Source organism: Cannabis sativa, chromosome 8 (genome assembly GCF_029168945.1).
Source record: "Cannabis sativa cultivar Pink pepper isolate KNU-18-1 chromosome 8, ASM2916894v1, whole genome shotgun sequence".
Classification (NCBI taxonomy): domain Eukaryota; kingdom Viridiplantae; phylum Streptophyta; class Magnoliopsida; order Rosales; family Cannabaceae; genus Cannabis; species Cannabis sativa.
This window is the reverse complement of record NC_083608.1, coordinates 30,825,024-30,969,202: the sequence shown is the minus strand read 5'-3', so window position 1 is coordinate 30,969,202 and position 144,179 is coordinate 30,825,024. Positions and strand designations below refer to the sequence as shown.

General features: G+C 33.3%; 8 protein-coding genes and 2 non-coding genes across 13 annotated transcripts; 7 read left to right on the top strand and 3 right to left on the bottom strand.

The window, feature by feature from the left end:
* The first annotated feature begins 13,824 nt into the window (after window positions 1-13,824).
* Window positions 13,825-15,526, top strand: LOC115700104 (ethylene-responsive transcription factor ERN1-like). The gene has a single exon (XM_030627663.2). The coding sequence runs from the start codon at window positions 13,878-13,880 to the stop codon at window positions 15,180-15,182; it is 1,305 nt and encodes a 434-aa protein (XP_030483523.2). The 5' UTR covers window positions 13,825-13,877; the 3' UTR covers window positions 15,183-15,526.
* Window positions 15,527-25,459: 9,933 nt separating this feature from the next.
* LOC115700493 (protein argonaute 7-like) lies at window positions 25,460-29,767 on the top strand. The gene is made up of 3 exons (XM_030628036.2): window positions 25,460-26,302; window positions 26,760-28,005; window positions 28,094-29,767. The coding sequence occupies exons 1-3, from the start codon at window positions 25,885-25,887 to the stop codon at window positions 29,544-29,546; spliced, it is 3,117 nt and encodes a 1,038-aa protein (XP_030483896.2). The 5' UTR covers window positions 25,460-25,884; the 3' UTR covers window positions 29,547-29,767.
* A 17,831-nt stretch (window positions 29,768-47,598) lies between these two features.
* Window positions 47,599-50,515, bottom strand: LOC115698689 (uncharacterized). Of its 3 annotated transcripts, none has more exons than XM_030625827.2 (7): window positions 50,239-50,515; window positions 49,586-49,684; window positions 49,171-49,200; window positions 48,948-49,049; window positions 48,445-48,552; window positions 48,202-48,256; window positions 47,599-47,950 (listed from the first exon to the last, which is right to left on the bottom strand). In XM_030625827.2, the coding sequence occupies exons 2-7, from the start codon at window positions 49,675-49,677 to the stop codon at window positions 47,882-47,884; spliced, it is 456 nt and encodes a 151-aa protein (XP_030481687.2). In that variant the 5' UTR covers window positions 49,678-49,684; window positions 50,239-50,515; the 3' UTR covers window positions 47,599-47,881. The 3 variants fall into 3 exon arrangements, with proteins under 3 accessions (XP_030481687.2, XP_030481688.2, XP_060958754.1); XM_030625828.2 differs by having other exon boundaries at window positions 50,210-50,506; XM_061102771.1 differs by lacking the exon at window positions 47,599-47,950 and having other exon boundaries at window positions 48,199-48,285; window positions 50,239-50,509.
* Window positions 50,516-56,683: 6,168 nt separating this feature from the next.
* LOC115701292 (uncharacterized) lies at window positions 56,684-58,839 on the bottom strand. Its single transcript, XM_030629045.2, has one exon. It carries the CDS (start codon window positions 58,325-58,327, stop codon window positions 57,245-57,247), a length of 1,083 nt encoding a protein of 360 aa, XP_030484905.1. The 5' UTR covers window positions 58,328-58,839; the 3' UTR covers window positions 56,684-57,244.
* Window positions 58,840-77,959: 19,120 nt separating this feature from the next.
* Window positions 77,960-80,407, bottom strand: LOC133030544 (uncharacterized). The gene has a single exon (XM_061103322.1). The coding sequence runs from the start codon at window positions 80,405-80,407 to the stop codon at window positions 77,960-77,962; it is 2,448 nt and encodes an 815-aa protein (XP_060959305.1).
* On the top strand, window positions 79,788-79,894 carry LOC133030685 (small nucleolar RNA R71). Its single transcript, XR_009684232.1, has one exon. It is a non-coding gene; the product is annotated as a small nucleolar RNA R71 (small nucleolar RNA).
* A 2,418-nt stretch (window positions 80,408-82,825) lies between the features above and the next one.
* Window positions 82,826-109,376, top strand: LOC115700103 (uncharacterized). 2 transcript variants are annotated; one of them, XR_009684099.1, is made up of 2 exons: window positions 82,826-82,969; window positions 105,909-109,376. XR_009684099.1 is itself a non-coding variant. In XM_061102770.1 (2 exons), exons 1-2 carry the CDS (start codon window positions 82,948-82,950, stop codon window positions 104,787-104,789), a joined length of 429 nt encoding a protein of 142 aa, XP_060958753.1. In that variant the 5' UTR covers window positions 82,826-82,947; the 3' UTR covers window positions 104,790-105,684. The 2 variants fall into 2 exon arrangements, 1 of the variants encoding a protein (XP_060958753.1); XM_061102770.1 differs by lacking the exon at window positions 105,909-109,376 and adding an exon at window positions 104,383-105,684.
* Window positions 100,481-101,906, top strand: LOC115699517 (uncharacterized). Its single transcript, XM_030626975.2, has one exon. It carries the CDS (start codon window positions 100,647-100,649, stop codon window positions 101,661-101,663), a length of 1,017 nt encoding a protein of 338 aa, XP_030482835.1. The 5' UTR covers window positions 100,481-100,646; the 3' UTR covers window positions 101,664-101,906.
* Window positions 109,377-111,565: 2,189 nt separating the features above from the next.
* LOC115700095 (uncharacterized) lies at window positions 111,566-112,570 on the top strand. The gene has a single exon (XM_030627653.2). The coding sequence runs from the start codon at window positions 111,566-111,568 to the stop codon at window positions 112,568-112,570; it is 1,005 nt and encodes a 334-aa protein (XP_030483513.2).
* A 26,608-nt stretch (window positions 112,571-139,178) lies between these two features.
* LOC133030688 (small nucleolar RNA R71) lies at window positions 139,179-139,285 on the top strand. Its single transcript, XR_009684236.1, has one exon. It is a non-coding gene; the product is annotated as a small nucleolar RNA R71 (small nucleolar RNA).
* The last annotated feature ends 4,894 nt before the right edge of the window (window positions 139,286-144,179 follow it).

Genomic DNA, 144,179 nt, shown 5'->3' with positions numbered 1-144,179 from the left:
CAAAATAGTGGAATGAACTATGATAGACAATGGAGCCTCATCAAATATCTTGTTCAAAACACCATATGAAAAAATGGGGCTCCAACTCAAAGATTTGATCCCCTGCCTCTAGCCCGTATACGGTTTCTCCGGCCAGAGTGTTGCACTTTTAGGGCAAATTCGCCTACCCCTCACTGTTGGGCAAGCTCCGAAGAGGATAACTGTGATGGCACAGTTTTTGGTATTGGATGTTCCATCAGCCTTTAACGTCATGTTGGGCCGACCAGCCTTATATGACTTAAAAGCTGTTACATCGATATTTCATTCGTGCATCAAGTTCCCAACAAAGAATGGGGTAAGATGTCTGAGAGTGAACCAACAAGTTGCACGAGAATGTTACAACCTTGCCCTAACCAAGGCTAAAAAGGAATAATCCTCCAGTCAATGTTCAGACAAGGGAAAGAGCATTGCCAAATAGGGAACCACCCAAGGCGGGGACGAAGACGTGGATCCCCGACTTGGGGAACTAAATACAAATGTTGGGCCGGTGGAAGAATTAGAAGAAATTGAAATTGACCCAAGTGTTCCGACCAAAAAACTCAAAATTGGAAAACGTTTATTGCTTGAAGTAAAATCAGCTCTAATAAAATTTCTAAGAGCAAACCTTGATATTTTTGCCTGGTCACATGAGGATATGGTCGAAATTGATCCCTTTATAATTTCACATGCCCTGAACATCGATCCAAACTTCTGGCCCGTTCAACAAAAAAAAAGATTGTTGGTCAAAGAACGAGCCCTATCACTAAAAGAAGAAGTAGAAAAGCTGCGCAACAGCAATTTCATAATTGAGGCTTTCTACCCAGCCTGGGTAGCTAACCCCGTACTAGTGCCCAAGCCGAATAAAAAATGGCTAGTATGTATTGCTTTCACCGACCTCAATAAGGCGTGCCCCAAAGACTGTTTTCCACTTCCAAGAATAGATCAACTTGTGGATGCAACAGCAGGACACGAGATATTAAGCTTCATGGATGCCTATTCAGGGTACAATCAAATCAAAATGCATCCACCAGACCAAGAACATACAAGTTTCCAAATAGAGATGGGTCTATACTGTTATAAGGTCATGCCATTTGGTCTCAAGAACGCTGGAGCTACATACCAAAGATTGGTAAATAAAATGTTCAAAGACCAGATCGGACGAAATATGGAAGTATATGTGGATGACATGCTCGTCAAATCCAGAAAGGCTAGGGGGCATAAAGACGACCTAGATGAATGCTTCAAAGTCCTCATGAAATACAACATGAAACTCAATCCCCTAAAGTGCTACTTTGGAGTCAGCTCGGGTAAGTTTCTGGGCTTTATCGTTAATTCCCGAGGTATTGAGGCCAATCCAGAGTAAATTCAAGCCCTCCTAGATACGAAATCGCCTACAAAAACTAAAGAAGTCAAAAGTTTAACTAGTCAGATTGCCGCACTCAATAGATTTGTTTCAAAGTCAACAGACAAGTGTGTTCCATTCTTCAACATCCTACTAGGAAATAAAAAATTTGAATGGACGAAGGAATGCGAGAATGCCTTTCAAGAGCTAAAAATGCAACTCACAAAACCCCCTATACTCTCAAAACCTTTGGACAGAGAAGAATTAGAGATATACCTGGCTATTACAGAACATGCTGTAAGTGCCGTACTAATCAGAGAAGAGAATAATATCCAACATCCGGTCTACTACATCAGCAAAAGGCTCATTGAAGCTGAAGGGCGGTATCCATTGATAGAGATGCTCACTTATTGCCTAATCTTAGCAACAAGAAAGCTAAGGCCTTACGTTCAGGCTCATCCTGTTCGAGTGTACACCGACCAACCATTACGCCAAGTATTGCAAAAACCCGACTACTCTGGACGGTTACTCAAATGGGCAGTGGAGTTTGGCCAGTATAAAATCATATTTCAACCCCGAACAACGATTAAGGGGCAGACCTTAGCAGATTCTGTAGTTGAGTGTACGGGTAAAGAAGAGAGCACTTTAAAAAACAACCTGGAGCCAGTACAAGAACCTCAGCCGACCAACAGCAAAGGCGAGCCAACCTGAAAGTTACATGTAGATGGGTCGACCATAGATCAACTGTCTGGCGCAGGGATTGCCCTTGTCAAATATACGGGCCACGTCTACACGGAGCAATAAAATTTGGGTTTAAAGCGTCCAACAATGAAGCTGAATATGAAGCCCTTGTTGCCGGCCTAAAACTTGCTCGGAGTTGCATGCCGAACACATTGAGATTCGCAGTGACTCACAGTTAGTGGTAAATCATGTATCTAGGGAGTAAAAAGCTTGGGGAGAAAAGATGATAGCCTATCTAAGCATAATACAGGACATGCTCGAACAATTCAAAAGTTATGTCCTCAAGTAAATTCCAAGAGAAGAAAACACAATTGCTGATGCACTAGGCCGACTCGCGAGCAGCAACATAAATCATAAGGCTAATCTAATCCCCATCCAATACCTTGAAAAATCTAGTATCACCGGCACAGAGGAGATCAAAATGATTGACACATCTACAAACTGGATGACGCCAATAGTAGCCTACCTCAATACTGGGGAACTCCCAAATGATAGGAACGAAACTCAAAAAATGAGAAGAAAGGTTGTACGGTACATCATCGTAGATGGAGTCATGTATAGAAGGGGATTCTCCATGCCACTACTCACGTGTGTTACACAAGAAGAAGTTGCATGACTTTTGTTCGAAGTACTTGATGGATTCTGCGACAACCACGCGGCTGGGCAGAGTTTATCCAAGAAAATTCTAAGGCAAGGCTATTTCTGACCGACCATGATTGAAGATTCCAAGGCCTACGTTAAGAAATGTGATAAGTGCCAGAGATTTTCAAAGATACCTCGTGCACCGTCCAACAAACTAACTCAGATGCAAAGTCCTTTGCCTTTTGCCATTTGGGGAATCGACCTAATCAGACAATTGCCCAAAGGCAAGGGTGGAGTACAGTACGCAGTGGTTGCAGTTGATTACTTCACTAAATGGACAGAAGCCGAGCCGCTGGTAACCATCACATCTAAGAAGTGCAAGACTTCATTGTGAAAAATATAATTTGTCAGTTCAGACTACCGTAAAAGATAGTCTCGGACAGTGGCAAACAATTTGACAGTCAATCCTTCATTGATTTCTGTGCAAACCATGGGATCATAAAAAGTTTCTCCAGAGTGGCACATCCCCAAGAAAATGGCCAAGTCGAAGCAGTCAACAAGACACTCAAAGATACTCTCAAGAAACGACTTGAAGATGCTAAAAGAAACTGGCCGGAAGAACTCCCTGAAGTATTATGGTCGTACCACACAATTGAGAAAATAGCGACCGGACAGACTCCATTTGCCATGACATATGGTTATGAAGCTATGATACCCGTAGAACTTGAACCTTCGTCCCATAGAAGATTGACATATGACCAAGAAGTTAATCATGCCCTCCTCGCAGAATCACTTGATGAAATTGAAGAAAAGCGAACCGCAGCAAACTTGAAATTGGTAGCCCATCAAAAAAAGGTAGCTCGGTACTTTAACAAGCAAGTGAAAGAACATAAATTCTTTGTGGGAGATATTATCCTCAGAAGGGTATTTTTGAACACCAAAGATAGCACATCAGCTGTGCTCGGACCGAACCAGGAAGGACCATATTAGGTATCGAAGTTCTGGAATCAAGAGCATACAAGCTGGGTAAGTACGACGAAAAAATGCAACTCGTTCTGGTACGAAGGTATTGGAACGAGGAACACTTAAGAAAATACTACCAGTGACAATACCAGGTCGGATGACTATCCTAAGTATAAAATAAAAGAATATTTACTCTTAAGTGAATGCCTTCTCGGCGGACCACGCCGAAAGGTTCAAATGAAAAGATAAAGTACTCAAGTCGGGTGACCACTTATGAAAGTACAATTTTCATTTTCTACAATTTGTTTTGTTTATGCTAAGCTAAAGATCAGACTAGATCAATATAATATCTTCAATGTAAGTTACTACGGTAACAAACATATTCCCGGCCAATAAATGAATAAAGATGTTTATTTCAAGTCAAATTGAGTCAAGTTTATTAGGAAGTTATACATTTACCATTAAATGCATACAAAAGGTCTGCTTGTACCCATAGACCCGAACAGACAAAAAATATACTTGTGAAAAACAAGTGACCAAGAGTCAAAAGTTTTCTCGGTCACTTGGGGGCACCTATACATGTACAAATCATTTGGTAAAAACAAATAACAAGCATAGAAACAAAAAAACAAAACGAACACTGTTGCACAACGATCATAAACAAGGAACGAAATTCATTAAGAATAACAAAGAATTTAAACCTGGGATTAAAAGTTGTCCGGTCATCCAGTTGTTTGAAAAATAAAAAATATTCCAAGTTTAAAGACCGCTTGGCCGGTCACTTCGTCTAAAAAGAAGGCCTACTGGCCGAACAGAAAAATACAAAATATATATATATATATAGAGAAGGCAATCAAAGAGCAGGAGTCCCAGGCTCTTGATAAGGATCAACTGGGTCTAAAGGAGCCAGAGGATCATTGATCTAGGCGAAAGGAGCAACAACATTCTGGTCGGCAGGAGAAGTGGAAGTGGCCGCCTCAGGGTTCTCATTGGCCGCCTGAGCCATGGAGTAATCGAAAAACATGTCTTTGGAAGTGCCAAGGCAATCAAAATTTCCTTTGGGATTGGCCTTCCAGAAGTCATAAAAAATCTCGAGAACAGCTGGGTCTAAGGTATCCACTTTCTTCCCGAGCATCTCCACCTTGGATTTTCGGCTCTCAATCTCTGCCTCAAGTTCCTCCTCCCTGGTCTTCTTGTCCTTGGCCTCATCCTCCAACCTACGAAGAAGAGTTTGGAGACACTCTCTCTCGTCTTTGAGACTGGTAATTTTCTGAGACAAAGAAACATTGTCCGCCTCAAGCTGTGCAGTTGATGGCGCATTGTAATACCCTAGGATTAAAGAAATAGATTAGCAAAACCCTAACTAGTTAATTGAGTATTATTGTAGAATTATATTATTATATAATTTATTATATGCGAATTAATATGAGAAATGACATGTTAAGACCCCATTGGTGAGCTAGGGGCATTTTAGTAATTTTGACCTGAGAAGGGTAAAACTGTGAATTTAATTTATTTACGTGCTTATGAACTATATTATTATATAGTATATCTGTCGTGTCCTTTTTCAGGTGTGTTCTGACAAGTTGCCGTGGTATAGTCACAACCGGGTATTTCGGGTCGAACTGGCTTCGGGGCCAAAATATAATTTTGGGATAAATTATTGGCATTTTATTTATGTGTGAATAATCTGATTTTTTCTTGAGTTTATTTATGATGTGAATGACCATTTTTTCCTTGAATGCTTTTAAGTGTGTTATATGGCCCAAGGGGCAATATGGTAATTTGGCCTACATGTATTATTTGTAGCAAATGGAATTATTTGTAAAAGAGAGATTTTATTTTTTGGTTTTTCAACACCCAGCAAACCCCTCTATCTCTCTCTCTCTCTCTCCCTAAACTTCTTTTCCAAGTTTTGATTTTTTGTTGAGAAATAGCTTGAATCTTTGCTAACTTTTGGAGCTTGGAATTTAGAGGTGTTGAGAATTGTTCTTGCTATAATTTGAGGTAGTAATTACTGTTTTAAATTTAATTTTCCCTTGCTGAAATTTGTTGAGAGTAATGTTTTTGGGCTTTGAATGCATGAGGGTTGAAAAGGGGAGCTAATGGTGATTTCTTTGTAACTTGAACTTGTTTAATTATGGATTTTGCACCTATGTTGTTAGCAAGTTTTAGGGTTGTTTTCCAAGTTGAGAAATCTGATTTTTTTATCTCAATTTATTGTTGTTGGATGATGGTGAAGCATGTGGGGATTTTCAAGTTCTTGAATTGCATGTATGTGTTAATTGGGTTGTTCTTGATGTTATGATCTTGTAGTGTCTTAAACTCTTGATCTTTACTTTGGGTAAGCTTTGGGTGTGATTAATTGAGTTATATTTTATGTTTATATTATGATTTATAGCTCTAAATTTATTTTGCTTGAAGCTTGAGATTCTGACTTGGATGAGCAAGTCTTTATTGTTGGAGTTTTATGGATTTAAGCTCTTGGTTAGGAGCTTAGTTTAGATGTTGTTAAATCTGAACTTTGAAGGGTATATGGTTAGATTTCGATGCATGTTTTATGTATTTTAATGCCCTAATTAGAACTTGCCAGTTAGTGGTGTATGACTTTGAATTATATGAAAATTTGTGTTGAATTGGTTTAATTTTGGGGCTGAAATTTGTTGCTGGTTTTTGGTGTTGTTGGAGAGTGAATTAGGTGTAATTCCTCTCTAATTACTTGGTTTATGCTAGGTGAAAGTTTGGTTTGATTCGTGTTTCGAGACTGACAAAGAGCATTAGTGGCGGGGTCCCGCCACTAATGCTCTGCCGCTAATGCTAATTAAATATAAAAAAATAATTTTGTAAATAACATTATTTAAATATATAAATAAATAATTAATTATAAATATATAATAAATCAAATTACAATTAATATAATTTAAATCCAATAAAATTTATTAATAATTTAAAAATGTCTCAAAGTAAATTACTTTAACATTAATTCTATTACAATATTGTCTCAAAATTAAACTAAATTATTAAGAAACATAAATAAATTATTCCATAACATCTTCATTAAGGTCTGGAATTATAAAGTCTTGATCCGGATTATTATCGTTACGAGTTCCCGAAGCCCGTGGTGGAGAAGGCACATATGCTTGATCTGATGATAAACCCAGTGTTAGATTCCCCAGATCAGCTTGGTTAAAAATAAGAGTTGAATAAAATTGCTGCTCCTGCGATGAACTCCCAAATAATCCAAAATCAACAAAATTTGAGCCAAGCGAAGGAGGCTCTGATGGTATTCTATATAAGAACTGATTTCCTAATGGCAGACCAGACTGTTGTTGCTGTTGAGGAAAAGATTGGGGTTGCTGCTCCAAAATTTTTTTGGAATTGCTGCTGCGAAGAAGGCTGAAATTGTGATTGCGAAGGAGGAGGATGTTGTTGATGTTGTGGAGGAGCGGCATAACTCTGAGAAGACGAACCACCAGGCGACTGCGATTGACTATACATTTGAATAAAGTTCTCAAATCGTGGGTTATATAAATGAGCACGTTGTTTAGGCGTCAAATTACTCCCCCATGTGGCACACATAGTTGAGAATATTTCTGCCATAGTGCTCATCATTTCAGAAGTTGGCGAAGGAGGCACCGTCGACTCACTTTGAGTGAATGACTTCTTTCCTTTGTCTTTGAGCCTTTTACCCACGTCTCTTTAATAGTCAAATCTTTCGCTTAGAACTGTTTTCAAAACGTTGTACTGATAACCAATGTCAGATTCAGTACTAGATGTATCGCTCTGGGATTGTCATTCAAGTCTTTTCCTATTAAGCTCCTTCACAAGTTCCTCCTATTTAAATAAAAATTATTAGAATATATAATTAATATAAAATATAAATTTTAATAATAAATTATTTTATTCACTTACATAATCTTTTGCAGCAGCTTCATTAACGAAAGTGCCACACGGCTTTTTCAAATGAACCTCCTTCCATGCATCAACTGCATGCTCTCCGGGAGGACCCCTCTATACGAACATAAACAATTAAATTAATTTATTATAAAGAAAAATTATATTTAACAATTAAAGAATTAATAGTTACCATTCTGTGCCGTATCGAAGCCAACGATTTTGTGTCTTGCGTTGTTGGATATCCATCGCCCTTGTATATTACAAATAAAGTGAAGAACAATTTTGTTCTAGACTTTATTTGTAATTATACAAAAGCTATGATATATTTTTAAATATAACAATGCTATGGTATATATTTATAAGTATACCAAAGCATTGATATATTCTTTTCAACCATTTATTATTAACTATTATTATAAAATTTTATGAATATTTTATGAATTAGACACATATTTAAATAAAAAATTTATTCATTAAATTATTAACTTTTTAATTTTAAATTTTAAATTTTTAAGTTATTTATTAATTAATATAAACAAAAACTTATTTTCTAGATTTAAATAAAATATAAAATAATTATTTTTTTAAACGAATTATTATGATTCTAAAAATTTATATTATTTATTAAAATTTAAACTAATTTTATATTTAACTCCTAAATTTACAAATTTATCTTTAAATTACCATTTTCTTATTTATTCATTATTCTTAATTTTTTATACCAACATAAAATTACATTAACAATTATTTCTTAAAAACTTAAGTACAATTTTTATTCATTTAATTAAAATTTACATTTAAATTAAAAAAATAAACAAATTCTTCTTATTAATTTTTTAAAATTTTAATATTTAAGTTATTTATTCATTTATTTAAAAAATAACAAATTACTAAACTCACTTTTTAAAATTATATAAATATAAATTAATTATTTTGTTAAAACAAATATTATTATTTAAAAATTTACTTTATCTATTAAACTATAAAGTAATATATTATTTATTTCTTAAAATTAAAATTTTATCTTTATAAAACAAATTTTTAATAAATTATATATATTTTTTAAATATTTTCTTTATTCTCATTTTTTTTTATGATAATAATACATCTTCAACATAACCAATAAACTTATTTAATTTAAATAAAATATAATATAAATCAAATAAAATACACATTATTAAAAATATACATTTCACAAAAGAACTTTTGTGTACACCTTCTCAAACTGCTAAAAATCTTTTTGTTCAATCTGAAAACAACAAGTATAATATATTATCAATTACAGAAATTAATTAAAAATGCTACAAAATAATACAATACAATATATATCATTAATAAACTGTACACAATATATATATATATTATATATACACATTAATATATACTATATACTTTTTATATATGTATATATAAATAAAAAAATATACATATTATATATATTTAAAACATCTTTACATTTATAATACACATATATATACAAATAAAAAATATATATAGACAAATTAAAATACCTATATACACAAATAAAAAAAATAAATACCTAAATTTATAAACCCTAAAATTATCTATATATAGATTTATACACATATATATATATATATATATATAGATTTGTACCCAAATCTATATATTTAAATAGACACAAATATATATATATATATGGGTGACTATTCAATGGTTACATTTTTTTTGTAACCATATGGTTACATTTTTCTTTAACCTGTAATAGCAGGTTACCAATAGGTAGACTTTCTTTTTTTAGATTTAATTAATTATAATTAACTATTTTCTTAAAATAATTAATTAAATAGACATTCCTTTTTTAGAATTATTTAATTATAATTAACTATTTTCTTAAAATAATTAATTAAATATTTAACAAGACCTTCTTTTAGCAATTAATATTTATATTTAAATCCTTACTTGAATTATTTTAATAATTAAGCCATTTAATTATAATATTTACAATAAAATTTATTTTTTTACAAAAATTAAACTTCTTTTGACACAAATTAAAATTCTCTTCTTATAATAAATTTTTAAATAATTAATTATTTTTAGATTATATTTAATTATTTTGTTACAATTATATAAACTAAGTATGAGGCCTCAAGCTAATCAATCGATAACAAGTGCAGCCATTTTTTTTTTCTAAAAAATCCTTCAACTTATTTCATTTTTTACTTTTTAAATATTTAAATAAAAAAATTAAATAATTAAGTGTAATAATTTAAAATTAAGATTACAAGAATAATAAAATTTAAATTATGAAATTATATGTGTATAATTTTAAATTATAAAAAGTTTTGTTATAAAATTCTAAATAATTTAAGTATAAAAAAATAAATTGCTAAAAGATCCTTATATAGTAATAAATTGCAAAAAATTAATTAATAATTATAAATAATTTAATTTTAAAATATAATTAATCTTAATTAAAGTTTTATAAGGAAATAAATGATTAGGTTACTTTCAGGTTACAAGTTATTTATAATTTATTTTTATTTAATTTCCAAATTAATCACAACCATTTAATAGTAATCCAATGGCTTAAAAGAAATGTAACCATGATGGTTACAATAAAAATGTAACCATTGAAACCTCTTCCATATATATATATACTAATTTATGTATATTTATATATATATATATTCAGATATTTAAAAATAAATACCTAAATTTATAAACCCTAAAAATTATCTATATAGATTTATACAGAAAATTTTATATAGTTTATAGATCATCGTATAAAAATATTTAAAACCTAAAATATATAGATTTATATATATATATATACGCATTATATATACCAATTTAAAATCTCAAAACTATATAATCTCAAATGTAAAATAAAAAATCAATACTTACCAAAAATGGGACAAAATGGCCGGTACACTACTCAGTCGACTGCTCCGTCGTGTGGGGATCGAGGTGGTGGTACGTCAAGGGGGTCGAGGTGGTGGTTGTGAGTGGTGGAGAAATGGGGGAAAAATTAAGGATTTGGGATTTGAAGAGAAGAAAGGGAAAATTGGGAAAATGAGTTTGATGGGGTATTTATAATACCATTAGTGGCGAATAGTCCGCCGCTAATAGTATTTAATTTTTTTTATTTTGTAATTATTATTAGCGGCGGCGTTCGCCGCTAATAAAATTTGAACTGCATGGGCAAGAAAAATCTCGCCCGTTTATTAGCAATGGGGTATTAGCGGGGGACCCCGCCGCTAATAGTATTAGCGGCAGGCATTAGCGGCGGACATTGGGGTCCACCGCTAATACCCCCATTATTAGCGACGGATTGTGTCCGCCGCTAATAAGCTATTGAACTCAATTGTTGTAGTGAACGGGGCCGAACCTCTTTAAACACATTGTGTTCTTTATTACTTATTTGCTCTTACAATATGTTGTAAAAATTATATACGCAAGTATGCGTAGTCAAACAAGTAATAAAGTGATAAGTAAGATCATCTCCACAGGGATTGTAAACAAAATTTGATGTAAAACCAACTAATTACAACTTAAAGTAAGAGGAAATAACATGCAAATGGTTGAGTAATGATCCAAAATTAAAAATGACATGAATTAAACTTGCTAAAATTAATACTACTGCTGCTAGAAAAATTGCTTGCAAGAAAAAAAATGTAATATGGTAAAAGTGGCTTGAATAGCTAATTCCTTCTAGTCAGATTTTTTCCCAGGTGTTACAGCATTGGTTCAGCATTACTCCAACATTCTGCACAGAGATAACAAAAATTCCTCTAGGCTTGTGAGAATTTTCCAACACTCACAAATTTAAGTCTATCACTTAGCTCAATATATTCCTATATCAAACCCATTAGCAGCACACCATTCAAACATCAATTTTTGTAAGTTATATATGCAAGGTAAATGAAATATTCCTATTCCACTTACAAAGAAAAATTCAAATCTAGGTTTTCACTTGCTCCATTCAAGTTGAACTACTAGATCTAGCCCATTGGGTACAAGATCTAGCTTGGCAAATTGTTATTCATGGCCAAGAAACAACAATCAAATAAAATAAAACTCACTTGAATGGACAAAGGCAGAAAAAAATGCAATTAATCATACCCAACATAAAAGTTCATAGCCATTCAAGCATCAAAAGTCTAGCTCATATTCAAGTAAGAAAATAAAATCCAAGCTAAAGAATATTCATCCATGGCTACTGCCCAAGTTTACAATCTCACAAAGTTTTTTGATACTAAGTACAAACAACAATAGAAGAGGAAAAGAAAGAAAACTATTAAGAAATGGTAAAAGAAAAGTCAAACACTAAGGCTTGGTCCCCTCTAGCTTCTTTCTTCTTTGATGTACATTCTGCTGTAGTTACTTCTCTTAAAAAAATGACAGCTGCTCACGTCCTTGAGGATGATGGAGGTGTACTTAGTTTTCCTTTTTTTTGTTGTTTGGGTCTTAGGGTATACAAAATCTCTCCCCCAAAATGAGAAGCCCCATTCTTTTTGCACTTTGGCCCACTAGGTTTTGTCTCTTTCCTTCCACAGCAGCCAGCTGGTGTATTTTGAGTGACTGGCACGAATTTGCTGATGTGGATAAGTGAAACTCTTGTTTCCACGTCACTGCCAGAATGTTGAATTCGCTTCAGCAATCTGCCTCAATTTCAGCTTATGTTCCACTTCTTCCTTGCTTCCTTTCTCAACAACAAACAAGCACAATTAATTGGAAAATCACACCTAATAATATCAATATTTACAAGACATAAAAGTTAGCTTACTAAATAGCAAATAACACTAAAACTAACTAAAATTAAGCAAACAAACACATTTTCACTACTCTTCTCACAATACTTTTAGTTTAAAAGTATAAAAATAACTCTATACCATAGAGTTATCACTATACGTAAATGATATTTTTTATCGTTTATTATTAGACTCATTGTCCGTGACTAAAAGCGAGGTCAACACATGTAAATGTAAAAAAAAAAAAAAACTCATAACCTCATGGTATTATTTATTTATGCCATAAAAAAATAAATTCTTATAATTTTCTAATGTATCGTGTAATTTCTACTTTCTATTATTGATTAATAAACATGTGTCTAAAACGATAATGTTTTGGTTAAAACACGAGTTTAATAGAATCAAAAATTAAAATTGACCTTGAGGATCACTGATGTGTGTTGTTCGTTTGTTCAGTCTTTTTTTTCTTTTTTTGTTTTTTTTTTTATGGAGAAAAAACGGTCTCATTAAAACCGCACGATTAAATCTAGTGGGAGAAACCTTAAGAGAGATTAGAATGTCAGAAAATATCATTAATCATAAGAATTTATTTATAAAATAGTAATATTACAAACATTGGTAGTCAGGCCACTAAACATAATTTCATTCAAAAACAGTGCTAATTTTACTAAACTGACCACAATATTAGCAATTTAAGACATTACATACAAAAAAATATCAATAAAATGAATTGGAAGATGATGTTTGTTGTTTTGATGTGATGTTTATGAATTTGTGTATATATATATATATATATATATTTTAAGCTAATGCTAGCCAATCTAATTTTTTTTTTCGTAGCAGTACATAATATTGAAAGTGGTGGTTTCAATGCTTGAAAAGACGACAGTAAAAACGCACATTTCGGTCGTTTCGTCTCTTTCTCAGATTTTTGTAAGCCAAGATTATATTTATTTATTACTTTCATATGAGTGGATCATAGTTAATTAGCAGCCATTTGATAAGTTCAATGAAATAATAAACAAACAAATTATAGTGTTTGTTGCTTGGGGCCTGCGGACTCATTAGTGAGTCACAATCGCAAATCTTGCTTTTTGTTTTGGTATTAACGAACTTAATAATCAAAGGTGAAAATAAGCTAATAGGACAATATGTCATTTTTACATATTTGATTTCTACAATGTCCAAGTGTTCTTCTTGTATATTTCCACTGTTACCATTTTCTTTTAAGTGACATTTTAAAGTTTAGAACAATATGGCATATCCACATGGTGTCCTCTAATTGGTCATAGCTAAAAGAAGTGTAGTAACTGATTTGAGAAGAATTAAAAGACTGACTTGGTCAGACAACTTCACCTTCCTGGAAAGTGAGAATTTGAGTGAGAAATGTCATGATATCAGATTTAGTATCATGACATTGCCGAACTTAAAAAACAATAGTACAAAGATGTAGTTACAAGCCGTTTAAACCCTTATCAAATCTTCTCTTATATTCATGATAATTTATCATTAATGTCTATTTTACTCATTCTTATAAATACTTGGCAAAGCAAGTAACAGATTTAACTAACAGCTCTCAACACATACAGGCTTATAGCCAGTAGAGAAACTTAAAGTCAATGCATGAGAGTGTAATAAATAATAGATATACTTCATTAAGTAAGAAAAAAATGGTTAGAAAGAGAAAAGGAAGTGATCAAGAGGAAGAAGAGAGAGAAAGCAGTAATGAAATGTCAGTTGGAAACAAGGGTTGGAACAATGAGACAACTTCAGCAACAGCAGCAGCAGCTGTTGCTTTGAATGGAGTTGGTAGGACACGAAAGAGATATGTCGGTGTAAGGCAGCGGCCATCCGGGAGATGGGTGGCTGAGATCAAAGACACCATACAGAAGATAAGAGTGTGGCTGGGGACTTATGACACAGCTGAGGAGGCTGCAAGAGCTTATGATGAAGCAGCTTGTTTGCTCCGAGGAGCTAATACTCGAACCAACTTCTGGCCTTGCACTCCTCCTCATGCAAAGCCAGCACTTCCCTCAAGAATAGTCAATCTTCTCCTTCTTAGGCTCAAAGCTAGAAATATCAGTAATAATCATAACTTGAGTAATAACAATAACAATATTCGTGGTTCAATGGCTTTCAATTTTCCCTGTATCCAACAAGATCAGCATGCAGAGGAAGATCCTAGGGAAGATACCCTGTTTGATAATTTGTTCAATGAGCAAGAATATTGTAGGATGAAGGAACATAATGATGTTTCGAGTAACAACATTAGTGATATAACTACAGCTGATTACATGGATGAGAGTTTTGAATGGAGCCTTGTTGGGACTAATGAGAGTAGTACTAATAATCATGGTGCTAGATTTGATGGGGTAAATCAATGTAAAGAAGAGAATAAAGAAGAGTTTGATCAGATAGGAGGTGTGGATCTCAGGTTTGTAGACTCATTGCATTCATTTCCTGGCTACTACTGTGATCCTTTCGAGATTGCGGAAGAGATGGTTAAGCCAATGGAGACAGAAAAGTATGAGGATGAAGAAACTATTATTGGAGAGGCCATGAAGAGAATGAAGTATGAAAGAAAATTCTCAGCTTCTCTTTACGCCTTCAATGGAGTATCAGAATGTTTGAGGCTGAAACTTGATTCAAGCACTGAAAGAGTAGGAGAATTAATGCAGGGAGAATTATTCAAACTAAAAAATGAGCTAAAGGTTGAAAAGGATAAGAACAGCCAATGTTTCAAGGAAGAAACTATTATGGAGAGGGTGCAAGAGGAGGCTGGGATGAATCTTCAATCACCAACAGAAGTAGGATCACTTTCTTTTTCTTACCCATCTTCTTCTTCTTCGTCGTCGTCGTCGGTGAGTCCAGAAAGTGGCGAACTTCTTTGGAGCCCTCTGGAATTTCCACCTTGCTATTTTTGATTTGAAGCAGATATGAAGATCATCATGACATGGATTAGTCTTTGTATCGTGTTTTGGTACACTTGGAAGATTGTTAGTTCAGACTAAGCAACACCAAATTTATTCATTACATACAATTTCATTTCAACAAATGATATATTCAGAATTTATTTTTTTTCAGACTAGCTGTTGGAATAATATCTTATAGAATCAGCTGCTTAAAGAGAAGTTGTTGAATAGTTTTATCTTTGTCTAATTGTTTTTTTTAGTATTGGTATGCAAAATTGGCATGTATCCAATGAATATGAAATGCTGATCTTCAAATAAGGCCATTCTTTCATTATAAATATATTAAGCATGTTGAATCTTTCTACTACCTAATAAAGTGTACAACTTCCATCAGTCCATGTTACATGTTATTGTAGAATTTCTTGTACTTTTGATGTGGTTGAAGTCTATTCTTTAACAGAAACAATGTTCCTTGCCAAAACAAAAACCGAAACCTTGTTTTATGAAACTACAGTGTGCTCTCCATTTATATTAAAAGTAAATGCTAGATGAATAAATACTATTTTAGATCCTCTATATTACAAAAATTATTAATCAGATATTTTATTTGTTAAAATGGTAAATGAAACTTAGTATTTTCAAAATAGTACAAAATTGAGCTCAGGGTATTATTTTGTATAATTTTGAAAAATAGTGTCTTGATTGGTAATGTTTTCAAAATACAGGGTTCAAAATTATATTTACCCTAAATAGATTGATAGATGTCATAGACTATATAGCTTTTGGATATTAGAAACACAAGGCATCAGTATGAATTGTTTGTTTTTTAGAAATTGTGAAAATGTTAAAACTTTGTGCCAAAAATTTCATTAATGTTGATGTATTAAAATTATTAAAATATCCCTTTTTCTTGTATTGTTTTTTTTTCCTGTTTTCTCAATATTGTTGTTAGTCTCTTGTCCGAAGCTTTAGGCCTATTGTTAGTTTTAGTTAAATTAGTTAGTTAGTTCTGTAAGTTTAGTTTTTCTTTGCTTACTGCTCTAACCGACTCTTGTCTAAGTCTTGTATATATAGGTCTCAGTTCTTTCATTGTTACACACAAAAATGTATTCTTCTCAATATAGAAATAAAATACTTTTTCTCTGTTTTCTCAATATGGTATCAGAGCGGGAAACCTAAGCTTTCCCGTCCGATCCGTTTCCTTCCAACAAGCTGTGTTTTTCTTCTCCGGCGAAGCTGTGTCTTCATCTCTCCTCTTCGATTTCTTTTCTCTGTTGTTCCTCCTGTTCTCTGTCTTCTTGCGATGGCTACAGATGGGGATCAAACCGAAGACCAAACCACCATTACAGATGTTGGTAATCCTGGACAGTATGATCGTGTTCTTTAAGCAGCTCCAGTCAAGAATCCGCTTGAAGATCCAGCTAGCCCATACTACCTTCACCATGGCGATAATCTAGGAAATTCCTTGGTGTCTCAACCACTCACAGGGCAAGACAATTATGTCTCCTGGTGCCGAGCTATGCAACTCGCGATATCCGTAAAAAACAAGATCGAATTTCTTGACGTTTCAATTCCTAAACCCTCTATTTCTGATCAAAATCTCTACAATGCTTGGTATAGAAACAATAACATTGTTATTTCATGGATTCTAAACTCTGTATCAAAGGAAATTTCCTCAAGCATTCTCTATGATGAGTGTGCTTCTGCCATATGGAATGATTTAAAAGTTCGTTTTCACCAGAAAAATGGCCCACATATATTCAATCTAAGGAAGGATCTTATGAATCTTAAGCAAGAAAATCAGGTCATTAGCATGTATTTTACAAGGCTTAAAACTACATGGGAAGAGCTAACAAATTACAAGCCATCATGCACTTGTAATGGATACACATGTGGTGGAGTCAAGAAGCTTCAAGATCACTATCACATGGAGTATATTATGTCTTTCCTTATGGGACTTTCAGATTCCTATTCTCAAGTTCGAGGGAGCATCTTGCTAATGGATCCTCTTCCCGAAGTCAATAGAGTGTTTCATCTTGTCACTCAAGAAGAACACCAAAGAGGTACCAATGCTGCCCCTAACTCAAATAATTCTAATCATGCTATGGCTTTTGCTTTTCAAAATGACAAAAAGGGAAATCAAAAGGATGATAATCAAGCATCTCGGTCACATCCTCCCAAAAGAAATCGCCCCTTTTGCACCCATTGCAACATGCTAGGACACACAATTGAGAAATGCTACAAGATTCATGGCTATCCCCCCGGTTTCAACAAGCAAAATAAGCCCAAAGAAGCAAGTGCAAACCAGATACAAACAAGAAAAGATGAAGAAATCAGCAACTCAGAAACTCATGCTATGCTTCCGCAACTCTCTAGGGTTCAATACCAGCAGTTATTGAATTTACTAGCCTCTCAACAAACTGGTAACAATAACAATGAACCTGGTACTTCCTCTGGAAATACAGGTATTATCTTATCTCATAATTCTTTGCCTCCTTTAAACAATTCTTGGATTATTGATACGGGAGCAACAAGACATATTTGCTCTAATATCAAGCTTTTCCAATGTATATGTAAGATTCCCTCTACTAAACTCATTCTCCCTAACAACAATTTTCTAATGGTTGATCAAAGTGGAAATGTCAATCTTGGCAATAATATAATTCTTGAAAATGTACTGTTTGCTCCTACCTTTAAGTACAACATAATCTCGGTCAGTTTTCTTACCAAGAACAATCCTATCTGTGCAAAGTTCACATCTAATAGTTTTATTATGCAGGACAGTTCCAGCAAGAAAATGATTGGAAGAGGGAGTGCAATCAATGATCTATATGTCCTTGAAAATGCACCTGAAGACCCTCAAATCCTCTCGGTTTTTGCAGAAACATGGCACTCTAGACTTGGCCATTTATCTCTTAAACGATTAGATTTACTTAGAAATGTCTTAGATTGTAATGTTTCTGAATTACATAAAAGAGAGCCTTGTTACATATGTCCTATTGCTAAACAAAAGAAACTCCCTTTTCAATAATAATAAAGTCAAATTTGCTGCCAAAATTTTTGATCTAATCCATTGTGATATTTGGGGACCATATCATGTTACTTCACACACCAATTTTAAATACTTTCTTACATTGGTTGATGATAAATCTAGATGGGTTTACTTAATGCAACATAAATCTGATGTATCCTTTATTATTCCTCAATTTTTGTCATATGTTCAAACTCAGTTTAATGTTGTTTTTAAAACTTTCAGATCTGATAATGCCCCGGAGTTGTTTTCAAAGACCTATTCTCTAAACATGGGATCTTGCATGATTTCACATGCGTCGAAACACCCGAACAAAATGCAATAGCGGAAAGAAAACACCAGCATTTATTGAATGTTGCCCGAGCCTTATTTTTTCAAGCTAAAATGCCAATTAAATTTTGGTCAGAATGTGTTCTTACTTCAGCCTATTTAATAAATAGGACACCAACTCCTCTCTTAGGGAACAAAACTCCTTATGAACTCCTCTTTGGGAAACAACCTGATTATCATCACCTTAGGACTTTCGGTTGTCTCGCTTTTGCATCCACCTTGATGGCTCATAGGACAAAATTCTCACCTAGAGCCCGAACTTGTGTTTTTATGGGATATCCCCAAGGTGTCAAAGGGTACAAGCTTTATGATTTAAATACTAATCAAATTTTTGTTTCAAGAAATGTTGTGTTTCATGAGAATATTTTTTCTTTTCAAAAACTTAATACAGCTGATAATAATCTTGACCCTTTTACTCAAACTGTTTTACCTCATTCTATGATTGATGACATTCCCATTTGTGAGTATCCCACAGATCATACTAGACAGAATGAAGTAGCTTCTCGTGAGTTTGAGAGGACTGAAGATGTTTTAGAGGAGCAAGCAGTTCCTACTCCCTTACCTACAGAAATGGATGCCACTGCTGCTCAAAATAATGCAGGAGCTACCCAAAATACAGCAGCTGAAAGTGATGTTGCAGCAAGAAATAATGCAGCAGCAAGAAATAGTGCAGCAGCAGGAAATAACTCCCAGGAAATTCCAAGAAGATCTCAAAGGCAAACTAGACCTCCATCTCATTTAAGGGACTTTGAGTGCTATTCACTCATACATGACTCCTCTTCAACTCCACACCCTATTGATAAATTCATATCTTACTCAAATTTATCTGACACATACAAGGCATTTATTCTTGCAGTTTCTTCTGTCAAAGAACCGAAGTCATACTTTGAGGCCATTCAAATTGTTGGTTGGCTAAATGCAATGCAATGTGAACTTAAGGCTCTTACAGATAACAAAGCTTGGACCATCGTTCCATTACCAGCAAATAAAAGAGCTATAGGATGTCGATGGGTTCATAAGATTAAATATAATAGCGACGGTAGTGTTGAACGGTTGAAAGCTAGACTTGTTGCACAAGGGTATACGCAACAAGAAGGAGTAGATTTCTTTGACACTTTCTCTCCCGTTGCTAAAATGGTTACTCTTAAATTACTTTTAGCCATTTCTACTATCAAGAACAGGCATATTCTTCAACTAGACGTTAATAACGCCTTTCTCAATGGAGACCTCAATGAAGAGGTCTACATGTGTTTACCACAAGGTCTAACTCTCCCTTCTAATCTTAATACAGAAAGTAACTTGGTGTGCAAGCTGCATAAGTCGATATACGGGCTCAAGCAATCATCTAGGCAATGGTATAAGAAGTTATCGGATGCTCTAATGCAAGAGGGATTCAAGCAATCACAAGCAGATTATACGCTCTTCACTAGAGGAACTGAGGACACTTTCATTGCCCTCCTTGTATACGTGGATGACATTGTAATTACTGGACCAAACATCAATATTCTCCACGATTTACAAAGTTCTTTACACCAGAAATTCAAGCTGAAAGCACTTGGAAAACAGAAGTACTTTCTCGATTTTGAAGTTGCTTATGCACAAGATGGTCTCTTTCTCTCTCAAAGAAAGTACACACTTCAATTACTTGAAAATTCAGGTTATATGAGCAGCAGGGCCGGCCCTGACTTTTAGTGGGCCATAGAAAAAAAAATTATTTTGGGCCCTTATTTAGAAAAAAAAAAATATGGTATTTTTCAAAATCAGTAAAAAAAAATAGTATAATTTTAAAAGGTAAATATTTTTTTTGGGCCCCTGGGATAGGTGGGCCCTAGGCACAGGCCTAGCCCGCCTATGCCCAGGGCCGGGCCTGATGAGCAGCAAACCTAGCAAGACCCCAATGGATCCTAAACTGAAATTAGACAATGAAAATGGAGAAATCTTAGACAACCCCTCTTATTATCGCCAACTTGTTGGGAAGCTATTGTACTTGACCTTATCTAGGCCGGACATTACATTTGCCGTAAACTCCCTTAGTCAATTCATGGCGAATCCACGAACAACACACCTGCAAGCTGTGCACCATCTTCTTAGATATCTTAAAGGAAGCCCTGGACAAGGACTTCTCTACTCTAAGACATCTACACTTCACCTCCGCAGTTTTTCAGACTCGGACTGGGCCTCTTGTCCAATTACAAGGCGTTCTACCACAGGATTTTGCATCTTCCTAGGAGATTGTCTCATATCATGGCGTACAAAGAAGCAACCCACTATCTCCAAGAGTTCAGCCGAAGCTGAATACCGCGCCCTGGCTGCCACCACTAGTGAAGTAACTTGGTTGCAATATCTTCTACATGATTTCCACATTCCTCAACCTCACCCTGCTTTCATTTATTGTGACAACAGCTTGGCTATCCACATTGCAAACAATCCCACCTTCCATGAGAGAACTAAACACATAGAACTCGACTGCCACTTCATCAGGGACAAGACAATTCTACTATCCAGCTCATTCCAATATCCAGCAAACATCAACTGGCTGATGCTTTCACCAAACCTCTCACTTCACCTATTTTGAACTCTCTTATCTCCAAGATGTCCGTTTTTGATATATACGCTCCATCTTGAGGAGGGAGTATTAAAATTATTAAAATATCCCTTCTTCTTGTATTGTTTTTTTTTCCTGTTTTCTCAATATTGTTGTTAGTCTCTTGTCCGAAGCTTTAGGCCTATTGTTAGTTTTAGTTAAATTAGTTAGTTAGTTCTGTAAGTTTAGTTTTTCTTTGCTTACTGCTCTAACCGACTCTTGTCTAAGTCTTGTATATATAGGTCTCAGTTCTTTCATTGTTACACACAAAAATGTATTCTTCTCAATATAGAAATAAAATACTTTTTCTCTGTTTTCTCAATATGATGCTCAGACTAACATAGTAGCATTCATTCCTTTTGTTATTCTGATTAAAAGTTTTGTAATCTCTGTTGAAGTTAAGCAAAATCTAAAGTACATCTTCTGAATCTATGCAAGATGCTATTAGGTGCTGAAATATGTAAGCATGAGAATAGTATTCAAAAGTGTTTGTTCTTTTACAGGCTAAATCATCATTAATGTTTTCTTGTTTGGTCTCAAACATCATTAACATATCTTGCTAACATAGTCAAGATACTTGGTCTTATAAAATCTGGATGATCATTTTGAAGATCTTCCTTTTTTTGGATAGTCTTCATTTCACAATAAGTATGACAAAGAATTAAGAAAAGTTACCAACTTTAAATTAAGCTAAATCTTCCCCCTTTTTGTGAGTTTATCCTTTAACAATTGCTCAAATCATGTTTGTGGCCATGTGCTTCCTTTTTTTTTTTTTTTTTTCTAAGTTAGAATTCTAGGATGTAGATCAGTCAAATTCGAATATTCACTTTGGTTTCTGAGGAATTATACAAAAAGACTATTTTTCTTTCAAAACTAGTAAATTTGATTCCTATGTTTTACATTGTTTCTTAGCATTCATCACGCCAACATTCAATGTCTTGATTCTTTTCATGACTCACAACTTTACCTTATCTTGACCAAAACAGAAGATAATTTTGGTCGGGTAATTAATTTTCTGCTTATTGGGAACTTGGTGATTTACTCTTACCATAAAATTCAAATATTAATGGAAAAATATAAATAAACACCATTATATAATGTTCATGCTATTAACTAAATGGCATTATAAATAAACACCATCAAATATGTGTTCATGCTGCCCACTACTTATTCACAATCCACCTATTAATGATTGGTATAGATGAGAAACACTTCAATTGGCGTTTCCATTTGCTGGTCAAGACAAAATAACTTTATTATTATTTTTGCAATTTTTCTTGGTTCTTTTCAAATCAAAATGATATATGTTGTTGAATGACAAAACCACACATCAAAGCAGTGATTGAAGGTGAATGGTGATCAAAACCCCATTGTCTCGATATTCAACTCTGCAAAAGTTATACAACAAAATAAAAGTGTATCTATACATTAGTATATTCGGTATTATCTCAAAGCAATGACAAAGTTGAAATTCACTTCGGAAACTGATTATTTTATTAGACTTTATGAAGTAAAAAGTATTAGTTATACTCATTTTATGCCTAGATTAAGTCATGAGATAAGAGGAACTTAGATCCAAAAAAAAAAAAGGAAAAGATAGAGAAGAGCAGTTCAATAGTTTGGTACTGCTAAATATTGTAAGTAGCAAGATTCCTCACTCATGTGAAGGTTTCATTTTCACTGTAGTAGCAATGAAATTCAGCTTTTGCTGTTGTTTTATTCTAATTGAACTCATATTTCCCCATGTATTTGTTCTCTTCCTTGTCTTCTCTCATTATCACAAAAATGGTATAGGAATATATTCCATGGTTGTCCTTCAAAATAATGCAAGAGATAAAAAAAAAAATGTAATAAAAAATAAGAATAAGAACATTTAGAAACTACATAGACAACCTTATTCCATTACTACTGCTACTACAAGGATATTAAAATATTTATCTTGTGGAATGTTTTAGAACTATTTTTGGTTGAAAAAAGTTTATTTTTTTCTTGTGATAAAATGAACTGAAGCACATGTTGTCTTTTCGCTAGGCATAATGAGGATAGTAAAGTAGGTTTGAAAGCAAAACAATGATAATGGACTAGGGAGACCTAACCACCAAGTGAGTGGTCTAATAAAGAGTATTTACTCCCAAGCAGTTTTTGAAATTGGAGGTCATGGATTTGAATCGGAATGACTCTTTAGAAGTTTTAAATGAGTAATGTGACGCATCCAATCTTAGGTAGAGGGCCTTGGCAAACATTTGTAGAGATTGGAATTCTCATAGTTACGCACAGAGAGAGGAACCCCACCTAGTAGCCCCTCCACTTCTCTTCAGAAAAAAAAAAATAGAAAGATAAGGGAGACATCATAGCTACTTTTGTAGGATTAGCTGGTGATTGAAGTATAAGGATTTTTAACACCCAATTCAGCGAGGCGGTTTTTTTTTTTTTATTATTTAAGCGTTTATATATTATAACCATGTTTTACTAGGGACCTTTAAAATACGCACACACACGATTACTTGAGTTTGAGCTAGCTCAAGTGCTTAATTCAGCGAGGCAGCTTGTTAATAAGTAATAACGACTCATTTCTGATTTTGTTATGTGGGTAACTTATTTTATCTTTTTCCCTTATCAGGTAATTGTACACTCAATTTGTTTGAGCCGGTCTTATTGGGGCACATGTCAACCTATGGGAAGTCAGACTCTGACGTGTCAATATCTTGGAAGAGTTCATAAATAAAGTAATGTATGTTGTGATAATAAAATTAGTGGATATGATGTGGTCCAAATCCTAAAACAAAAAGGGTGAGTTGAATATCTTGAGGCTCCACGCTAATCATATTGTCCAATCACCCATTCCAACAATGTACTTATCCCTTAAAATAAAAATTAAAAATAAATAAATAAAAACAAGAACAAAAATTAGTTATAATTAAAAAATAGAAAAAAACCACCTTCCCCCAAGTGCATGAATGACCCATTCTTTTCTTACTACCACTAATCATGTTGAGGAAGGATGAGGCAAAAAGTAGGCTATAAAGTAGAGGGTGGCTTGAGTGAAAGTGATGAGATAAATACGGTTGAGACAAGATTTAGTACATGTTTTTGTTTTTTCAGTAGAAGTTGATTGTGGTTGATCATCTCAATTCCTAAGTCAACACTTGCCTTCCTTGCTTGCCTTATTTCAAAGAAACAGAGATGCTCTTTTTTTGGCACAGTTGAGCCTGAGAGTGATGATCAAGATCATATCTTCATATTTAAAGTACCACTTTAAAGTTTAAGCTATATGAGTTATTTTTAAGGTCGATAAGATTCTGATCCTGCATTTTCCCTACAATTATATTGGTTTTAGTATTTAACAACTTCCTAAGGATCCCTTAAAATAGTCAATAAATGAGTAAGCATGAGAAAATTAATATAAGTTCCAGTGAAATCCTTGAGTTATAAATAAAGAAAGCTTAGTAAGTTGAAGCTTCAGTTCTTGTTCTCGTTTCAGCAGAGTTGTGTTGACATGCAATGAACTTTGTTTTCTTAGTGAAAAAAGTTATCACTTAGAGTTTGCCTTAAGTTAAAGAGAGTAACAAAGTAAAGGGGTTGGAGAAGAACTGCTATTACTATGAGTTTTCATTAGTCTATAAATGGTATGAGTTGACAAGTTCAATACATTTACAATTACTAACTCTATTGTTATAACTCAAATATATCTCTAATAATGAGTTAATTTCCAGCAGAAAAACACAGTGGTGACTTTGTTAATTGTTTCTCCCTTACATTTTGACACTGAACATTTGGTATGACAAATCATAAATGGTCTCAAAAGAATGCATAATAAATAGGAATCCCTTCAATTACCCCTTAATTTTTGTCTTTTGACACAAGACATCTTTTACTTTAATAATCAGGTCTGCTAAATTGTCCCGAAAAAAGAATGCATAAAGAAAGAGAATGGATAATGACTTTTGTTTTTCCCTTAATTAATGACACTATGCTTCTTCCTTTTTTACCCTAGCCCACATTTTAGAACACCAGGTCTGCAAGCAAATGGTCCCAGAAGAATGAAATAATATTAAAAGTTACTGTGTCGTTTGCATTGTCACATGTAATTAATAAGCAAGGGGATGAATTGATGTAAAGTCTGAAAGAAGTAGGCAATCACTGTCAGAATTAAATAAGCTTTTTTAGTTTATTTCTCATTTAAATAAAACTAAAAAGAGTATTTCCCTCCTGCTTTGACTTCCAAGTTTGAAGTTCCAACCATATTCACTAGCAGATTAAAAAAATAATAAATAACAAAATAAAAATGTAAGGACATTTCCCTTTGTGTTTGACAGATTGTCAATGTGTATTCATAAAAGGTCATTTGAAATACCCTAAACATAAACAAAATCCTCTAAAAATTATATACTCTCCCATAATCATATTTATTTACACACACACATACACCCAAACCAAACCCAATAGTTTGCAAAACTCCAAATAAACTCTTCCTTCACTCTGGTGTGGCTTTCCCATTTCTATTAAGGCAACCCAGACCCTTCACTTTTTCCCCACCTTTGAAAGCTATGTTTATTCGGACCTTCCTTAGTAGGAGCTGGACACAAAGAACCTTGGGAACTAAAACCAAACACCTTCTCTCCCTCTCTCTGAAAAAACTATAGTTTTTTTGCTGATATACCTTCAAGCTGCAACCAAAAACAATATTCTTCTCTCTGTTTTTTTTTATTTATTATTTATTATTTATTTTTTATTTTTTAAAGAAAGACCTTTTCTTATCTTCCTCTTTCATGGAAGAGACAGAGGACTCTAATGGTAACAAGAAATACAAAGACAAAGCGAGAAGCTTAAAGGGTAGAAGAACCAGCCCTCAAAATAGTCATGAGTATCAGTATCGGTATCAATATCAGTATCATCAGTACCAGTACCAGTACCAGTATCAACAACAGCTACTTCAGTACTCAAATCAGTTTGGAATCTGTAACCAAAACCAATACAATACTCATAGATACTACCAAGCTCTTCTTCCTCTACCACCTCCAATACCGATACCTTTGCAACTGGCTTTAACACCACCTCTCCCTTTGAACCATCATCATGGCTTCAGATCAAAAACCCGCCTCCACAAACCTCCATGCAAGCAGAAAGACAATCCTCCTTTTGCTGCATCTTCGGACACCCAGGTCTCCAATGTCACAATTTCACCAGGTAATAATTGGAAAAGCTTTCATCCTTTTTGTTTGTTTTGTTTTTTTTTCTTAGTTATTATCTTTCTTTCTACCCTTTAAATTGCTTGTTCTTGGGAATGCAACAAAAATAAAATTTCGTTTTTAGTTAGTCTTTTCTTTTTTGGGGTGGTACGTAGTTCGTTTCATTGAGCTTTTATGAATAAGATGATTCGTAGAAAAAGCATATATTTATATATATATATATATATATATATATATATTTCTCTCTTTGTTTATTCTTTTTGTACACACACACACTCTCTCTCTCTCTCTTATAATTATCCATCGGTTCATATTCTAAATATATAGTTTTCTGTAATGAGAGTAAAACTCATTCCAAGATGTTTAAGGCTTAAAGTTAAATGTTTCTAAATATATGCAGTAGTAGTGGTGTAGAATCGTTGTAACTCACTTTGCTCTTCATATGTTCATCTCAGAGGGGCTCCAAAAGCAAAGTAGTTTGCCTCTCAAACAAGAAGATGTATGGAAGTTTCAAAAGCATACGTTCACAGGTGGAAAACCAGGTCAAGCCCTGGTACCAGCAAGGAGACCAGATTCTGGTGGTGTAGAAGGGTCAGTTATATCCCTTTTGGCAAACCACTTTCTAGTCCAATTTGATTCCTGTCAAAGGATTTTCCACTACAATGTTGAAATATCTCCTTATCCCTCCAAGGAAATAGCCAGAATGATCAAAAAGAAACTGGTAGAGGACAACTCTGCTGTTCTATGTGGTGCTATTCCTGCCTATGATGGTCGGAAGAATCTTTACAGCCCAGTTGAATTCCAAAAAGATAAACTTGAACTCTTTATAAGCCTTCCAATACCCACAAACAAACCAAGCCTTCCATATGGAGAACTCAATGGATTTCAAGAGAACCATCAACAGCTTAAAGTGTTTCGGTTAAACATCAAACTTGTGTCCAAGCTTGATGGGAAAGAGCTGAGTAATTACTTGAACAAGGAAGGAGATGATTGGATTCCTCTTCCTCAGGACTATCTCCAAGCCTTGGATGTTGTATTGAGGGAGGGTTCCATTGAGAAGTGCATACCTGTGGGGAGATCACTCTATTCCAGCTCAATGGGAGGGACTCAAGAAATTGGAGGAGGAGTTGTTGGGTTGAGAGGGTTCTTTCAGAGCCTTAGACCAACTCAACAAGGACTAGCTCTTAATGTGGATTTCTCAGTGACTGCTTTCCATGAAAGCATTGGAGTAATCTCGTACTTGCAGAAGCGCCTCGAGTTTCTTCGAGACCTTCCTCAAAGGAAGACAAGGGGTTTGATTGGTCCCGAAAGGAAGGAAGTGGAGAGAGCATTGAAGAACATGAGAATCTTTGTTTGCCATAGGGAAACTGTTCAGAGGTACCGTGTCTATGGCTTAACTGAGGAAGCCACTGAGAATCTGTGGTTTGCAGATAGGGATGGGAAGAATCTAAGGCTGATCAGTTATTTCAAGGATCACTATAACTATGACATACAATACAGGAATTTGCCATGCTTGCAGATTAGTAGGAGCAAACCATGTTATCTTCCAATGGAGCTATGCATGGTATGTGAAGGCCAGAAATTTCTTGGAAAGCTCTCAGATGATCAGACCGCACGAATACTTAAGATGGGTTGCCAACGGCCTAAAGAGAGAAAAGCTATTATTGATGGTGTCATGCAAGGCCCTGTTGGGCCAACAAGGTAACCTCAATCTGGAAGAAAAGAATAGATTGTGTTGAATTGCCAACAATATTTCTTTGTTATATTTTCATTTCTTGTGTTTTGGCAGTGGCGTCCAGGGAAGAGAATTCAAACTCCACATCTCCAGAGAAATGACAAGATTAAATGGAAGACTTCTTCAACCTCCAAAACTAAAATTTGGTGACGGAGGGCACATTAGAGACCTGGTTCCCTCTCGCCGTGATCGACAATGGAACCTTCTGGACAACCATGTATTTGAAGGGACTCAAATTGAAAGGTGGGCGTTGATAAGTTTTGGCGGCAACGCTGAACAGAAATCAAGCATTCCAACGTTCATAAACCAACTGACTCAGAGGTGTGAACAGTTGGGCATATTTCTTAACAAAAACACAATCATTAGCCCCCAGTTTGAACCAACACAAGTCCTGAATAATGTTTCCCTTTTGGAATCTAAACTCAAAAGAATTCAAAGAGTTGCATCAAACAATCTCCAACTGCTAGTCTTTGTTATGGAAAGAAAACACAAAGGGTATGCAGATTTGAAGCGAATAGCAGAGACTAGTGTTGGGTTTGTAAGTCAGTGTTGCTTGTACCAGAATCTCTCTAAGCCAAATTCACAGTTCTTGGCAAATTTGGCTCTTAAAATCAATGCCAAAATAGGTGGTTGCACGACTGCTCTATACAATTCATTGTCATCTCAGATCCCACGACTGCTTCAATCCGATGAGCCTGTGATCTTCATGGGTGCAGATGTTACTCATCCTCATCCACTCGATGATGTCAGCCCATCTGTTGCTGCTGTTGTTGGCAGCATGAATTGGCCAGCAGCAAACAAGTATGTTTCAAGAATGAGGTCCCAAAAGCACAGGCAAGAAATCATTGAGGATCTTGGTGCCATGGTAGGAGAATTGCTGGATGATTTCCACCAGGCAGTTGGCAAACTCCCCAAGAGAATAATTTTCTTCAGAGACGGAGTAAGTGAAACCCAATTCTACAAAGTTCTTCAAGAGGAGCTGCAGGCCATTAAAGCAGCTTGTTCTTCTAGATATCCTGATTCAAAACCTCCCATAACTTTTGCTGTAGTCCAGAAAAGGCACCACACTAGATTGTTTCCTTTCAAACTAGACCCTTCAATTGTACAGAACCAATTTTTTGATGAAAATATTGCCCCAGGGACTGTGGTGGACACAGTGATCACTCATCCAAGAGAATTTGATTTCTATCTTTGCAGCCATTGGGGTATGAAAGGAACAAGCCGACCAACACATTATCATATTCTGTGGGATGAAAGCCAATTCACTTCCGATGAACTACAAAAACTGGTGTACAATCTTTGTTATACATATGTAAGGTGCACTAAACCAGTTTCTTTGGTTCCCCCAGTTTATTATGCTCACTTGGCTGCTTACAGAGGCAGGCTTTACCTGGAGCGATCGGACTCCAAAACTACTATATCCTCACTTTCTCGAGCTGCTTCTCCAAAGACTATGCCATTACCCAAACTTAGTGAGAATATCAAGAAGCTCATGTTTTACTGCTGAAGTAATTAGGTGCTGCTGCTAATCCCAATCCCCTTTTGCTTATCAAAGAACGAAGTTCACTCCAGTATAACAAAGTTAACCCAACTATGCCTCCTAAGTTAGCACTCAACTGATGATCACTTGTGAGTTGTGATTGATTAACTAGCAACCTAATTAACGATATCATGAAACTGTTGTAATCTTCTAATATTTATTGAATAGGAGAACTCAATTGTTAAACATCTTCTATCTTAATTGGCCTTTCAGTTAAAAACATTTTTTTCCTTTAATGAGAACAAACCTTCGAACTTGAACAAGCATAGCTTTGGATAAGCAAAGTATATTCTCACTCACTGTAATACTGTATGACCTTTTTTTGATAACCCCAAGTATTTAATTTTAATTGTATCTCTACGTTCCATTTCCCACCTTTTCCAGCTTTGATTGCATCATTTTGGACTGAAATATGTGTGTGTGTGAGAGAGAGAGAGAGAGAGAGAGAGAGAGAAATAGATACTTCTTTGATATGTGTGCTTTGCACAGGGATAGGGTCAGGGTTAGGGCCAGTTTTGGGACAGGGAGCATAAGAAAATTTTATTGAAGTAACATAGCTACCTCTTGTCAGTGTTTTATTCATATCATTGTTACTGTTCACAAACCAAACCACTTACCATGCATGCAACAACATGGTGAAAAGTTCAATTCAATTATAAAAATGAAAAAGAAACCAAAGTAAATCCAAAATACTACTTATTAATTAAATGAACAAACATATATGAGGAAAAGAAAAGGGTTCCACCAAACCACGAGGAATGGGGACACCTATTACTCTGAAGACACTGAAACACTGCAGTCCATAATGGAACCAAAAGAAAGAGAGAGAAAGAAAGAAAGAAAGAAAGCAAGGAATAAAGGGAAGAGCCAAGAAAAGATGGGAAGTAAAGGATACTGAAGTATGAGTTTGTGACTTCCCCTTTTGTCTCTTCATTTTATGAATAATTTCATTTGCTTTTTTCTCTTTTGTATATATTATTGTATTTGTTTTTTTTTTATTATTTTACCAGCACAGCAGTGTTGAATTATTGTTTAGTATTAGCTCACTCGCCATAGCCTTCTACTCTATGTGTCAGAGACGCCTTTGAGTACTGCACGGCCACCATGACTCGACAGAAAGACTGGAAACCAAACGTGCGTTTTGGCAGAAGGGTAGTGGAGGCTAACTAGTGTTTAGTAGGACTACCAGTACCACTTTGCTAACCTCTCTTCCTCATCCAACCTAACTATACTGTTTCATCATTTTTACTTCCTATAACAGTAGTGTTTACTTATGCAGAAGATTAATTAAGTCATTTTCTAAACCACACTCACACTACTATATGAACGGGGTGGTGTGCATGGTTTACATATATCATCGTATAATTTAATAATTATAAATTAAACATCACTATAATTTTTTTTCTTAAAATAAATTCTTCCTTACTAATATTAATCAAACATCTCAATAACTTAATGTTCATAACCAAAGTTTCAACAAAATAACAATAAACTATTAAATTTTTAACAAACTTTAAAAATTTGTAGTACATCCACTAAAAGGGTGTTTATGTAGATTTCATTATCTGTTTTGATGTTATAAGAGTTTTGATATTTTTTTTTAATTTTTTTAATAATTGTATATGTTGTAGTTATTTAAGATTATTTAAATTTTTTTCAAAAAAAAAAAAAAAAAAGATAATTTACAATATCAAAAATAAAGTAAACAAATATTTGAACCTACATAACTACAATATACATGATCATTTTTTTTAAAAAAAAAAAAAAAAAAAAAAAATCATTTAAAAAAAAAACTGAAAAATTTTCCCTAGATGCCAAACTAAATAAAATGTGTACTTCAAAATTTAAAATTGGTATGAACATAACATGATGATAACATAAACTCGTAAATTATTTGTTTTGATGAATTTTTGAAGAACTTTTGGTTATACAGTAGAACCTCTATTTAAGAATACTCTATTCAAGAATAACCTCTAATTTGTTATAAAAAAATCAAGTCCCGATTTGGGCCAGTTATAAATAAGAATAACCTCTAAATTGTAATTAGTTATACATTTTCTAAGTCCCATATTAACAAAGTATACCTCTATATAAGAATAATTACATCTTAATAAAATATGTACATGCATTTTATAAATTTATTTATGTAAAATTAATAATTTTATTATAAATTATAATACATGTATGAAATTATATTTACTCTAAAATATTTCTATTATGATATAGTATTAATGATTATTTATTGTTATTATTGTTACATTGATATTTTTTGGTTTTTTAATTATTTTTTCTTAGTGTAACTCTATTTAGTTATAACCTCCCAATTAGAATATAATTTACTTGGTCCCAAGTGTATTCTTAAATAGAGGTTCTACTGTATTATAAATGATTGAAGAATAATTTTTTTTTTATATTAAATATATATAGCTTGTTAGAAATCTTTTAAGTAATTCATAAGAATCAATAATTATAAATATATGATTATCTATAAACTTTCCCAACAACTTATATAGTAACTTAATGGTTTGAGTAATTTTTCCAATTTTTAGCAATTACACAAGTCCACAACTTCACTTATAATATATCTAAAACACAATGATAAAAGATACAATAAAATATATTTAATACATGATAAAATGTTAGTACGAGTTTGAGAAAAAATAAAATGCAATTAGAAATATTAAACTATTACTTAATTCAAAAGGTCAATATATCACATGTTTTTAAAATAGAAAATAGTAATTTGAACTATGCTTTATCTAACATAGGAAGAAAAAATTTCACACAACTCATAAATTTAAATAAAATAATAATAATAATACTTTCAAATAAGGTACACATGGGTTAAGTTGGTTGGGTTAGAGATATTCTAATAAAAAAAAATTATGGTAACCCAACCTACTTAGTACAATCATATAAAGGGTGAGCTAAGTTGGGTTCATTAAGTTGAGATAATATTTTCACGTATGGACAAAAAGAATAAAATATTAACAAATATACGAATACACAGAGATTTAAACTTTTATACGGTAATACATATTTTAATTATAAAATATGCAGTGTCATCATCAATAACACCTTCGTTACTCTGCCATTGATCTTGGACCAAACTTTTTGATACAATGCATGATCCTAAAAAAACTTTCCTATTGGATTAGCCAGGTTGAAAAAAAAAATCATCAAAAAACGTAAATCCATCAATCAGCAAAATCCTTTAGAAAAAATATACTTAAAAACAGGTATGATACATCCGAAACACAAATCTCAAAATAAATTGGGTAAGATCTATACTACATAACCTAAAATTGTAATTTCAATATTACAAATCATACAATAAAGAGCTGAAAAATTATTGAGCGGAGCTCCTTATTAAATCTAAAATTATATTAAAAATAAGTATGAAATATCAGAAGCACAAAACTTGAAATGAACGGGGTAAGATCTATACTATATAACTTAAAATTATTTCATACTAGAATGACTTGAAAAATTATTGATCGGAACTCCCAATCAAATTGCAAAAAAAAAAGTTTCAATGTATTGAATTACTATATAATACATTGAAATTAATTTTGATAATTACTAATTGGATTATATACTGAGGATTGACTGCTATTGATTGTTAAATTTGATTTGAAAAAATAAAAGAAAGATATATAACAAGGAATGTTTATTTATTTTATTTTTTTATGAATAAGAAAATTGTTGATTGCTTGTTTAATTTATGTAATTCATTTATATTTATTCACCTATAATACATATAAAATTGTGTTTCATATATTTTGAAACTTTAATTTATTTTGGTCATATAAACATAAAAATTGTTGATTTATTGTTAATTATTTGCAACAAAATTGATTTTGTTCATTGGATGTTAGTAATTATAAATTTTATTTTCATAAAAAAATTAATGTTTTACAAAAAATAAAGAATGTTTATTGTTGATTGATTGGTTAATTTATGTAATTTAATTATTTTTATACATGAAAAAAAAATAAGTTAATTGGAGTTTCATAAATCTTGTTGTGTTAATTTACAGAAAAGTAGAATCAACACTGGTTCTAGTTCAAAACGATGGATATTGGGATGAGAACAATCAATACATTGTTTTCGAAGCTACACTAGAATATGCATCCACGCAAACTACAAATATACTGAATTGGTGGACAAACTGTTGTGAAAACATAACTGCAACAAAAATACAACGATCCTACAAATGCAATTTCAGGTACAATCTGGATATCCAGCATTAAAGATCATAGATGATAAAAGCGTGGGCCTTGCAGTTAAAACTAAGAGAAAAGGACATAAAAAATATCCTTTGTGCATATATATGGAATTCCCAACACAAATATCATTTTTTCCTGAGGTTGACACAGGGCAAGAGGTTCACATGCTTGAATATGAAACTCAGCCAGGGAAACACCAACACATCAACAAATAGAAAACAAAAATGAAGATAATGAGGCATTCAACTTTGTTGACTATGCACAAATAGTTACCGCAAAAATAATGGATAAACTTTTAAGACAGATTGATCAACAAGAAATCAACGATGAAGAAGTATTGGTCATCATGGATAAACAACATCCAGAACTCGAAAAAGGGCAGATGTACAAAGATAAAGAAACATTGAAGAGTGTCCTCAGCTACTTTGCAATAAAACAACAATTTCAATACAAGATCAAAAAAATTTGCACAAAGAAATTTCAAATTGAGTGTTTAGATAAAAATTGCAAGTGATCACTAAGAACACCAAAGAATGATGCAACAGAGAATTTCATTGTAAGGACATACAATGAGAAACACACTTTCTCACTAAGCATCAAATTTGGGGATCAAAGGCTAGCATTTGCAAAGATAATAGGGAATTGTATTAAATATAAGTTTTAAAACATGAAAACAACAACAACACCAGTAGATATTAGATTTGACATGAATGATAAATTTGGATAACAAATCAATTACATAAAGGCATAGAAGAGTAGGGAGCACACTCTAAACATTGTTATAGGAAAAGCTAATGAGTCTTATCAGTTACTGCCTAATTATTTCTATATGCTCCAAAAAATAAATTCAAGATCTGTAGTGCACATCTATATTGAAGAAAATAATAACTTCTTGTTTTGTTTCATGGCACTAAACACTTCACTGCAGGCATGGAATAAATATAGACCTATAATTGTAGTGGATGAAACTTTTATAAAAGCTACATATGGGGGAACATTACTAACAGTTAGTGCACAAGATGCAGCAAGTAAAATATTCTCACTAGCTTTTTGAGTGGAAGATTCAGAAAATGACATCTCATGAGAATCGTTCTTCGAAAAATTAAGAACAATATTTGGTGTTAGACAAGAACAATGTGTTATATCTAATAGACATGAAAGTATAATCAAAGCAGGCCAACAAATTTTCCCTAGAACATATGGATATTGTGTGTATCACCTACTCAACAACTTGAAAAAAAATTCAAAGTTCTTTGAAAAGTCCTTTTCTCATGCAACAAAGACATAAACGGCTCACGAACCTAAAATATGTACCCCCACGTGAAAAATATATATGGATGGGGCTTTAAACGAGAATGGATCGGGAGTAGGGATAGTGATGGTATCACCCGAAGGCTTGAAGCTCCAAACAGCTTTGTGGTTTAAGTTTCCTACCTCTAACAATGAGGCAGAGTACGAAGCTCTACTGGTTGGGTTAAGACTATCAAAAGTCGTAGGAGCTCAAAGAATAGAAGTCTTTAGCGATTTGTAAAACTGAAAAAAAAAAATACTTTGAAGTGTAAAAATAGAAAAAAAAATAAGGAGAATTATCTCATATACTATTTGTTAACTTTTTTTTGTTTATTTTTTTATTTTTACGGTTTGGGTTGCTCTAGTGATTGCTTTGATAATTTCTATGTAGGTTGCTATGTGAATTTTGGTTGCGATTTAAACTGATTTATTAGTTCTCATGTGAGTTGTTATATAAATTTCTGTAAAAAAAAAAAAAAAAAAAAAAAAAAAAAAAAAATTGCGGTGATGAAGTTAAAATAAAAATGAATTCCACTTTGGCGTATTTGATTAAGAAAGGGGACAGAAAAATATAAATCACAAAATACACTTTGCACTCTGTTCTTTTTCCCAACTAGAGATAACAATATACTGTATATTTGATGAAAACACAGGCCATGAGACATCACCATCGCCATTAATAAATAAACACAAGTATCAAGGCCAATAAGTTAATAAGTGTCAATGACCGATTCCTTATGTCGGTGATGGAACCTTATACTAACTAGTAACTACTTCCTCATCCTGCTTTCTCTCTTATTCTACATTCACCTCACCATTACCAACTCAACACACAAGCTCACATAAACGACTGTTAGACTATGAAATAGTATACGGATTTAATAGTAATTTATAAAAAGTGTGAATCATTATAAGTATGTAATTGTATAGCTATTATGAGATATGAATTCAAAAAATAAAATTTTTGTTCAATTGAGAAATGAGCTATCTTAAAGAGCGCATTTAGAAGATTTGTCATGTCTCGAAAAAGACCCATATCTATGAACGACATGTCGTAATCTTACAAACAATGACGTGTATTAAACTATTATTTATATATATTAGAGTGGTCTATCAATCAAATAACCAGAGTAGTGTTTGTTAGTATTTCGAGCCTACGTTTTGATCGGACGGATGGAATTGTTTACTGCCAAGCTAACGGTGTGACAATAATGTAAAGGACACAAATGAATGAGCAAGCCTCAAGGGTCAGATGAGATCAGTGTTAGATATTGTTAATTAGGAACAGTTGTGAAAGATTCCACCTGTACAACTGTGTTGTGAAATTTATCATAGTTGATATCTATCTATCTACTGCTGTCTTATCTTCTTCTATTTCTTTTCAGTTAAGAAAATGAAGTGCTGAACGACATCTCTATTTAAATTTTCAAACTAAAGATTCCAGATGCCCTACCAACACAACACACTTACATGATCAAGTAATAACAACAATTACATTATTTGATTTTTCTTATATTGTCGCTTTTCCCGAGAGTGTTTCAAGTTGAAATGTTAAAATTTGTTTTTAGTTGTGTCTTTTGGATTGATAGAAAAGGAAACATAGACTAGAAGATCTATGTTAACATAAATAATATTTCATTATTTAGTTGAACTTTCAAATCAATATTGTAATACTGGATTGACTGATTGATTGATTTTACCGTAATTCAGGTTTGATTGGTACTATCTTTTTCTTTTTTGTTAAAAAAAAAAAAAATTGTTTTTTCAAATGAATTGGTAGGCAGGCCCGGCCCTGGGCATAGGCGGGCTAGGCCTGTGCCTAGGGCCCACTCAGCCTAGGGGCCCAAAATTTTTTTTTCTTCTTTTAAAATTATACATTTTTTTTACCGATTTTGAAAAATACCACATTTTTTCTAACATAAGGGCCAAAATTTTTTTTTTCTCCTATGGCCCACTTTCATTCAGGGCCGGCCCTGTTGGTAGGTATACACGATTATTAGTTTTTAAAAGGTTTTTTTTTTTTTTTACAACAAAATAACATAATTATAAAAAAGGTGAAAAAAAAATATTTTAAAAACTTATTACATGAAATTAAATATTATAATCATTAAATAAAAAAATATATGTTTATTAAAACTCAAAATAAATATTTTCGTAAAATTAATTAAATAGTTTTATAAAAATAAAGTTAAATATTTATTTTATTAAAAAATAAATGTTTATTATCTATTTTAGTATGAATTATTATACTTTAATAATTTTTTTTTAATAAAATACAATATCAAAATTATAAACATTAATGTATATAAATATAAATCAATACTTAAAATTACTAAAAATAAACATGACACATAAAGTGATATAATAAACATATGTGAATATTAATATTTTGTTTATTAAATTAGTATGTTTAATAAATAAAAAAAAAAATAAACATATATATATGGAACACTTCTTAATGGGTATTACCCATGAATGGTTACTAAACAAATTTAACTATAAATATTAATTTTAAAAATATCAAATTATCGAATTTTGATCTAATAACGAATAATGAAATCACAAATTTGAATTTCTATGCTTAATTTAACTACTTAATTAAAAAAAATATCAAAAAATATCTCTTTTTACACTATATCAAAAAATATGTTCATACAAAAATATTTAAGTCAAACTCAACTTATTCTTTTCTTATTTTTTTTGCTAATTTTTTTTATTATTATTTTGTTTTAGCGATGGAACAATCTCAACCCATATGATATAAAAATGAGAGATTTTTTTAGTTAGATAGAAAAATTAAGCATAAAAACTCAAAATTTTCTAATTTTACCCATTCATAGGTAATACCTATTATGAGTGGACCCATATATATAAAGTATTTTATATTATTAGTATGTTTATTATAATTGTAAAGATAAAAATACTACACTAAAATAAGTATATTTTCTTTTTATTGTTTCTATATATTGATTATTTTCTAATGAGTTAGTGAACTAATTTTCTATCGAAGTATAATTTTTTACATCAAAAAATAAATAAACAAACATAACTTTATAAACTCCAAAAATTATTTAATTAGAAAAAATAAACATGACACAATAAACAAAGAAAAAATAAAGATAAATAATTTTTTTATATATATTTACTACTTATTTTCTAAAAAATTACTAAAAAATAAATATAACACTCATAGAGTGATATAATAAACCTATATGAATATTATTATTTTGTTTATTAAATTAGTATGTTTAATTAATAAAAAATAAAATAAACACATATATAAAATATTTTATATTATTAGTATATTTATTATAATTGTAAACATAAAAATAAACATAGACAATATTACCATATATATAATAATCAATAATTATTAACATATATATTATAAAAAAAAAATTGAAAAAAAGTTTTTAATTATATATAAAAATGTATGATAAAATAGTAATAAGTTTTTTGCACATATTTTGTAATTAATAAAAATAATGTATATAAAATTATAAAATACCCTTTTTAAAATGTTTAGATATTAACTTAATAATTTCATCAAAGAGTACTTAAGATTTAATAATACTACTAAACCTTCGGACAAATTTTTTTTTAAATCTGTTCAAACAAAATATGTAGTATTTAAAAAGTTTAGGAACTAAAAAGTAAATTGGAATTGTGTTGGTGGAGATATCTCTAAGGAGAAGGGGCTTGATTTGGGTGCTATATTGGGAATTAAGTTAACTACTCCAATATATTTAGGGTGAATTGCTCTCAGGGAGCCATGCTTTAAGGAAGCTCATAGAGGATTGACATAACCTATGCACAATCCCTCTTATACTACAGCTAACACACTCAAACAGTTGCCACTATTATGGACCCTTCAAACCTTTGTGAAGTGTTTGAAGACGTTGTTCAAATCAATCAAGATGACATTACTTTCTCCCTCAATCCGGGGGAAGTTGACGAGCCACAGGAAGAAAACAAAGTTCTACTTGGGGAGATATTCAGCAGGTATATGCTTGGAAAAGGAGCCATTCAAGGCTCTCTTAAATTATCATGGAATGAAATCAAGGGATGGAAGTGGAAGGAGCTTGAGGGTTGGCTTCTACAGTTGACATTTGCAAACAGAAATGATGCCATGAATGAGCTGGCTAGACGCCCATGGTTTGTTTGTGGGGCTCTTCTGGTTATTATGCCGTGGCCAGCTTGGCTAACTCCGGCGGAAGTCCGATTGATAAAACCCCTATCTAGGTCAATGTGGAGAGCATTCCCCCATTCTATTAGAATCTATCTAATGTGAAAGAACTTGCAACAAAGGCCTCCCCAGTTTTTGACCTGCCGCAGGGCGTAGAAGATGTTGTTGGAATGAGTACCCTGCGATTTAGGGCCACCATTGATCTCAATAAACCTATTTTCGCGGGTTTCTTTCTCAAAAGGCAGAAACTAAAAGATCTATAGATATAGTACAAGTATGAAAAACTACCAAAGTTATGCTTCAAGTGTGGCCTCTTCACCCACTGAGGATCAAAGTAAGCAAACAACGAAGGGTGGTACGGCAAAGGATAGCCCTCTCATGTCTCTTAATCCAGCGATATTCTCCACTGGAAGTAGCCCTGAAGAAAGGCCTACTAGGCGTAGGGGCAGACCGAAGAGGCAGAGTATACCAGAACAGGAAGAGAGTCACACCCCGAAACGGAGGGGTCGACCGCCAAAGGATCACAAAGGACTTTCCACGACTCCCAGAACCTTCAAATGGACGAATACTGCTAAGTCAAAGAAAAGCGTAGGAACCGTGATCACAAGCCTGCGGGAAGGAAACTCCTTCGATCTTAAAGTGAACCTGGATAATCACTTTGTTGTTATAGAAAAAGACTCTATAGTTAACAAAGGATGTAGAATCACAGAAATCCTAGATGGAAAACCAAGTGGTCAACAATCCCAACAGGGGCTTGATGGAATGGATTTTTGCTTTGGGGCTATGGAGACTTGCCCTCAAAAGTCTCTACAGTCTCCATGAAGATTTTGGCCTGGAACTGTTGTGGACTCGGGAACCCCACGACAGTTCGGCAATTGGCGGCACTTGTTCGTCAATACCAACCCGAGATGCTTCTTTTATTAGAAGCCCGCATAACCGCAACCAGATTTCAAGCAGTTAGTAAGCGTTTGAAATTCGAAAATAATCACTACGTCTCGCCCGTAGGGCTCTCTGGGGGAATCGGGCTTTGTTGGATGAAATGGGTTCTATGCAACATCACTAATGCAAACAAATTTGTCATTGAAGGGGACATAACCTCAGACCCCCAAGGTGTCAAATGGCATTTTCAAGGAATGTATGGCCCCCCTCATGGAAGAGATGAGGAAGATCATTGGCTAAGCATAGGGGAAACGATTACTGCCTCTCAAATTCCAACGCTGATCCTAGGAGACTTGAATGGCACTCTGTGTGACTCGGAATACCGCAACTACTCAAAAAAAAAGGCAGTTATTCTCGTTACGCTTTCGATCTCCGCAGAATGGTAAGCTGTGTAGGAGTGGTGGACCTGGGGTACCACGACCCTCCTTTCACTTGGACAAAAAGTAATATTCAATCCCAACAGGGGAGGCTTATAAAAGAGGCTCGATTGGACCGTAGCTTAGCCACTACCGATTGGCGTATTTTGTTCCCTAGTGCAGTGGTTAATCATCTATCTGCCACGGTATCGGATCATAGGCCGATCTTGCTTGACACTGCTGTTGGAGTTAACTGCAAGGGTCGCCTATTTAAATACGAAAACATGTGGGCAAGAGACCAACGCTGCTTCTGGGTGGTGAGAGAAGCGTGGGCTAAAAGACTACATCAAAATTCGATGACCAATTTCCATAGAAAGGTGAAGCAAACATGCAGGAAACTGAGTTGGTGGAACAAAACACAATTTAAGAAACTGAGCCTTCAAGTTGCAGAAGCCACTTAAGCCCTGGAACAAGTGGAAACCAACCACCCGGATGATCATCTGGGTATCATGAAGGCGAAAAAGCAACTTAATGAAGCACTACTAAGAGAAGAAATTCACTGGAAACAAAAGTCAAGAATCCAATGGCTTCAAGAGGGAGGTAAATGCTCGAAATTCTTTATGGCATCAACGATTGTCAAAAGAAGGAAGAATTATATTCAATGTATCAAAAGCTCTGTGGAGGGTGATTGGATTCGAGACCCCATTGATATTGCCAACTATTTTTTGGAGAGCTACAAGGAATTATACAAGGATCAACAAAATAGTCCACAACCTATGCTTCAAGAGGTATTCCCTAAACAGATAGATGATAATGATAATTTATTTCTTAACGCTATACCTGATATAGCCGAAGTCAAGGCAGCGATAGATGAAATGGGGAAGGACAAGGCTCCTAGACCAGATGGTTTTCCGCCAAGCTTCTATGTCCACCATTGGGACACCGTCAATGCTGATTTGGTGGAAATGGTTATCCATTTTTTCTCAAAGTTAGAACTGCCCAATTACATAAATGATACGTCCTTTGTTCTAGTGCCAAAGAAGGACAATCCGGCCTTGACGAAGGATTACAGGCCCATAGCCCTTTGTAATGTGGCTTACAAGGTAAAATCCAAGATCATTGCGACAAGGCTTAGGAGTATAATTTCGAAAATCATATCCCCAAACCAAGCAGCGTTTGTCAAAGGAAGATGCATAGCCGAGAACACAATGATAGCTCAAGAAATTGTCCATTCCTTGTCTATAAAGAAAGGAAAGAGGAGATACATGCTAATCAAATTAGATATGGATAAGGCGTATGAAAAGATGTCTTGGGAGTTCATGTTGGCAGTTCTTAACCAACTCGGCTTCAGTCATACTTTTACAAAATGGATTCGTGCTTGTATTTTTGTACAACAAATAAAACTCCTTCTTAATGGGGCGGTGGCGGGGAAGTTTGTGCCAGAAAGGGGTCTTAGGCAAGGGGACCCCCTATCTCTGACTCTATTCATACTGGTGGCGGAAACGCTCTCTAGAATCCTCCTGGAGAATGAAAAAAAAGGCCTCATTAAAGGGTTTAAAGTTGGTAGAAACAGGGTCACGGTCAACCACTTAATGTTCGCAGATGACATCATCCTATTTGGGCAAGCAACAATGAAAGAAGCTAAAGCATTTCAGGAGAGTCTTGACACCTATTGCCAATGGTCAGGGAAATATATCAACCGTATGAAATCTTCCGTATATTTCTCCAAGGGTGTGCAAAGAGGGAAGGATCAAAGTATTTCACAATTTTTGGGGATGAGCAAAATGCATTCGAAGGCGATGTACCTTGGGCTACCCCTGTTCAGATCAACCAAACGCACAGAAGATTACAAACCTATTGGAAATTATTTTACCAGGATCTTAGATCTACTCACAAGTATGTTTATTAACATCCTAAATATGAACTTTCTAAAACGATGAAATAAACACGTATAAAGTTTAAGAAACCTTACATTGGGTGCAGCGGAATTCAATGACTCATTCCGTTCAGATCTCTAACCCTTGTATCCTTTCTGTCGCAGAGTATTATCAAGATCTGAACCTAGATCTCTTTCTCTGAATCCTTGATGCTGAAACTCCTTTGCTGATGATCTTTCTTCACGATCTTCCTCACTATGATTGAGGTATTGCTTGCTGTGTGTGGGCACTACTCTAATCACTAAGGTAATTTCAAAATTTTAAGGAAGAAGAGAGAGAGAGGGTGGCGGCCAAGGTAGAGAGAGAAGGCTCAGATTTTTCTGATTCAGGAGTGTTAATTTTCCTGAAGCCTTCACTATCTATTTATAGCATTCCACTAGGGTTTGGTTTGAATTATTTGACATTAAAATAATGAAAATATCAATTTAAAATGCCTACAAAAGTGGCCGGCCATGGATTGGTGGATTTGGGCCTTGCTTTTTGCAATTTTGCAATTTTAACACTTTTGTATCTGATTTTCTCAAAAATGCCAATTTTCTAATTCAACCATTTAAATGCCAATTCTAACTATTTAATAACTATAAATAATTATTAAATAATATTGTCATTTATCATATTTATTAATTGAACCATACAAAGTATCATAATTAACAAATATGCCCCTATTAACTCTTTCTTTACAATTTCGCCCTTACTTAGTGAAAATTTCACAAATAGACATAGTCTAATTTGTTAATTATAATTGATTAATCAAAACCAATTACATGAGTCTTACAAACAATATTATCTCAACTAGTGCGGGGACCATGGGTCTATATAACCGAGCTTCCAATAAGTAGATCAAGAATTTAGCACTAAAATTCACTAACTTATTAATTCTTCGTTGAATCCACGCATAGAACTTAGAATTGCACTCTCAGTATATAGAATGCTCTATATGTTCCACCATATAGACGCATCATTAGTTATCCATTGTTATAATCCTAATTTGATCAATGATCCTCTATATGAATGATCTACACTGTAAAGGGATTAGATTACCGTAACACCCTACTATGTATTTTATCCTTAAAACACTTGACCCCGTATAAATTATATTTCAGCTTATGTGAAATGAGTACTCCACCATTTATGTTCGTTTGGTCAAGCTCGAAGGAGATCATCCTTTGCTTACTATTCGCCACATAGAAGCTATAGATTCCATGTTTATGCTAGCGCTCTCACTCAATTGCACTACCGTGTTCCCAAAATGTATGTATCACCCTGACCTAAAAGTAGGCTTAACTAACAAATCAAAGAACACGAATAGCCTTTCAAGATTGAGCCTAATCATAACAGGATTAAGAACATTCGATCTAGGATCAACTTGGCGATATTGACTTGAATAGATTTTAAGGTAAGTTTAATTAAATCTAAGTTAAAGTTCAATATCGGTCCCTTCCGATGCATACTCCATGCATCCAACCTGAGCTTTACTTTAACCAATGTTCTAGAAAGAACATAGCATTTCTCCAAATACAGTAGAACCTCTATTTAAGAATACTCTATTCAAGAATAACCTCTAAATTTGTTATAAAAAAAATAAAGTCCCAATTTGGGCCAGTTATAAATAAGAATAACCTCTATATTGTAATTAGTTATACATTTTTTAAGTCCCGTATTAATAAAATAGACCTCTATATAGGAATAATTACATCTTAAAAAAATATATACATATATTTTATAAATTTATTTATGTAAAATTAATAATTTTATTTCAAATTATAGTACATGTATAAATATTATATGTACTCGAAAATAATTCTAATATAATATAGTATTAAGAATTGTTTATTGGTAATTTCGTTACATTGATATTTTTTGATATTTTGATTTTTTTTTTTTTCAAGTGTAACTCTATTTAGTTATAACCTCTCAATTAGAATATTATTTTCTTGGTCCCAAGTGTATTCTTGGATAGAGGTTCTACTATACAAGTAAACTCTTGTTGTAGATTATCATATCAGTAAAACTCTGTGTCTGATAAATCTAGGAAACTTTATTCACATAGTCATGTTTACTTTCCAATGTGATGACAACACAATAAACAGGATCAAGTATGTGAAAAGGGTTTAAGATGAATTTATAAATCAAATAGACAAGCAATTGATAAAGTGAACCAAAACATACACAAATGAATGAAAAATACTTCTGTTTCTTTATTGATGTTGAATAAAATAGATTACATTGAAATGGAGTTTTATTTAGGGCATAAAACCTAACAAAACCAGTGGTTGACAAAGTGTTAAATCGGGTGCAACGCTGGAAGGCTAAGCTCTTATCTAGTGCAGGCAGAGCGTGTCTCATCAAATCGGTTGGTTCTACGTTAGCTAACTATGTCGGTTCATCAGATGTCCTTCCAAGTGCCACGACTAACATGATTGACAGAACCTTACGGGATTTTTGGTGGGGTGACACGAAGGAAAAACGGGTCCTCCACCCAGTGGCATGGTGTTGGAATTATTTTACCAGGATCTTAGATTTACTCACAAGTATGTTGTTTAACATCCTAAATATGAACTTCTAAAACGATTATAAATAAACACATATAAAGTATGAGAAACCTTACAGTAGTTGCAGCGGAATATAATGTCTCCTTCCACTCAGATCTCTAACCCTTGTATCCTTTTTGTCGCAGAGTATTATTATGATCTGAGCCTGAATGTCCTTCTTGTTGAAATTGGATTCTTCACGATCTTCCACACTATGATTGAGGTACCACTTGATGTGTGTGGGCACTACTCTATCACTCAAGGGTTTCGAATTTTAATGGTGAAGAAGAAGGCTTAAAGTGGCAGCTAGGTTTAGGGAGAGAAGGCACTCAGTTTTTCTGAAGAAAGATGTGTTAATTATGAGAAATGCTAAAAGGCAACCCTCCTTGGTATCATACCACTATTAGTTTAATAAAGTAGCAGGTCTCATATAACTTAAAAAAAATAATAAGATTTAGGGAATATCGCTAACCAATCGTAAGGTGTCACCTATTAAAGGTGTTGTGCACCATTGATACCCAATAACAATGTTCTTTAGTTATAATTATGTGATCCTTAACATTAAAGTTATTATTTCAAAAAAAAAGACATAAAGTAGGCTTTTGTTAAAAATTAATTAATATTTTTTAATAAAAAATTTAAACGTGGTAAAAAGCAATTAAAATATTATTTTAAGTATCGCGTACAACTGATTCTATTATTATTATTATTATTATTATTATTATTATTATTATTATTATTATTATTATTATTATTATTATTATTATTATTATTATTATTATTATTATTATTATATGTTAATTTTTTTAAAAAAAGAGCCAAAAACGTTAAGGTATATATTTTGATTGATATTTTATGTATGTAAACGAAATTTACGATTGATTTGTTAGGCTATTTTTAGCTTAAGTTCTGGATCAATTTTATAGTTATTTTCTCTGTCAATGTTATCTTTTAAAATAGTTTTACACTTGATTTCCTTTATTTCGGATCCCCGAGGCATTAGAGTTCAAATTCTATCAATTGTTGAAAAGACGGGGCAAACTGGAGAAAAATCTACTGAAGCTAACAAAAATGATTCAGTAATCGCGACCCTTTTTCATGGTCGCGACTATGGTCGCAACTGCGAGGTGTAGGAAGAAAGCACGATTTTTGGTTTTTGCCTATGGTCGGGACTAGGCTTTATGTAGTCGCGACTATGGGCTAAACATGGGAATTTTGGACAATTTTGGACTTTCGCCATTCATAGGTAGCAACCCTAATTTCTATTTAATGGGCTCTTGTTTTAGAACAAAATAGTCAAAAATAGGACTCGAAAAGTGAAAGAAGGAGGCAGAGGAAGCAATTGTATAGCGACCCGGAGCACAATTACCAACTAGTTCTTTCTTTAACTCTTGATTTTTATATTAATTTCTGTTTTAAATTTGATTATGGATGTTATCATGGATTTTATGATCTAAACTCCTATTTAGGGAGATGATGAATGTTGGTTGACATTATTGCCTAAGTTAATGATAATTGCTATTTCTCCTTTCTTGAGTGTGAATTTATCCATATTTGTGTTTAATTACATGTTTAAGATTAATCACATTTTGCATGCTTTAAGATCTCAATTCAAAATCTAAAAAGTAAAAATTGAGAATGTTAAAAATTGGATAAACTAGGTTTGTTGTAAAACGAAAGTGTTTGCATAGCCTTAGTGACATTGAGATTATTACGTAATGTTGATTATATGTTAAGCTAATTTAGAGGTGATAAGATAACATATGATTTAAGACCTAAAAGATCTGAAAAGAGTTAGGTTAATCTTTATAATCTATCATTCACATTTAGAAAGAGAATACTAATTAGCATTAATAATTGGGTAATTAAATCAATAGGATTTTTTTCCCTAATTTGTCATCTTTGATTAAATACTTTTATTGCTAAATGTTATTGCATTTCTTAATTTTATTGCTATCAAAATTATTAGTTTGCCAAATCGAAATATAAGTCTAATTTAGTAGTATTTAGTTCAATTTCCTGTGGGATCGACCTCACATATGTGAGTACTACTTGATAACATGTTCATATTTTTCGTAACATAATTATATTTGATTTAAGTTTCAATACTTGTTATGGAATTTATTTTTTATTTTCTAATTTTTTTTAAATATTTTATATTTTTATAGAAAAATTATTAAAATAATAATAAAATATCAATTTGTAAATTTATGCTTTTTTTTTATAGAAAAATTATTGAATGATAGTAGAACATCAATTTGTAAATTTATGCTTTAATAAAATATTAAAATTGAAAGAATTGGAAAAATGAGAAAAATAGTTTTGGAGTAATTTTTTTGATACGTGCTGTATATACTAATTTAATTATGTTAATTTTTTTTTTGGCATATAAATTAATTACTATGATATATTAACTTTTTTTGTGTTACGGTCTATCAATACTGTGCTACATGCAGTATATATAATGATATAGTATAATTTGTTAGCGGACATTTTACTAAATTTTTTTAAAGATACATCATTTGGGATTAATTCTTAAGTCCTGCTTGAATTGGGTTAACTGTGAACTTTCTTAATTTGATATACCATCATCCTGCTATAGATGATTGACAGAAGAACTCTTTAACTAGTAAACAATAAATTACACTATTAGTAATGCTGGACTAAGTGGACTTCAGGCTTTCTCCAGAGCCTCAAGTGTAATATACGATTGGTCCGAAATTCATCAAAAACTTCTCATCATAAAATGATTCATATCCTCTCATACTCGATTGTCATTTAAAACTACAGTTTGAAACGATGAAAGAGGCATTTTGTGTGCAAATTATAACACGTTAGAAGATACGCTGGGGTAAAGGTTTCTCTGCTGGAAGTTGGAGCAACTCCCTTATCCCTTCGCATACCTGAAGTAGAAAAATAATTTACTCATTTAACTGAACCAAAATTTTATACAAATCCAAACAAAATATTTACAATTGTACAAAGAAACAATGAATAATGTTATAGGCGTGTATTAGAAAAAAGGTAAGAAAGGAAGCAGCCATGGATGAATGGAAGGAGTAAGAAGAAAGTTTTAAGCAATGCTCAGATTCTTGAGCCTATATAGAAGAAAAAGAGCCCACAATTTATGATTACAATTTGCAAATGAACTTACCAATTTTATCTGGGCTTTAATTGATGCAATAAGGTGAGTATACTCTTCAACTTGCCTGTAAATGTGTAATAGGGGATCAGTATACTGAACTTACCCAAAAGAAGTAAAGAGAAGCTTGGTGAGAATTGTTAGTAAAGCATCCCATCCAAGTTGCATCCACCATTATATGTAAAAACACCCAATAGTCATGTTAGATGTGTAATTTAATTAAGAAATAATAATAATCAGAGAAAAAATACTCACTTGGATAATCTTTCCTCCCTTAAAGTTATATAATTTAAGGCTTCGGACCACGTGAACTCTGCATGAAATCCTAGCCCAATATCTACAAATATGCGTGTAGTGTCTGGCCTGTAAGCAAGCAGAAAAAGTATCCCCCAGGACCCAATATTGTCAGTAAATACAGTGTGTAAAGCACCACTAATACTACCAGGTGAAAAAGGTAAATCTAAAAGCTGAGAGCTTTCCTTATTTTTCAAAATGTACATATTGACCAATGAATCTAATGTTATACTACATTTTCTTCAGGTTCTGAATGGTAACCCATATTGCATATGAACGCTTACTGAGCAAAAGTAAGTACTTTATGGTAGTAGTTAATTTTTCACCACATAACCATGAAAATAAACAAATAAACATCAATGTACTAAGAAAACATTCAAGATGCAAGTATGAATCGTTTTCACATATTGCAGTGCCAGTCCACAGGAAGCATCAGCACAAAGACACTAATACAGAAGACTTACACATCAGCTTGCATGTATACTTCAGAGCCAAGATTAACCTGTGTCCTAAGACTGGTTACACTATTTTCCTCCATTGTTTCTATATTCTTCCGTAAATCTGAGCTTAGATTCATTCAAGTCAAGTTGTTCATGAATTAAAATGGTAGAGCTAGTTATACGGAAATAAAGATAAATTAGCCATATATTGTAGAAGTTTCCAAAAGAAAGAAATTGAAAAGGATACAAAACTTTTTGTTGCTCAAACACCTTATCCCTGCAAAAGAAGAAGATTGAAGGCAGTGAAAAAGTGTCAAATTTTACCTCCAACAAGCAAGAAACTAACAAGCATTATCCACAGGCATCTCAGGCTATTGAACAACTTATTTAAGCATCATATCCCTTGATCAACCTTAGAACTTCCTCATAAAATAATAGGAATTGATGCAGTTCTGATTAAGCATAATATCACATAACCCAAGCATAAGAAATTCAAGCTAATGCATTTACAGCTTATCAATCTTCTATAATGATGCAACATAGATTCCCTTCTAAGAACATTGTAAAAAAACAGGTATTCAGGAATAATCATTGGTTTTACAGCTGATAACCTGAACAAGAAAAGCTATGATAAGAGTCTACGAAATGTCGCTATTACCTACCGTTCAGCTATAGCACGAACGAGATCTGGTTTCAAGCGGTGGTCGACAAATTCCTCGTATTTCAGTACTTTTTCTGGGCGATAGTTGTCCATTTCAGTCCTAAAATAACAGTTTGACTCCAATTAGGGTCTTCCACGATACAGAGATAAATGTAGAGAGGAATTCTTTCAGGCAATTTATCAAAAATCATAATAACATGATCATGGAAAAATAGCAACAACCCAGATATATCGTAAAACTAAAACGGAAAAAAAAAAAAAGATGAACAACAAATATTGCATATAGTTCTTGATCCAAATCAAAATTACACATTCACATTCAGTCTTCTTCCCCTATGTACAGAGCAGTTGCCGAAACAATAACATTAGCTTTCCTTTTCTCTATCAATCATTTACCCAAACACCATAGCTACATCAGCTATATAGCCCCAATGAACACAACAACTAATTTGGCATTACACAGTCAAAGAAACACAAATATTTTAACAATAATCAACACAATATTTTAAAATTAAGCAGTGATTCGACACTTGAGGACAATCATCTCATTGAATTTAATGAATACCAACAACTCAGGAAATATATATATATATGTACATACACACAATTACACAAAGATATATACCGAGATTAAAAGTTGCAGGTCAGCGTTACCAAGAGAGAGGGCAGGAGTCGAAGGAGTTTCTGTGACTGTGAAAGAGAGAGGCCGAGAGAGGGTTGCTGCAGCTGCTGTGAGACTAAGAGACGATAGAGAATGGTTGCCTTCCCTGTCTCCGAGAGTGGGTGGCTAAGGCCGGTGCAGGTGGAAGGGTGGGTGCTGTCCCTGTGCGGTGGCCGCTGGAAGAAGCTTGTTTCAAAGGAAATGTATTCCCTCTCAACTTTTAATATCAGTTTTAAGTGATCAACATTGGGTCTAATTTTTTTTTTCTTTCTTTTTGAGAACACATTGGTCCAATTCAAAAAAAAAAAAAGTTAAAATTATTTTACAAATACACAACAACAACAACAACAACAACAACAACAACAACAACAACAACAACAACAACAAAATTATAAAAATACTATTTCACGGAATTTTAAACATTTTTTATAATTTTTTTGATTTTATTTACAAAAAATACGGTCGTTTTCTTGTTGTTTTTATAAAAAATCGTAAAAATATAAAAGAAATTATTTAAAAATAAAAATATAAATTTTTTACAAAAGAAAAAAAATATCTTATGTAATTATCCCAAAAACTTTTATACCTATACTCTGCATTAAAGAATTTTTTTTTAGTTTTTCTTTTCTTTTAATAATGACTTAACACATCATTTTAAATTTTGAAAATTTTGAAATAATTTACAATATAAATTAAGATATTCAACTAATTTATTTCACATACATATAAAATTAAACAATCATGTTAGATAATAGTCATCTTCGAGACAGGACAAATCTCCTAAAATGCACTCTTCAAGTCAGTATCAAACTCCAATTGAACTAAAATTCTATTTTCTATTTTTATATCTAACAATAGCTACACAATTACATATTTATAGGCTTTTACACTCTTTACAAATTACTAATAAACCCCTGTAGCATTTTCATAGTCTAACACTTTCTAACTTTTAAAATCACCTTGTCCTCAAATGACATTTTTTTGCTTAATTATAAACGAGCTCAACTGACATTTTTTTACTTAATGCTTGTAGGACATATTTATTATAGCAAAATAGTATCCTTCAATGATTGATTTTGCGAAGATTTTCTTTCTCTTCTTTCTCCTCGTCAACAAGCTCAATAAGTGTTACAACCCAGTAGTGCTCCTCCTTCTCGACTGCATGGAGAAGCTTTTGAATGGTGACATGTTGTTGCTTTTGAATGTCGATCGCTTCTTTCAAATTTAGCTTTGAAATGCATCGCGATTCAAAAAGTTGGTTAAGCTTAATCTTTCTAACTCGTAGGTCACTTAAGCGTTGATTAATTTCTTGCCTCTTTTTGAAGAACTTTTCTGTTATAGATATTTCTTCATCCTTACGAGATGTGTCGTCCGGTACTAAATCAATTACCTTATTTAAGAAGATGGTATGATCATTATCATCAGCCGTAACTATTTTTTTTTTGGCCATTTGCGTTTTCCTCTTGTGAGTTGTCTTCCAATTTTCTCTTACCTTTTCGGTCCTGGACTGGATTCTCTTGATCGATTTCCACTTTTATTGATTTGATGTTGCTCACCACTTCAATCTGCCGATTTTTAGCCTTTTATTTTTTTTGATTGATTGGTTTGTAAGATGAGTTTGGTAATATAGAATAAACTTTGCATATATATAGATGACAAGCAACCTTGATTCCTGTATTCTTTAAATACTCAGCTTATGAATAAAAAAATGATAAACACGGTTATATATATGAGATAAATAAGTATTTTCATTTAAAAAATTACATTAAAAAAATTGGATATAGATTTACCTTTCCAATACAGATTTGTGTGAATTCCAATAAATTTCTTATTTAGAGTCCCAAAATATATTTAACAATAATTGTTAATTAGTCTTTACACATTTAATTTTAAATAAAAATTCTTAATAATAATGAAGACATCGTTTAAGTACAGTACACGTTACTGATTTTTGAAAAATTAAAAAAATTAATTTATTTCATTAAATAACAATTATAAAGGCAGTCTAATAAAATTAAAAAAAAATATTTTTTTGAGATTAAAAATTTATTTTCTTGGTAAAATAAATGTAATTTCAAATAATTTTAGTGAATATTTAAAATAAACATTAACTCCTACAATTAATGGCTTTTTAAATAAAACATATAATATTTAAAAAAATTTAGATTTCAAAAAAAAAATCGAAAAATTAATGCTGCCTTTTAAACCAAATATTTTATTTACTCATATTAATCTCAAAAATTACAATGTTATATAACTTTACCTTTCCAATACAGATAGTTCAGGACTCCATTTACAAGCCTCACGAATAATTTCATTACCCTCACGAGCAAGATCACGTCCCTCATTACGAGCTTGTACGCATGCTTCTAGAGCTACTCGATTAGCGACCGCACCGGGTGCATTTCCCCTAAGGATGTTGTGCAAGTTTCAAAAAAAAATATTAATTTAGAGTCGCAAAATATATTCAAAAGCACTTGTTAAATACTCAACACACATTTAATTTTTAAAAAAAATTCTTTTATTTCTTAACAATTAATTAATTACATCATTAAATTACCGATCCTAATATTTAGTTACATTGCATGTCACTAATATTTGAACAAATTATGGATTAAAAAAATATATCATTAAGATCTTAACAAATTAATGTTGACTTTTAATCTAAATATTTTATTACTAAGATCAATCTCGAAACGGACCACCCAATTGAAATTCTCATGCCTAAAGAAATAACATTTATTATTTTAAGAAGATTACATCAAGTGATAAGTAAACCAATAGATAAAAACTTTGTAAAATGAACTAAACAAATATCAAATTTGAACGCTCTTCATCAATCAGTTTTCCATTTGCATGGAAGAAAAATATTCTACAACGTTCTTCATCAATTTGCTTCTATGTTTATTGTAGTTGGAACATGCAATCCATTGCGCTAAGTGACAACGTTCTTCATTTAAATTAAACTGTTGAAAGGAATTTGGTCAATACGATATGTAATAAAATATAATTAAATTTACACTATTAATTAAAGATATGAACTATCTCGAAAGATCATCAAGTCTACACCTATGTATCATAAACAATGCAACAAACACTCCACAATCAAAGGAATTTAGTTGTCTTGGAACGTTTTGAGCACGACGAATGCAAAAACTAGCGAAGCTAAAAGTTGACAGTCTTTTTTTTAATTTGGTTCGCCATTGCCAAATCTAGATTGCGCAGCTGCAAAATTGTTTACAATACATAAATTAAGCAATAAAATTATAAATCTCACATTTTCCATACAATGAATTCAATACTTACTATTTCTTTAATCTTATTAGATTGTCGAACTGGAGAGTTTTCATCAGCAAGTGAATCCCACACTTCTACCGTCTTTAGAGATATAATAACTCGAGCAAGGCAATAGTGGCTGGACGATAAAATCGGAATGTATATCTATAAGAACGTTTAGACTTACAACAAATAAAATATATGCAATAGGAATAGGATTAGAATGTAAAAAGAAAAGACTCAGAGCAATAAAACCTTACTTCTTTGCAGAAATCAAGAATTCCCATGAATATGTTGTAGTAATCCATTTCCCTCCAAACTTCATGTAATGGCAAGTCACGATACGGTAAAGATTCTTTCTATTTGAAAATTAGAAATATGTTGAGATCAACATTATGTGCAATAATTCTTGCGAAGGTATTAGAATAATATAAAATTAAATAAGAACTAACCAATAATCGGTATGGAAGATACTAAATGGTGGAGCAACCACCACTCCTTCTCCTTTCTTCCTCCGTCAAGAATAGAGAAATCATAGCAATAACCTACTAAAAAACTAATTATTGTTCATTCCATACTATTGTCTGAGTTATCACATTTAAAGATGTATTTATTTTTACCGATAATTCAACCCAAGTCTCTGGTCCAAGGTATCGAAAGTCCGAATGTTGTAGATAATTGCCTCCAAACACTACTATAAGATCACTATATATAAAAAGAATATCAAAATAAAAAATCAGATAATTAAGGATTCGATTTTTTGAAAAAAAAAATAAAAGAATAAAATTAAAGAATTAATTATAACCTTTGTTTTGAGTCCGAAAATATGTACTCTAACATTTGTCTATCTTTCAACCTTAGCTGATTGGTAACTTTGAATTCTTCAAACAACACAACTTTACGAGCTAATGTGGATGATGAAGTTTTATAATTTAATGATGCATTTGTTGTTTTACATTTTTTTTATGACCATAGGGTGAAGTTCATTCTCTAACATAAGTGCTTTCAATGCTTTAACTTCTTCTTTAAGATAACTCAAAGATGCCAATTCATATTTTAGATCATTTATCTCATTCTCCATGTGAATCCTCCATTTATTTTCTGTTTCCATCTACCAAAGTAAGATAAAAAAAATTAAGATAATAAAAAAGACAAAGAATAAACTTTCAACAAATGTGAATAATAATTTACATAAAATACTTGTATAATATTTTGGTTGAGTCTTCAAACTTGGATACAAAATAGTAAGAAGTTTTTTGAGAATACATAAGTGAGTCACAACCAAATGTTATAATATATATAAAAAGAAGCATGATGTATTTTTAAAAAACAAAAAAACGAATTTTTTTAACTTTTTATTTAAATTATTTTTTAAAAAAATCTATTTTTTTAAATAAAAAATATACTACTATTATTTTTTATTTATTAATTCGAGATCTGCATTTAATGCACAAAGGAATGAATATGGAATGAGAATGAGTGGCTAAAAAATAGAAAGGGAATGAAAAAGAATCTAGGAATGAATCTTTATTAGTTTAATTTTTAATTTATTAAATAAATTTTAAATATAGGTCCATGTCAGCAGGTCACAATCAAGTTGTCCTTCCAAACGTTTGAAAAGTCAAAAAGTGAACTTAGCCTAATCAGCAATTATCAACCATTAGATTAAGATATAAGGGTTTAAAATGAGGGTTCCATCGGTGGGTATATATTTCGGTTTCCATTAAAACCGGACCCATATATGTATACGTACAATCTTAAATATAGAAATAATATACCCTAATCAAATATATTTATATCTCAAACTTAAACTAATATTCCACGTTTTATACTATATCACATAAAAGTGATATACCTTACATAATCATATTTAAAAATATATAGCATCATAGTGTGAAATAAAAATACCAAAAATTTAATTTAATATTCCACATTTTTTTTTCTTTTCTTTTTTCATATACCATAGAAAATAAAAAGAATATACCCCATTGAATATAAACTTACGTCAAACAAACTACTATTTCATATTTTTTCACTCTTTCGTTCTTCATATACCACCCAACATAAAAATAATATATTACATTATTAAAGTAATATACTCGAATATGACTATACTATATATATTTTGTCTTTCGTTCTTCATATACCACCTCACATAAAAAAATATACCACACTATTAAAGTAATATACTTGAGTATCTTTATCTTTCGTTCTTCATGTATCACACTACATAAAAATAATATACTACACTATTAAAGTAATATATTAGAATATGAATGTACTGTAATAAAAAAATCTTTTGGAAATTAAGATCCTTTCAGTACAACTTAAAAAAGATGAAAAAAAACACAATGTAACCATTAAAGTTTTACTCAACCTGATAATTTATAGCTTATTTGATTCAAAAAAAACAAGAGACATTTACTAATTATAGGTGGCAAGATGGATACGAGAGAATGAGAAGAGGGTAAAAGGCTAGGATTAATTATCTAAGGTTATAATTGTAATTTTATCATTAAATTAGAAAAATTTTATTACACCCCAAAAATTTATAAGTATACCCTAATTTAATAATTTTTATTTTATATAAAATTTATATCTTTAATTGTACTAAGTATTTTTAACTTTTTTCTTTCAATTTATATTCTTAAAAAATATACCTATCAAACAAAATTAAATTATATTTTAAAAATTATGAAAAAAAAAATTAAAATAAAAAATTATATGAAATTTTCTTAGAAAAAAATAAAAAAATATATACATGAGTTAGAAAAAATTATGAAAATGAAATCAAAATAAGTATTAAAATTAACATAAAATAATGTGAGGAAAAATTTTTAAAAAAGTATTAAGAGTAATTTTTAAAAATTATTTAAGTTTATATTTTTTTTAATAATGGGATGTATTTATAATTTTATGGGGTGTAAATATAACTCCCCTTAAATTATTATTCAAATGGCTATTTTGCTAAATGTTTATAAAAAAAGGACATTTACTAACTTAATTTCTAAATTTAAGGCTATTTTGCATCTCATCCCATTAATAATTTTATTTTTAATAAAAGGCTCAATTTTAATTTTTCGCTAACCTTCTTCTAAAGCCACTTACAGTATATTTGTTCTTTACTTGAACACATAAACGTTTGAACATGGTCTCGTATAGTTCGAACAAAGCATTTTACTCTTTATGCTATGTCTAGAGAAATTCACTACTGGCTTTAACTTGAAAAAACTAGAGGAACATCAAATCATTCCCAACGAAACAAGTCCAAAAATGAAGACAATTGGAGATCTTTCTTCCCACATTTACCAAAAACCAGCATCATTTGTTTCATAGGTACCATTCGTCTGAGGTTTTTTCCTTTTTTTTTTGTTTTGAAGAAATAATGCTGATACTGATAGTGAACAAGATACACAACACTTGGAAAAAACTGTACTTGCACAACAATCTAGCCTTTTCATCAGGGATTATATTTTCCACAACTTTGCAGATTATATCAAAAGTTCAAACATTTTCTTTTGTATTCTAATTCCTCATATCTGACTAATTGAGCAATGCACTCAAATAAAGCATCTAGCAAACAGTTAAAGAACCCTCTAAGCAATTTAAGAGTCGTATGCTTGTATGTACCAGAACTCTTTTTCATCAGTTACTGTGACTAGCCATGATACCCTTGCTCATAGCAAATAGATTTCAATACGGCAGCAAATTCACAAATTGGTGTCATTGAACGCTTGTTGGTTCATCAGAAACAATCACAGAGTCCAAAATTGGCTGGGTTTCAGCACCTGACATTTCCATACTTGAGGATCTGCAGCTATAATAGAAAACAGCACTCATCATGGAATCGATAAGCACTACGAAGGAATACATAAGCACCAAAAGGGGTCCTTCCCATAACCTTGACGATCCATCTCCATAGCTCAAAGTCTTCACTCTGTGCTCGAATAATCCCTTCACAAAAGCCATCCCAACGGTCGATCCAAGAAATATAAGTAGACCCACATGAGTTTGACCCTTGATCAATACACATGACCTCAACAAAGCCTCTGGTCCCGAGACATCCTCCAGTACAGATATCACAATTGCAATATCACAAATAACAAAGGCATTGGCAAAAATGACTGAGAAAACAAGCCCAACTACTACTGCAGCATACACTATGATGCTAGAGGAAGATCCAATAATGGAAAATATATTGCAGACACCAGCAAGTAAAAGAAAGAACAAGGTAACACAACCCACAATGACCATACAAACCCACACATAAGTCGAAACAAGTCGCTTCCAAATCTTGCAAATGATTGCATAGAGCTTGGACGAATCAAATTGCTTCCTTGAATAGCTACAGTCCACTGAATAAACAACAGCAGCCTTTGATAACAAAGACAATGTTATGAACAAGGGAAAGCACATAAACGACGAGACAGCCATCTCAGCAAAATGCTGACCCGACTGTTTGATGAAAGGCCTCAATGGGAGCCCGCTCGACTTGGCAATCAATAAAAGCCTGATAGTCAGCCTCTTCACAAGTGATTGATCGATTAAGATGTTCGACAGAACCACAGCCGATATTGGGCAAATCAGCAAGGCGGCTATAGCCATGAACCCCCACGAATTGTACCTGAGTATCCGTACAGTTTCCCTCAAGATCTCCAATGCGTTCATGGAACGAAACGCATGATTGGATCCATTTTCGGGATCGTATGGTTCCAACTGGAATCCTCGCAAATGCGTTTCTTGTGAAACATCTTTTCTCAAATGATCTAACCTCAATCTTGGAGAATTTTCAGCAGAAATCTCCATTTTCGTTACGAATGAAACAACAAATTCTATACGTCTAACTAATATGACAGGTAATTTATTACAAAAGGGAGATAGAGAAAGCTAAACCTGACTCCATAACTGGAAGATAGAGAAGAGAGTCAGATCTGATAAAGCATAGCGAGTTGAGCACAGAAGCTAGCGTCACGAAAACGATGGGGTGAAAGCCCACATTGATGGCGATGGCTAATGAAGCGTTTTGCAATGATTTTCGAATTGGAGGGACAAGTCACGTGATTGAAGGGACATGTCACGTGCCATGACATTGGTGAAGGTAGAGGAATGTGTTGTGATGGGGGGGAGCTTCCATGCCCATGGTGGTCTGTGTCGTAGAGCCAAGCAAAGAAAGAGGAGAAAATGAAATTTTGGTGCGAGTCGTGGAAATGGGGACTTTAATTTTTGATGTTTTCTTAGTATCCAACGGTCAAAATTAGCTGATTCGGACAATTACAAACGGTGAAGATTACATTTCATTTGTTTTATTATTTTTTTTTTCTGTTTATTTGTTTGTCGGTGTATTTATTATTATTATTATGAAGATTTTTGTTACAAAATTAGAGTGAGTAATGTATCGAGTGTCAGACCCGCATCCCCCGAGTAGCTCGTCTTCTCAAACTCAAGATTTTCGATATTGCATAGTTGATTTTGACTTGTGTATTTTATTCATTATATATTTCTATCTATTTTTAATTTTTATTCTAATCCTTAAGATATATTTTGTAAATTTTTGATATCGAAAATCACATTTAAAAAGACTGTTGCACACTTGCCTGATTTATTTATATACATATGAAATGAATTGTTGGAGATCTCATTTTTATGTTATAAATTATTTATAATTTCTTAAAAATTTATAAAATATTTTAAATAACTATATTGTAAATTGTTAAATATAAAAAATAAAATTAAAATTATTTAAATGTCAAAAATACAGAAGACATGCAATAGTTCACCATTTTTTAGGGTGCATTTTAGAAACATTCATCCTACATTATATTATAGTTTAGTTATACATTTCTCAAACTCCCACAACTCTCTTGTAGAGTTCTCCTCCTTTAGAGCTCATCTTGTCTTTTTTATTATAACCTCTCCCTTTTTTTTTTTTTTAAAAAAAAGGTGTTTAACTTTGATTGAGAGATGAGAGACCAAATTTTCTTCCCCATTTAGTTTGAGCCTAATTACATATTGGAGGATGATGTTAGAATTATTATTGCGGACTAATATAATCATGAGCTTAATACTATAAACACAATCATTAACTATGTGCCTAATATTTATTCACTACCATAATAGGATGGTTAATAATTAATAACTGTATTAGAAGCACATGAGAACCCTAAAACTATAATTGGCCCATTAAATTATAGTCCACCACTAATATACTCATTAACCCAATAAGCCTAATAAAACCCCTTAGGGTTAGGTGTTGGATAGATATAAAAAGGGTTAATATGTGTTAGTATGATGATGAGAAAGTGGGTGTGGTGATAAGAAAAGGACTTGCTTTCATAAGCTCCTCTTCTACTTCTTCTTCTACTTCCTCTTCTGCCATCTTGGAGACACATTCACATTGAAGATTTTGGTGTCATAGCTCAAATGGAAAATGCCAATATGAGAGGTATGTGTTTTCATAAATTTGTGATGCTCTAAATAAAGTATTGATTATTGCATTTAATGATTATGACCAATAATGTTTAATGTGTGTTTGGATAGTTAATAATCTATGTGATTGTTTAACAATTGGTATCAAGAGCTAGAATACTTGATTTTAGAGCTCCAAAAATTTGAACTAACCCATTTATTTATTTTTTCAAATCTGATTTTTTTTTATATATATTTTCGGATAAAATGAGTTTAAATGTTTTAGAATGGGTTTATCTTGTTCTTTGGATGATTATTGCATGGTTTATTGTAAGATTGCAAGTTTTTCATTGAGTTAATCAATGGTGGAAACTCATTTTCGGATTTGTGTGTTTATGGGTAAAGTTTTTTTTTTTTTTGTGAAAAATGGATGAAATGGATGTTAGAAATTGATAGAAGGTTAGAAATGGAAGAAAACCCCCACAAAATCCGACGAAAACGGTGGTCGGATGAGTCGTTTTCAGGCGGGTCCGATTTCGGGTCCTGTCGACCCGGTTCGTCGACCCGCGCGCCCGGTTCCAAGGTCAGGGATGACCCGCGCCAAACGACATGTCGTTTATGCTCGGTTTCATCATTTTTTGGTTGGCTGAAACGACACGTCGTTTGAAAAAAAACGACATGTCATTCGCAAAATTTGGTTCAGCCCCCATCCGAGAAAACGACGGGTCGTTTGGACCCTGCGGCATGTCATTTTCTCCAAACGACATGTCGTTTACCAAAAACGACACGTTGTACGACACAAGATAAAAAAAAAGGAGGCGCATGGTGGCGCGTGCACAGCCTATTTTGGGCCCTTTTACACCATTTTTTCCATTTTTGATTTTTCTATCATTTACTTGTATGCACAATACTAATTCATGAATTTTATTCATATCTGGTCATTAGTTTTATGTATTGTGGCATAAACTTTATTTATTTTTTCTAACAATTAGTGCTTATTTTCTTACCTATAGTAAGATTAAGTATGAAATTGTTTGGTAATGAGGAACATTTAAATATTAATTTATTTAAATATTGTATCTTCCTCCCATATAAGATTAAGATCCTTATAAATAATTAATTATCCTATCGATAATAATTGCTTACTAAGGATGCTTAATATGGTGAAGAAAATTTATTAAATATTATGAATCACAATTTATCTATCCTTTCGATAGTAAATTAATGTGTTTGATTATAATATTTAATAGATTGCTCTTACCTGTGTATGAGTTCTACTTTATTAATTTTGTCTAAGAACTCTAGCATACATGATGATCATTTGTTATTTTGCGATCATTTATTTATGAGAGAAAGAGCACAAATGACATGATTTTGCTATAACATGCATTTAATGGTTATTGCTCTTGTTTCTCATTCAGCTTTAAGCGTTCCAAGAAACTCTGCCATGTTGACGCTGAATGGAACCAACCACAAACAGTGGGTAGAATCTCTCATGTTGAATTTGACTCTTATGAGAGTGGATTTGGCCTTGAGAACGGATGCACCTCCTAAACCTGCTGATGATGCCACTGAAAAGGATAAGAAATCCTATGAGGATTGGGAGCATTCCAATCGTTGTTGTTTGATGCTTATGAGGTATCACATGGATGAGTCCATTCGTGATAGTATTCCTCAAACTGAAAATGCAAAAGATTTTCTTGCTGGTATTAAGGAAAAGTATAAGAAGTTCTCAAAGAATGAGAAAAATGAGTGCTTAACTTTGTTCCATCGCACTAATTACGCTGATACGGGTGACATTAGAGCTCACATCGACAAGCTCATGGGTTGTTACCAAAAGCTCAAGGGCATGGGATTAGATCTTTGTGAGAATTACATGGTGTGGTTTGTGATGGAAACCATTCCTTCTCAATTTGATTCGATCAGATCAAGCTACAATGCTTAAAAGGAGCAATGGACCGTTGAGGAGATGACTGCTATTCTTGCCAAAGAAGAAGAGGACATGAAAAAGGGGAGAGCAAGAAGTATCTCCATGGTGACCAATCCAAACAATTCTCACAAGAGAAAGTTCACTCCCAACAACTCTAGTGACCAAAGGTTTCATAAGAAGAAAGCCACCAATCCTAAGGGAAATGGACAAGCTAGCTCTTCTTCAAGTGGTCATAAGAATGAGTTTTTCAAAGGGAAGTGCAACTTTTGTCAATGCTTCGGGCATAAAAAAGTTGATTGCCGAAAGCTCAAAGCTCATTTAGAAAAGAAAGGTAATTGTCTTGTGATGGTTTGTTTGGAATCCAATATTATTGATGTGCCCTCAAACACTTGGTGGTTAGATACTGGTGCTACAATTCATGTTACGAATTCTTTGCAGGCAGTGACAATGTAATAACAAAAATATTCGTTATTATTTTATGCCTAGAAATTTTGATGTGGAAATAGTGATTGCATAGAATAAATTATTATTTTTATCTAAGAATTTTGTTAGTTTCCAAAATGATAAGAATATGAGTATTACTATTATTTTAAAGTTAAGCATAGTTATCTATTGGAAAATTGGACTACAGTATTTTAAGTATTTAAAATATATTAGTTGGTGTCGTAATGACCCAAGTCTAGGGCCATGTAGTTTCGGCCAAGACTGTATAAAGATGATAAGTCTTATTAGAATAAATAGAATTTATTAATTCCTTTGTGTAGCCGAACCTTGGAAGCTATGATTAAGGTTAAATTTAATTGTACAATATGTATATGTATGGAGGTTAAAAGAATTATAGGTAATTTATATATGATTTTAATTATAGTTGTCTTTGAACTATTTATATGAATTGAGGTGTCATAACATACTTGGTGTAGAAAACATGTGACACATTATAGTTTTCATTATGGTGATATAATAGATATTAAGTAGTAGTTAGTTAGAGAAACAAGTGTGGGAGAGAATAATTCAAAATATATGACCAACTAAGGTTAGTTATGCATGGAGACACAAGCTATTCAAAATTCAAAATCTAGTCTTTGGTGGAGAGTACACGTAGGAGATTAACATGGATCTTAACAAGTACACTATGAAGACCAAGCAATAGGTCTTTGTTCAGCTCACACCAAGGAGAGTTTTTCTCTTTATTCAACAGATTAGACCGAGTATGATGAGAGTTGAGAATATAGTGCTTTAAAATGATGTCTACTATGTTATTTATTTAATATTTTTAAAAACTACCCATAGTTAGTGATGAGTTAGAAGGAACGTGACATAGGGTTAGCTAGAGTCTTATATATAGAGCCTTAGTTATTCATTATTTACTCATTACTCAAAGCCATCACTTATAGCTCCAAAGCCAAGCTCTCGAGATTGGCATCACCACCCCCATTTTCACATTCAAGCTTTTTAGTGCTCTACTAAATTTTCTTTAGAATCTAAGGTATCATTTTATTTGTAGATTTAAGATTAATGTCTTATATATATATGTATATATGTAATACATATACATATACCATTATGATCTAATTAATAAGTATGAAATTTAGGTATTTCGTAAGATAATTACTTCTCAAGGATCACTACTATTGCAATCAAGACTAGGACTCAACATTCGAGGTAAGGAAATTAAGTAGAAAAACATAAGTTTTCTGTATGTAATAACATTCATAAGAAGAGCGGGAATAGTAAAAGAGAAGTTAACTAAGGTCTTCTGCCTGACTCTTTATTGTTTGTTATTTAATGTACTGTATAATATATATTTAATAATATGTGTATAAGATTCATGTTATTTATGTATGTTTATAGTATTAGAGCATGGCCATTGCTAAAGTTATATATTTAAATAATGTGTTTATAAGATTCATTTTAATTAAGTATGTATGTAAATAGTGTGTTTATAAGATTCACATTATTTAGTTATGATTGTTATGTTATTTAAATAATGTACAGTAGTTTGACATTATTTAAATTAGATAGATTATAGTTTATGTGACATGGTTTGACCGAGAAGATAATGGTTAAATACTTGACTGTTGGGTCTATATGGTAGATAGGGGGCCATTTAGTAGTGGGTACGATTTTACTGAACCCAGCCCTCCGCCATTTAATCCAATAGCTTGGGTTTATTTGCCAAAGTCGGATTCGGGCGTAATCATTTTATGTGATTTAGCTTAGAACCTAGTTATTAGCTACTAGTGATATGATTAAGTTTATGTTTTGCTAGTTGCCTATGTATGTCCATGTGCATTTTTAGTTAAGTTTTATTTTTATTTATGTGACTACCTCACACACATTTTCTTACTGAGTTTAGTAGCTCATCCTTATTAAATTACCATGTGCAGACCAAAGTAACTGAAAGTCTAGAATGCCGGTGGCGAGTGGAACTTTAGACGCTTGTGTGTGTGAATTCGCTGAGGGCCATATAACTGTGGACGGTCTAGGCGCTCTATTTATTTATTTACGTTATCAAATTTATGTTGCAATTATTTCAGTTATTATTTATTATGTCTTTTGTACGAAAACTGGCCAGTTGTGAATATTTTCAAGTATTAAATAAAAATGCGGCATTATAATTTTTCGCGATTAACGCTTGTAAATAAAACTAATATTTTTATAAAAGTACGGGCGTTACAGTTTGGTATCAGAGCCACAGTTATATCGGTCCAGAACGTTCTCACGAGTTACACACATCGGCTAAAAAGTCTCCGCTTGCTACCATGTAAGTCTCATATTATATGTTTGCATTATTACTTGTACTTGTGTAATTTTAAAATTGCATTTACTACAGAGACCTTAGTACCAATAACTAAGTTTAGGTACTACCCATGCATATGAAATCAAATATATTTTTCTAATATATATGTATAAATATATTTCTAGATATTTTATTTTTTTTTAAAAAAAAATCATTATTAGAAAGCCTAAAAATTTTCTTTTCTTTAAGTAAAAATATTAAAAAAAAAGTTTTATTATTTTATTTTATGTATTTCTTTATTGTTACTTAGTTATTTAGTTATTTATCTTAGAATAAATAGACATTATTTTGTGAACTGTTATGCTAATAAGGAGAATTTTCCTATTATAGAGAATAGTTATGTTAGTTTCTTAAAAATTTAATCTACTAAATATATGTATATATTATAGAGAAATAGTTAGGCCCGTTTCTTAAGAATTTTATTTTAGAAGAATTGGAACTAAATATTAAGATATAGTGTTACTTAGACGATCAAGTCGTCTCAATAGAAACAGTCAAGAAGGAGGAGCTTCAACACCTACAAGAAGTTTAAGAAGGAGATGAACTACGAGGCTAAGTTAGTCGTGGTAGAGGAGAAGGATAACGAGATGCACTATTATGGAAGTGGCATCCATGTAAGTACATAACAATGCATAAGCTAAGTTGAGAGGACGCTTGTTTTCACGAGTAGTCGGTGAAAGAGAAGCCAAGCTTAGGGAATGACCCCAACCTCAGGATGAAAAGTTGCATTGCAATAAGCGGTAAAACACGAGAAATTCAGTTCAACAGCCAACACACTGCTTTGAGCCACCATATGAAAGAAAAAAAAAGAAATAGAAACCACTAGCATTTGAAGGAGGCTCTAATCCATTGGAGGGGAAGGAACGACCAAGGATTGTAGCACCCATATTGGGATATATGGAACTCAATAATAGACAATTGGCAAATGACTTGATAGAGCTGGAACTGAAGGATCATGACGCTGCACTCGATATGGACTAAATATCTATTCATCAATTGCTAAAAGTATTTGGTCGCTTTTGGCAACAAAGGCCAGAGACCAGTTTACTTTCACAGGAGTTAAGATGGCCATATGAACTTCTTTAGTCTCATCCTTAAAGACTAGCTAGCTAAGGAAGGTATGGTGTCAAGCATTGTTGGCCAATGTAGTGCACCAAGAAGTGGAGACACAACTAACAATGAAAAACATGCACATAGTCTATGAATTCCAAAAGGTCTTTCTAAAAGATATACCGGGGATACCCTCAGACAGTGATGTAGAGTGTTATAGCTCCAAGAGTGCTTCAATTTTGAAGGCTCCATACAAAATGGTGATTTACGAGCTGTGGAAACACAAAGTATAGCTACAAGAGCTTCTAGACAAAGGGATCATTAGACCAAGTTATTCACCTTGGGGTGCTCCAGTACTCTTCATCAAGATGGAAACATGAGGATGTGCATAGAATACCGTGAGCTCAACAAGGTGACCATCAAGAATAAGTACCCTTTACCAAGGATTAATGATCTCTTTGATCACTTTCAAGGCTCGACTGTTTTCATGAAAATAGATCTAAGATCTGGGTATCACCAATTGAAGGTCTGAAAGGAAGATATACCCAAGACAACATTCAGAATACGGTATGGGCACTATGAGTTTTTAGTAATGTCTTTCGGACTAACTAATGCCCCAGCAGCCTTTACGGATATGATGAATAGGGTGTTCAAGGAGTACCTAGATAAGTTTGTGGTCGTATTCATTGACGACATTCTTATCGACTCTAAAACAGTGGAGCAACATGAGGGACCCCTGAGGATGACTCTAAACCGACTTAAGGAGAACCAACTAGACGCCAAATTCAAGAAATATGAATTTTGGTTAGAGAAGGTGGCATTCCTAGGCCATATAATTTCCAAGGATGGAGTCGAGATGGATCCTACAAAGATCGAACCGGTCAAGAGCTAGCCAACACCTAAGACCATAAGTGAAGTAAGAAGCTTCTTCGGTCTAGCAGGTTACTATAGACGCTTCGTCGACGGATTTTCCTAGATCATAACTCCTCTATCCAACTTGACTCGAAAGACCCAGAAGTTTGTCTGGTCAGGAAAGTGTGAGGGTACTTTCCAAACAATTAAGGACAAACTAATAACATCCCTTGTATTATGTGTTCCCATTTACAAGGATAAGTTTGTGGTGTACTGCTATGCATCAAAACAAGGGCTGGGATGCGTGCTGATGCAAAATGACAAAGTAGTAGCGTATGTCTCAAGACAACTTAAGGAGTCTGAACAAAGGTACCCAACACACGATCTGGAGTTGGCAGTAGTAGTTTTTATGCTAAAAATATGGAGGTACTATCTCTACGGTGAGAAAAGTGAAATTTAAACTGACCACAAGAGCCTGAAGTACTTCTTTACGAAAAAGGAACTCAACATGAGGCAGAAACAATGGCTAGAGCTTGTTAAGGGCTATGATTGTGAAATACACTACCACCCGGGGAAGGCCAACGTAGTGGCAGACGCGCTAAGCAAACGCAGTTATGCCAGCTTGGCAATACTGGTACAAATGGAAAGGCCACTACAATAAGAACTCTACAGAAGTGGTATAGAGATCATTAGTCGAAAACTAGCTAACCTAACCATTGTCTCAACGCTGCTACAAGAACTTAAAAATGCACAGATTGTTGATGAGTTTTTAAGAGCAGGCTTGCCAGAGAAGGAGTCAGAGGATTTCTCCGAAGCTACAGACGACATGCTAAGGTATAAGGGAAGAATATGTGTAGCCAACGACATAGAGCTTAAAAGAAAGATCATGATGGAAGCACACACTACACCCTACTCAATGCATCTAGGGTCAACCAAAATGTACAATGACTTAAAAACCTTATATTGGTGGCCAGGGATGAAGAAGGATGTAGCTAAATTTGTAACTAGATGCCTCACATGTCAACAAGTTAAGGCTTAACATCAAAAACCAGCAGGGATGTTGAAACCCTTGGAAATCCCTGAATGGAAGTGGGAAGATATAGCCATGGATTTTGTGACAGGACTACCCCGAACAACCAAGCAACACGACTTAGTTTGGGTAATTATAGACAGACTCACAAAGTAAGCACATTTTGTTCTAGTAAAGTCTACTTACAACGCAGAGCGGTACGCTGACTTGTACGTACAAGAGATATTGAGGTTGGATGGAGTTCCAAAGACGATAGTCTCTGATAGAGGTTCAGTATTCACCTCCAAGTTCTGGGAGAGTCTACATAAGGCAATGGGGACACGGTTGAAATTAAGTACAGCATTTCATCCCCAAACAAATGGACAATCTGAACGTACCATCCAAATACTCGAGGATATGCTTCGAGTGTGTGCACTGGACTTCACTGGCTCGTGGAGTAAGTATTTACCTCTAATGGAGTTCTCCTACAATAATAGCTATCAAGCCACAATCAAAATGGCACCATATGAGATGCTTTATGGACGAAAATGTAGATCGCCGCTTCACTGGGATGAAGTTTGAGAAAGACACTACTTAGGTCCAAAAGCAGTAAGAGAAGCTTCAGAAGCAGTTGAAAAGATACGGCAAAGGATGCTCACCGCCCAAAGTAGACAGAAAAGTTATGCAGATTTGAAAAGACGGGAGGTTGAGTTTTCTTTAGGGGACTTAGTGTTCTTGAAGGTATCACCTATGAAAGGGGTTATGCGTTTCGGAAAAAAGGGGAAAGTTAAGCCCAAGATTTATAGGTCCTTTTGAAATACTGAACAGAGTTGGTCAGGTAGCTTACCTTTTGGCCCTACTGCCAACATTAGCAGAAACGCATAATGTTTTCTACATTTCCATGTTACGGAAGTATGTACCTGATCCGACACATGTGCTTAAATACGAGAACTTAAACTTACAGTAGGACATGAGTTATATGGCACACCTTGTGCGCGTGATAGAAAAGGGAGCAAAAGTCTTACGAAATAAGACTATACATTTAGTCAAAATCCTATGGAGTGATAGTTCTGATAGAGAAGCGACATGGGAGTTGGAGACGGACATGAAGAATCAGTACCCCGAGTTATTCTCAAGTAAGTAAATTTCGAGGACGAAATTCCTTTATGGAGGGTAGATTGTAATAACAAAAATATTCGTTATTATTTTATGCCTAGAAATTTTGATGTGGAAATAGTGATTGCATAGAATAAATTATTATTTTTATCTAAGAATTTTGTTAGTTTCCAAAATGATAAGAATATGAGTATTACTATTATTTTAAAGTTAAGCATAGTTATCTATTGGAAAATTGGACTACAGTATTTTAAGTATTTAAAATATATTAGTTGGTGTCGTAATGACCCAAGTCTAGGGCCATGTAGTTTCGGCCAAGACTGTATAAAGATGATAAGTCTTATTAGAATAAATAGAATTTATTAATTCCTTTGTGTAGCCGAACCTTGGAAGCTATGATTAAGGTTAAATTTAACTGTACAATACGTATATGTATGGAGGTTAAAAGAATTATAGGTAATTTATATATGATTTTAATTATAGTTGTCTTTGAACTATTTATATGAATTGAGGTGTCATAACATACTTGGTGTAGAAAACATGTGACACATTATAGTTTCCATTATGGTGATATAATAGATATTAAGTAGTAGTTAGTTAGAGAAACAAGTGTGGGAGAGAATAATTCAAAATATATGACCAACTAAGGTTAGTTATGCATGGAGACACAAGCTATTCAAAATTCAAAATCTAGTCTTTGGTGGAGAGTACACGTAGGAGATTAACATGGATCTTAACAAGTACACTATGAAGACCAAGCAATAGGTCTTTGTTCAGCTCACACCAAGGAGAGTTTTTCTCTTTATTCAACAGATTAGACCGAGTATGATGAGAGTTGAGAATATCGTGCTTTAAAATGATGTCTACTATGTTATTTATTTAATATTTTTAAAAACTACCCATAGTTAGTGATGAGTTAGAAGGAACGTGACATAGGGTTAGCTAGAGTCTTATATATAGAGCCTTAGTTATTCATTATTTACTCATTACTCAAAGCCATCACTTATAGCTCCAAAGCCAAGCTCTCGAGATTGGCATCACCACCCCCATTTTCACATTCAAGCTTTTTAGTGCTCTACTAAATTTTCTTTAGAATCTAAGGTATCATTTTATTTGTAGATTTAAGATTAATGTCTTATATATATGTATATATGTAATACATATACATATACCATTATGATCTAATTAATAAGTATGAAATTTAGGTATTTCGTAAGATAATTACTTCTAAAGGATCACTCCTATTGCAATCAAGACTAGGACTCCACATTCGAGGTAAGAAAATTAAGTAGAAAAACATTAGTTTTCTGTATGTAATAACATTCATAAGAAGAGCGGGAATAGTAAAAGAGAAGTTAACTAAGGTCTTCTGCCTGACTCTTTATTGTTTGTTATTTAATGTACTGTATAATATATATTTAATAATATGTTTATAAGATTCATGTTATTTATGTATGTTTACAGTATTAGAGCATGGCCATTGCTAAAGTTATATATTTAAATAATGTGTTTATAAGATTCATTTTAATTAAGTATGTATGTAAATAGTGTGTTTATAAGATTCACATTATTTAGTTATGATTGTTATGTTATTTAAATAATGTAGAGTAGTTTGACATTATTTAAATTAGATAAATTATAGTTTATGTGACATGGTTTGACCGAGAAGATAATGGTTAAATACTTAACTGTTGGGTCTATATGGTAGATAGGGGGCCATTTAGTAGTGGGTACGATTTTACTGAACCCAGCCCTCCGCCATTTAATCCAATAGCTTGGGTTTATTTGCCAAAGTCGGATTCGGGCGTAATCATTTTATGTGATTTAGCTTAGAACCTAGTTATTAGCTACTAGTGATATGATTAAGTTTATGTTTTGCTAGTTGCCTATGTATGTCCATGTGCATTTTTAGTTAAGTTTTATTTTTATTTATGTGACTACCTGACACACATTTTCTTATTGAGTTTAGTAGCTCACCCTTATTAAATTACCATGTGCAGACCAAAGTAACTGAAAGTCTAGAATGCCGGTGGCGAGTGGAACTTTAGACGCTTGTGTGTGTGAACTCGCTGAGGGCCATATAACTGTGGGCGGTCTAGGCGCTCTATTTATTTATTTACGTTATCAAATTTATGTTGCAATTATTTTAGTTATTATTTATTATGTCTTTTGTACGAAAACTGGCCAGTTGTGAATATTTTCAAGTATTAAATAAAAATGCGACATTATGATTTTCCGCGATTAACGCTTGTAAATAAAACTAATATTTTTATAAAAATACGGGCGTTACAGACAAGTCGAAGAAGACCGAGTAGGTTGGAGGAGTATGTCTACATGGGAGACGATACTAAAGTCAGAGTTGAATTTTTGGGACTGTTAATCTGCAGCTGATACTGGGCATTTTTTGGAATTGCATAATGTTGCTTATTTACCCTCTATTAGGAGGAATTTGATATCTGTATCTATTTTGGATATACTAGGTTATAGTCTTCATTTTGGAACTGGAAAACTGACTTTGTATCGTGACTCTATGTTGATTGGAAATGGAACTTTGTGTGGAATCTTATATAAGCTTGATTTACTTGATGTTGTTCCTGTTACTTCTCCCTCTTGTCCTTCTTCTTCTTCTCTTAATGCTGTTGTTGGTTCTAAACGTGCAAGATCAGATTTGAAATCTTCCATGCTTTGGCATAAACGTTTAGGTCATATTTCTAGAGATAGAATGGAGAGATTGGTGAAAGATGGTGTGCTTCAAAATCTTAATTTTTCTGATTTTACTGCCTGTGTTGATTGTATAAAAGGAAAGTTGACTGCCAGGTTAGAAAGAGTAAGTCAGATAGATGCGCAGATGTGTTAGAGCTTATTCATACAGATATTTGTGGGCCTTTTGTTCCACCTGCCATGGGTGGTTATAAATACTTTATCACCTTCATTGATGATTTTTATCGATATGGCCATGTTGAGCTCATTCGTGAAAAATCTGAATCTTTAGATGCTTTCAAGATTTTCAAGACGAATGTTGAGCTTCAAAAGGGAAAGAAGATTAAAGCTGTCAATTCTGATAGAGGTGGAGAGTATTATGGGCGTTATGATGAAACTGGAAGGAACCCTGGGCCTTTTGCCAAATACTTGCTGGAATGTGGTATTGATGCAAGATATACAATGCCAGGGACACCCCAACAAAATGGAATTGCTGAAAGGAGGAATCGTACACTTCTTGACATGGTACGCTGTATGTTGATTCATTCTAGCTTGCCAAAATTTTTGTGGGGTGAGGCATTAAGGACTGCAACTTATATCTTGAATCAAGTGCCTAGCAAGTCTGTCCCAAAGACACCATACGAGTTGTGGTCAGGCAAGAAACCGAGTTTGCGTCATTTTCATGTTTGGGGATGTAAAGCTGAAGTAAGGCCCTATAACCCTCAATCTAAGAAGCTTGATCCGAAGACTATCAGTGGCTATTTTGTAGGCTACACTATTGGTTCGAGAGGTTCTAGATTCTATTGTCCTTCTCACACCACCAGGGTGATAGAATCAGATAGAGCTGTCTATTTTGAAGATGAATTTGGTTCAAGTCAAGGGTCAAGAGAAATTGTATTCAGGGAAGAACGTATTTATGTCCTTGTACCTGTTGATTCCGCTTCCGCTCCTACTATTGATCCTGTGATTGAACAAATTCCAACAGAAGCTCATGATGAACCTCAGAATCATATGCAAGATGAAAATCCTGATATTGAGGGTGGTGAAGTTGTGTTGAGAAGATCAAAGAGAGCTCGCAAACCTGCTATTCATGATGACTACCTTGTTTATTTGCAAGAACATGATTATGATGTGGGAGATGCTTTTGAACCAGTTACTTACCAAGAAGCCATGAGGAGTCCTCAATCTAAGTTATGGTTGAATGCAATGACAGATGAGTCAAGTTCCATGTGGCGAAACAAAGTATGGAATTTAGTTGTTCTACCGAAAGGTTGCAGACCCATTGGGTGCAAATGGGTTTACAAGATCAAATATGATTCAAGTGGGCAACCAGTAAAGTATAAGGGTAGACTTGTTGCTAAAGGATATAGCCAGAGAGAAGGTATTGATTACAAAGAAACATTCTCACCTGTCTCTACCAAAGATTCTTTGCGAATCATCATGGCTATAGTTGCTCATTTTGATTTGGAACTTGAACAAATGGATGTGAAAACTGCCTTTCTAAATGGAGATTTGTATGAAGATATCTACATGACTCAACCTGTTGGTTTTGAGGAGCCTGGCAAGGAGCATATGGTTTGCAAGCTCAATAAGTCTATTTATGGACTTAAACAAGCATCAAGACAGTGGTATCTCAAATTTGATGCAGTTGTCACTGCAAATGGTTTCATGGAAAACAAAGTTGATCTATGTATATATATGAAGGTCAGTGGGAGCAGCTTCATCTTCCTGGTACTGTATGTTGATGATATTTTGCTTGCTTCTAATGATAAAAATCTGTTGTTAGAGACAAAGCAATTGTTATCTGACCATTTTGATATGAAAGACCTTGGTGAGGCTTTATATGTACTTGGGATACAGATCCTTCGGGATAGATCTAAAGGTATTCTTCGGTTGTCTCAAAGAACTTATATTGATCGAATTTTGAAAAGATTCAAAATGCATACTTGTTCACCTGGAAAGGCACCAATAGTGAAAGGTGACAAATTCTCAAAGGCCCAATGTCCACAAAATGACAAAGAGAAAGATGAAATGAAAGTGGTTCCTTATGCGTCAGTTGTGGGTAGCCTGATGTACGCTCAAGTATGCACACGCCCTGATATTGCTTTTGTTGTTGGCGTGTTGGGTAGATACTTGAGTGATCCTGGACTTAGCCATTGGAAAGCGGCTAAGAAGGTCATGCGGTATCTTCAGGGTACCAAGTATCATATGTTGACTTATCGGCGAGCTGACACTCTTGATATAGTTGGGTTTAGTGACGCTGATTATGCAAGATGCGTGGATGATAAGAAATCCACATCAGACTACATTTTCATGATGGCTGGAGGAGCTGTTTCGTGGAAAAGTGTCAAACAGACACTCACAGTGTAACGCCCTAAATAATTAGGCACGCTACCTAAAATACTTATGAAACCCTAATCCCCTAAACGGGATTACTAATCAAAATAGCGCAGAATTTAAACTTTTATATTAAGCAGAATGAAAATAAACTTGTAATATATTTAAAACTTTTAAAATAGTTGGGATCCCAAAAATATTTACAAACGCTATTACAAGTCATTTCTTTCTAGCCGACCTAAACGGAAAAATAGAATTCAAAAGTTCATCACTGATAGACCCTTAACCCGCTTGGTCTGACATGGCTTGAACATGTACATTCTTCATCTTGCTCCTCAAACTCATGGTTGATCAGCCACTGACTTACCCTTTCCTGCACAGTAGAGCACCCGTGAGCCAAGCCCAGCAATACAGTATCAAACATATCAATAATATGCTCATCATACAATATAAACAACAATGCTATTCAAATTTGTCTCTGTGACACAGACCTGCATGTTACGCTCACATGCCTATTTATGTCTACGTGGCGTAGACCTACGTGTTGCGCTCACACGTCTATTTATGTCTACGTGGCGTAGACCCACGTGTTGCTCTCACACGTCTATTTACAATAAGGCCTTAGATCAGTTCATCTCGATTCTTGTTACCGAGTCCAACCTGGTTATGCCTTGAGCGCATAACCCTTAGTCTCAACATATATATTTATCACATAATTATTGGTGCCACTGCACTATTTGTCTATTTGCTATAGACCTGCGTGTTACGCTCACACGCCTATATATGTCTATGTAGCATAGACCTACGTGTTGCTCCCACACGTCTATATATGTCTATGTAGCATAGACCTACGTGTTACGCTCACGCGTCTATTTACAATAAGGCCTTAGTAAGGTTTATCTCGATTATAATTACCGAGTTTAACCTGGTTATGCCTTGCTCGCATAACCCTATTCATATATATTTACGTAATCCATACATTACGTTCTTTCAGTGGTTTATCCTAGTAATATACTAGGTCTAACCAAGTTATGTCTTATGCACATAACTCTTGAAATATATGTATGTATTCAATAGATAACAAAACATATAGAATCTTAGGATAATAACCCTAAATTACATACCAAATAGTCTCTCATATAACATAGCATTGCATGCTCAAAATAACACTTATAGAGATTAATAACCCTAATTCATGCTTTCACTTGATTAGCAATATTATTGTACATCATGACTTCCTTACCTTCACATAACTTCTAGGGTAATAACCCTAGACCGCATTACTATCAAACTCAAGGTACTAATTTACCGAGTCTAACTTAATTATGCCTTGTGCGCATAATTCTTTATTACAATATATTTAGCATGGCATAGCATTTACACAATAATAATTACTAGGGTAATAACCCTAGACCACATTAAACCGCTCACTTTAGGGTAATAACCCTAATCTCAGTTTCTAATTATCACCAATATAATATTCAATATAAGCACCACCGTGCATATCTCTACGTGCAACTACTGTCTTACCTGTTGTCCCGCAAAGGCAGAGATTCCGAATCCCCGGGTGCTCCTGACCAGGTGCCGGTAATCCTAGTCACACAATCCGGGATTTTCACAAATAGGGTTAACCCCTGATTTCACATTCATAAAATAATATTCAATATAAGCACCACCGTGCATATCTCTACGTGCTACCTTAATCTCTTGCTCAAACAAGCTCCAAGCTTCCAATAAATTTTTCCTCACAATCCACCACAAAATCAAGCTATTTCTCACAACTTAGATTGAAAATTAAGAGAGGGTTTGAGAGAGGGGAAGAGTCGGCCAAGAGTGAAAGCAAAGCCAGAAAATTGCATTTCATTTCATCAAAAATCAATTTTAATCAAACATAGTAATTAGGGGTCAAATGACCAAAATGCCCCCATGGCTTATTATTCATACCTACACCCTCACAAGGGTAAATAAGTCATTTCAATACTCAATTAATTTCAAATAAATTTCAGATTATCATTCATCAAATAAAATGCCAAATAATCAATCCAATTTACATTTTGGGCCCGAACCCAGTTCGGCCCGAAATTCCCGGTTGTGACTATACCGCGCTAACCTGTCAGAACACACCTGAAAAGACAACACAGGCATACTATATAATAATATAGTTCTATTAAGCACGTAATTAAATTAATTTCATCATTTTACCCTTCTCGGGTCATAATTACCAAAATGCACCTGGCTCACCCATGGGGTCTTTAATATATTAAAATTCATATAAAATCACATATATTGAACTATATAATAATATAATTCCTCCATTATACATAATTATCTAGTTAGGGTTTTGCTAATCCATTTCTTAATTCCGGGTATTACACACAGCATCCTCAACGATGGAGGCGGAGTATATGGCGTGTTATGAGGCTACTTGTCAAGCAATATGGCTGCGGAACTTCATTTTAGCATTGGGTGTTATGGACTCTATCTCGAGGCCGCTGAAATTATCTTGTGATAATTCCGCAGCAGTAGCTTTCTCTAGAAATGTTAGAGGTACTTCCCGTTCTAAACACATTGACATAAAGTACTATTTTGTTAAAGAGAAAGTTACAGAGTCTCTTATTTCCATTGAATACACGCCTAGCACTGGCATGTTAGCAGACCCACTAACGAAAGGCTTACCCATATGTGTATTTTTGGAGCATGTTGTTCGAATGGGATTGTTAGAAGCCTAGCTGTTGAGCTCAGTGGGAGTTTTTCTATTATGTATTAAACATGCTAGTATCTTGTATGGAATGCTCATGACTTGTATTTTGAACATGCATAATGATATTGTAGTCACTTCTAGTTATTGTTGTCATATGTATGCAAGAATGTGTTTGTTTACTGAAGTGACAGGTACAAAAGGAGATGAATGCGCATAGTCTCAATTTTGTTGTACCTCATGCATGTTTGGTTTGATTGTTAATGACTGTTGGCACAAATATTCAAGCAAAATGTTAGTAACAAGCCAATAAGAACTATACAAAATTACCTTGAATAAATCTAGAGTTGTGAGTGTGTGCACCAAACTTGAACCTTTTTACCACAAACCATAACACATAGATGCCTTTGAGAACATATACCAAGTAGAAGTCTCAACTCCAATTGCCTCACAGGTTTTTGAAAATATTTATTCATGGCTAAGGATTGCGCTCATGGAGTTGGAAATTGAAAAGTGAGCACTCGAAATAGATAAATCAATTTAGGACAAACATTTGAATAAACATTGAAACGAAGATAGGTTATGAATTATTTGGACAAACCACCATAAGAGTACCACAAACCAGCTTTTCAGGATTTTTAAACAAAAATAGACAATCTTTTACATTTATTCTAGGAGCCAAAACAAAAAAAAAATGAAATACTACAAACTTTTTTTTTCTTTTCTATTTTTTTTCAAACAAGAGGCAACATGTTAGACAAATGGATAGAAATGTTGCTCTTGCAATTTTTTTTCTTGTTTTTTTTTTCTTTTTTCTTTTTTTTTTTTTTGAACAAGAGGCAACATATTAGATATAATTATAGAAATTTTGCTCTTGTATTTTTTTTTGTAGAATAAAGAAAATAATTACAAAAAGGCTCCTTAATAAGATTTGTCTATAAAAATTATCCCTTAAAGCAACATCCAAACAAATCCTAGTACCATGTCCAAAATAATGATAACCATGTCTAAGAATCAATAAAAATTCAAAAGTTGTTTTCTCAAATCTCGCCACTCACAAAAATATGAACACTTAAACTTGGCAAAGTTTCTAAGCAAATACGTGCTAACACCCATCTTACCACAAAGTTTGGCATGTGCATTTTATAACTCTAGAAAAATTCTAAGTAACAAAGATAGCAAAAATTGGCTTAAAAATAACATTTTACAAGAATAAATGAGTAATTTTTGAAAAATTTGACCATGAAAATATTAATATGACAAAAATTAAGAAAGATGCTTGAATATGCTCACCACCCCCAACTAAAATCAGACAGTGTCCTCAATGTCTAAATATAAAAAATTAAAAGAATAGGGAAAGAGAACACCTGGAGAGCAAGCAACCATGGATATCAGCGATATTGATCCTAAAAAAAAAACAAAACAAAAACAAAGGAAATAAATAGTGAATAAAATATAAACATAAACAGAAATAGAAACAACCTGATCATTCTGGGTAGGCCAGAGTCACAAAGGTGATCTCCTCAGGTAAGCCTACCCTCTTACAAGAATTTTTCAATAACGCACATGGACCCGAAGAAGCGTTGCATAGATCGGGTCTGGAATCGCAAATTCTCATATTGCGACGGTGATGCTTCATCTTGGGACATCTCAAGAATGGAAGAAACATTGGCTTCCTCAGGTGGATAAAGCATATTTTCAATATCAAAGTCATGGAGGAGATCATTTAAAGAATCAGAATCATCATGCAAAAGAATTTCCTCCTCAATAATTGTGTCTATCACATCAGTATGATAGCAATCTTCCTCCTCGTTTGGTGGTTGTTTCGCAACATGAAAAATATTGACTTCCATAGTCATATTCCCGAAAGATAATTTCATGAGACCATTCCTACAGTTAATGAGAGCATTGGCTGTTGCAAGGAAAGGCCTACCGAGAATGATGGGAATTTTTGACTCAGTATTAACCTCAGACTGAGTGTCCAAAATCAAAAAGTCAGCGGGGTAATAGAATTTCCCAACTTTAATCAAGACATCTTCAACTATTCCTCGTGGCTTTTTGATTGAGCGGTCAGCCATTTGCAGCACCACAGATGTGGGCTTCATTTCTACTAGGCCTAGTTGCAAGTAAATTGAATAAGGCATAAGATTAACACTTGCCCCTAAGTCTAGGAGGGCTTGACCAAATCCTTGTGTCCCAATTTGGCAAGCGATTGTAGGACAACTTGGATCTTTGTATTTGATCGGTATCTTTTGTTCAATAACCGCACTTAATTGTTCTGTCAAGAATGCAGTTTTCTTGACATGGTGTTTTCTTTTCATGGTGCATAAATCCTTGATGACCTTGGCATATGCTGGTACTTGTTTGATCACATGCAAGAGAGGCAGGTTGATCTTCACTTGTTTTAAATTGTCTAGGATTTCACCATGATTTTCCAGTACCTTCTTAGTAGATTTCAAAGCCTGAGGGAAGGGCACCTTCACTGGAGGGTTCTGTGGCATTTTAGCATCTGGAGCAGGCATTGGTACACTAGTGGTCTTAGGTAATGGTGATACTGTACTTTGACCACTTCGAGTAGTAATGGCATTAACCTCTTTTAGATTAGACTCTGAAGAAGTGGAGGTTTGTGCCATATGTTGCCCTTTGGGAGTAATTAGAGGCTGAGCGGGAAGCTTACCACGCTCTTGAATGGCTGAAGAATCATTTAACTTTGTTAATTGAATCTTTATGTCCTTCAATTCCTCTATCACCTGAGCAAAATAAGTCCTGAACTCTAGTTGAGAGTCTGCGAGAATTTTCATGGAATTCTCAAGAGAATTATTTTGTTGATCAGGTTTCCATTGGCTCTCAGATGCTTGATTTTGACTTGTATCCTTCCAACTGAAATTGGGATGGTTACGCCAACCAGGATTGTATGTGTTGGAGTAGGCATTATAAGGCTTCTTGTAATCCCCTAAGGCATTACATTGTTCTTCATCTCCTCCCCTCAACATACTAAGATTAGGGCACTCTTGTGGTTGATGATCTGTCGCTCCACAAATAAAGCATGGTTCTTGCTTTTCCACTTTTGCAACCATTTGGAGTGCTTTACCTTCTTGAGTTTTGAAAGCCTCAAATTGTTTTTTCAGAGCTTCAAGTTGAGCTTTCACACTATCCTCCTCCTTCAATTGGTAGACTCCGGCTGTTCGTGGCTTTTCCGTAGGACTTGGTGCACTCCATGTGTAGGATTTTTCAGAGATTTCTTCAAGATATTCCAAAGCTTCTTCAGGATCTTTCTGAAGGAAGTCGCCATTGCACATCATTTGTACGAATTGTCTTTTGTCGGCTGTGAGACCGTCGTAGAAATAGCTGACAAGACGCCAACTTTCGTATCCATGATGTGGGCACTGGCCCATCAAATCTTTAAACCTCTCCCAGACCTGATGAAATGTTTCGTGGTCCTTTTGGTTGAAGGTAGAGATTTGCCTCTTAAGGTTGCTGGTCTTATGGGGTGGGAAAAATTTAGAGAAAAATACTTTTGTCATTTCTTCCCATGTCCCAATAGACCTTGGCCTTAAAGAATACAACCAGCTTTTGGCTTTTTCCTTGAGTGAGAAAGGAAAGAACTTCAATCTCACCAAGTTAATGATGTCAGCTTGGTTGTTGAATGTGGCCACCACCTCTTCGAAGGCTTGAATATGCACATATGGACTCTCATTTTCCATACCATGAAAGGTTGGTAAAAGTTGAATCATGCCAGGTTTGAAATCGAAGTTGGGCATATTCATGGGATACATTATGCATGAAGGTGTGGCCGTATGCGTAGGATGTAGATAATCCTGTAGTGTTCTTGGTTGGACTTCCTGTTGTTGAACCATCATTGGCAGTGCAGGAAGTATGGGCGATGGTGGTGAATGAGAACGAGGGGAAGAAGACGATTTAGGAGAGTTTTCTAAAATTTCAATTTGTTGTTTTACAAATCTCCCTAATTTGTCTCTATTTCGTGACATTCACTTTTTTTTTTGTGTATTTTCACTTGTTAAATAATGTAAATTACAACTATGTAATAATGCAAGGGTATTCACACAAGATATTCCCAGGCCGATTGGGAAGGTTGCCAAGGTACCGCTTCGTCCCACACTTTTACTAGAACTCCCGGGGTTGCTAGAAAATGTAGAGGGTACTCTACCACAAACCTTTAAAGCCAATCTTTCTTAGACAGAATAATCTCAGTTGTACCACTTTTACCATTACACAATTGGGTTTACACTAAAAAGTTTATGAAAATATTTTATGCACAATATTTTTTTTTTAGCCTAAAGGGTAAAAGTCTACAACTAACCTAAAATAAATAAATAAAAAAAATGGCTAATCCTAAAAAAAATAATAATGTAAAAAAAAAAAATTAAAACCCTAATATAGTAGCAAAATAATAAATACAACTAACAAATAAACTAAAAAAATTAAATAAACTACTTGCTTCTTTTATTTTTTACTAAAAGATTAAGGAGGAGAAAAAAAAATAATTATAATAATATGTAGTGATATATTTTTTTTTTTGAGAGAAAAACTAAATTATACTATATAAACTATTTTTTTTTTTTTTTGATAAAAACAAATAAAGAGAGGAAAAAATAGATACTAAAAAAAATAATAAATAAATAAACTACTATACTAACCTCTTGTAGCGCAGAAACCTCCCCGGCAACGGCGCCAAAAATTGATGTCGTCCAATTAGTTACACTGCGATCGCGGTAGTTATCGGGCTATATGTCGTATCCACAGGGAGGAAAAATACACTCAAAAGAACAGTTAGTAATTTTACGAGAATAAAATAAGAACCTTGAATGTGATGTGAGAATATTTGAGAAAATGATTTTTAAAAATTAAACAAGTAATTAAAATGAGAAGTGATGAGAAAATGATTATGGAAGACACAAGCTTTGTACATGCAATTATATTTTCCTAATAAAATTGATTCTTTAACCTCAACTATAATTCTACACCATTAATTATAGTTAGAAAATGTGTATAATTAAGCCCACTAGAAAAATATGTTCTCTAATTAAATTAATACTACTTCTAAAAATACTATCATATCATATAATTTAAATCGACAAAATACCACCGGCAGAATGCAGTAAAAATCATATAATATAATAAACACCCTAATAATTAATAGCCTAACTTACATAAGAAAAGCATGACTGAACTTATATAAAAGGTACTATTAAATTTAAAGTGCAATTTAGAAGAAGAGAAATTAAATATAATAAATATGGAAATGAAGAACAAAGAGAATCAATATATTAGAAAAATAAAAATTACATGAACTTACACTTGAGTCTTGCCAAAGAAATTAGCTTAAAAAAGGCATTGTTTTTACACCAAAATTAATAAAGTAAAATAAAGAAGAAGGAAAGAAAAAGATAAAATTTTGGTATAATAACACTACTAAAATCTGATGTCTCAACACTCATTTTAGGGTCCTATTTATAGAGCCAATTTTGCTCTCAAAATTGATATTTTTCGTCCAATGAATAATGGAGAAAATGGCTCCAATTTCGGATGGAAGTGGAAATATGCGTCAGGTGAAATGGAGTGAAAGGCAGCGTGGGATTCGCATGCTTCAGCTATTGTTGGAGTCAGACGTGGGACGTTGCTTTTGGCTGCTCCTATTGCTAGGAAATATCAATTAGAGTAACTTGGGCTCTTAACATTGAAATGATATGAGGTCCATTAAATTCAAAATGGCCCCTGCGTACAAGACTTGGTCAAAGGGCAAAACAAAGGGTTATTATATATGTATATGTAATGAATGAATCAATTGGGCCTCTTCAATTATACAATTTACTCAAATTTTAAAAATAACACAAAATTAAACAAAATTAAATATTTTCAACTTAGTTAATTTTACAAACAAAATTATGAAAATATTTAACTTAAATTAACTTTATGTACACAATTAAAACCTTAAATTGTATAAATTTGAGCATTAATCAATTGTTATTGAATTAAAATGTCTTCAAGGTCAATTCATACATAGTATATGTATCCCGTCGATATGATATTATGTACGTCTTAATAGGTTACCTTATGTATGATAGACAATGTTATGGTGGTTGATTATATTGTCCAAGTGGGAGAATGTTAGAATTATTATTGTGGACTAATATAATCATGAGCTTAATACCATAAACACAATCATTAACTATGTGCCTAATATTTATTCACTACCATAATGGGATGGTTAATAATTAATAAATGTATTAGAGGCACATGAGAGCCCCCTAAAACTATAATTGGCCCATTAAATTATAGTCCACCACTAATATACTCATTAACCCAATAAGCCTAATAAAACCCCTTAGGGTTAGGTGTTGGATAGATATAAAAAGGGTTAATATGTATTAGTATGATGATGAGAAAGTGGGTGTTGTGATAAGAAAAGGGCTTGCTTTCATAAGCTCCTCTTCTACTTCTTCTGCTACTTCCTCTTCTACCATCTTGGAGACACATTCACATTGAAGATTTTGGTGTCATAGCTCAAATGGAAAATGCCAATATGGGAGGTATGTGTTTTCATAAATTTGTGATGCTCTAAATAAAGTATTGATTATTGCATTTAATGATTATGACCAATAATGTTTAATGTGTGTTTGGATAGTTCATAATCTATGTGATTGTTTAACAAATGAATCACGTGATATTCTAACTTTAGTAAAGAATCACCAAAAGTTGAATGAGTTAAGATGAGAACATCTAGATATGAGATGTTTGAAAATGAATAAGAGTGTAGATTATGTGCCCTGCATCCTCAAGAGAAATGCTCAAAGATTTTGACCTACTCCCATAATCTTTCAAGAATGATGAGATTTGTGACCAAAGTGGGTGAGTTGGTAAATTTAGGTAAGAGAAAGGTATATCAAAACCCAATTATCCAATGATCATATTGAAAAGAGATGCACTTGCTATTTTCAACTTTTCAAATTAAGCCAATGGTCATTAGGATTTCCCCTATAGGATATTATTCCAAATAAGTGAAAGTCAATACCCCTTCTTTATTTGCATTAAATTTGAGTATAGGAAGTATCGAGCTTTAAAGAGCTGAGCTAACAAGGATTGAGATTGAGATTGAGTATGGATGTGTTAGGTTTGTTTCACCAACATTACCTGATTTTAAGAGACCATAGATCTTAACTTAAGCACGTATTAGAAATTTGGATGACAAAGGTAGGACCACTTTTTACAATATACTTTTTTTGACATCTAGTGTGATGTCCCACAAAATTTTAGACATAAGAGATACAAGTGGATGACTAAACAAACTAGGAAGTTGAAAATAAACAATAATAAGATAGAATCGCTTAAATAACAAATTTGATACATGTTTATTTCCCCCTTTCGTGAAAAAAATTATCACTCAACTTATTTAAGTAAGTTCATGCTGGTTTTTGGTTATGATAAAGTGAGTCAGTAGAAAGGTTGTGGGGATTCAAAATACCATAGTAATTTATATAGTGGAGCATTATCAAGATTTGAACCTGGATCTTCTCTCCTTCAGTTTGGTTAACCACAGTCTTTCACACTATGATTGAGTACTTGACTTGACATGAGTGGGCATGGTACTCTATCACTAAAGGCTTAGAAATTGATGAAGAACAATGAGAGGAATTTGAAATTACTAAAAAGGAGGCTCTCATTTACTAGTTGTCTGACAGAGAATGAAAACTAGGTTATTAGAGATGGATGAGAATGAGAGTCATCTTATTCTTTTTATAGTATTTCAACTAGGGTTTTGGAATTTAATTATATGAATTAAAAAGATAAAATAAATGGATAAAAATTGCTTTAGTGGCTGGGCACTTAGTGGGCCTCACTAGTTACAATTTTACCATTTTATTTTATAATTCATGTTTTCTAAGGCCATATTTCACTAAGGCCATATTTTCTAAATTCAATCCTATAAATGTCAAAACTGTTTATTTCATAATTATAATTAATTATCAAATAAAATTGCCATTTGTCCTATTTATTAATTAGACCTTACAAGTCTCTTAATTAACAAATAAACCCCAAAACCTCTTTTCTTCACAATTAAGCCACCTTAGTGAAAATTCATAAATAAGACATAGTCTAATTTGGAATTATAATTATTTAACTGAGTGTACAAACAGTATTATCTCAACTAGTGTGGGGACCATGACCCTATGTAATCAAGCTTACAATAAGTAGATCCAAAATTTACCAAGTAAATTTTCTAACTTATTAATTTCTCCAGACATAGATTTAGAATTGAACTCTTAATTACATAGAACACACTATTACCAAAAATAGATGTGATTTAAATTACCCATTGTGCCAATCCAAATAGTCAAAATTCCTCTATAGATGATCTACATCGAATATGGACAAATTTACTGTTCTACCCTTCAATGTATTTTATCTTTAAAATACTTAGCTACCTATAAATGATATTTCAGTAAACTAATATAATTACTGAATGAAGCCTCAATCATTTATCTCTATTAAGCCAAGCTCGAAGGAAATCATCGTTTCACTTCTAAATACTTATAGAAGCTATAGATTCCATATCTATGATTAGTGTTACGTGCAGTCTAAGTCGCTCGAAAAATGAGCCCATTGTTACTCGGATGGTTGGAAGGCTGACCTTGGCTTAGAGAAGTCAAGGTGCCGCACGGGTGTTCCGCTGCCTGAAAAGGTGAGCCCGTGACAATTAGCGCTCCCACTCAATTGAACTACCATGTTCCTAAGATGTAAGTATTAGGCCGATCTATTGGTCAGCTTTAACGAACAACTTCATGAACATAAATAATACAGTTGAGATTGAACCTAACCATATCAGGATAAAGATCTATTGACCTGAGATCAACTAACTAAGATTGACTTAGATAGATATAACGGTAAGTTTATGATATCTTATCCAAGTTCAATATCAGTCTAGTCTGATGTATACTCCATACATCTGATCCTAGCATACTTTGCCAATGTCCTAGAAAGGACATAACACTTATCCAAGGTGTAAGTAAGCTTTATCATTGATTATCATGTCAGTCTAACTCCAATGTACTAACAAATCATAACTCTGAAACATATAATTATAATTATATTCTATTGTGTTGACAACACTATAATCATGAATAACTATATATTTAATAGAATTTATACATTAAACTTATGATCATGAAAGAAATCATGTGAATCTTGTAACATAAAATGATTTCTTATCTTTTATTAATTAGTAAATCTGATTATATTGAAATGAGTTTTATTTAGGGCATAAAATCCCAACAAACTCCCACTTGCACTAATATAAAACTAAAAATGCATTTCAATTAATCTCAACACATTGATGTCCATATCAAGTGTAGTACGTAGTATCATCTCTGTAATAGGATCTGACAGGTTGTATTTAATACAACCTTTCCTCCACCATTACATCTCCTTAGTCACAAAATCTTTGATATTTTGAAATTCCTCCCTATATGTTTACTCCTCTTGGGATACTGGATTCTTTACTATTTGGAAACTATTGTATGAGTCAAGAAGTAACAATAGTAGTTAATCCATTACTGGAATAATGCCAAAAACTTTATAGAACTTTCCATAGGCTGAATAGTTATCTAGTAGCCTTCCTGGCCACTTTAACATTCAGTCTCACTGGCAGAGTTAGAGACTTCAGATTAATTTTTACACTTCTCCAAAAATTACTATTCTACCCCCAGAGTAATCACCATATGATAAGTAGACTTTCTAGCATTAACGCAAGTCTAGAAATCTAACATATAGTTCCTCTATTGATCATAAGATTTACTTTGATTACCTTCCTATATTTCTTTTCTGGATTAAACTAATATCTACTCGTAACTTTCACTCAACAACAGGTGTCTGGTCTAATGCATTGCAAAGCATACATAAGACTTCTCATTGTTGATCCTTAAGGAATTCCTTTCATGACTTTTATCTTTTATGGAATAGTTGAAATTGTTCCTTAGATAAATAAAATCTATGTCTAGGAGCCAAAAGACTTCCTTTAGAGTTAGCCATTAGAAAAATGCTCCAGCATCTTACTAAAGTAAGTTGCTTGCACTAGAGTAAGTAAATTACCAGGTATACCACAAGCCACAGGTTTAGATAATCTTAGACCTTTGATACCAGGATCGAAAAGTTTTGTTAAGTCCATTGAATAGACTTATTATCAAAATTTCCCTTCTTGTCCTTGTAATAGAAAACTTTTGGTTACTCCACTTGAATAGTTTTAACCATAGTTCTCTTAGCTTTGCTTCTTAATTCCTTATTTTGAATATCCATTACTTGTTTATACTAACAATGGATTTTTATCACAAGTGTCTTCCAAGTCATAACAAGGTGAGTTCCTTGAAACTCTCTCACTACGACGAAGTACTGTGACTTTCTGTCTAGGAATATTAATGGTATTATCCTCATGATCAAGACATCATAAATCTAGTAATGGTGTACACTAAGTATATGACCATTCCATCATTTTGAGATTTTCCTATCACTAGGATATTTCTCTAGAAGGACTTAGGAAGCTACTAGTAACTAATCATAGACCTTTCATTTTCATCAATATTCAATCCAAATTTCTTGGGGGGGGGGGGTAAGTTTGGATACAATTTGAAGTTCAACTTAATGATCTTTGAACTTCATAACCAAATATTTCTCCACCCATATCAGTTTGCAAGATCTATAACCACTTACCTCAATATTTTTCAACAATGATAGAAATTCATGAAATTTCTCAAATATTTCAAATTTCTTTATACAAGGTATAATCTAGAGTGATTGTTTTAGAATTTAAATTTAACTCATATCCACCCTTGAATGTACATCCATATGTTCAAATATAGATGATCCTACTGTTATACCCAAAATTCGGTTGTACTTTAGAAAGTGACACGTGTCAATCTCAAGGAATATGAATCAACGAATATAATGATAGTTATATCATTAAATGCAAAATGGAATAACTCATTAAATGTGGAATTAATAGAGTATATTCTTAACTCGCTGACTGTATAGTATTAAGCGAGATAAGAATATAAAAACTATCAATTCATGTATTGACGAGAAACTATCTTGTCTCAGAAGGCATAATCCCAAGGGAGACATGGACAACGCATAACGAGGCATCTACCTCGTTGCATGTAAAGAGGTATTGATGAGGTGAATTGGTTATTAAAACACTTAGCATATAATATACGTTATAATAACTAAGTGTAATAGCTTGAGAACTTAGAGGACATGATTGTTCAATCTGCAAGGCCTTGTGGTCAAAGAGCAGTTCTTAAGTTTGCTCAGTACACTGGTGCTCATGCCATTGGTGGAAGATATATGAATAAACTAAGTCATCTATGTACAAGGCGAGATACCTTTGGAAGGGAGTTACCATTCCTGTTAGCGTTGACCGCCTTAAAGATAGTTTAAGTCACAGCTGTGTGATTTTCTAACGCTATCTACACGTATTTAAGTAGAATGTAATTATAGCCCACAATTTCGGGGAATATTGTTATGGGATTCGAATTTAAATGTAATTAACTGCCTACCTATCTGACTATAAATTTAATTGATAACTTAAAATTGCGATTGAAGTGTGAGACATGACTTGATAGAGAATTGAATTAGCTTTGAAACGCAAGTTGAATCGTGTCAATTAGATCAATATTGAGTGAGTTATAGCCATTTTCAAGTTGACATCCCTGTGCACAAGTTGACATATGACGTCTAGGGGATGTACTTTAAGATGCCTAAGTGATATTTTCACATCACTTAGTCTATGTGTTCTGGCAAAGTCATTCACCGATTCTCGGAGATGTTGTTGTTCTGCAGAAATGAGAGACTCAAAACTCTTCATTTCTGAGCGAGTTTCCAAGGTCGAAAATGAGAAATGTGAAGTTGTGCACTTTGTTAGAAATTATTTTACCAGGATCTTAGATCTACTCACAAGTATGTTGATTAACACCCTAAATATGAACTTTCTAAAACGATGAAATAAACACATATAAAGTATGAGAAACCTTACATTAGGTGCAGCAGAATATAATGACTCCTTCCGTTCAGATATCTAGCCCTTGATTCCTTTCTGTAGCAGAGCATTATCAATATCTGAACCTGGATCTCATTCTCTGATTCTTTAGTGCTGAAACTCCTTCTTGCTGAAAGTCTTTCTTCACGATCTTCCTCACTATGATTGAGGTATCACTTGCTGTGTGTGGGCACTACTCTAACACTAAGAAATTTTGAAATATCAAGGAAGAAGAGAGAGAGGGAGTGGTCGGCCAAGGTAGAGAGAGAGGCTCAGTTTTTTTTGAATAAAAAGTGTAATTTTTCCGAAGCCTTCACTATCTATTTATAGCATTCCACTAGGGTTAGGTTTGAATTATTTGGCATTAAAATAATGAAAATATCAGTTTGAAAAAACATCCCAAGTGACCGGCCATAGAGTGTAATGGGCCTTACTTGGATTTTGCAGTTTTCACAAATTTTATTTCTATTTTCTTAAAAACGCCAATTTTCAAATTCAACCATTTAAATGCCAATTCTAACTATTTAATAACTATAAATAATTATTAAATAATATTGTCATTTATCATATTTATTAATTGAACCATACAAAGTATCCTAATTAACAAATATGCCCCTAAAACTCTTTCTTTACAATTTCGCCCTTACATAGTGAAAAATTCACAAATAGACATAGTCTAATTTGAGAATTATAATTGATTAATCAAAACCAATTATATGAGTCTTACAAGCAATATTATCTCAACTAGTGGGGGGACCATGGGTCTATATAACCGAGCTTCCAATAAGCAGATCAAGAATTTATAACCTAAATTCACTGACTTATTAATTCTTCGTTGAATCCACGCATAGAACTTAGAATTGCACTCTCATTATATAGAATGCTCTATATGTTCCACCATATAGACACATCATTAGTTATCCATTGTTATAATCCTAATTTGATCAATGATCCTCTATATGAATGATCTACACTGTAAAGGGATTAGATTACCGTTACACCCTACAATATATTTAATCCTTAAAACACTTAACCCCGTATAAATGATATTTCAGCTTATATGAAATGAGATCTCCACCATTTATTTTCGTTTGGTCAAGCTCGAAGGAGATCATCCTTTACTTACTATTCGCCAGATAGAAGCTATAGATTCCATGTTGATGTTAGCACTCCCACTCAATTGCACTATCGTGTTCCCAAAATGTACGTATCACCCTGACCCAAAAGTAGGCTTAACTAACAAATCAAAGAACACGAATAGCCTCTTGAGATTGAGCCTAATCATAACAGGATTAAGATCATTTGATCTAGGATCAACTAGGCGATATTGACTTGAATAGATATTACGGTAAGTTTAATAAATCTAAGTCAAAGTTCAATATCGGTCCCTTCCGATGCATACTCCATGCATCCAACCTGAGCTTTACTTTAACCAATGCTCTGGAAAGAACATAGCATTTCTCCAAATGCAAGTAAACTCTGTTGTAGATTATCATATCAGTAAAACCCTGTGTCTGATAAATCTAGGAAACTTTATTCACATAGTCATGTTTACTTTCCAATATGTTGACAACACAATAAACAGGATCAAGTATGTGAAAAGGGTTTCAGATGAATTCATACATTATGTACATATAATCATGAAATCATGTGAACCATGAAACATTAAATGTTATTTCTGATCTATATTAATAAGTAAATCTGATTATATTGAAATGAGTTTTATTTAGGTCATAAAACACAACAAACTCCCACTTGCACTAATATAAAACAAAAAATGCATTTCAAATAATCTCAACACCTTGATATACAAATCAAGTGTAGTAGTAGTAAACTCCTCGTAATAGGATCTGAAAGGTTGAATTAAACACAACCTTTTTCTCCACCATTACTCTTCCTTAATCACAAAAACATTGATAATGTGACAATTCCTCTCTATATGTCGACTCTTTTGGGATACCGGATTCTATACCTTTGGCAACTACTTTTGGTTAATCAGGAAATTAACACTAGTAGTTTAGGCAATTTGGAATGGTGCCAAAAATGTATAGAACTTTCCTTCGACTGAATAAGTACCTTTCCTGCAACTTTAACATTCAGTCCCTTTCTGGTAGACCTAGACACTTCAGATAGGTTTTTACACTTCTCCAAAATCACTATTCCACCCCCAAAGTAATCACCATCTTATCAGAAAGATTTTCTAGCACAAAGGCAAATTTCGAAATCTGATGTGGTGTAGTCTAAGAGTTTTAAATACACCCTTATTGACTAATATATAGTTCCTCTTCTTAATCTTAAGATTTACTTGATTGTCTTCCAATGTTCTTCTCCTGGATTAATCTGATACCTATTCATTACTCCCACTCAACAGTAGGTGTCTGGTCTAAGGCATACAAAAGCATATCTAAGACCTCTCACCGTTGATTTAAGAAATTCTTTCATGGCTTTATCTTTTCTGGAATAGTTGAGACTTTTCCTTAGATAAATAAAATCTATGCCTAAGAAGTTGTGAAGCTTCTATAGATTGCCATTAGAAAGAAAATGCTTCAGCATCTTACTAAAGTAAGTTGCTTGCATTAGAGTAAGTAATTACCAGGTATACCACAAGCCATAGGTTTAGATAAACTCAAACCTATAATACTAGGGACAAGAAATTTTGTTAAGTCCATTGAATAGACTTATAAACGAAAATTTCCTTTTATGTCCTTGTAATAGAAAACTTTAAGTTATTCCATGTGAATGGATTAAACCATATTTCTATTGGCTTTTCTTCTAAGTTTCTTATCTTGACAATCCATTACTTGTTTAAACTCACCATGGATTTTAATCACTAGTGTCTTCCAAGTCATAAGAAGGTGAGCTCCTAGAAACTCTCTCACTACGACAAGGTACCGTGAATTATGTCTAAGAAAACTAAATGGTATTGATCTCTTCGGTTGTCACAAGACAACAGAGGCAGTGGGATCATCATATGTCAAATAAGATGATAGAACACTTTTGGAATCAAGAAATAAATATCTCCTTTATTTGCTACTTTGTTTTCAGACTTAGTCATTTTCTTAGAAAAGTAGTATTTGTTTAAACAAACACTTTCTTATCTATTGACTATGGGATGGTCCACCCCTAATCACTTAGAATAGCTAACAAACCATGGTTAACAGTTCTAGCTTTTCTTAAGATTTTGATTAGGTCATCCATGAATCTAGTAATGATTTACATTAAGTATACAACCATTACATCATTCTGAAAATGTATTACCATAGAAGGATTTAGGCAACGACTAGTAACTAATCATCAATATGCAAATCGAAATTTCTGGGGAGGTAAGTTTGGATATAATTCAAAAATCAATTTAATGATCTTTGAACTGCATATCTACTAACTATTTGTCCACCCCTTTTAGTTCGCAAGATCTTTAACCACTTACCTTAATGGTTAATCACCATTGCTAGAAATTAGAAATTTTTCAAACATTTCAAATTTCTTTGCTTAAGGTATAATCTAGAGTGATCGTTTTAAGAATACAACGAAAAACTCATATCCACCCCTGAATGTGCATCCATCTGCGAATGAGATGAACTTACTTTCAGTGGATATAGGCATATTAACTCTTTGCAGAGATTGATCTTGTCAAAACCACTATGAACAAGATACAAATGCCATAGATTAAAAAAATGTGGTAGTGTCTTTTGATGACTTAGGTTTAGTTACATCAAAGAGTTATTAGAATAGTGCAAGTGGATCCTGGTCACAGAATACTAAACTCATATTCCATACAGTTTGAATCCATTGATAGAAAATGGTTATTAAACACCTGTAAAAGTGTAACTGTATTGTATCTTGGAATTAGAAATATAAGAAAATTTCTGTTTGGAATCTAAAATTAAAGTCAAAGACTTAAATTTATACCAAATATAATGAGTAATTCTTTCTTGGACCACCACTACTAATTTAAACTCTAAGTCAGATTTGCCCATACAAGTAGGAGATATCTAAGATTGAGGACTTATATCATTGTGGAATAGAATTTCGGGTTATAATCATATGTCATTTAATTTCTTAAGAGAAAATAGAATGACATGAAATGATTTATAGACCATTCATCCAATGATATGTTATTGAGCTAATTCGAAATGAATAAGCTAAGAGGAATTAGGATAATTTCGTTGTTTAAATAAGAATCCAACGATGCTTCGATTAGCGAAAGTCAAAGTAATCTTATTTATACAATCTTCTTGTTTCATATTGTAAAAATACTATTCTAAGGTGTCATCTATTGATGAACAGCTAGATGTCGCATATACAATATTTATCTTTCGAGATCTAACTCTATTATGTATGTCTAATGGTGAAAATCCATTAGGGATTTATCTCATTAGATAAACAAACCAAGTTAGACCAACAATGAAGATTCGAAATTAAACTACAACTTAATATTAGAAAATAACATGGTTCAATATAAATTCATACACAATTCAGAAATTATTAAACATATAGCAAGTAGGAATGACAAGTGAAAATACTAAAACATACAATCCTAAATAATTTCCAAGGTTTTCAACAAACTGATATCAGTGTTCCGTTTAGGCAATAGTCAAAGCTACCATCCATTGAATAGAGTTGTCAGCTCATCTAAAATGTTAAACATTCTAGCAACCTTTTATTCGATCAAGATTGGAATTCAGCGTTGTCCTGTTTAGGCGAGAGTCAAGGCAATTCTATCTTATGAGCTTCCACCATTGTTTCATAATTCACAAGTCAAATATGGTCGCCACAATTAGGGTGATCCATACCATATAAAACACTTACAAACTACTTATCTTTCGAGATTAAACGGTGCGAAATTGCTAATGAACGTTCCTCCATTAGGGAGGATTACTCACTAAAACAAACGCGATGTAAAACCAACAATGGAGATCGAATATCTTAATAATAAAGCTCATTATTTAAAATGTATTTTCATTATTATTTATAATATATTCATTAAATATCGAATTTAGAATTAAAAATTCTAAATTAAAATTTAATTTAATATTTATAAAATTATACTTAGATGGTGATAAAATAAATTGAATTATTTCCATCTCAGTAATAATTTTGATATATAAATATTAAGAAAATTATTTAAGTTGTATTAATTTGGAACTCAAAATAAATTTTCATGAGAATATATTTATTGTATTTTGAAAAAGAAAGTATAAAAACTTTATATTTTCGAAATACTTAAATAATAATTACTTAGAAAAATACTTCAAGCAAAAATATCACCCATCTAGATTTTCCTTTGACTAATTAATTCAATTTCTAATAATATACTTTAATTCAATTTATTTTAAATTAATCAATAAATGAAAAAATCATTGATTTAAGTTGATCCAAGAATTAATTAAAATAAATAATTAATTTACAACTTAATCTATTTTTCAAGATAAATTCAAAATCATCTTGCATTATGAAATGCAATTTCGAAAATTGATTAATAAAATAAAGAAAAAATATATTTTGAAAATTATTTAAATTTAGGTGAAAAAATAAATTTCAACTAAAAATAATTTTCTATTTAATTAAGTGTCATGAAAAAGAATATTTAAGTATCATGATGAAAATCAACTTAGATATTTAATTTTCAATTTAATTAAATATATTAAATTCAAGAAATAAATAATTAAGTGTAGAGAAGGCTTAATTATTAATCTCTAGTTTAATACTAGGAAAAATATACTTAAAATAAATTGTACCAAAATTAATTATTTAAATAATTAATTTCACAATGTATAATATTTTCCTATTTAATATTAGAAATAATAAGTAGTCTAGAAATAACTATCAAGAAAATATCTTATTTGACTAAGTATCTTTTTTCACAAAATTTGAAAAAATATTTAATTTAAGTTGTATTAGAAAAAATCTCCAACTTAAATATTTTCAAATTTAAATTTAACTAAATATCAAAAATTAAGTTGTAACCACTTAATTTGAAAATATTCTATTTTAAGTTAATATTCGAAAAGATATCAACTTAAAAAAATATCTAAAGAATCTTAATAACCAATTCCTAAAATTCTTCAACTTAATTTTGAAATTTTAAATCCAAAAGATATTCAGATTTAAGTTGATTAGTTAGAGATAACTAAATATCAACTTAAATAGGAATATTTAATGAAAAATTTAAATTAAGCTTCAGAAAGAATCTAGATGGTTATAATTCTATATTTAATTAAATACAAGAAAATACATATAGTTTAGCTTAGATTAAAATTCTTTAAACTATGATTTTCTTAAATTAATTTCAAAATAAATGAAATTAATTATGTTGCTAATCAATTTTATTAGGTTAAACTAGTTTAATTAACCTAGTGCAGTTATTCAAATCAGGCAAATGGGCCTTCACAATTGGGGTGGTTCATGTGAAGGGGTGCTGGGTTCAGTATGTTCTATGGCTCCCAACTCTCACACAAGGCCCAAAAGAGAGGAATTTAACCTAAAATGAACAACTGTTATTAATTGAATAGGCCCAAAACTAAATGGGCCTAAATAAAATCTATCAAAAACTATGATATTTTATTTAGCAATAACAACCTATATGCATCTATAACAAAATTAAACATATAGGCTCACACAGGCACACAATTTGGATGGATCCTATCATGTTGCTAGGTCATACATAGATGAAAGAAGATTGTGAAAATATACCTGTTACAAATTATTTACTTGATTAAGGGAGCCATGAGTTAAAATCAGATCATTGGATCTGTCAACAAGTTAACCATGGCTATTTGCAATCAAGCAATAATAGGTTTTAAAAACTTACAAACAAGCTAAAACACATACTCCTGCAACAAAGTTAGCTGGATAGTTGGAAGTAGGATTTATTTAATTTTAAATAATTAAATTTCAAAAAAATAATTAAATAATAAAAATATTTAATTTTCGAAAAAATTTAAAAAATATATATTAATTAAAATAATATTTAAAATTAAACCTACAATTTTGAAAAATTAGGTTTCAACCAACCTAAATATCATTTCAAAATTTGCTAACTACTTTTAAAAATTTAATGTTATTTTATAAATAAAAATTAAAAAAAAGATAAATAAATATCTTTTTCAGATTTTTATAATTTAATTTAAATAAATAAAATAACAAAATTTAAAAGTTAGCAAAATATCTTACATCTATTTAAAATTACATGATTATAGTTATCTTATTTTAAATTTAAATAAAGTTAAATTATTTAAAAAAAAATTAATTTAAAAAATTTAATATCTCACCTTAAATTTAAAAATAAGATAAGATATAATCAAATTTAAAAATAAGATAGATAATTAAGCAAAAAAGATAGATATTTACTATTTTCAAATTCAAATTACACTAATATCATGAATTAAATTTAAAAAATATTAATTAATTTAATTATGATAATTAGAATTGAATTAGGAATAGTATATGTATCAATACAGAACTACACAAAAAATCGGAACTTAAATCCATGAAATAGCATGAAAAATCGAAGAAAAACGAAAAAAATGCGAGCTGTACGGACAATATGCTGAGGATACATGTCCGCGCGCGCATGGGGTGTGCTTGGGCGTGGAACCTCGGTGCAGGGATGTCACCAGCATGATTTCCGCGCGCGGAAGCTGGTTGCCCGATTCCTGATTTTTTTCGAAACTTCAAAAAATCATAGCTAATTCAAATTAAATCGAAATTGAGTTCTGTAAAAAAGTAAATTGCTTAATTTTTTCCATACTATCCAATAAAAATAATTCCAGAAACAGATATTCAATTATTTTTTACAAAAATTCACAAACATCAATCAATCATCATATAACACTCAATACAACATGATACCATCCAAAACATCAAACAATTGTTTTAAGTCCAAATTTCTTGCAAGCACATCAATTACCATGGCTTTGAGGCCAGTTGTTGGAAATTATTTTACCAGGATCTTAGATCTACTCACAAGTATGTTGATTAACACCCTAAATATGAACTTTCTAAAACGATGAAATAAACACATATAAAGTATGAGAATCCTTACATTGGGTGCAGCGGAATATAATGACTCCTTCCGTTCAGATATCTAGCCCTTGATTCCTTTCTGTAGCAGAGCATTATCAATATCTGAACCTGGATCTCTTTCTCTGATTCTTTAGTGCTGAAACTCCTTCTTGCTGAAAGTCTTTCTTCACGATCTTCCTCACTATGATTGAGGTATCACTTGCTGTGTGTGGGCACTACTCTAACACTAAGAAATTTCGAAATCTCAAGGAAGAAGAGAGAGAGGGAGTGGTCGGCCAAGGTAGAGAGAGAGGCTCAGTTTTTTCTAAATGAAAAGTGTAATTTTCCCGAAGCCTTCACTATCTATTTATAGCATTCCACTAGGGTTAGGTTTGAATTATTTGGCATTAAAATAATGAAAATATCAGTTTGAAAAAACATCCCAAGTGGCCGGCCATAGAGTGTAATGGGCCTTACTTGGATTTTGCATTTTTCACAAATTTATTTCTATATTCTCAAAAACGCCAATTTTCAAATTCAACTATTTAAATGCCAATTCTAACTATTTAATAACTATAAATAATTATTAAATAATATTGTCATTTATCATATTTATTAATTGAACCATACAAAGTATCATAATTAACAAATATGCCCCTAAAACTCTTTCTTTACAATTTTGCCCTTACTTAGTGAAAAATTCACAAATAGACATAGTCTAATTTGAGAATTATAATTGATTAATCAAAACCAATTATATGAGTCTTACAAGCAATATTATCTCAACTAGTGGGGGGACCATGGGTCTATATAACCGAGCTTCCAATAAGCAGATCAAGAATTTATAACCTAAATTCACTGACTTATTAATTCTTCGTTGAATCCACGCATAGAACTTAGAATTGCACTCTCATTATATAGAATGCTCTATATGTTCCACCATATAGACACATCATTAGTTATCCATTGTTATAATCCTAATTTGATCAATGATCCTCTATATGAATGATCTACACTGTAAAGGGATTAGATTACCGTTACACCCTACAATGTATTTAATCCTTAAAACACTTAACCCCGTATAAATGATATTTCAGCTTATGTGAAATGAGATCTCCACCATTTATTTTTCGTTTGGTCAAGCTCGAAGGAGATCATCATTTACTTACTATTCGCCAGATAGAAGCTATAGATTCCATGTTTATGTTAGCACTCCCACTCAATTGCACTACCGTGTTCCCAAAATGTACGTATCACCCTGACCCAAAAGTAGGCTTAACTAACAAATCAAAGAACACGAATAGCCTCTTGAGATTGAGCCTAATCATAACAGGATTAAGATCATTTGATCTAGGATCAACTAGGTGATATTGACTTGAATAGATATTACGGTAAGTTTAATAAATCTAAGTCAAAGTTCAATATCGGTCCCTTCCGATGCATACTCCATGCATCCAACCTGAGCTTTACTTTAACCAATTCTCTGGAAAGAACATAGCATTTCTCCAAATGCAAGTAAACTCTGTTGTAGATTATCATATCAGTAAAACCCTGTGTTTGATAAATCTAGAAAACTTTATTCACATAGTCATGTTTACTTTCCAATATGTTGACAACACAATAAACAGGATCAAGTATGTGAAAAGGGTTTCAGACGAATTCATACATTATGTACATATAATCATGAAATCATGTGAACCATGCAACATTAAATGTTATTTCTGATCTATATTAATAAGTAAATCTGATTATATTGAAATGAGTTTTATTTTGGGGCATAAAACCCAACACACTTGACTTCTCTAACTTCATGGATCTTAGTTATTGTGAAAAAATAGACGGACAGTCAAAACAGAATTAGAATCAGACAAGAAGAACCCAGCGCACCAGGCCATTTGTCAACATGGGCCCTGGGTACCCCATTTTCGAGCTCTTAGGTTGTTGTTTTGATACTTCCAATGTCCTTGAACTTAAAAATAATGTCTCTTACCCTATTTTTGACAATTTCAAATTTAATGGTCGAATTAGATTTGACATTTGAATGATCAAAACTAGTGCACTAGGTTGATTGTTAACCTGGGAACTGGGCCCAACACCAGGTCAACTTGGGCGCTGGGCCCTGTATCCAGGGGCTCGCGTTTGTAGTTTTCTCCCCGAGTTTGCTTGAATCTTTATTATTTCTGATGACGAAAAAAATGGCTAGAAAACTTTTTTAAGAACTTAATTAGAAAAACTCAAGTTGACAATATGTTAACCATGGCACTGGGCCTAGTGCCAGGTGTCAACCTGGGCTCTGGGTTATAGTTATGGTCCTTCAAAAGTTTCGTTTGGTCCCAAAAAATAGTTGAAACTTAATCTTTTCTGAAAATGGAGAAGATACTAGGAAGATTTCTCACAAAACACCATCGAAATCGGTCCAGGTTGACAAAATGTCAACTTAGGCGCCGGGCCTTGCTTCTGGCACCCTATAAAGTGTTGTTTCTTCCCCAAAAGTACATATTTCCCCATTTTTGATGAAGACGAAGATGATGCAAAATTCGGATTGTCAATCTGACACTTGGAAGGTGCCCAAATTGACAAACTGTGAACTTGGGCCCTGGGTGCCCGGCTAGAGGGTGCTCCAGTTGCTCAAAAATGAACTTGCTTCGAATATGATTCTGATGCCTCAAATATGTCTGTGGTATGTCTAGTTGATGTCTCAATGCAAAGTTTGACCCATTTGTACTACGACAGTCCCGAAAACTTAAACCCTAGATTAGAATGTAAACTTGGGCGACGGGTGAAACCCTAAGGTGGCGTTTGGTTGGGAGGAATGAAAAGATAGGAATAGGAATGGGAATGGGAATGGAAATAGGAATAGGAATGGAATGGAATAAAATTTAAAATGTATAAAAAAATTGATAAAAAAATTAATAAATTTTTTCTCATCATGCATTGGAATGATCTTTCCTTCCATTTCAAAATGGAATAGTCATTCCACCAAAATGGTGGAAAGGCCATTCCATTGGAATGACATTCCAATACTATTATATGCAACCAAACAAAGGAATGAAATGAAAATTGTTTCCTTTCCATTCTATTCCATTTCATTACCTTCAACAAAACGTGACCTAAGTGCCTAGGGCTTCTGGGGGTGCATGTTCGTGTAATTTCAGCTCCCGTGGCCTGGATTTGATTGCTCCATGTCTTCATGGCATAAAATATTGAAAGATAGTGAATTGGAAATAAGTTATCGAAGTTCGAACTTCCATCCCGAAGTTCTCGAAGTTAACCTTGACGCAAGACTAGGGACCCCTCCTGAAGTTAACTCCAAGATGACATCTTTCTTGCCACATGTTAAACATTGATGTCCACGTCATCAGGGCTACTTTTGGTGTAAACAATGATAAATACTTATATGCTTTTTTTTTTTTTTGAAAAAGATATTCTAACATGTAATTTTGAGCATTGAGCATAAAAATTAATTAACTTGGGTGTCGTTTGGTGACACTTTTGTTTTTTAATTTTTTAATCACAAAATGAAAGTAAAATTTTTGTTTTTAAAAAACAAAAATATGTTTTGTAACTATTTTTGTTTTTTAATTTTAAAAACAGAAAGCAAAAGTGTGTTTTGTAAAGTTTATTTTTATATTCATTTTTTAATTTTATTTACGTCGGGTCTATAGGTCCGGGTCGGATTCAGGTTCAGGTCAGAGGTCGAGTTTAGTGCCAGGGTCGTGGGGGGATTTGGATCCAGGTCTGATCGAAGTCCAAAATATTGATTAAGAAAAAAACTGTTTAAAAAAATATTGAAAGTGATTTTTTTTCGTTTTTAAAATTTTGATTCTCAATTAAAAAATTGAAAAGTACAAATAGTTTTATAAAACATATTTTTAAAAAATACTTTTACTTTTTTACTTTTAAAAACAAAAAACTAATTAAAAAAGTATTACTAAATACCATTCCAATTTTAAAAAGAATACTAAATTACGTTACAATTATATATGTAATATAATAATCCAATTAGATATTGTTTAATTGGGACGAGACAAAGAACACGAAACACATCTTTGTTCCTTTCCTCTAAATTCCAAATCCAGACTGCCTCTTTATAGGCTCGCCAACTTTTCTACAATCTTTTGTCATCACTAATCTAGAACCCTCCATTGCATCGCATCGCATGATCTTTCTGATCAGCCATGGCAACTATCTCACCCCAACCAACTCTAGACCTCTGGGCCGTTCTCTCTGAATCGAAGCGAATCCTCAACGCTCATTCTCGCCATTTCCTTGCTCTTTCCGTTCTATTCCTTCTCCCTCTTTCTTTCTCCTTCATCGTCTTCCCCACTGTTCAAAACCTCCTCGCTGCTCCAATCCCTGATAACTCTAAAATCTTCCTCAGTTTAACACTTCTGGGTTCTCAAAATGATCAACCCTTCTATTCCACGAACACCCTTTTGCTCTCTCTTGGTTTCGCCATATTCGCCTTCGTCTTCTCGCTCTGCGCTGTTGGGTCAATCACCTACTCCGTCTTCCATGGCTTCTTTGGTCGACCCGTCAAGCTCTTATCTGCCATTAAATCCGTCTTAGCTTCCTTCTTCCCTCTTCTGGGAACCGCTCTTTTCGTCCAAATAGTCGTCTCAGTCATCGTTCTCATCTTCGGGCTCTTCCTGTATATGGTGATAACTTCAGCTCGGCTATTGGGGTATGAGATCGAGGTCTCATCTCCATATTTCATCGGATTAATTGGGTCCGTCGGAATCGTTCTAATGGCGGTTTTGTTGTATCTGCAAGTAAATTGGACCTTGGTTTGCGTGGTCGTGGTGGTGGAATCGAATTGGGGTTTTGACGCTTTTAGGAGAAGTGCATGTTTAATTAAGGGAATGAAAAGAATTGGGTTATCTTTGTCGCTGTTTTTTGGGTTTTTCGTTGGGATTTTGGCTTGGTGTAGTTCGTTTTCGGCAATGGGTTTCGATGATGATAGTGCTGATGGGTGGAGGAGTTGGCAATTTGTGCTTCAAATTGTACTGACTTCCACTTTTCTTATGCTGGTTCTGCTATACGACGTCGCTGCCACTACTGTTCTGTACATGTACTGCAAAGCTGTTCATGGGGAACTAGCTTTGGAAATTGCTGAAGAGTTTGCTAGAGAGTATGTTTCCTTGCCCTTTGATGATGGAAAAGTTCCCCATTTAGTTTCGGTTGCCTATGCTTGAGCGTTGTAATCAAGGTTAGTCGACTCTCTAAGTTCTCTACCTGAAATTTTCTTGTATTTCCATTCCTAGTTTTGTTGACTCTTTTACTTGTCAGTGTCGTTTTGTATTTGTAAAATGTGATGTAAATTATGACAGTGAAAAACAAAGAAAGGTTAAGTAATATAGTGCGAATGATATGAAATCATTGAGCTTTTTGTATGACCATTTGGATTGGATGTGAATGGATAATATGCGTTCATGGTAGACCATATTGTTTTGCCTATTTTATTATTTTACGGGAATGTTTTGTTCTGGTTACACTTACATGTGTTCAGACAAGCTCAGGCTCTTGTCTTTTTTGCGTACCTGGATTTCTGGTCAGGATTCTCAGGAACATACCAAGGCTTAGCTTCCAAAGCTTGCAGATGCACTCTTCAATAGTTGCTACAGCTGAGAACAATCACAAAAACAGAGTGAAAGAAAAAGAATGAATATTGCTGAGTTTGTTGAATAATTATCCAATTAAGTCTTCTACAACCCTTTAAGTTCTAAAAATTTAACAACAACACTGAAACAGAACAACTTATTATTACAAAAGTAACCAAATGAAACGGTTGAGATGTTTTTATTAATCTTACCGAGCGTAGTAGTCTTTGCTTGACTGCTCCACGCGGGTATCATGTAACCTATTCAGAGGAGAAGCAAGAATAAACTAAGTGACCCTTCTAATAGAATCACATTCAAGCAATATGACTGGACTCACAATCGGCCTTTTATTCTATTAGTTTGAATTTCAAATATTTTGAAGAGTTGGAGCCAAAGAGAATTCTTGAGCTCATAACTAAGTATAATTTCGATTTTGTGGATGCTCCGAGATACAAGTTATAACCGTTGCTCTCTTTTTTTGAGGTCTTGAAGATGATTTTGTAGGAGTTCTCAGCTATCAATTTTAGAATACCTATAATCTATATGATCTCAAAGTACAGGTACAACTACGACTTATAATATAGTACTAAGCTCTTAGAATTTGATGATTACTTTTCAATTTATTCATATCTATATATTTTCTTTTATCAGTAGCTTTACTACAGTCAAACGATTGGTGGTTTTTTTTTTTCTGAAAAAAAGTAAGGGATAAATTGTAAGGTTCTGTTTGGTTTTGAGTAGATTTCATTGAAGCTTCCTGACTTATATTTTTTTTCCTTTTTATATTTGGATGAAGTTGTGCTGGATTGTCGCTTTTTTTTTTTTTTTTTTTTTTTTTTTTTTTTTGAAGAAGAAGATTGTCGCTCCTTTAATATATTTTAGTTTATAATGTCAGGATTATGTCAACATACGCTTAGCACAAGGCACTAAGGCAGACCTACGACTTTTATACTAATGTTTGATTATAAAATGTTTGGTCAATTTGGTAATATTTTAAAAAATAGGTTTTTTAAAACTGTTTTTATATTTCAATTTTTTAATTTTTAATCAAAATTTTTTAAAAAAATTACTTTGAAAAATTTTGTAAACAAATTTTTTTCTTAGCTAATATTTTATACTCTGACCTCAGTTTAGATCTTGAAACTCGGATTCGGACCTAGACCCCGACCCTGTGACCAAATCTCGACTCGGACCCGAATTCAAACCCCTATATCGGACCCTGATTTGAACCTCGAACACAGTCTTGGTTTTGGAGTTGACTTACAATAAAATTAACAAATAAAAATAAAAATAAAATTTATAGACTTTTGTTTTTTATTTTTGATAGAACACATTTTTGTATTTCAAAAATAAAATTTTTATTTTGGTGAATAAAAAATGTAAAATCATAAATGTTACTAAACGCCACTAAAATGCATCAAGAAAGACTTTTTCTGCTGCTTAAACTATTGTAATAAAAATGAAAAGAAAGAAGAAATCAAACTAACATGCTTAGTATAATTTTAATTATAGTTAAATCATACAAGCAATGTTTATATTTGTTTTAAATCCTTAAGGTGGTTGCAGGCTATAAATTGTTATGCGGTTCCACCCACTAAGCAAACATTCAAACTCTCTTACAAGGAGTGTTGTATCTTCTGTTCATAAGTAGTGTATCTTTTTTCTTTTCTTTTTGTTTCTTCTATCCACTGAGCCATGGAAACTTCACCGCCCCCATCAACACTAAACCTCATCAAAGTACTCTCTACATCCAAGCGTATCATCCATAATCAATTAAGCCACTTCACAGCCCTCAGTTTCCTTTTCATCCTTCCTTTCGCCATAGCTGCTGCTGTGTATCCCATACTCCAATCTCCCTTACCTAAAGCCATCTCAAAAAGCTTTCTCTATCTGATTGGTTTTGGTCCTCAACAGGCCAACGATCAATTCACCACCTTGCCCAACGAAAACATTTTCCTTGTTCTCACTTATGTCCTCTTCACTGTAGTATTCTCTACTTGTGCCATCACCTCAATTACCTACTCTGTCATCCAAGGCTTCTCCAGCCAACCTGTCAAGCTCAAAACTGCAGTCAAATCCATTGCCGCTAATTTCTTCCCTCTCTTAGGCACCAGTCTTCTTGCCCAAATGATTATTTCCGCATGTGCTATTCTTTATGCTGCAGTCTTTGCTTTGTTGGTTGCTGGAGCTCAGTTGTTGGGGTTTCAGATCGATTTCTCTTCGACATATTTTATCATACTAGGTTTTGTTATGGTGATTCCTCTGTTCTTGTTTGTGGTATATCTGCATGTGAATTGGTGTCTGGTGTCTGTAGTTGTTGTGGCTGAAAAGACATGGGGGTTAGAACCCTTGAAGCGGAGTGCAAGTTTGATCAAGGGAAGGAGATGGCTTGCCTTGTCACTATCTTTGCTTTTTGCGTTTTGTTATGGAGTTCTGTCTATAAGTACGAACTATTCTCTTCCAGTGGTAGATTTGGATGGTGGTAGTACTAATGATACCAATCACAAGTGGATGTGTTTGGTGATCAGCCTGGCTGTTCAAGTTTTGTTCACTTCGGCTTTTCGAGTGCTGGTTCTGCTATATGAATTGGTTTCAAATACTGTGCTGTACATGTACTGCAAGGAGGCTGGTCTGGATAACAGAGCTGAGGGATTTGCTGGAGAGTACGTTAGCTTGCCCGTTGATGACAACGAAAATGATCCACGTTTAGCATCAGTTTAAAACGCCTACTTTTTCCACCTTTCTGTTGTTTGTTGTGAGACTTCTACTGTATAAATTATGAAGATTCTTGTACTTTGTCAATGTTACAGAGGTGTAATTTTTTTTGAGAAATTTGCGGCGAAACCCCCTTATGTTTTGATTTTTATACACTTAACCCCCTTATCTTTATTTTTGGTGGCAAAACCCCCTTATGTTTTAATTTTTATACACTTAACCCCCTTATTTTTTTTTTTGTGGCAAAACCCCTTTATGTTTTAATTTTTATACACTTAACACCCTTATCTTTTTTTTTTGGTGGCAAAACCCCCTTATGTTTATTTTTCTTTGCAAATTTGACACGCCAGTTAAATATTACCGTTAAATATCAACTGGATGACCACTGTATACACCTTTGTATATGTAACGGTAAAACCTCGAAGTCGATACAGTAGTAATCCAGTTAGTATTTAACGGTAATATTTAACTAAAACTTTAAATTTGCAAAGAAAAGTAAACTGAAGAGTTTTGCCACCAAAACAAAAGATAGAGGGGTTAAGTGTATAAAAATTAAAACATAAGGGGGTTTTGCCACCAAAAAAAAGATAAGGGGGTTAAGTGTATAAAAATTAAAACATAAGGGGGTTTTGCCACCAAAAATAAAGATAAGGGGGTTAAGTGTATAAAAATCAAAACATAAGGGGGTTTCGCCGCAAATTGCTCATTTTTTTTTCTTCTTTATTTGGTTCGAAATTCCTAGGAAATTTTATATAAGAAATGCTCATTACTCATGTTCTGGTATTCAGGTACGTAATCATTACTCCATAATGGAGTTTAACTTTAACTTTGTAAACTTTCAAGAAATGAAAACAAAAGATCACTTATTTGATTTTGAGATTAATTTATTGATGCTTCCTGAGCTAATGATTTTTTTCTTATTATTTTCAGAAAGTCATGTGGGCTTTAATATTGTTTGCTTGAAATATAATTTATAGGTCTATACACGTATAGATACGACCAATTCACTTTTGGAATAAGTATACACCTTCTGTTTGTGAAAATGTCTTCTAAATTCTTATTTTATTAAGAAGACCAAAAAAACGAATTGACGGAGATGATTTCATATATGATTTTTTTTTTTAGATAAGGAGGCTAAACAACAGCTCTAACGAGACTTGGAAAGAGAAGAAATAGTGCAGCCCCAATGCCATCTTCGCCGTATTGTGAGCGGTTGTATTGCCTGTTATTATAAAAGAGAGAAAAGAGAATGAAAACTGACCTGAGATTATGTTGGAATAAATTGAATTACAGAGTAAGTGCAGAGGCACTTATATATGTATATTATATAATGGTACAACCGATTAAGACATGAACTGAATCTAACAGCTTCAACTAACTTATAACTAACTTCTAACAAGATTAACTAATAACAAAATTACCAAAAAAGATAGAAAATAAATAAGGGTAAATTCTATTATCCTCCCCTCAAGAACTGTATATATCATATAAAAACATTTTACTTATATGAGAGGAAAGAGTAGTAGAAGGTAGAAATTTGGCAAAAGCATTAGCTAATTTGATTGAGTGTAGTCTTGACTGGTATGAGCCTTATAGTAGAATCTTTGATTTTATCTCTAATGAAATGATAATTTAACTATACAATATACGATGTAAAGTCTCTGTATGCACACAAAGTCGAAGTTCGAGACTACAAGCTTCTTTGCCTTGCAAGAGTGGAAGTAAGAGATCAAAAGTTCTCTTTAGTTGGAATTCTTGGAGGCCATATGATCACTTTCTGGTTATGGATAGCTTTAAGGTAGATTGAGGCGATTGACACTCACAGCGGACCTTTCCAGTCCTTGGCCACCAAATCTGTGTCTATGATCCACAATTATAGTAGCGATCTCGAGAGGAGTTCGGATCTGAGTTGAAGAAGGAGACCTCTGTCTTCTGTTAAGTGATCTCATGCGCCGGACCTCCCTAATTCGCTTGAAGTAGGCGCCTTTGTCGCTTTGGAGTCGCTCAAATCGGTTGGTCGTATAATCAATGACAATAAGTTTTCTATCCTTTTAATCTCTCTTTGATTTTCAACTTTTATCCTTTCACTGCAATGCTATTTTTTATATGCATGGTTTTGTTTTCTTATTATTAATCAAGTTTATATATGTATTTACAATACTTATGTGTGAAATCTGAAGAGGTTAGTGATTCTCAATTTTATATTTACTTATGTCGAACACTTTTATTCGTGATTGGAAGCAATTCCAAATATTTTATCTATAAAACGAAAGTGGCAGCAACACAAATTGGCTATTGTTCTTGGTGGCTCACTTTAGGCGGAGGCGTGGAGATGACATTCCATTCAATGATAGTAATCGGAAAAGTAATTGTATATTTGTTTCATTTTTATATTTGACTTTTTTATATAAATAGAATTTATTGCTTTTTATATTAAATTTTATTGATATTAATTGTAACACGTTTTTTCAACTTTTTCAAAATGTAATTGGTTAAATTTCAAAATGCAATTTTATTAAAATTAAATTAATTACTTTTTGGTTTTTTCCTTAAAAAAATTTATTCTATTAGCTCTTACTTTTAATTTTAAGCTAATCTTTTGGTCTATTAAGATTTATTTTATTAGCTGTAACTTTTTAATTTTAATTTTAAGCTAATCCTTTGATTAATAGAATTAAATAGTGGAGAAAATTAAGTTAAGTAATTACTTTCTATATTTAATTTATTAAATTTTGTCTTCATTTTAAATTATTTTACATTAAATTATCTTTTTTGGTTATCAATTAGATTTTTTATATCTAGTAATTGACAGATTGATTTGTGTGTCAATTATGTCTTTGTAATTATATTAATTTCATTCACACTTCAAAATCTTAAATAATTTTATGTCAATCTTACCTTTTATTTTATTAATTATTTCTTTTAAAAATTCTTTATATGATTGACTGTCAATTAGTATTTTTTAATTATATTAACAATAATTTATGTATATAATATTTTCTAGGTTCGTTTTTTCACAAGTTTATAGTTTTGATTCTTTTGAAAGGTGAATTTTTTTGTGATTTTTTGGTATTTATTTAGAACATTTACACAATTAATTATATTTGTAATTGATTTATTTATGTATATTTTATATTAATTAATTTTTCAATTTATTTATAAATCAATTAATAAATTTTAGTTAATATTTTTTACTTTATTTCATATGAATTTACATTACTTTTTCCTTATATGCCTTTTATGGCTTTTGTACCATTTTTATGGCTTGTCCCTATATGTTTAGGGTAATTTTGTAGTATGCTCAATTGGCAAAAGAATGATTTCTTTTGTACTCATAATTTCTACTTCAACGACCTTTTCACTTTAAACAGATAAGTATTTCAATTTTTTATGTCTTTATATTTAATATGGATTGATTTATCATTGTTCTATCACATTATCTTTTTTTTATTATATTGTGCGGTAATAGGGTTATTTTTTGTTATTTTGCAGGTTATTTTGTGGAGGGCCTACAATAACAGGAATTTTACTCCTAACTTTAATTTTATATATAATTTTTTGATTTTGATTTTCAGCAATTTATATTTGGGTGTTAGTATTTTGTTACTAGCCAAAGGGTAATATCTTTGGCTAGTTATTCTTAGTAATTTGTTTTTTTTTTTTTTAATTTTTAGTAATGTTGAGCTAGTGATCTGAGTTGCGTGTTAATTTTTTTAGTTTGTATATTTATTTTTATTTGAAGATTGTCATTCTAATATAATTGTATTTTTTGGTTTGGTGTTGCATTGTTTTTTCAGTTTCGCTAGCTCTGGAGACAATTATTAATGATGGGGAGGTATTTTTTCAATGTGATGTGGTGTTATTTTGAAGACATAGCTTGATTGTCTAAATTTCCGGGGGCAGCTTTGTCCTATGTGGCTCGGTTTAAAATTCTGCCGCACATGGTTTGGCAAAGCATGCCCTTCGGTTAGACGATGAGCTATCCTGGTTCGAGGAGATGTCTCCCCCGATTGTGGATTGCTACTTTGTTTAATCATGTGTGATTTTGATCACCGCGTCAAAAAAAAAATGATAATTTAACTTGATGTTTTTAGTTCTTTCGTGAAAAGTAGGATTATTCGCGATAAATACAGTAGATTGATTATCACAATAAATGAAGGCAAGGGTGCATTGATGAACATGTAGGTTGTTTAAGAGGTGCCGAATCTAAGTGATTTTACTTCTTGTAGCACTAAGGGTGCATTGATGAACATGTAGGTTGTTATAATTAGCTCTCTGAGAAGTGTTTCGATTTATGTTGTTAAACAATAAGTAAATATAGTGGCTCATTCATTTGCAAGAGTCTCTATATTATATCTTCATTGTCGTTTCAATTTGGAAACTATTCCAACTGATTTGTTGCCTCATTTGATAACCGAAATTATTAATTAATAAAGTGATGATTTTTCATTAAAAATATATATATAAATCTCCCTCTTCTTTTCTCTATATTGCCTATTATTTTATTAAGGCTTGTTTGTAACGTCGTATTAGGTTGTATTATATTGAACTGGATTATGGGCCCGTTTGACACAACTTTTGGAAAAGTTAAAAGCTACTTTTTGAAAAAGCTATGATAAAAAATGTGTTTGGTAAACAGTCAAAAAACAATTTTTTTAAAGAATTTTTGGAGAAGCTACAACTAAAACCTGAAGCTGCTTCAAACCAACTTTTAGAAAAACTTTTTTAATTAAAAGACTAATATATATATTTTTTTTGTACTAACACCATATTTACTTATTTATCACATATTAAAAAAATAAAAAAAACATGTAAAAAAAAATAAATAAAAAAAAATTAAAACAAACTAATTATAATAAAATAAATAATTATTAAACTCTTATTTTTTTTTAAGAAAAAAATAATATATTTTATTTTAGTATTAACAAACAACATCAACCAAGAATTTTTCTTATATACTTAAGTTTCTAATTTTTTTTATATTTGATAAAACATAATAAAAAAATACTATAAATTATTTTTATCAAATGTACATAAATTTATATTTGAAAAAAAAATTAAAATATATAACAAATAAAATATTATATAAAATAAAATTTTTACATATTTGTGATTATAGTAAACTAGATTATTTATAACATTATTATTATCATCATAATAGATTTTAACAACTCACAGTACTTTGAAATTTATAATTTACCAAACACTTAACTCAGTTTTTTTCTACAGTTTTACTACAACTGTTTTTTCTCACAGTACAGCTACAACTGCTTTTTCCCACTGCACAGCTGTGTCAAACTGGCCATAAGTATCATATTTTTATATAATACTATATTAAACTTTAATTTATACTAAAATATTATCTATTTAGGTGTCTATAAAAGTTAATACCACATATAGTTTTACATAAAAATATTGCATAAAATACAATTCAATATAATATAAAATAATACAATACGACCTAATACGACGTTTCAAACGAGTTTTTGATATCTTATTTAATCCTATTATCATCCACCATTATATATTATTATTGGTCCCAACTAAAATAACAACCAATTTAGTTACTACGGGTGGAAGCTAAACATGAATCCAATTTATTTTTATTTGTTTTTAAGGAAACTTGAATCCAAATTATTTTTATTTTCTTACACTTTCTGTAACATAAATAATTTGGGAGCTTTTGTGGAAGCTACTCTTTGATGGTTGATAGTTAGTTGTGATAATATATATAGGGTGATTCTATAATGCACTCCCTTAAAAGGGATGTATTGATGCACCTTTGACTTGTTTCGGCATTGAGAAGAATTTTTTAGTCTAATTTTTTTTTTTCATATTCGTTATAGCTATTTAACATAACCTACAAAATTTTGAGAAATTCAGAATAATTTACAATATAGAAAACAATATTCAAACAGTTATTTTACACGCGTATAAAATAAAATAGACACTCGTATAACACACTGTTTGAACGTATTTTTTAGGGTGTTAAACTTTTCTAAATTTCTTAAAATTTTGCAGGATGTCTTAAATAGATAAGAATGCATCAATGTATTAAGGGGTGGATTGTAGAATTTTCTATATATATTTTAATTTTCTAACAAGTCGTGAGAACCAATTTGGTTGTGGCCTGTGATCACTAATTCGTTTCAAAATAATAAAAAAAAAACACAGCTATATAATAAAGAAAGTGAAGATGCAGAATATGAAGTCTGACTAGATACGAAAAGTGAATGATAGAAATAATTTGTGGGTCCCATTTAGATATTTATGCAAAATTAAATTATATTTATAGCATCCACTGGGCTCGAGAGGCAATTCAATCCACTTGGGTCGGAACATTTAGCATTTCTCTTTAAAATTTCATCATCTCGACTCTGGATTGAACCCAAGTGGCTCGTGACATTTATTAACATTTTTCGTTTCTAATGAAGTGAAAGTTACATCTTTTATAAGCATAACCCTACTAACAAACAAGTAATCATATTATTGATAGAAATGAATAAGTCCTGTCCCCGACGTATGAAAGTCAATTTCTATAGGCAGCTTATTAGTTATTAATGTTTTGCAAACGAGTCATAAAAATTGAGAACGAAGTTTTCTTTATGAATAGCGCGTTTTCGTTTTCCAGTTTCTGAGTTCACTCACCACATTTATATACAACTACCAGTCAGAGTAGTAGAATACACAACCTTTCAACCGGCCAGTATAGAAATATATACACTTGCCTTGTTATCAGAATTTCTCATCTGAAATCCAATCAAAAATAATTTGGAGCACCCATGGAAACTTCACCACCACCACAATTAACATTACGCCTCATATTCTCTGAAACTAAGCGAGTCCTCATAGCCCAACCCCGCCATTTCTTGACCCTAAGCCTCATCTTCCTCATCCCACTCTCCATAGCCGCAGCCATCTTCCCCATCTACTTTGAAAGCCTCTTCACTCTATTTCGTTTTTCTGTTCAACCCTCGGTCACTTTTCCAACCAAAACCCTTTTATTCGTCCTCGCTTACACTCTCTTCATCTCACTCTTTTCTACCTCAGCTATCGGAACAATTACCAACTCTGTCATCGAAACCTTCCATGGCCAAACCCTGATCAATCTCCAATCCGCCACCAAATCTCTCTCCACTTCATTTTTCAGGCTCTTGGTCACCAATAACTATGCCGGAAAAATTGTCGTTCTTATAACCTTTGGCTCCTTGTTCGTCTTATCTCTTTTAATTCTCGGAGCTGTTTTATATGGGTACAACATCGATTTCTCTTCACCAAAATTTCTGCTACTGTTTTTGGCTTTCTCGATTGTTCAACTTTCGGTTGCGATATTTCTTCATGTGAATTGGACTCTGTCGTCTGTTGTGGTCGTGGCTGAAAAGATATCGGGTTTGGCGTCGTTGAAAAGGAGTTGGAGCTTGGTCAAGGGAAGGAGATTGCTTGTGTTTAATATGTCTATGTGTTCAGGATTACCATTGGCCACTTTGTGGTTGGTTAATTTTCGTTTGAATTGGCCATCTCTTGAATTAGCAGAAGATGAAGATGGTAGTGATAAGTTGATAATATTATTCTCTTTGACTCTACAAGTTTTATTATTTTCAACTATTCAAACCTCAATATTACTTATTGCATTGACTGCAAATACTGTATTATATCTGTATTGTAATAAGGCCGGCGTAGTTCTTCATGGGGATAAGGAGTTTTCCGGAAACTACATCAGCTTAAAAGTCTATGATGAGGAGGAGGGAGGGAAAGTTTCTTCTGTGATGAGTAAACTTGATAATTGAGATTAATAAACTTAATTATTATATATTTATATATGGAACACTTGTTAATGGGTAATACCCAGGAACTAAAAAAATTAATAAGGTAATAATTTAATAACTTTTTTATGGCAAGTTTCTAAAAATTATTTTTTTTTTATATAAAATTGGAAATAATAATTACAACTAATAATTTGAAAAAAAAAATTATAAATTATTTTTAAAAATTAATTAAAATTACTACTTTATTATTTTATGAAATTATAAGTGTATTAATAATTTATTATTGTAAACTAAAAATCATTTACATGTATATTAATATGTTTTTTTTTATTAGAAGAATAGGAGCTTGATTGTGGAATCCAATTGTCTTAATATTATTCATATTCTTAAAAATAAAACGCTACAATACTTCTTAGTTCTTACTTAGGCTATCATTGTTAGAAAAATATTATTATCATCCAATGATTTTTTTTGATATTAACATGAATCATTCTCCTAGAATAACTAATGAGGTGTTGTTCATTATTTATATTTTTAGGATTAGAAGATGATAATCTTGTCTAGGGGTCAAATATAATTTTCAGTAATGCAATTTAGAATTTTAGTATGAAGAAATTTTATAAAAAGATAAATATACACTTTTTTTTCTCTTTTTAATCTTTAAAATGATTTTTATTAATTAAAAAATAGTTTGTTAATTTTTTTAGGGTGTTTTATTTTTTAAATAACAATTCTATTTATAAAATTTTTATTTCTATTAATAGTTTTATCTATTTTAGGAATATAGAGAATAACAAAATAGGAATATTAATTTTTTAATATTTAATTAATGATGATAAATATCAACCATTAGATATTTGATCCAATGGTCAAGAATAAAATACCCATACATGGGTAATACCCATTAAGAGCATACCCATTTATATATATAGATATGAAATGTAGCTATATAACAGAATTCTGTGACGAACATTTTCATTAATTCTGAAGATAAATTTAAAGACGAATAATAATATTTTTTAGTTACCATTACAAAGTATAATAGTAATTTTTGTTTTTATTTAAATCACTAGTATGCTTTCAAATTTCAATGATTATCACTACATTGAATATTATTAATTTTAAAATTATAATATTAAAAAAAAAAACTAAAAACTAAAATAAAATTAACATACGTAATTTGGCACGTAAGATCTATCTAGTATATAAATAAGTGTGTATACATATTTTTTTTTTATCTACATTTTATTTAGTACTTTGAGATGATGTAAAGATATGCATAAAGTATGTTCTATGTACCCATTGATTGTAAAATATTGAAAATAAATTAATTTTGTGTTAATATTATTGTAATAAATACGGGATTAAGACGCGCGAATCACTCCATTTTCTGTACAATTTATAGTGATGGTATAAGTTTATTATCATTATCATAACTATTAATTATTATTATAATTAAAGTCAAAAATGAACATATATATATAGGGATATGATTTTGTCCTGTTATTGTACTTTCACGGATTGTAATTCGTGATGTACGACAGCCGTTACATGAGGGAGTTATTTGATCTGACGGCTGAGATTGATCTAGGGGTAATTAGGGTTAAAAAGTAGAAACGTACACTGACACTCATTTAATGTACCCTGAGACCCATCTAATGTACCACGAAATACATTCCGTAAAAGTACATCACGGGACAAAATCATATCCCTATATATATTTTTAACAAAAAGGATGATATTTTTATTCAAAAGACAAACAAAAAACAAGCCAAAGCAAAACAGCTGCTACACGAGAAAAAAAAACAGTTACCAGCTCTTGATTACATTAATAATGTACAAATCCCTCCCTTTCAAATGATGAAAACTACAACTCAGGATTATATACTTGACAGCATGTTTTATCTCCCTGCTCACAAAATCAGGAGCCCGACAATACATGTTATACCAGCAGCCATTCCTATTCTACCATAAGAAATACACTGCAGCAGCCATGACATCATTCATCAACCTGTCCAACAAGTTATTTATCGTCTTCGAACACTAGTCCTTCCAATGATCGAAGTCACTCGGCCAAATATTCAAACCAAACCAGCTACCTATCTCAGTCATCACCAATTTGGCAAAGTGACACTCAAAGAAAACATGGTTGTGAGTCTCCAGATTCATCACACAAACATGACAGTTCTTATTAGTGATCTCCATCACTCTACTAAGGTGATCCCTAGTCAAAAGTTGGTCATTTATAGCTTGCCAATAATGAATCTATGCTTGTGCACACACATCTTATGCCAAATAGTAGGCGCATATTCAGAAATTCCAGCAGAGATAAGAGAATTATAAAACATTTTTGCTTTAAATTTCCCATTCTTACCCGCCCCCAAGAGAGCATCTCGGTTAATGATCTCCCTGAGTCTCAAGATTTTATTGAAATACCAGCTGCTATCCTGTTTAAAAGTCAGCAACCAGAAGTCTTGACCTTTTAGATAGATGGAACTAATCTACTTAACCCAAAGATTATCTTGTTTCTCCGACTTAGCCCAAATGTTTTTGGCTATCAAAGCAACATTCCACTTCTTTCCCTCTCGGAAGCTAATTCCTCCAAACTTTTTCGGGAGACAGATTTTTTCCTAAGAGGGTAAATGGAATTTACTTCGATTTCCATTGACCCCCTAGAGAAAATCCCTGCAACTTTTGTCAATGGCAGCCGTCACTTTCTTGGGAAGAATAAAAATATTCATCCAAAAGTTCTTAATCCCCAAAAGAGCTGAATGAATCAATTACGCACGCCCCACAAAAGAAAGGTTTTTGCTATCCCAATTATTTAGCTTCAAATTCACCTTATCCAGAATGCAACCGCAATCCGAAGTCTTCCATTTAGTAGGACGAAGCTTCACTCCCAGATATCTAAGAGGGAAAGAGCCTTCTTCCATATTCATCAAGTTCAAAATGGCCCTTTTGGTAACTTCATTGACCCCTCCAAAGTAGATAGCCGACTTGTTCATATTAGCTTTTACACCTGTTGTGTCATAAAACAAGGAGAAAGCTTCATGAATAAATCTCACAGATTTTTCATTGCCCTTACAAAAGATCACAAGGTCATCCGCAAAACATAAGTTGACAAGCTTAAGCTGTTTGCAGAGAGGATGAAAATCGAAGCCAACTTTTCTAGCATGATAGATCAGGATTCTGGTCAAGTAATCCATAACAAGAACAAAAACTAGAGGAGAGATAGGGTCTCCTTCGCGCAGACCTTTTTCACCTTTAAAAGAACCCTGGAGTCTTCCATTCATCATCAGGTTGTAGGAAGTACCTTTAGGCAGACTAACACCCAATTGATGAATCTAGACGGAAAACATAACTCATTTAGCAAATCCGAAACAAAGGTCCAGTCAACAGTAGCATAGGATTTTCTTAAGTTTATCTTCATTATGCATCTGGTCGAGATGTTCTTTCTAGTGTATCCCTTGAGAAGGTCTTAAAAAATCATGATGTTGTGAGCCAAATGTCTTTTCTTAACAAAAGCTCCTTGATTATGATGAATTATATCCGGAAATATCTCAGAAAGTTTGGAGCAAATCAGCTTGGTTATACATTTGTATAGAGTATTGCAGCACACAATAGGTCTATAGTCATTTGCATCTTTGGGACTATTTGTTTTGGGAACAAGAGATATTTATCGTTTCATTGAGCATGTTAGGCATCACCCCATCTTGAAAGAGCTCCAACACTCCTTGGGTAACATCTTCCCCAATCTCATTCCAAAGCCCCTTAAAGAATCCCGAACCATACCCATCTGGACCAGGGCTCTTGGAAGAATGGATATCAAACATAGCCTTTTTAACTTCAACTTTCGTGAAAGGTCTTATGAGCCTTACATGCTGCTGGATGTCAAGGATCTTACCCTGAGCAAGAATAGTCTGATCTAATCTTTTGGTTGCTAAACTCCCTTTCCCCATAAAGTTTTTAAAATGGTTTACGAAGTGCTCAACGAGCTTCGGATAGTCTTCAATAACTTCTTCATTCCTGCAGTAGGATAGGATCCTGTTTTCTTGTCTTCTTTTTTTCAAAGAGGCATGAAAGAAGCTTGAGTTCTCATCGCCAAATTTCATCCAGTTTATCTTCGCATGTTGCTGCATATAGCTAGTATAATCCTTCTTTGCAAAAATATACACTTGTTGAGTGCTTTTCTTAGCAACTTGAAAACTTTGGTTGTTCGGGTCTGCTGCCAGGTTCCCTCTAGCAGTGTTGAATACCTCTTTGGCCGCTTTCTAAGAGCCAATTATGTCTCCCTGATTGTCTCTGTGAAATCTCTTCATCACATGCTTGGTTCTCAACAACTTTTGAACAATACCTTTTAGTCCTTTGCTACTAGTCTAATTATTCCAGCAACAAAGAATAGCCTCTTTATACCCTTCTCTGTACATCCAGTAATTACAAAATTTGAAGGGAATGGTCCCTAAGTTCCCAGCCTCCACATGCTTTATTATACAGTAGCTATGATCTGAGATAGCATCTCATTTATTCATAGCAACTGTTTTCGGAAAAACATCTAGTCACTTTTCATTATAGAAAACTCTATCTAGTTTAGAATAAATTCTGTCCCCCAATTCATGATTATTTGACCATGTAAACTAGCCACCGATACTGTGAAGCTCCCCCACCTGGCCTTTTGCTAACCAATCTTGAGCATCTTGAATATCTCTAGGTGTGACCTGACGACCTCCACTTCTATCTCCATAGCTAAACATAGCATTAAAGTCCGTAAAAATAATCCAGGGGTCTTTTAGATGACCAAGAGTCGAGAGCTTGTCCCACAGAGAAATCCTTTCTGTCATGGAATTACTTGTTGGAATTTATTTTACCAGGATCTTAGATCTACTCACAAGTATGTTGTTTAACACCCTAAATATGAACTTTCTAAAACGATAAATAAACACATATAAAGTTAAGAAAACCTTACATTGGTTGCAGCGGAATAATGTCTCCTTCAACTCAGATCTCTAACCCTTGTATCCTTTCTGTCGCAGAGTATTATCAAGATCTGAGCCCGAATGTCCTTCTCTTTGTGTGTGATCCTTCACAGTCTTCCAATCTATGATTGAGGTACCACTTGCTGTGTGTGGGCACTCCTCTATCACTGAGGGTTTCAAAATTATGAAGAGGAAAAGAGAGAGGGTTGGTTCGGCTATAGAGAGAGAGAGGGAAGGCTCAGTTTCTGAAAAAGTTGATTTTCTGAGAAAAGGTTATGAAAACTTGTTATTTGACTGAGCCATCACTTTCTATTTATAGGCAACTACTAGTTTAGGTTAGTAATTATTTGGCATTAAAATAATGAAAATATTAATTGGAAAAAGCTATCCAAGTGGCCGACCATAGGTGTTAATGGGCTTTACTTGGATTTTGCAGTTTTCACAATTTTTATTTCTATTTTCTCAAAAACGCCAATTTTCCAATTCTAACCATTTAAATGTCAAAACTAATTATTTAATAACTAAAATAGATCATTAAATAATATTGTCATTTAATTTAATTATTAATTAGACATATAAAGTCTATTAATTAATAAATAAACCTAGAATCTCTTTTCTTTACAATTTCACCCCTGCTTAGTGAAAATTCACAAATTAGACATAGTCTAACTTTAGAATTATAATTGATTAATCACAAATCAATTATTGAGTCTTACAAGCAGTATAGTCTCAACTAGAGTGGGGACCATGGATCTATATGCTGAGCTTCCAATAAGTGAATTGAATTTACTAAGTAATTCCCTACTTATTAATTCTTCGTTGAATCCACTCTTAGAACTTAGAATTGCACTCTCAGACTTATATAGAGCATATTATATGTTCCACGATATAGATATGCTATCTCATTTAACCATTTTTATAATCTTATTGTGATCAAAGATCCTCTATATAGATGATTTACATCGAGATGGGATAATTTACCGTTCTCACCCCTCAACGTATTTTGCACCTTAAAACACTTAGCTACCTGTAAATGATGTTTAGTGATCTAAGAATTAGTCACTTAAACAAGAGCTCATCCATTTACTTCTATTTAGCTAAGCTCGAAGGGAATCATCACTTGACTTCTATACACCAGTAGAAGATATAGATTCCATATTTATGTTCAGCACTCCCACTCAATCATACTATCATGTTCCCAAAATATACGTATCACCCTGACCCAAAAGTAGGCTTAACTAATAAATCAAAGAACATGAATAGCACTCCTGAGTTGAGCCTAAGCATATCAGGATTTAGATTCTTTTAATCTTAAGATCAACTACTGATATTGACTTGGAAAGATATGACGGTAAGTTTATAATATCTTAACTAAGGTCCAGTCCAATGTATACTCCATACATTCGAAACTAGTATACTTTACCAACGTCCTGGAAAGAACATAACACTTACTCCAAGTGTAAGTACACATCATCGCTAATTATCACATTAGTGTAAATCCAAAACACTGATGAAACAGGGACTTAGTCTTTTGATTCATATTATCACAATCACATTCCACTGTGTTGACGATACTGTAATTGTGAATAAATATATGATTTGGACTTAACTGATTTTGTGTGTAAATTTAATAAACATATTAAACCATTAGCATGTAAAATTCATGCAAACATAAAACACTTCAAATTTCTTATATTGATAACTAATCAGATTGTAAAGGGTTTTATTTAGGGCACAAAACCCAACATTACTTCCATACACTGCAGTAACATAACAACTATCTTTGTCCCCAATCTTTCTAATTTTGTAATGAACGAACTGAACATCTTCCACAAGAATCTCAACATTCACATAGCTAGCTTTCCATTATAACATGATTCTATAAGAAATAATAGGGCTGGAGTAGAAATCCCAGCTCCTAAAGTTATTTTCCATCACATCTAACACCCTATCATGATTTATTTTGGTTTCAAAAAGAGCCAAGAAACCAACCTTGTTTATTTTACAGACCTCTAGAAGCACTTACTGCTTCTCCGTCTTATTAAACCCCCTAATGTTCCATCCCATTAAACTAACACTGTCCATTAACTGGCTAAGTTTTAGTTGTTTCCCCAAATCCATCTCCATTATTCTGTAGCACATCAGATCCATTACTGGTTGTGGCCCTCGGACAAGCTATTTCCACTAGTTTATGCCCCTTCTTCCTAGGCGTAATCCAGTACCCTAAACCTCCTGAATCTGTTGTAGTTGTCGACTTGTTCTTCTCTGTTTTCTTCCTTTCATCCTTCTTCACAATGGTGCCGTCAGGTTTCTCCATAACAGCCCCTCTACAATCTCAGCATCATTTTCCACTTATGTTTCACCCCCAATATTTGGTTCTTGCTTCTTGCTCGCTGCACTCTTTTTCTTCCTAACAAACCTTTTTCTTTATTACAATTAGCCACCGTGTGGCCTAACATAGTACAAGCTATACATTTAGAAGGTAACCACTCATACTCTATTGATTGTTTCACCATTTGCTTCTTCTCATTAATGAATGATATAGCTTTTGGAGGATTGTTTGAAATTTCAATGTCCACTAGAATTCTCACAAATTTGATCATCGACTTCTCCTTTGTGACCTTATGACTATCCATCATGATTTGTTTTTCTATGGTGCTAACTAAAGCACTTAGGCTGTTCCTACCCCAATATTGAAGACCCAAGCCATTTAGCCTTATCCAAATTGGGACAGATTTAACCATTTGGGCCGTATCCATATCAGTAGACCATGGCCTCAACACCACCGGTTTTTTGTCAAAGTGTATCACACCTTTTTCAAGCACTAAATCTCTTGTAGCCTCATCCCTAAAGCTAACAAGAGTGAATCCAGAATGCATTCTCACTATCTTCTCAACTCCTAAGTTCCCCCACACTCTCTTCACAAAACCTTCAAACACTCTAAAAGGCGGGTCAGCACCAAGAACTATACATACTATAGCATTTTTCCAATAGGCAGCCTCAACTTCTATTTCTTCCATATCCAATTTTGCAATAACCTGATCCCCAACTCTCAAAGGTTCTGTAAATTCAAGTCTAGTAGAAGGAGTTCTCACCTGGTTTGTTTTGAAATTGCTCCACATATCCTTAGCACTCGATTGATAATCGACTTGCTCCATCTCATCTGCCCAGATCTGCGATAAAGGGTTGCTCGCTGGTTTCTCCATTACTGATATTTTTGGTTCAAGCTCTTCGCAGGGGTCGAGAAAAACCTTCGCCAGGTTCTGATCTTCCACTCCATCTTGGCTCAAAGGCAGCTCTTGATCTTCAGGTACATCGACTATGGCTGGTTTAGTAGGCTTCAAAACATTTCTCTTCTTCTTCGCAATTGGAAGAGAGAGAACACACCCTACGCCCCTAAACTGAACATAAATCTTCATAATGAGAAATAAATTGAAAAGAAAAAGATGTAATAAATTAATACATAAAGAGAGCACATGATGTATAGCTTAATAGTGTTACATACACAACTTAAATTACTATTACAATTTGAGCTTTTAAACGTTGATTTTTACTACTATAAATTTGACCTTCAGATGCAGTTTTTAAAGTTTTTCAGCGTTGATTTTAACAAAATTTACTATCAATGTTGATTCAGGCAATGCTATAGGATCGAACATAACCGACGCTGTAATGTACACATTGGCATCGGTTATTATATAATAACTGATGCTATACATGCACTATGGCATCGATTATTAGGATATAACCAACACCATATGTTATAATAAACGACGACAAAAGCTTAATAACCGAAGCCACATTCTTAACAATTAATTTATTTTTCCAGTTTAAAACCTATTATAATTTCATAAATTTAATTTATTTAAATTATATATTTATTAATTTAAAATAAATATTATTTAATTTAAATATAATATTATATTTTTTAAAGATAAATTAAATATCTTTAAATTAATTTTATGATTAGCCAATATACTTAAATTAATTTCGTGGAAGCAATTAAAAAAATTACAATTATCTTTTACAAATATTTTAAAATTAGTCCAAGTGTTAACAAGTTAATAAATATAATGACAAGTTAACCTATAAAAATAAGCTAGGGAAGAAAACTTCTATTACATTTCAACATCAATCGTCCAAGCTTTCGTGAATCACCGCCAGAAATCGTTCTATCCACTGTCGTTGTACCCGTAACAACTCAGTTTTTGGATCGTATATCTTCTTTTTCCCAAACTGTAAAAAGAAGTACAAATTTATATTAATATATATATATTATTTGATAATATAATAAATACGATAATGAATAATTAAAACTTATAGTTTTTTGATCGTTTATATAATTGTTAGGGTTTGCACATGTGACGATGTAAGTCATGTATTTCAAAACATAAAAACTACATTCTTGATTTTTAGGTTGTCTTGGACAATTTGCTAGTGAAATTTCTGGCCACACCCTAAGAAACACATTTGATTCCCCTATAATTTCGTATGCTCTGTCTTAAAAATTATATTAACATTTCAATTCATTAACATATATATGTATAACTTAATTAATTAAATGATTTGTTACATAAAGAGTAATTAAATTATTACCTTTTCAACATTGCATTAATTTGTGGGGGAACTATGTGGCCACATATAGGGTTTAAATAGGTAATTTTCCCTGGCGCAACGACCTCTAGCATCCAATGCGCACTAAAAAGTTATATTGGGATGCATGTAGGATAGTGTAAAAATAATTTCAAGTTATAATATAGAAAACAATTTTAAATAATATCTTAAGTTGTCTTTATCTGATATTTCAGGGAATGAAGAATATTTGGTGGTTATTCATCAATGATAACCAATGAGCCAATCCTTGTGATGCATTCTCAAAAGACTCTGCCTTCTCTAAATCATTGTTATCATTCACTGCGAGAAGTTTTGGATCATAAAACTTGAAAATTCATCTCAAATTATTTAAGCTCTCCCAGATTTGTCTACATTGAATTGTTAAATATTAGTATTTTATAATAATTTCAGTATAATTTGATATATATATATGGTTAATTAGATTAAAGAAGACTATACATCATTCTAAAAAGCATTCTCTAGTTGTTGATAAAGTCACACAACGCCACTTGATATAAATCTTCTCTAGATATCGTGATCTGGGGATGAGGTGCTATGAATCCACATGGTACCCGAATTGGAATTATCTCATTTTTATCCTTGACTCTCAAAAATTCTTCAACCATTTATTTAAGTGCCTTGGGGATTAGTGTCATGATCTCTGTTGTGAATAATAGATCTGCTTGATCACAACTGCCTTTTCAACAAGACATGAGACATTTTCCCTTCGACACATCACGTCTTGATGGTAATTGAGCTAGTGGACTATATACAAAATACCATATAATATATCAAATTTGATCAAATTTTTGACAGCATAACTATTGTAATTGAACGTCTCTAAAAATTTTAAACATACCTAATAACAAACAAAACAGATAAAACAATTGATTATCCATCCATCTGACTGCAGTACATGTATTCGCAGAACCTACTTCAATATGGTTAAATATTTAAGATATTCAAACTCCACTAATTATTGATAATTAATTAATGACAAAAGTTACCTGGGGTTTTAATATTAGGTATTTAGGGCAAGGAAGGAACATGTTTGCTACTTCCTTAACGTATCTGCACCCCTCAATTGAGATTGGAATTTCAACATCCTCTTGCAGCATTTTTGAAATGAGAACCCGACATGTGAATCATCGTAAGGCTTAGTGTGAACTGTGATTGGATCCTCATGTTAGTACAGATAAGCTTGGGCCACTATGTTGCTGATATTTTCTGAGCAGAAAAATATTGTCTGATTAACTGTCCTTCATTCAACAAAATTGTACATGACATGTGGCTCATTTAGGGAAACAAACTCCTCAGTATAATTTTACGGACCCTCATCCTCCTGAGCATATTGTTCACTTGAAAGGCACTAATGGTTCAAACATCAACAAGGCCTCCTCTATTTCAGGTTTTTGGGATAAGGGGACAACTCATTCTTTGGTCAAGTCAGTTGGAGATGACAGTGGAGTTAAAAAGATGTGTGATGTACCCTTACCGTATTTTCCTACGATGATGGAGGAGACTACTTCAGGCAAGGGGAAGGACAAAGGCATTGGGACGACTGATCAATACCAGAAGGGGAAAGCGATGATGTTAGTTGATACAACAGATAATTTTCCAATGGTGACTGATACACAGATAGGGAATCAACTTAATGTGGATGGATTGAGACAAATAGTGTGCAAGAAGGGCAAAGTAATCACAAGCGCAGTGGATCTTGGAGGGAAGAGATGTTTATGGACAGTAATACATACTTGGATACACAGGGTCTTCTTCATAATTCGATACAGATGGGGATCGTCCAAGAAGTTGCTATGACTGGTTCCCAAATTTTTTTTGATGTGCTAATAAGTTATGATAGAAGCAATAGTATTCCAAGAAAGGGTGAAGGGATGACAAAAAGAAGAAGGGTTACTTCGAAACAGCTCAAGAATAAAGGGGGTCCTATATCAGAAGTTTTAAACATGAATATGGAGGCTGAGAAAGGTTGGGGCAGTGAACCAGGGGGAATTTCAGCTTTGTCTAATTTTATCCTTGACACTTCAATGGCAGTGGCGAACCCACAGGTTCTGGGTCACCGAGCGCCATGAACGCCTTATTCTAGAATGTCTAAAGACTTGGGTACCCTTGGACATTAAACACTCTCAAATCCCATGTCAAGGATTATCATCCCGGGATGATTTTTTTTCGAAACTCGTTTGTCTAATGCTGCCATGGAGTATATTCAGGTTCAGTTGGGATTTGCTGGCTACTTTTCAGTGGATGCTAAGGGTAAAAATGGTGGTTTGGCTCTCATTTGGTCTGATACTTTTGATGTTCAAATCATGCAAGTTCTATACGATTTCTCATATTGATGCTCTTGTGGAGAATGATCTAGGGTTCCTCTTTCAATTTACTAGCTTCTACGGTAACCCTGATCCGGGAGGACTCACAGAAAGTTGGAAATTGTTGAAACGGTTGCAACTGATGTTTCATGGTGCTTGGGTTCGTGGAGACAATTTTAAAGAAATTACAAGACTTTGTGAAAAAATAGCAAGAATGCTAAACTAGAATATTTAATGCGCAACTTTCAGATGGCGATTTCAGATTGCTTTTTTACGTGAAATTCCTACCGAGGGTGGCAACTTTATATGGTGTAATGGGAGATCATCAAACTTGGTTTTTGAGAAACTAGATAGAGTTATGTGCACTTCAAAATGGCTAGAGAAATTTCAGGTAAACAAAGTTACCCTCTTAAACTGGTGGAATTCTGATCATAGACCGTTATTGCTAAGCGCTCAGCAGGTAACAATGGCAATACCTGTAATCAAAAGTGGGGCTCTCGGTTCCATTTTGAACAAGCCTGGGCAGATAATGAAGATTTCCATAAGATTATTGAAGAAGTTTGGCGGAGTAAGGATTTGAGTAGACCCTTGCACAATCTTACTCGTCTTTTACAAAGCTGTGGGAAAAAGCTTCATACTTGGAATGTACAACAAAAACATGATCTGCATACTAGAACCAAAGAGCTCAAGGAAAAGATCGGGTGGTTAGATAAATCGACTTGCCAAGAGGATTGGCTAACTCTACAAAAACTTGAACACGATCTTAATTGCCTAGAAGAAAAAAGGGAGATTTATAGCAAAGGATTCGTGCTCTTTGGTTTAAACATGAGACCGAAATACAAAATATTTCTATTTCAAAGCTTCACATAGATGGAAAAAGAATACTATTTTGGGATTGTTTGATGATAAACTTCAGTGGCACTCTAATGAGGAAGACATATCAGCCATTGCCATCCATTATTTTCGACAACTCTTTTCAAAATCTAATCGGGGGTCTGATATCAAGAACATCCTCCACGACTGTGTACCCAACTGTGTAAGTCTTGAAGAAAATAGACGAATCCTAGAACCATTCACTAGTGATGAGGTTAAGATGACTATGTTCCAAATACATCCTTTAAAATCCCCTAGGAAAGACGGCCTCTCAGGTCTCTTTTTCCATGAAAATTGGGATTTGGTTGGCCTCGAGGTGACTGCAGCTTGCTTCGAAGTTCTTAAATTGAATACAGATTGTAGCATGATTAATGAGACCCTTATTTGCCTCATACCTAAAGTTAAAAAGCCTACCATGATGTCTGAATTCCGACCCATTAGTCTTTGTACTATGGTGTACAAAGTGGTGTTGAAATGCCTTGCTAACCGGATGAAGATGAGTTTGAATACTGCAATTTTGGCTAATCAAAGTGCCATTATTGGTGGTCGGATCATCCAAGACAATGCTATTTTGGGATATGAAAGCCTCCATTGTATGAGAAAAGGCAGGTTTGACAATGAAAAAAATGGCATTAAAGCTTGATATGTCAAAAGTGTACGACAAGGTGGAATGGGACTTCCTTGAAGCTATGATGTCTTGTCTGGGGTATGAAGATGACTAGATTATTAAGGTAATGAATTATGTCTGACCTGTGTCCTTTTCAATTCTTATTAATGGTTCGGTCAGAGGTTACTTTACTCCAGAAAGGGGGTTACATCAAGGAGACCCCCTATCACATTTCCTTTTTTTATTATGTTCTGAAGGGTTGTCTTGCTTGATTCATGAGGCTAAGCGGGTTGGGAGAATCCATGGGCTGCACTTTGGGACAATGGAACAAAGGTTGCCCCATCTCCTATTTGAGGATGATAGCCTCGTTTTCCTTGATGCCAATATGGAAGATGGCCTTGCTCTAAAAGAGGTGTTGGAGTGCTATGCAAAACTATCGGGTCAATGAATTAATCTTGAAAAGTCCGAGCTTTATGTTGGTTGTAAGATAAGTATGACCACGACTGAAGAGTTGGCTGAAAACCTTGGGGTTAAATTCGTTAAACATCACACTAAGTACTTGGGTATGCCTGCTTTTGTGGCGAAAAATAAAAAAGCAAGTTTTTGGTAAGATTCGAGACCGGGTGGAAGCTAAGCTTCAAGGTTGGAAGATGTGTCTTTTTTCTTAAGCGGTGAAGGAAATTCTAATTAAGTCGGTGGTTCAAGCCTTATTACGTCATGAGTTGCTTTTCGATCACGAAAGTGATTCTTCATGATATTGAAAGCATGATTGCCTGCTTTTGGTAGGGAGCTTCTTCTAAAAAAATATAAGCTTCATTGGGGTAATTGGAGGAAGATGTTGTTGGAAATATTTTACCAAGATCTTAGATTTACTAACAAGTATGTTGTTTAACATCCTAAATATGAACTTCTAAAACGATTATAAATAAACACATGTAAAGTATGAGAAACCTTACAGTGGTTGCAGTGGAATATGATGTCTCCTTCCACTCAGATCTCTAACCCTTGTATCCTTTCTGTCGCAGAGTATCACCAAGATCTGAGCCCGAATGTCATTCTCTTCAGTTTGGATTCTTAGCAATCTTCCAGACTATGATTGAGATACCACTTGATGTGTGTGGGCACTACTCTATCACTCAAGGTTTCGAAAATTGAAGAAGAAAAGTGGGAGAGAGAGAGGTTCGGCTATAGACAATAGGATGGGAGGCTCAAATTTTCTGAAGCCAAAAATTTCCGATTTTCAATCTCTTATTAAGTGTGAGCTATCACTATCTATTTATAGGTAACCACTAGGTTTAGGTTAGTAATTACTTGGCATTAAAATAATGAAAATAATAATTAGAAAAAGCCTCTCAAGTGGTCGGCCATAGTGTTAATGGGCCCTACTTGGTATTTTGTAATTTTGATAATTTTCATTTTTATTTTCTCAAAAACGCCAATTTTCCAATTCTAACCATTTAAATACCAAAACTAATTATTTAATAACTAAAATAAATTATTAAATAATATTGTCATTTAATATAATTATTAATTAGACATAATAAAGCCTTCCAATTAATAAATAAAACTTAGAATCTCTTTTCTTCACAATTTGCCTTTGCTTAGTGAAAATTCATAAACTAGACATAGTCTAATTTTAGAATTATAATTGATTAATTAAAATTAATTATTTGAGTCTTACAAGCATTATGGTCTCAACTAGAATGGGGACCATGGGCCTATATTACTGAGCTTCCAATAAGCTGAACCAAAATTTACCAAGTAGCTTCACTAACTTATTAATTCCTTGTTGCATCCACTCTTAGAACTTGGAATTGCACTCTCAGTCATATAGAACGCTCTATATGTTCCACCATATAGATACGCTATCACATTTAACCATCGTTATAATCTCAATAATCAAAGATCCTCTATATAGATGATTTACACCTAGTAGGGACAAATTTATCGTTTCACCCCTCAATGTATTTTGATCCTTAAAACACTAAGCTACCTGTAAATGATGTTTTAGTGAACTAAAATATAATCACTAAAACAAGAGCTCTTCCATTTACATCTATTTAGCCAAGCTCGAAGGAAATCGTCATTTAACTTCTAAATACCTATAGAAGCTATAGATTCCATATTTATGTTTAGCGCTCCCACTCAATCATACTATCATGTTCCCAAAATGTACGTATTACCCTGACCCAAAAGTAGGCTTGACTAACAAATCAAAAAACATGAATAGCACTCCTGAGATTGAGCCTAAGCATATCACGATTAAGATCTTTTGATCTAAGATCAACTAGTGATATTGACTTGGAAAGATACAACGGTAAGTATTATAACATCTTAACCAAGATCAATATCGGTCCAGTCCAATGTATACTCCATACATTCGAAGCTAGTATACTTTGCCAATGTTCTGGAAAGAACATAACACTTATGCAAAGTGTAAGTACACTTCATCGCTGATTATCACATCAGTGTAAATCCAATACACTGATGAAACAGGGACTTTGTCTTTCGAATCATATAATCACAATCACATTCCACTATGTTGACATCACTGTAATTGTGAATGACTATATGTTCTGGACTTAACAGATTTTGTACATATATTAAACCATAAACATGAAAACTACATGTTAACATAAATCACTTCTAATCTCTTATTGATAAAAAATCAGATTAGATTGTAATGGGTTTTATTTAGGGCATAAAATCTCAACAAACTCCCACTTGCACTAACATAAAACAAGTTGTGCATTCCAATTAATCTGTTGTCTTGATCTTCAGATCAAGTTTAGTATATTTGACTCAACCCAAATTTCTGGAACCAAGTTCATAAAACATTATGCAACATCCTTTACTATATGCATTACTCTTCAAGGGATACTGAAATCCTTACTGCTTATTAAGTACATCTGAAGAAACAGAAGACATATCTCTCACTCTTTTAAAGAATGAAATAGAGATAATACAGTGTAGAATTTTCTTTAGTTGAATAACTTTCTGGTAATTTTGAATGTACAAAGTTATATATCCTCACTGATGGAGCTTGAATTATTATAGATGGGTTTTTACACTCTTCTAGAATAACTCCTCCACCCCCAGGGTAACCACCATCTTGAATTCTTAATGAGTTGGTGTAGATATAAGGACTACTAATATATGGTTCCTTATTATCTATAGGTCACTTTCATAAATCTTTCTTGACTGTCCCTTAATGTTCCTTGTTTGGTTACATCTTAGATGGCTCCCACTCAACAGTAGATGTCTGGTTAAATTATACATAAAAGTACATTTAACCTCTTACTATTGTTTGAGGGATATCTATTTATGACATATTATCATAGTCTGAAACTGTAAGTTCCTTCTAGACTAAGTCATCAACATATCAATCTAGTATTTTAAATGAAGTATAAAATACTTGCTAGAGATTAAGTAATCAAATTGAGATACCATAAAATTTTATGAGGATTAGAAATTTTTTCCCAAGTCATTCGAATAGACTATGCAAGAATTCTACTATCTTATTCTCATAATTCTGATAAGTTATTTCTATCCATATGAATGGTTAGATTTACTTTCTTAGTAGTGTTCTTAAGTTCCTATCACAAGTGTCAACCAAATGAAGATGGGTAAAGAATTTTAAAATTCTCCCACTCAATTAAGGTAGTGTGATACATTGTCAAAGAACTTATTGGTATCAATTTTTATTACAACAGTAATACATTAAATGGAACATATAATCAAGATCAAGAATTTATTCTGATAATTATTGCTAATTCATTATATTACTTCCATGTTTAAAATATGTGTGACAAAGAGTACTGTGGTGTATTGAATATAGTCCATAGTTCAAAATGAACTACATATTTCAATAGTATAGTCCACCCCTAAGTATATATAGAGATTATGATCCACCCCTAAGGGATATAGAGATCATGGTCCATCTCTTAATGTTATAGAGATCATGTGGAGTTATGAATATAATCCAGAGTTCGAAAGATATAAAAGATCGTTGAACTGCATATTATTCTTAACTTTTTCCACCCCTATCAGATCAAAAGATCTTTCTATTAAACAAATTCTTAATAATTGTTTTAGAATTAACAATTATTCATAAACATAGAAAAGAAATTTTAAGTGTTTATGTAGTATTAACTGTTTGAAGAGTTTAAGATACTATAGAATTTGTACCAATAAAAACACATACACATACAATCATTAAAACATATAAATATAATTGGTACTAGCATACACAAGATAAAGTAAATGAAGCTCAATTCATAAATACAATTTATTTCCAAAATAGAAAACTTTAATATAAAATTCTCCAAAAATAAAGGAATTGTCTGCAACAATATGAAAAATAGGGAATAAAATTCTAAACTAATAATTGAAATCTAAGTTGTTTTTAAACTAAAACAATTAATTCAAAAATAATAAAAAAAATTCCGAGCTTCATCTTCATCTTGGACGAACTCCACCCCTTTTGTCCAACCATCCTATTCAACTCGCTAAGATAGCATCTGAGTTCAAGCAGCTGGAGCTGTAATAAGAAGAAAAACAAATAAACATGGTTAGTAGGTCCAGAATTAATAATCCAAGTGGATAATAATTCACTAAAACACATCAGTTTATAGGAAAATAAATACATTGTTTCTTTGCTAGAAATTTAGGGCATTGGGGTTTGCAGTGTCCTTTTTCATTGCAATAGAAGCATTTTCCTTTTGGTGTATCACCAGGAGTAGCAGCCTTTTTGCTATTCTTCCACTTCTTCTTGTTCTTGGGTTTGGAAGTAGAGGCAAAGTTTGCCTTAGCTTTAGTCGCCCCATTACCATTTCCAGAATTATGAGGTTTACTCCCTTTCTTCTTCGGTCCTCCAATCAAATTTTCATATGTCTGAAGGTCCTTGACTAACGTGTGAAAGTCTTGTTCCTTCTTATTCATGACATAATTTGAAGTGTAGGGCAAAAAGGCTAGAGTTAGACTATTCAAGATAAGACTCTCACTTGAGTTGTCTGATCCATTTTAGCTCCATGATTCTGAGCTTCCTGGAAATAACTTACCATCTAGAGAAGGTGATCACGCACGTTCTGATGAGGTTCCATCTGTGCATTGATAAATTTCTTTGTCGCATCAAAGCGAGACGGAATTGATCCCATTCCGAATACTTCAGTTAACTGTGTCATGATTTGTGCATCGGTGACAGTGTTTGTAAACCTTGTTTTAAGGTGTCAACCATGCTGGAAAGCATGAAGTATCGAACTTTATTGTTAGCATTCTGCCAACGCTCGTATTTCTCTTTTACAACTTTGGTTGCATTTTCACTCGGCTGTTCAGAAGACGGTTCAGTTAACACAAACAGGGCACTTTCACCTATGAGAGTAATGCTAATGTTCTCTCTCCATTTAGAAAAGTTAGATCCACTCAGCTTATTATCAGTCAACAGTGACAACATGGGCTTGGTCATTATCATATTGGATACTACAAATAACAATAAATAGAAATCTAGTAAGGTTTAACACAAAATCTCATTCAGAAATTATTAGCACATAGCAAGTAGGAATGACAAGTGAAAATACTAAAACATACAATCCTAAATAATTTCCAAGATTTTCAACAAACTGATATCAATGTCCCGTTTAGGCGAGAGTCAAAGATACCATCCATTGAATAGAGTTGTCAGCTCATCTAAAATGATAAATATTCTAGCAACCTTTTATTCGATCAAGATGAGAATCCAGCGTTGTCCCGTTTAGGCGAGAGTCAAGGCTATTCTATCTTATGAGCTTCCACCATGGTTTCATACTTTTGTAAGCCCTATTAAAATCGCCAACATTAGGGTGATCCATACTAAAATAAACACTTGCAAAAATACTTATCTTTCGAGATTCTACGGCGTTAAATTGCTAATGAACGTTCCTCCATTAGGGAGGATTACTCACTAAAACAATAACTATGTAAAACCAATAATGGAGATCGAATACCCTAATAATAATAAAGCTCATTATTTAAAATGTATTTTCTTCTAATATTTATTTTAATCTATTTATTTATTTTAAATATATATTTATTTAATTAAAATTTCCAATTTAGAATAAAATTCTAAATAAAAGTTTAATTTAATATTTATAAAATTATACTTAGATGGATATGAAAATAAAATGAATTATTTCCATCTTAGTAATAATTTTTCAATAAATATTTAGAAAAATTATTCAATTTAAGTTGTATTAATTTAAATTAATTTGCAACTCAAATTTAATTTTCTATAAATATATATTGCATTTCGAAAAATTAAAGTATATGATAATATAATTTTCGAAATGCTCTAAAATAAAATAAAATAAATCCTGAAAAATTATTCTAATTTTATGTTGGTCCAAAATTAATTTTCAACTAAAATATAATTTTTCTATTTAATTAAATATAAAGAAAAATTCAAATATTTAAGTATCATGATGAAAATCAACTTAAATATTAATTTTCTATTTAATTAAACACTACTAGAAAAATACTTCAAGCAAAAACAGATAATATCTATCTAGACTTTTCATTCACTAATTAATTCATTTTCTAATTATAATATATTTTAGTTCATTTATTTTAAATTATTGATTTAAGTTGGTCCAAAATTAATTAAAATAAATAATTAATTTTCAACTTTAATCTATTTTCAAAAAAAAATTCAAAATACGAATCAGACTCTTCCTCCATAAATAGATGACGTTTAGAAATTCTCTTAGAAGGAGAATGAACATCTAACTTATGTTTGGAAAGAATAGGAAAAGTAGGACTTAGAGGGTGGTCTTTAAAAAAAAACTTCCCCATTCACAAGCAGGGTAAGGTTAATTTATGTTTTTTTTAGGGTTTTTTTAACTACACATGAAGAAGACTTTGATCGAGTTACGATCATGGAAAACTAAAATAAAATGAAAATTTATAGGAGAAATGAAAAAAACGGTTAGGAGGAAAAAAATAAGAGGGAAATTAGATTTCATACAAAATAGAAACTAATCAAAAATCAACTACAAAGAAACTGCTCAAAACCAACCACTCGACACACAAAAGAGGCTGAAATTTTCAAAACTAAAAAAGGAAAGAAAAAAAGATGAAGAAGAAGAATTGTATATCAATGGCGGTTACAAGGGTAATATATCAAAATCTTTTAATTTAATTGTAATTAAAAAAAAAGAACTGCCACAAGGGAATACTTTTTTTTATTTAAAAAAACAAATATTAAAAAGGGTCGAATAAAAGACAAGTGTCAAAATGAAGGGTATTATAAGTTATATACTGTTTACAAAAAGACGGTACATAAATGAACAATATAAAAAGTAAGGGTAAATACCGTTATGGACCCTATGTTTTGTAAAAGTTACCAATTAGACCCTCTGTTTTGTTAAATGACAAAATGGACCATGTATTTTCCAAAATGGTAAAAATAGGACCCTGAGCTTAATTTTTGACAACTTTTTTTAATATAACCAACTTAAAAACAATTTCTAACACGAACAGATACAGAAAATGTAAACAGTTTTTTCATAATACCTTTAGATCTTGTTATACCCGAAATTCGGTTATCATCTCAGTGGAGAACACGTGTCAAGATAAAGGGAATATGGATCGATGAAATCGCTTTTTATAGAAAAACTCATTAATTGCGTAAGTAGCAGAGTATATATACAACCTGCTGACTGTAAGGTCTTATGCGAGGAAAAGATATACAAACTGTTGCTTAGCTAAATCAAAAACTTTTCCTGCTCTTCTCTCTCTTTCGGTGCTACACCGGGGCTATGGCGAAAAGGGCAAAAATGGCCGGAAAAGTGAAAGCTAAAGGGAAGAAAATAGTGTCGTCTTCATCGGATAAGGTTATCAAAATCAGATCCATGGATGCGGTGATTGGTATTCAAGAACTAGAGATTCCTGAGAATTCGGAATCAATGGAACAGTACTCGGAGGCAATGGAACAGTGCAAGGAAGGTCTGAAATTGCCTGTTAGTGAGATTCAGGATCTTTCAGAGTGGCTCACGATTTCTAATAGGGTTGCTCAGGATGTGAGTTTGGGGAAGAAGATCTCTCCTCCAATTCTCAGATCTAGTGTAACCAAGAACCTGGAAGCTAGTTTTGCACAAGCAGAGAAGGATATGGCAGATGCTGGATCTGCACGAAAGAAGAGTATTAAGATTGAGTTTGAGGACATTGCTGAAGAGGTGAACTATTGGCAGCCTTCCTTGGTTTGTTATGTGATTGGAGCGAATCCTCCAATTAACATACTTGATGGATTTGTTCCTCAAATATGGAAGGATGCGGTGGTGAAAGTAGGTCTGCTAGCAAAGGGTATCTTCATTATCAGGTTTTAGAATATGGAAATGAGAGACAAAATTATGGAGCAAGGGTATGCCTTCTTTGACAGGAAACCTATGGTAATGAAACCATGGAATTCTGTGGATGACTTTACCAAGGAGGAAGTCATGAACATGCCAACTTGGATTTAGTTGAAGGGATTAGACATCAAATACTGGGGGGGGGGGGGGGAAACGTCATTGTTCAAGATGGTTGGACAATTGGGAGAACCTCTACAAGTGGACAACATCACTAAGAACAGGGACCGTCTCCAATACCCCTGAATTTTGATTCAGGTGAGTCTTTCTCAGGAATTCCCAAATTTCTTTTTTTGATGAATTTAATCATGAGGTTGAATTGGAAGTGAAATATGAATGGATACCACTGGTTTGTTATAATTGCTCGGGTATTGGGCATGATACTCAATCATGTCGGAAGAAAGAAAGGAAGGAGGAGCCAGTGAAACAAGTTTGGATCCCTAAGGAAAAAAAAGGAGAACCAGGAGGCGCAGGTCGATGAAGAGGGATTCCAAAAAGTTGTCAAAGGGAAAAAAGTATCAGCTGAACAGGAGGCAGGGGAGACACCAGTGAATAACAGATTTGAATCCCTTGGAACTGTGTTGGATGAAATGAATAACAGGGATGAGGGGGAGAACTGTTACGAATTTTATGTTTATTACGCAAGTATACGCAATCAAGTAGTATCTCACGCAAGTGAGGTCGAACCACAGGGAATTGGATTAAGTACTACTAAACTATACTTATGATTCTATTTGGTAAAATAATAAGTTTGCAATTTAAACGTAAATAACTCAAAAAATTAAATAAAAAATCAAGATGAGAGATTAGGGAGGTGAATCCTGTTGATAAGCTACCAATGTTAATACCTAATTGCTATCCTTATCCCAATGTGAATGATAGATTATAAATCAACCTAACTCTTTTCAGATCTTTTAGGTTCTAAATATTATGTTCTCTAATTAACTTCTTAATTAAATCAACACAAAATCAGCATTAAGCAATAATCTATTCGTCACTGAGGCTATGTAAATACTTTCGTTTCACATCAAAACCTAGACTATCCAAATTTTAGCATTCTCAATTCTCACTTTTCAGATTTCGAATTGAGATCATTAAACATGTAAAAGGTGATCAAGCTTGCACATGGAATTAAACACAAATATAGATAGTATTCACACATAAGATGAAGGAATGGCAATTATTTATTAACTAGGCATAAACTTAAACAACATTCATCATCCTCCCTTATTGGGAAATTTAGTTCAACATAACTCTAAAAACATCCATGATTAATTCAGAAACAAAACTAAACATAAAGAAGAAATTAAGGGTAAAAGAAAGAAGCTAGAAGGTGATATCACTCCAGGTCTTCAAGATAGTTTCCTCTCCACTTGCATCCACTATTTAGGTCTATTTCTGCTTGCTTTGACCTTCAGTGTCGTATTCCTTATATAGGGATGAGAGGTATGCCTCCAAGTTGAGAAAAAAAAAAATCAAAATTAGGTCAAATCTGCGATTTCCGTACCTAGTCTCGACTAGCATTTAAGCTGGTCGCGACTACAGGCAAACCTCGAAAATCAGATGTTCTGCCAAATCTCGAAGTCGCGACCAGAGTCGCGACCAGGAAAAAAGGTCGCGACCTGGCTCTCTGGAGGTCGCGACTACTGACGCGTCTGGAGCTGAATTTTCTAATTTTTTTCCAGTTTGTCCCAGTTTTTCGCCATTTGACTGAATTTGAACTTTAACACCCCAGGAACCTGAAATAATGAAAATCAAGCGTAAAACTGCTCCAAAAGACACCAATAGACGAGATAATGCTAACTTTAAAGACCTGAAACATAGGCTAAATATAACCTAACAAAATCCCCCAAACTAGATTCTTACTCGCCCCCGAGTAAGGTAAAAAAAAACTAACTACGCTATCAGATAATCACTACGCTGCTGACTCATGCTCTGTTTTCTTCCTTGCATAAACTATAATTTCGATCCTACTAACTCTAACAATTAACTCAGATGCTCAATTTATAACACTATGTACAACTACAAAAATTTATTCAAATGTGAAACATTTTTATAAAAGTTTTACTCTTTCCACCAGTTCCATAGCCCGATAACTCATAAGCTTGCATGCTTACCTTTCTCCACTAATGTTGACAGTATTCTTTGGAATCATTAGGTCTTTTCAAGGCTTAGGTAGTATGGCTCAGATATTCAAGAATAGGCAAAAGACAATTTTGGCTCAAGATATCATAAGCACACAAACAGAACCCACAAGGTTTTTACTTTTCTTTTTCTAAAACCCCATACTGTTCCCAAATTTACCAAGATTGATAGAAGACATCTCTACTATTTTCCAACATCACTGAAATCATATATTTTATTTTATTTATTTATTTTTGAACACATATTTTTACTTTTTCATTGTGTTTTTTTTATATTTTTTTTTTCAGTGACATTGAATTACACAATTTTTCTCTTCTCAATCTTACAAGTTTTTCTCCCTCTCACTATTTCCTCACACTAAATGTTTCTCCTCCCCCAAACTAATCATGTAGCTTATGATATCATGGATAACATGGTGAAGAAAAATTAATAGTGTGGTTGCAAAATTTTTCAAATCAATGGGTGAAAAACATAACAGGTTTAGGCTAAAAAGGTTAACTAGGGATACACATTATTATGGTAGGCTTGAAAGGCTCAAACTATCCAACAAATGCCTAAGTCATATTCCAATTGAACTACACTATCAAAGATTTCATCTCAAAAGAATAAACATGAAAGTTCTAAGCTATCCTATCAATCTTACCACAAACCATAGTAAAACAATTAAAACAATTTTCACAAATTGAGTATTTGCAGAAAAACACAGGTTTCTAAGCATCCGAACTAATCCAAAGAGTTAACAAAATCAAGCACACAGTTATTTTACAATTTCAGATCACATCACACTAATCAGCAGTATACAACTATCGTCAAGCTTATTGCCATTCCTTAACTAAAACAAAAACTAAAACAGAAAATTAAAATGCAGAAATTAAAGTGCAGAATTTAAAATTTTTAAGTCTCTCCCCCAAAACTAAATATGACATTGTCCCCAATGTATACAATAAAATGCAGAGAGAAGAGACTTACCTGAGACCTTCTTCTCAGAAAGGGTTAGGTGGACCCTTTTCATCCAAAAGAGTCCTCGTACTAAATGAAGAAAATTGACCACCAATAGTGTTGATTTCAGAGTTTTGCAGAAGAGTAAGCTCACCTTCAGAACTACCACACATCAATCTTTTCCAACGATGCTAAATCATTCGAAGTCGCTCTTTAGGCTTTGCTTTCTTCTTATCAGCTTTGACAAAAGTACCCTTCACCATCTCAATCTTGCAACAGGTAAGAATGTCGGTTGGGGCAAAAACATTAAAACTGACCTCCTCATCTTGCACTCGCAACTTTAACTCCCCCTTTTGAACATCTATTAATGCTCGGCCCGTGGCTAAGAATGGTCTTCCCAAAATAATGGGAATAGTTGAATCTTCCTCCATATCAAGAATTAGGAAATCAGCAGGGAAGATAAACTTACCAACCTTCACCAGTACATCTTCAATTATCCCACGAGGATGAGTCAAAGAATGATCTGCCAGTTGTAAAGTCACTGTTGTAGGCTTTGCTTTTCCCAATCCTAGCCTTTTGAAGAGAGACAATGGCATTAGATTAATGCTTGCTCCTAGATCACATAGAGCTTTAGTTTCCACCGAACCCCCTATAGAGCATGGAATATTAAAACTACCCGGATCTTTAAGCTTGGGCGGTAATTTCTTTTGTAAAATGGCGCTACACTCCTCAGTTAATGCCACTGTTTCATGGTCCTCCATTTTTCTCTTCTTAGACAATATCTCCTTCATGAACTTCACATAACGGGGCACTTGTTCCAAGGCTTCAGCAAAAGGAATGTTGATGTGTAATCTTTTAAAGACCTCTAGGAATTTTGTGAACTGCTCATCCAGATTGGTCTTTCGGAGTCTCTGAGGATAAGGTATCTTCACATGATGATCAATACTGATTGGTGGAGACTGTTGTGGTGGTGCTGGGCTATCAGTAGCCTTCTCTACTATTGGTGTTAGGGTTGGCATTAGTTGAGCTTTATTCTCCTTTTCTCCATCAGTTGGTTGTGGCAATTCAGGACCATCATAATTTTTACCGCTTCTCAAGGTAATTGCTTTGCAGTTTTCTTTGGGGTTTACTTCAGTTGTGCTAAGCAAATTCCCTTGAGGACGGGTTGTTACCTGAGTTTCTAGTTGGCCCATCTGAGTCTGCAGGTCTTTGATTGAAGATCTAGTTTCAGTCATGAATTGTAGCAGTAAATCTGTTTGCAAACTAGAATTTCCACCAGAGGCTTGTTGCTGATTAAACTGTTGGTTCTGTGTCTGGTTCTGATTTCGTTGCTGATAGAACCCACTGTTTCTTCGGTTACCACCCTGGTTGAACCCATAATTGTTGCTGTTATTCTGCGAAAAATTTCCAATGGCTTTTGCTTCATCCATTGGCAAATCATCCACATCTGCTTGACACTCTGAAAAGTGATGATTTCCTCCACATATCTCACAAACAACTTGGGCTTGTTTAGCTTGCCCTGCAATTAGCTTTGTCAATGCCTCAACCTGAGCTGTCAACTTTGTGATGGCATCAACCTCTAACACACCAGCTACCTTCTTAGTTTTACTCCTTTCAGTTGGCCACTGCTGATTGTTTAGAGCCATCTCCTCCAATAGATCATAAGCCTCATTAGCACTCTTTCTCATAAAGGCTCCACCAGCTGCTGCATCTATTAGAGTTCTCGTGTTTCCAACCAACCCGTTGTAGAAATTTTGGACCAGCATCCACTTCTCTATACCATGATGAGGGCACTTTCTGATCAGATCTTTAAACCTCTCCCAAGACTCATGGAGAGATTCATTATCTTGTTGGCAGAAGTTGTTGATTTCTCCTCTCTGCTTTGCAGACTTTGCTGGAGGAAAGAACTTTGACAAGAATTTTGTTGCCAGATCATTCCAGGTGGCAATAGAGTTGGGTGGCAAGGAGTTTAACCAACTCTTGGCTCGTTCTCTGAGCGAGAATGGGAACAGTCTCAGTCGAATGGCATCATCACTAACTCCATTAACTTTAAAACTTTTACAAAGTTCCATGAAGTTAGAGAGATGCAGATTAGGATCTTCAGAAGGGAGGCCACCAAACTGAACTGAAGACTGTACCATTTGAAGTATGGCAAGTTTGATCTCAAAGTTGTTCGCATCCACTGTCGGTGGCCTGATACATAACTGCACTCCCGTCAGAGTAGGGAGAATGTAATCTCTCAAGCTACGGCCATTAGCTTGATCTTCCACGGCGCCACCATTATTACCGTTATTACCTCCATTGTTTGCAGCATTAGCATTCACATTAGCAGCCATGATTTCTGAAGTTTCAGCAGTTGCTGAAACTCCTTCTTGCCTCTTGTTCTTTCGGTTTCTCCTACAAGTTTTCTCGATTTCAGGATCAACTGGTAATATGACAGCTTGTCCTTGACGGCGCATACACTTAGGATTCCTGTAATAGATCAAGAAAATATTGCAAGAAAAAGGTTAGAAAATCAGCAAGAGAAAATATACCAAAGTAGAAGTTAGTATAATTTTGTTTAATATTAATCTTTAAACAATTCCCCGGCAACGGCGCTAAAAACTTGTTACGAATTTTATGTTTATTACGCAAGTATACGCAATCAAGTAGTATCTCACGCAAGTGAGGTCGAACCACAGGGAATTGGATTAAGTACTACTAAACTATACTTATGATTCTATTTGGTAAAATAATAAGTTTGCAATTTAAACGTAAATAACTCAAAAAATTAAATAAAAAATCAAGATGAGAGATTAGGGAGGTGAATCCTGTTGATAAGATACCAATGTTAATACCTAATTGCTATCCTTATCCCAATGTGAATGATAGATTATAAATCAACCTAACTCTTTTCAGATCTTTTAGGTTCTAAATAATATGTTCTCTAATTAACTTCTTAATTAAATCAACACAAAATCAGCATTAAGCAATAATCTATTCGTCACTGAGGCTATGTAAATACTTTCGTTTCACATCAAAACCTAGACTATCCAAATTTTAGCATTCTCAATTCTCACTTTTCAGATTTCGAATTGAGATCATTAAACATGTAAAAGGTGATCAAGCTTGCACATGGAATTAAACACAAATATAAATAGTATTCACACATAAGATGAAGGAATGGCAATTATTTATTAACTAGGCATAAACTTAAACAACATTCATCATCCTCCCTTATTGGGAAATTTCGTTCAACATAACTCTAAAAACATCAATGATTAATTCAGAAACAAAACTAAACATAAAGAAGAAATTAAGGGTAAAAGAAAGAAACTAGAAGGTGATATCGCTCCAGGTCTTCAAGATAGCTTCCTCTCCACTTGCATCCACTATTTAGGTCTACTTCTGCTTGCTTTGACCTTCAGTGTCGTATTCCTTATATAGGGATGAGAGATGTGCCTCCAAGTTGAGAATAAATCAAAATTAGGTCAAATCTGCGATTTCCGTACCTAGTCGCGACTAGCATTTAAGATGGTCGCGACTACAGGCAAACCTCGAAAATCAGAGGTTCTGCCAAATCTCGAAGTCGCGACCAGAGTCGCGACCAGGAAAAAGGCTCGCGACCTGGCTCTCTGGAGGTCGCGACTACTGACGGGTCTGGAGCCGAATTTTCTAATTTTTTTCTAGTTTGTCCCATTTTTTCGCCATTTGACTGAATTTGAACTTTAACACCCCGGGAACCTAAAATAATGAAAATCAAGCGTAAAACTGCTCCAAAAGACACCAATAGACGAGATAATGCTAACTTTAAAGACCCGAAACATAAGCTAAATATAACCTAACAAGAACTCTCTTATTCCAATGGATAGATTACTATGTTGGAATGTGAGAGGGATTAACAGCCAACAAAAGCATCAAGAAATCAAGCAATTGATTTTCTCTAAGAAGGTTGAGTTGGTTAGTCTCCTAGAAACTAAAGTTCAGAATAAAAGTATGGGCAAGCTTTATAGTAGTCTATTTCAAGGGTGGTGCTTTACTAACAATAATCCCTGGCTAGATAAGGGAAGAATAATCATAGCTTGGCAACCCTCTATGTTCACATTGGATATAAAGTTTTGCTCTAGTCAATTGGTTCATTGATACATTACTTTAATGCAACAAAAATGGTGTTTTTATGCAACTTTCATCTATGGATTTAATGAAGAACATAAAAGAGAAGAAATGTGGGATGATTTGGAAAAAAATAGCAAACGGAATTCATGAGGCTTGGATCATTATGGGGGATTTCAATGAAATAATGTTTGCAAATGAGAGAGTGGGTAGGAAAGCTAAATGCATTCCATCTCAAAGACTTAAGAAGTGTATGGAAAATTGTGACATGACTGATTTGAAGCTTTTAGGCTCTTTTTTTACATGGAATAATAAACAAAAACCAGATGATAGGATTTTCCCTAAAATCAACAGAGCCATGGTGAACTCACACTGGTGTATGTCTTTCTCGGAATCTGAAGCAGTATTTTTACCTGAATTGTCCTTCGATCACAGCCCTTTGTTGGTATCTATATACCAAAATAAGAGTTCAGGAAAGAAGCCATTCAAATATTATAACATGTGGAAGATGGCCCCAACCTTTGATACGCAGGTGAGTAAAAGAGGGAATGAAGAGGTTCAAGGCTCGCAAATGTACAAAATAGTCACCAAACTCAAAAGATTGAAGTTAGTGTTGAAAAAGATCAACAGAGAAGGTTTTTCTGAGATCCACAAGGCTGATATGGTTACAAAAGATGATTTAATAACAGCTCAAGAAGAATTGAGCAAGAATCCACAGAGCTTAACCTTGATAAAAACTGAACAGGAAGCAAGTAAGAAGTATAATGAAGTCCATAAAGCCTACTCCATGTTCTTATCTCAAAAAGCCAAAATCAACTGGGCTACTTTTGGAGACAAAAATTCTGCCTATTTTCATGCTTCTCTGAAATTTAGGAGGATCCATAATCAGATCGTCTCGATAGAGGATGAGCATGGGACTTGGCAAGACTCTCCAGAAGGGGTTCAGAAAGCTTTCTTGGGATACTATGAAGCCTTATTGGGTACCAGTATGCAGAATAGAAGAAAGGTTTTAAAGTCTGTGGTGAACTTGGGCCCCAAGATTACAGAGGCACATAAGTCCACTTTGGTGGCCGACTACACAGAGAAAGAAGTAAAAGCTGCTTTGTTCTCCATCCCAGACATCAAAGCACCAGGGTCAGATGGGTTTGGAAGCGCTTTCTATCAGGACAATTGGGCTTTGGTGGGATCAGATTTTATAGCTGCTATCCTGTCTTTTCTGTCAACTGGGAAGATGTTAAAGGAAATTAACACTACAACTATCACCTTGATCCCTAAGGTTGCTTGTCCAAAGAGTGTGGTGGATTTCAGACCAATCTCTTGCTGCAATGTCCTCTATAAGACTGCCACTAAGGTTATTTGTAATAGGTTAAAGAGAATTCTACCGGATCTTATTGCTGATAATCAAGGAGGGTTTATTCATGGGAGGTATATTGCTCATAATGTGCTGGTTTGTCAGGATCTAGTGAGACTTTATGGGAGGAAAAATTGCAAGCCAAGCTGCATGATCAAGATTAATTTAAGGAAGGCATATGACACTGTGGAATGGGGATTTCTTGAAGAAATGCTCATGGAATTCAGTTTTCCTGATCAATTCATTAAGCTTATAATGATTTGCATTAGGACACCAAAATTCTCACTCTTACTAAATGGCTCTATGTGTGGCTTTTTTAATGCAAAGAGGGGGTTAAGACAAGGAGATCTCGTGTCTCCTCTTCTCTTTGTATTAGGGATGGAGTACTTGTCTCGGATATTTCAGAAGGTTGGTGATTGGCCTGGTTTTAAGTTTCATGAAAGATGTTCATCTTTGAAATTGAATCACCTCTATTTTGTAGATGATCTCTTCGTGTTTAGTCATGGAGATTTTGTTTCAATCATGCTGATGTTGAGACGGCTAAAGCTATTCTCTTCTACATCGGGTCTGATGCCAAATGAACAGAAAACTGCCATCTATTGCTCTGGCATGTCAAATAATGAAGTGAGAAGAATTCTAGAGGCCTCACAATTCAAAAGAAGTACACTACCATTCAGGTATCTTGGAATACCGATCTGCTCAAAGAAGATATCCACTGCTGAATGTCAAATTATCCTAGAGAAAATGGTTGGTAAGATAAGAGTGCGGAGCACCCAAAACTTGTCTTATATGGGGAGAGCGACTTTGATTAATGTTGTGCTCATATCCATACATGCATATTCGGCTCAGATTATGCTATTACCAAAGAAATTGAGGCAATTTGCAGATCTTTCCTATGGAAAGGGACTCATGCAGGTGCAGGACCCGGGTTGGTGGCTTGGGAGCATATCTGCCTACCTAAAGGAGCTGGTGGTCTTGGACTAAGAAACATTCAAAAGTGGAACATAGCAGCCATGACAAGATATGTATGGGATATAACTAATAAGAAGGATTGTTTGTTTGTTAAATGGATACACAATGTGTATCTAAAGGACAAACATTGGTGGGATTATATAGCTCCCACAGATTTTAGTTAGTCATGGAAAAAGCTAGTTGGAGTTAAGAATCAGCTGAAACTTAAAACTGACTTTGCTGCATTTACATTGCAGAAATTTAGTGTTTAAAGAAATTATCAGCTACTATACAGTAGCCCAGAGAAGAAGTCTTGGTGTCATTATGTGTGGGATAGACTGATTATTCCTAAGCATAAATTTATTCTTTGGCTGGTGCTGTGG

Excerpts from the sequence above, each read along its gene's own strand:
- LOC115700493 (XM_030628036.2), top strand. The coding sequence starts at position 25,885 with ATGGAAGAGACAGAGGACTCTAATGGTAACAAGAAATACAAAGACAAA. Across the intron at positions 26,303-26,759 it reads CAATGTCACAATTTCACCAG|AGGGGCTCCAAAAGCAAAGT; the intron begins GTAATAATTGGA and ends TGTTCATCTCAG. Across the intron at positions 28,006-28,093 it reads GGCCCTGTTGGGCCAACAAG|TGGCGTCCAGGGAAGAGAAT; the intron begins GTAACCTCAATC and ends GTGTTTTGGCAG.
- LOC115700095 (XM_030627653.2), top strand. The coding sequence starts at position 111,566 with ATGGAAACTTCACCACCACCACAATTAACATTACGCCTCATATTCTCT.
- LOC115699517 (XM_030626975.2), top strand. The coding sequence starts at position 100,647 with ATGGCAACTATCTCACCCCAACCAACTCTAGACCTCTGGGCCGTTCTC.
- LOC115698689 (XM_030625827.2), bottom strand. The coding sequence starts at position 49,677 with ATGGACAACTATCGCCCAGAAAAAGTACTGAAATACGAGGAATTTGTC. Across the intron at positions 49,050-49,170 it reads TTTGAGCAACAAAAAGTTTT|CTCAGATTTACGGAAGAATA; the intron begins GTATCCTTTTCA and ends AATGAATCTAAG. Across the intron at positions 48,257-48,444 it reads AGGGAGGAAAGATTATCCAA|GCAAGTTGAAGAGTATACTC; the intron begins GTGAGTATTTTT and ends ACACATTTACAG.
- LOC115700104 (XM_030627663.2), top strand. The coding sequence starts at position 13,878 with ATGCATGAGAGTGTAATAAATAATAGATATACTTCATTAAGTAAGAAA.
- LOC115700103 (XM_061102770.1), top strand. The coding sequence starts at position 82,948 with ATGGAAAATGCCAATATGGGAG. Across the intron at positions 82,970-104,382 it reads GGAAAATGCCAATATGGGAG|TTGTTGTGGCTGAAAAGACA; the intron begins GTATGTGTTTTC and ends TGGTGTCTGTAG.
- LOC133030544 (XM_061103322.1), bottom strand. The coding sequence starts at position 80,407 with ATGTCACGAAATAGAGACAAATTAGGGAGATTTGTAAAACAACAAATT.
- LOC115701292 (XM_030629045.2), bottom strand. The coding sequence starts at position 58,327 with ATGGAGATTTCTGCTGAAAATTCTCCAAGATTGAGGTTAGATCATTTG.